The sequence below is a fragment of the Phaenicophaeus curvirostris genome, chromosome 2, assembly GCF_032191515.1.
Source record: "Phaenicophaeus curvirostris isolate KB17595 chromosome 2, BPBGC_Pcur_1.0, whole genome shotgun sequence".
NCBI classification, from domain to species: domain Eukaryota; kingdom Metazoa; phylum Chordata; class Aves; order Cuculiformes; family Cuculidae; genus Phaenicophaeus; species Phaenicophaeus curvirostris.
Window position 1 is genome coordinate 64,293,029 of NC_091393.1, and position 113,627 is coordinate 64,406,655.

Sequence of the window (113,627 nt, forward strand, 5' to 3'; positions counted from 1 at the left end):
AGGAGTAACCAAGCTGCTGCCGGTGATTTAGAGCATCTAGGACATCCCACCAAGCTGGCAGCAGTGCAGGCAATGAACAGTGGCTGCTGCAGGAACTGAGATGCTGGTAGCTGCCGCCCAAGGCTCTGCCACTGCCTCTAAGACCTGCAGCAAGTCCCATGACCTGCAGTCTGAGATGCACTGAGCTGTTTCCAGAAATCGAGTCTGGCCAAAATCACAGCAAAAGTGCCAACAGTTTCTTGGCCCACTGCCCTGCCAACACATGAATACTGCTTATCATTTGCCCTTCGTTTTGTCCTCTCTGAATCTCATCTCACCGAGAAAATGGTCGAATTGTCACTGAAGTCATGCAGTGGCATCTTAGAAAAGATGTAAAGTTGCAAGACATTTTAATAACTTAGGTAGGTGTCAAGTACTTGCTTTCACTGTGACACACCTGGCATATTACATTTCTTGCATATTTTGGCTACATTTCTTCCAGAAATCACTAAAAGGAGTTGAGGAAAAAATTCCAGATCAAATCATTTTGAATGACCCATTTTTGGTCAGGTTGTATCATATCTCTACCACTAGCCTTGACCCAAGCTTTAGGTTGACCATTGATTGTGATTTCAACTCATCTGACGATATGGAAATCCCACAACAGCCCCATGGAAGCTCTTTTTCACTAAGATTTTACCGGCGGTATTATAGGAGCACAGATGACTAAGACCACAGATGACTAGAGGTATGGGAAATTAGTCAGGGCCCTCAGCTTGTTGATCTGAGAGGTGCTGGCTACATCTTACCACACTTGAAGTCTTGGGGATAAGCTAGGAGTTCCTGAGATCCAACAGCAAAACACCAGCGAAATACATCAAAGGAATTAAGGAGTGTTCCTCTAAGAAGGTGACACAGTCAACAGCCCAGCTGAAGCGTCTCTGCAGCCATGCATGAATAATGGGCAATAAACAGGAGGAGCTGGAAGCTGCTAGAAAGTTATGACCTAGTTACCATTACTGGAACTTGGTGGGATGAATCCCATGACTGGAGTGGCTACAGGCTGTTCAGAATAGACAGGCAAGGAAAGAGGGGTGGAGACCTTGCCCTCTACATCAAGAAATGGAGAGAGTGTGAAGAGCTCTCTGAAGAACAGCCATGAGCAGGTTGAAAGCTTATGGGTAAGAATCAGAGACTGAGGCAACAAAGGGAACCTTGTGAGTGGTGTGTACCTCTTGTCTGATCAAGAGGAGACTATTGATGAAGCCTTCTTACTGTAGCTACAGGAGGCATCATGTTCACATGTTCACACCTTGAATCCTGTGTTCAGTTTTGGGCCCCTTATTACAAGAAAGACATTGACATCCTGGGGTATGTCCAGAGAAGGGCAAAGAAGCTGGTGAAGGGGCTAGAGAACGAGTATTATGAGGAGTAGCTGAAAGAACTGGAGTTGTTTAGCCTGGAGAAAAAAGAGGCTGAGGGGAGACTTGAATGCTCTCCACAACTACCTGAAAGGAAGTTGTAGTGAGGTAGGTGTTGGTCTCTTCTCCCAGGTAACAGGTGATAGGACAAGAGGAAATGGCCTCAAGTTGCATCAGGGGAGGTTTAAGACTGGCTGTTAGGAAAAATGCCTTTACTGAAAGAGTGGTGATGCATTGGACCAGGCTGCCCAGGGAGGTGGTTGAGTCACCATCCCTGGAGGTATTTAGAAGCCATGTAGATGTAGTGCTCAGAGACATGCTTTAGTGGTGGCTTGGCAGTCTAAGGTTTATGGCTGGAATCAATCATCTTAAAGGCTTTTTCCAACCTAACTGATTCTGTGATTCTGTGATGTCATCTGTCTAGACTTCTGTAAGGCCTTTGATACAGTCCTCTACAACATCCTTCTTTCTAAATTGGAGAGATATGGATTTGATGGGTGGACTGTTTGGTAAACGAGGAACTGGTTGGATCATCATACCCAGAGGGTAGTGGTCAATGACTCAATATCCTGATGAAAATCAGTGACAAGTGATGTCCTTCAGAGGTCCATATGGGGAACAGTATTGTTTAATATCTTGATCAGTGACATAGACAGTGGGATCGAGCTCACCCTCAGCATGTTTGCAGATGACACCAAGCTGAGTGGTACAGTTCACATGCCTGAGGGATGGAATGCCATTCAGAGAGTCCCAGACAAGTACAAGAAGCGGGCCTATGTGAACCTTGTGAGTTTCAACAGTGCCAAGTGCAAGGTCCTGCACACGGGTCAGGGCAGTCCTGTGTGTCAATACAGGCTGGGGGATGAAGGAATTGAGAGCAGCCCTGTGGAGAAGGTCTTGGGAGTACTGGTAGGTGAAATGCTGGATGTGACCTGGCAATGTGCGCTTGCAGCCCAGAAAGCCAACCTTATCCTGGTCTGCATCAAAAGAAGCATGGCCAGCAGGTTGAGGGAGGTGATTCTGCCTCTTGCTCTGCTCTCATGAGACCCCACCTGGAACACTGTGTCCAGCTATGGAACCCTTAGCACCAGAAAGATGTGGATCTGTTGGAGGGGGTCCAGAGAAGGGCCACAGAAATGATCAGAGGGCTGGAACACCTCTTCTATGAAGAAAGGCTGAGAATCTGGGATTGTTCAGCATGGAGAATGCTCCATGGAGACCTTACTGCAGCCTTTCGGTACTTAAAGGGGGAATATAAGAAAGATGCGGACAAACCTTTAGCAGGGCCTGTAATGATAGGACAAAAGGTAATGGATTTAAACTAAAATAGGGTGGATTTAGACTACGCATAAGGAATAATTTTTTACAATAAGGAAGGTGAAACCCTTGGACAGGTTGCCCCAGAGAGGTGGCAGAGGCCCCATGCCTGGAAACAATCAAGGTCAGGCTGGATGAGGCTGTGAGCAACCTGATCTAGTTGATGTCTCTGCTCATTGCAGAGGGGTTAGACTAGATGACCTTTAAGGGTGCCTTCCAATGCAAACTATTCTATAATTCTAAGAACAAGCTTAGCAAAGAGTGATGTATGCTTCTGTATGGCCTTTCCAGCAGCTGGTTCAAAACGAGTGCTGGCAAGCAAAGCTTGCTTATGACTTAGATGAATTAACTTCTGCCCTGTAACCCTGTGCAGTCCCTCATCACTGATGTGTCCGGCACACCTCTGCCAGAAATGATGTTTGCTTCCCCCATTCCCAGCACGACAGGATCTTGCCTAAGCACCAAGCCAGGTCCCTCAGGCCTACAAGTTGTGCTGAGACATCTCTCTACCCAGACAGTCACTGACATAGGTCATTTCTAGCAGACAGTTGTCCATTTTGGGTTATCCAGGCTCTCCAGGGAGGTTAGTGTTGACAGATGGAGCAGGAACCAGGAGTGGGCAACCTGGGCAATAGCTTGCCTGCCTCCATTCCAGCTGGCTCAACACTGAACATGTCCTTTTAAAAGGCTGTTTTTCCTCCTGGACTGTAGGCTCGCCCTCCAGCAACACTATTATTGCAGAAGCAGCTTAGTGAAAGGCTCTGTGCCAGGATGGGATGCTTTCCCTTTGAGGCATTTAGCCATCAGTAGCATGTAAGCCAGGCACCAGAGCCCATTTGCTGCCCACTGGTGCGATCCTCATGACCCTCAGTGCGGAAAAACATTTAATCTTGAGCTGTTATCCACTCCCCAGCTTTCTCCCTTCCTGCCACCCCTGCAGCAAACCCCTTGGTGGCCAGGCCACAGGAAGGTTTCAGCAGTTACAGCAAACTGTCCTAAAACTCTTCAGTTTAAAACTCCCTGTGCAAACTTCTCATGCGTGTCTGGAAAATCAGGCACAGAAGTATTTACAAAGCATGGCTGTTATGAGACCACTGGATTTTTGTGGGCATTCTTTAAATATGTTCTTTTAGGCTCTCTCAACATTGTTTTTTCCACCCTAAAGGGTACGGAGCCCTGAGATGTGCAGGGCCAGCCCTAGATCTCTCTGCTGGCATCAGCCCAGAGGTGAGTATCCTGGACCTCAAGGTCACCAGCCTCCCACTGCCCTTTTCTCCCACTGGAGCCCAGCTCTTTTCTCATTCCAACACCACGCCATAAGTCAAACAATTTCTGCCAATGTAGAGCCAGAAGAGTAGATGAAAAATCTGGGTCATGATGGTAATGTCTTGGTATGGGAAGTAACATGATGATAAACAACAAAATCAAGCGTAACTTCTGAATGTGGTCTCACAGTTTTTGCCCAGCAGTTGGTGACCACATTTACAGAGGACTTCAACTGACATAAAAAAATTCAAATCCTGACTCCTTTCAACTGTTCAGATTCAGTTCAGACCCATTAAAGCAACAGCGCTGAGTCCTTCTTAGTTCGTTTGCAAGGAGTTCCCCGGGAGATTACTTTTGCTAGGAATGACATTAGCATTTACTGTTAAGTTCACTGGAAGGCACTTCTGGTTTTAATTATGTAGCCCTTATAATGCTTCCTCTGACACTCTCTTAGTATGGAAAAAATGAGCATAGGATGTAGACAGATAAAAAAGCTATTAATTTCAGCGCTAACAATGCCAGATCAATACAGTTACAAACAGATTTGTCTCTAACCCAGCCCACGGAGCTGGCTTTCAATGTTCAGATAGGAATGTACCAAATATGACAAAAATGTCTTTATCTGGGGAAGATAATTTTAGATACCATTTTTGGCCAGGCAGTAGAACTACTTAGGGAAGAAATTATTAAACTTCCAATTAAAAAGAATGTTTCTGTAGGACATATTGCACCCAGTGTTTCAGAAGCAGTCTCCCCGCCAAGTCCATCACAGGGAGACTCTGGAGTTGTGCTGCCACACAGCCAACAGCTCCCCTCTGTCCTGTTCCCTCTGCAGCTTCTCCTTGTCTCTGTAGCACCACCAGCCCACAGACCGTGACAGGCTGGAGTTCTGGATCTCTGGGTACTTCTAGAACACACAACCCAGCCTGACCAGCACCCAGCTGAAACACACAAGGCTGTGGGAAAGCTGCATTTGCCAGTGGCTCCCATGAGGCTGGGAGTGGTGACTACCAGCACCCATGGTGTCTTAGCCTCCACAGCAGTGCCGTGATCACTCCACGTCCTCACCTACCCTGCAGAGACCAGGGCTGGACAATGTGACTGGTGAAGGGCTAAGCCATGTTTCTGCCCTACGAAAGAGGAAAATCCAGCATTTCAGAGCTTCCCACTGCCTCAAGATGGGGCTAAGCTGTTTCACAGTTTAAATTAAAAAAATAGACAACAAAAGCAAGGTAGAAGCCAGAACTCTAGCATCGTCCTAGCACCGAGGTGATGTGGCTCAATTCCCTGCTCTGCTCACACAGCTGAGCTGCCTGTGCAGGGCTGAGTGGCTGCAAACCAGCCTTGGTGAGGGCAGCGACTTTCCTGAGAAAGGGGTGAGCCAGATGTAAACTCCCAGACTGACTTGAGAAGAGCAGGAGAGATGTGCAAGTGCATTCGCTACACATAGCATTGTAAACAGTGTAATTAAAACCCAGTTAAAGTGAGAGGAAAAGCATGTGGCACAGAAAAGTTGCTACTGGAGCGGTGCAGTGAAAGATTTTTAATTGATTCAGAGCCCTGCTGTTTAAAAATTCGTAGTCCTCCAGTTTTTATTGCCACATTTGAAACCACTTTTGAGTTCAACAGCCTCAGTGCTTGCGGCCAGCTACCTGCAAAATGTGTGAGTTTAAAAGCCCTTACCTACAGCTGATCCATTTTTGTGTAACGTATTTTCTTCCCATGCCCAGTCATTGCAGGGGAAAGCAGGACTCAGAATTGGTGGTGGTCGTAGGGAGGGGGCATTCACAGTCCTGAAGGACACCAAGTGTCAACAGGATGCAAACAAATATATACTTACATTTTTAAATTCAAGAAATCGGGACTTAGAAATGCTTACTCTTGACAGCAGCAATTAGAAGACTGAAAATCCGCCATCATTTCCTCCCAGCAAATATCTGAGGGTCCAGGCCAGCTCCATCTGTCACGTTGTTTCCAGGGCAGATTGTGGCACAGCCCGGCTCATTGCTGTCCCTTTTGGCAGCAGGACTTGGCTTCCACCCCGAAGCACCTCCTCCTGCTTCAGTGCTGAAGGGCTGACCTGGGATGGGAGCCATGGACAGCGGAGATGCAGTGGCTGGGGCATTGCTGCAGGAGACCTCTGCTCAACTGTTTGCCTGCAAACTTGGAGTGACCTCAGATCATTTGCTTCAGCATGAGATGCCCTTACAGGTTATCCTGAGGGGATGCTGGTCTTGAGTATATGGAGCGTAAGGACTACAGCACTGACATTTGTTGTCATCTTTTGAGACCAGCTAGATGAAGACCATTGGGGACAGTGAAGTATTGTTTTAGATACAAAATAGAAAATGAAAATAGAAATAGAATATGAAAACTTCCTGGCAAAAATATTTTCTAATAATCATGGTAAAGACCATGTGCTCGTGCCCCCCAAGGCCCATCTTAGCCTAAGTGAGGCTAGGACCAGCAGTGTTTCTCTTTTCAAATTACTCAGCCCATGGTTCTTTGTTGTGAAGAGCCAAGGAGGGCACCCCTTTCTCAGTCAGTTATATGAGCTGTGGCCCAGTTAATGAACTTGCAAATTTTGTTATTACAGGTCGTCATTTTGGTCCAGTGTTGAAGTTATTCCAAAGAGCTTTTCTGCTCTGAAATCCTTTGGATAACCTCTTGATAATGGAAAGCACATCAAGACTTCTGTTCCAAGATTTCCAGTGAAAGCAAGAGGCTCTGACCCTGGTATAAAATGCGATCACTCACCTCAGGCTGAATGCCAGCATGCAGCTCAAAGCATTTTAACCTCCTGAAAAGCTGCAAAAAGCATCAGCTGAAGTCATTTGGAAACAGCCTTATAGTGGGAACTGCAAGACAATGAACTTTGTAAGTCACTTGGGATGGTGGCAAAGATGTCTTTGTGGCCACTAGACAAAGTCACAGGGTAGTGATGAAGTAGATGTCCCCATACTCTCATAGGCTTCATGCTGGGATCTGCGCAGGGATTCTACCACCATACAAAAGCACAGCCAGGCAGTTTACCACCAGCATCCCAAAAGCATTTGTCACATGGAAGTGTCCTGCAGAGGTGGCACCCACTAGTATGCAATATAAGCGTTTGTTGGAGCAAGTCATTCTCAGTACAGTTCATGGAGAAACTTAAATGCACAATACATCAATGAACAGAAAAGACCTTCCTAGTTGCCAAACACAACTGAAAAGGAGCTTTCTATAGCCCATGGGTGTTTTGGGACACTCTCACATGGTGGAAACAGGATCAACGTGGGACAGAACACAGCCCAGCTGTGCATTTGTGATGGACCTTTCTGGAGAAGGGCTTCCCAGCTCTCAGAAATGGCAGTAGCAGGGAGCCTCTTTCCCTGGTACTTGTGTGTGCCATGTTTCTGGCAAGTAGCTGCTGCCCTAAAATCCTGTATTGGGAAAACAGCAGCTTATTGTGCCACCAAGGGAGGGCAGACACAGAGTTTCACCCATGCACATGATGACAGCTGGTAGAAAGAGACGCAGCACTTCCAAAACAGCTGTCACGGTGCACACCCAGGGCCAGCCTTGGAGCCACTTGTGGATGCACTTTCTAGTCATGGATCTATGGCTTTTTGACTATTTTAATTTTAATCTCCTTTGCAAAAACAGCCAAATATCCCACCCTGGAGACAACACAAGGCCTCTCCACTGATGATATCCCTGTGAAGGCCAGTTTTGTGGCTTTCCAGGTGATTTGGACCCCCTTAGGTCAGAGGTGGGCACCACTGGGTTCTGGGAGTTATCCCACCGCCAAGCATCTTGCTTTGGTGTGTCAGCTGGCAAGGCCAGATGGAGCAGAGGAAGGCACCGGGCACCACCAATGCTGAAATGTAGCTGGTAGGTCTAATTTTAGCCTCAAGAGCACTGAAAGTCCTCTTGAGTTGCAGCATACCTTGATAAATTTTCTAAATCAAGGCTGCTTGGCCTAAAGCTTACTTTCAGACAGGAAAGGCAAAGTGCCTAATTTTAAACATAATTTTGACTGAAGCTGAAGGCGTCTGCCTTAAACATAGAGTTACCCACAGTGTCTGAGGCTTGCAGGGGCTGGGAATTAAAGGAGAAACCAAGAAGAGGAAAAAATGCCTGGAATATTTTTGTTTGGCTGTCTAATGCAGATTTCACTGAGTCTGTGTCTATGTGTGCGATGTATATGCAGGATGAAAGCTGGAAGCATTGAAATAAGCAACAAATGCCTGCAGGTTGCCAAGCATCCTTCAGGTCTATAGATGAACATCAGGGACAACTGGACACTTGTTTCAAGAAGACCAACCATATTGTAGAGGCTTCACCAACCTACACAGTAAAGGGACTGATTGGAGAAAAAAAAAAGTTATATTTCTGGGAGTTCTGCATTCACTATTGCCTGCTTGGCCCAGCTAGCTGGCTAGTATTTAGAGTTTTGAGGGCAAAACAGATGATGTAGGTTTGATTGATAGGACCTTTCACGTGATGGGGTTTGCTGAAGGAGTGCACTGCGCTCTTCCTTACAGCTACATCTGGGTTCCCCACGTGAACACGCAAGCACGTGCCTTTGTCTTTCCCTTCAGGGATCCGTGAAACCCATGGGATAATTTTGCTGGCTTTTCAAGCCTGACATGTCACTGAGTTATTGGAGAAACTGAATAGTCCCCTTGGGGCAGAGGTGGGTCTGCAACTAAAGGCAGTTGCCTATGCAGAGCAGGAGTGGGGTTTTGGTACCCTTTCCTAGTTAATTGTGAAACTGGATAATCCATGAATGGCAAATCAAAAGTCAGCTGTCAGTACCTTTAGGGGACCAACTGCCTCACTGCTGGGGGTTGTCACTGAGGTCTCGTACACAAGCTGTTCTACATGTATATAAAATACAAGCTTATATAGAAAAAATTGTTTATATCACATATTTTATATAAAGTATATACACTTAACTTAGTGTATATCAATTAATATGCCTCTGAAGCAGTGGTTTTCCATGTCTCCCTTCCTTTGTTTTTGCACCTGTGGGATGCCCAATAACAAAGAAGCTATGGAGAGACAGTTAAAATATACAGGATTAGAATACTAAGGTTAGGTCTTCAAAGGTCTTTAAACCACTAACTCCCATTCTTATGGTAGTTTAATGTTAATGTTTTTCAAGAGCTCATTATTAGTAATCAGGGAAACTACCAAGTTAACAACTCTGGAGACTTAATTGTCCAAACGTTTTCAATCATTTATTAGGGAAGGAAATCCCTGCCTGTAAACAAAGCCAGCATAGGGTTATTTGATGTCAGGAGCAGTAACAACACATCAAAGCATTCACAAGCCATGAGTTAGAGCCACTAAAATTATCAACAGGATTTAGACTTCAAAAAATAATAAATTGGGGTTGATCTTTATTTGTATTCTAGTTTCTGAACCTTTAAGGACTGCTCAAATGCCATTTTCTAGATGCTCTGTGTAATCATAAATGCTGAAACTTCCAGTAAAAAGCTGGCAATTCTCACTTACCCAGAGGCTTCTGGAAAAAATGAAATTCTGTGGCACTGACAGCGCAACTGTAAAGGGTGCCAGCAAGGAAGGCGCCTTTCTAATGCCGATTGAAATTCTGAGCAGCATTGGAGTGTTTTCCACCCTACATGAGGCACAGAGCAACTTTTCAGTGAGTCCAAATCACGGGCCATATCTTTCTGCCATAACCAGAGCACAGGTGCCTTGTCTGGTGCCTCTTGGGCAGTCTCAGGTCCCAGGTCTTGCGTGGCAATAGTACGTTGCTGGAGAAATTAGCTGTGATCTGTGGGAGGAAATAAGAATGAGGTCACATTTGCCTTACACAGGCATATTGTCTCTGCACCTCAGGTGTTGTGGGTACAGCCCTGCATCTGCCCACAGCAGAGGGGTCTGGCTGCTGCCTACCCACCCCCTCATGCTCAGGGCATTTGGGGTGCAACAGGGCCAGCTGGATCTCAGTAGCAAAGCTGCTCTGCATGCACAGCTCTTCAAATGGGCCTTAACACCACAAGAGGGTTTTTTTTTACTCTCAAATAGGAACCTGTTTTTCGGTAATGCAGAAGTTAGATGGCTGCCCTCTAGGGTACACCTGGAAGAGCATGAGGTCAGCTTGAACTCAAAATTTATACACAATTGGGAAAGTTTCTTTCCAATGCTGTCCATAGGTGTTTGACTATTCAGGTTAAATGGTTTTATTGGAGGTCTTTAATTTATAGGCTAAAATAATGATGGCAAGTGTCCCATCTCCAGAAACTGCATACAGATGGCATCTTTTTCTCAAAAGGATTTGCTCCCTCAATGTTACTGGGCTGTGTGAGACCTTCAGCACCTCCTGAAAAGCAGGTCCCTTCTCCTCAGGCCCTTTGGGATGAGAATGGAGCCTTTGCTTCTGGTTCCCAAGGCTTAAGCCCATAACCATTGCAGCAGTTTATGGTTTGCACACTTTCATTGCACTGGTAGAAAGGAGCGGCACGTTTGTTCCGTAGTGGGTTAGGCAAACTGGATCACCAGCCAGTTAAGCCAAACTTGCAATGAAATATTTGTGGACCTCAGTGTGAGCTCCTGAGGGAGCCATCACTCCCCAGCTCCTAGCAGGCTCACCATATCACACAGCCCAGTGCTCATTTTCTTTTCCTCACACTGAGTACATGTCTTTACCCCGGGGGTTATGCAAACTGCACTACGACTGTTTTCCTGCAAGCCAGCCAGCTGTTCACCTGGTTTTGATCAAAATTTTTCTACTGTAGCTCTTGTTGGCTCAGAAAAGTGCTTTGACAAGCTTGAAATTTCCTGTCTTGGGAAGGAATAATAACATCTTTCTAAAACAGCACTGTGGGTTCTGTTGAAGAGGTATTACCCATGAGCTGCAGAGAAAGTTGGACTTGTTAAAAGAATCAGAAATTGAAACAGCTCTTGTGGTGGCAATACTAAAGATGTTCCAGAGCTCCTGGCTCCAGCATAGGTCACAGCTTGGGTCACTGCTAGTGTAGCACCTTCATGAAGACACTTTTCAACCCCTATTTCTTGTGTTTAAATGTTTGTCTACCCCTTTTAAAGAAAATTAGCACATATGATGTACTTGTGAGGAATAAAGTCATATGCTCTTCAGCTGAGCCTGGTGGGGTAGAAAGCTGAGCTGAGACTGCAGATGATTGCGATTCATCAGTACCCTTTCCCCAGTCACATGAAGAAACCCTCCCTGAAATGGGAGAATTATTTATGCATGCTTTCATGCTGGAGAAGTCATCCGTGAGGATGGCAGCTTCTGTACAATGGCCCCTCAAATTTTGTCTCCACTCTCCTTGACCCGTGTCCTGCTAAAACTTTCAGTAAGCTATTTATCAGGTAAATATGTAAACCAACCATCATCATATCAACATATGGTCACAGTGACTGAGAGCTACCCTATTAATTGCTGACCCCATTTCTATTTCAGTCACTTGACATATCCTCTAGGAAACAAATGGGATCAGTTGTGATAAATCCACTCTCTGTGGCTCTGGATAATCTGTTTTCAAACTGGAGCAGATGCTGAGATGCCTTTTCTGTCAGCTTGCTGTTGGGTGACCAAGGGGTTTGTAGTGCAATATGACTGCATCCCTGCAGACTTGTGTTGGTTCCCCCTTGTACAATAAATGGTTTTGCTACACACTATTGTGTCTTATCCTAAAATGCCCTGTTGAGGTATGGCTCATCCCACTCTTTCATGCTGCACGGAAAAGATTCGTCTTTTAAAAAGTCCCACAGATTAATACCTAGATGGCTGACAGCCTTTGATTTGGGTATTAAACTTATGCAGAAAGGCCAATTGTCTAGCAACTAGGAGAGACTGCAGAAAGGTGAGTGTAATTTGAATTGCTCAAAGGTTTTGAGCCCAGATTTCCCATTTCTGCTCTAACCACTGGCATGTGAGACAACTTGGTGTGGTGATAGAGGTCTTCTCAGCTCCCTGTGCTGGAGCTACTCTCCTTTGCACTGAAACAAAGCAGTCCTTTGAGCGTCCAGGGATGGTGAAGGGAGTATATAAGTATTTAAAAGTATGGTTTGCTAGCACTGCTGGTCAGACAAGGAGAACACTTGCTGTGAAACACTTAACCAATGAGAGGAGCAGAAACTGCATCCCAGCTGTGCGTGCCCTGAGTGCGGGGCTAGCCATGGCTTTGCTCTCTGGCCCCAGCAGTGCTTAATGCTGCCCTGCACAGACACGGCCACGGCTGTGGGGGCTGGAAGAGCCATGTCTGTGCCTTTAGCTTTCTGCAGGCAGGTGTGAGCTTCAGCTCCCTTGAACAGAGACAGCTTATCTTGGACCCTGTCTGCTAGAGCCCTTTCCCAAAGCCTTGCACACGCAATCACTGGAACAGATGCTGGTGTAGCCCCATGGAACCATGTGTGTTTGAGAGTAGGGGAGAGGAAGACATGTCATCTGAAGCAGGGACTGCCCTCCCGGAGCAGCACAGCCGTTTTCCCTTGGGCCAGTTTGTTTTCATTATATTTGTGTCCCTGGGACCCAGCTACTTAGCAACTGGATAAAATCATCACAAACTGCTGGCAGTGCCCTCCTTGTGAGGGCAGGGGCAGGGCTGTGTCTCTGGGGAGGGCTGTCTGCCAGTGAGGTGGCCATGCAACGCTTACAGGGGGACCCCCATCCCTGTTCCCCCCAGTAGGCTGTCCCAAAGATGCAAGGGAATTTGGCCCTCATGCATGGCAAACGCTGCACTGCAGGTAAGGCGTGTAGGCAGCTCACCTGGCTAGCTGCCTGCAGAGCAGGTGGCACCCTGGGGGTGGATGAAACATGGACACCCTTGATCACAACATCTTGTTGGATCTGAGTGGCTAAATGATTTTTCCTCTCTGAAAGTTCGGGGGGAAAAAAGTACACCTGGAGTATTCTTGTGAAGTAGCTGAAAATCAAAATATTCACCATCCCTGACTGTGTATTTGGGGGAGGTGGAGATGAATACCCCATCTTGCTTTGGTTCAGGGCATTTTAAATAAAAACAAAGAAAAAATGGCAATAGAGAGTTATGGCTATACGTTCCTTGGGCCAGAAGAAGCACAGGCACGTGACTAATGCCTGCTGTCCTTGTCCTGTTTAACTCCTCTGTGTATAGTACTCAAAGAGGTATCCAAGCTACCCAGGAGGCCAAACCCTGCTTAGCCGAGCTGACTTCCCTTGAAGGGCCATGAAAAGGGAAAGGGATGAAAATTACTTTATAACACTCTTGCCCTTATAAGCACCTGAAGTGCAAAAGACAGTTGCTGGCAATTCTGGACAGTTTGTGTCTTTACTGCAATCAACAAGTTTTTGTAATTAATTTTTAAAAAGTTGAAGTTCCAGCCTTACTGGAAATATTATAAATTACCCCCAGCACTCTGATGTGCTTCCAAAACACACACTGCCATGAGTCAAAATGCAAAAAGACTCAACTAATTCAGGGGAGGGGTTGGGGAGAAGGGAGGAGATGATGCAATTGAAATGAAAATTATTTAGATAACTCCAGATCTATTCACAAATATTTAATTTTCGTGACTGGAAGCAATGTTGTAAGTGGGGTGAACTGAGACATCACTTCTAGCATCTCTCCTGCCTGACACCGCTGCACCACAATATGGAGGCTTTGCCAGCAGTGGGATGACTTGACTGCACATTTTTTCTCTCGTCCCACCTTCCCCCCTACAATGCCCCATGGCAGCACCTCTTGTGCTGACACAGGAGTTTGCAGGCCCCCCAAAAAACCCAGGGGGCATTAAAATAGGCTTGTGGAAAAAAAAAAGTTTTTCTGAGGTATTGCTGCTGAAGATTCAGCATTCTTAAACCATTGTCTGGGAGATTTTGAAGAACCATGGGATACTTCTGCCCACACTTGTGCCCAGAATGTTTAGTGACACTTTCTCTCTCTGCACAGAGAAACAGCCCAATGCAATTTCACTGTTTTTCAGTTTCTTTACATTTTTATGGCAGTTCTTCATGGTAGTTTTCACTAGCTATGTCCCTTCTGGCCTCAGCAACATGTTGGGCTGGAAACCTTCTTCAAGACAGGAAAACACCATTGTGAAATCTACCATCAGAGGAGTGGATTGGTGGATTCAGGACATATTCCAAACGGGTCTCCTCTCAATAGGTCTACACCTTGAGCAGATGTTGTTCCTTCAAACTCAGAAACGTGCTGTGTTTCTGAGCACTACCCAACATCCTGAGGAGCTGAGGCTGCTGAGAGGGCACAGGGGGGCAGAGGTGAGATAACCAGCTCCAAGGCTGCCTGAGGCTTTAGCAGCAGGTTTTGGAGAGATTTTTGGTTCTGTGAGGGAGTGAGAGAGCAAGCTTAGATTGCAACCTTGTAGCTAAGTGATTTTTAGATTTTTCCAATCGTGAAATTATGAAGAAGGTCTCTCATTTTCCCCATTAATGTTGCTATTAGCAGACAGGCTGTGCTCCCAGCATGAGCCAGTTCTTGCTAACAAGGTCTCTGTGTACCACACTAGGGAGTGTATCGCTCACACAGCGTTCACAGAACCGCAAGTGATTTGCCATAACTTCTGTAATGGTACAAACACATCTACATCTCAGGTCAGAGAAGGCAGCAAGATCTAGCTTTAAATTCAAGATCCTTGAGTAAAAGAAAACAAGATCAACAAACCCAAAATTCTGCTTCTGGGCACTGATTTACCCTCCTGCTCAAACACTGGGCAGGTGCAATGATGAGGACTATCATGTTTAGATGGGGTTGTGGAATCAAACATCTCTAACTCAGGCACCCACTCAGTCACAAGCAGCATCATAGCAGACCCCCCACCCCCACAAAAAAAAAAACCAAACCAAAACCAAAACCCCAACAAAAACCATTACTAGGGGTTATATAATCCTCCATCTTCACAGCACTTGCTTGTCACATTATTTTTCCACTTCTAAGTTGGGCCATACTCCAATGGAGAAATAAAATGGTCTAGCTCAGAGGACAAGGGGGAGCAGTTGCTGTTCTTCACCTTGATTTTAGCAAGGCTTTCAGCACAGGCACGCATAACATTCTTATAGCTAAAGTGATGAGATAGGGACTGTGCTGCAACAGACTCCGAGTGGCCATGGGCCAGCCTGGTTGGACATACAGATTTTCTTGTGCTCAACTCCCCTTCCATGCACCTCAGCTGTGGCTGTGGGTGTTGTGTAAACCCCAGGGGAGGATGGGGACTTGGCTCTCTGCAGCAGGGTGGCTGGCCAGGAAAGAGGCTTGATTCGCAAAGAATTCAGATGTTGGCTCTCAAATTCCTTGTGATACAGTCAGCAGGCAACTTCTCTGAGTGGGCAGAAAACACTTTAGGGTGTTCTTTTTCTTAAATGAATGAATTTTCTTTTAAATGCAGAGGAGATTTTTACCTGTGCCCTATTGATCCAACCTCAATACCACTTTCTTATAGCAATCCTGATCCCGCCATGACATTCCCTGCTCTATGCAGAGTTACAGAAAGCTATGAGGCATCTCTTTTCTTCTGCATAGCTTGCGAATGATGCTGCATTATAACAGATCTGTATCCACATCTAAGCCCGCGCAAGGAACCAATTAAGGATCTGTGATTTTTTGATTCAAGTATGTAGTGAATGTTTATAGGACAGTCTAGATTTTAATCCAAATTTTCACGAAATTAGACAGCTGCCTCCAGTGCTGTCAAAAGGGCACACAATCAGCACATCTGAAAATCAATATACCTCATGGGGCTGAGCAACTCGATTAATCAAATACTGCAGCCATTAGCTTTTGCTCAGCTTCCAGTTAGCTCCAGAACATTTTTTGCCTAGTTACAAGATATTAATTGTTGCAAAAAAAGAAAGTAGGTATTTTAAACATCTCAAGCTCTATATTTTTTCATTGCTTGAACTTCACCTCTTCTGCAGCTTGATTTTACTTCCAAAATTGCTCATCAGGTCTAAATCTAGAGAAAACAAAACCCCAGCCGTCTCAGTGATCCTGGACAGTGGGAAATGCAAGGCTATTCTAGGGCCATCTGTTTCACTCCAGGAAAGGCTTTGGAAAACAAATCCAGACAGTTGATTCATTATAAAATAGACATAAGTTATGAAGATGATCATGGAAACAAATCCTTTGAAGACCTCTTAAATCCCTGGTTGCTATTACTGTTTTACTGTTTGTTTGTTTTTTTCTTTTACTGTATTACTATTCTTTAGGTCAGCACTGGCTACCGGCGTCACATGAACAATACTATGTAACTCTCAGATGCAAAATAGCAACAGCTGCAGAATTGTAGAATCACAGAATCATTACAGTTGGAAAAACCCTCTAAGATCACCAAGGTCAACTGTCAGCCCAACATCATGCCTACAAAGCTATGTCCTGAAGTGCCACATACACATGTTTTTTAAACACCTCTAGGGATGGAGACTCTATTACTTCCCTTGCAGCCTGTGCCAATGCTTTACCACTCTTTCAGTAAATAAGTTTTGCCTACTATCCAAATGAAACCTCCCTTGATGCAATAGCTGCAGAGATCAGGGCCTTACCAGTCGGTACACTCAGAAAATCTAAAATTATATTATTGCTCTTCTGGATCATGGTTGGTGTAGGACACTATCTCGGGCTGCCTGGAGAAAAGTGGTCCCACACAAGAGCTCACTGTCTCAGGGGCCACATGTTTCTCTGAAGATGAAGGCAAGCTGTGTGCAACCCTGCAGAGATTGACTTGTGGGACATGCTCTGGCCACAGAACAAAGTGTGTAGCAGAGGAATTTTGCTGGTAGCAGAAAAAGGCATAAGGGAAGGTGAGATGCATTAAGTTTTTCCTAAATTAAATCTGTGATAATGTGAAACCTTTGCTTAAGCATCCTCCTAAGGATGTCTGGACCAGGGACTTCTATCATAAATATGGAAGGATGAATTTTCATCCATACATTCCCTAGACCTTCCTTTGTTTGCAGTACACCAGACTGCAATCCATGTAGCTGTAATAGACGACTTGTTGTGCAGCCATATGTAATGCCTGGAAATGAATTCCAAACTGAACAAAGTTTTATGCAGCCTTATATTTTCATAAGCATCATACAGTAATCTGTAGCCAAGCAGCAATAAAGACTTTTAATCACTGTCATCCATGCTGTGCTGAAACAGAATACAATCTTATTTAATAAAAACCTATGGTCACTCAGGGGCATCAGTATCAGTCTGTTTGAGAGGTATGTGTGCCCCATCCAAATGCCTCTTGTAGTAGCAAATCCAGTATCAGGCTTTACCAAAAATAATTAAAAATGTGTGATCTGACTATTGAACTCATCAACAGAGACAGAGACCAGGAAAGGTGGGCTTCATGCGTGTTCCTCCACAAAAATCTCTTGGTGAAGTTTGCATGTGAAGGGGACCGCCACTGTTGGAGAAGTCTCTGCAGCAATGTCACAAGAAACTCCTGGCATCCAAGTCAGACTTCCTCAGATGTTCATTGCCAGATTGATAAACTAATATTGGAAGAAAAATCAACTTTACAATAAATTATTTCAGGCACTTCTCCCTCCCCCTTCTTTCCCCAAATGAGACAGAGACGTGCAAAAGCAGTGTCTTGCTCTGAATTGACCACATGCAGGGAAAAAGACCTTTGCTTACTAGGCTTTTATGTTGTATCCCTAAGGAAAGACCTCAGGCAAATTTTACTTCTGTGTTTGGAGAGGAGGAGGCAGGGCTTTCTGAAGACTAGATGCCAATAATGGCAGTGATTTTGTTTGCATCCCAGCAGTCCACACAGACTCCCATGTTTGTTGTACCATGTTTGTTTACTGTGCCTTGACAAGGAAGTTTTGTGTTAGTGTAAAATGAGAGATAATCCACATATGTAGCAGGAAGACGAAGAGAGCACAAGCAAATAAGAAGCCTGTGCTGAAGAGTGTGAGAAGTAGATGATGGCCATGCACTGGAAAGGTTGATCTGAACTTTTGGGTGATTCAGGGAGAGTTAAAGATGTCCCCCGTCTGCTGCTTCCCATTTTCTCCGTTGAAAGCTGGCACTCAAGAAAAGAAATAGCAGAGAATCTAGAAGGGGCAATGGGAAGCTGTCAATATGCCACAGGGCAAGGAAGGAAGGATATAGCACAGAGGAGATGTAATCAGTGCATGCGCTGTAAAATCCCAGCCCTGCTGAAACCTATGGCCAATATCCCCTGCACGGTCATAGATGTCACCTGAAGTGTCAAGCAGAAATACCCTGGTTCTTAAAAGAGGACAAAGCTATAGAGAAGCCACATCACTTTCTCAGTGTTTATGAAACTGTGCTCATACCTCGCCTATATTCAAGTTAATGAACTCCTTGTTTTTCACGCTCAATGCCTGGAATACTCCTGAAATGAAAAACAGGACACCAGTACTATAAATAAACCTCATTCATATTCACACATGAGCTCCTCATCCCACAACGATGGGCGGCTGTGCCAAGGACAGGGAGGGCCTGGGACAAAGGCTTAGGATTGCTTGGTGGTGGAAACTGATCTGAGAAAACAAAGTCTTTGCAAGAGGAAATGTCTTGCTGACTTAAGGCCTTTTTGCAAGTGTCACTTCAGGACTTGACTGGAGGCGGGTGTCCTGGATGTGCTAAATGGACAGACCTGGGTGAAATTATGAAATTAAGCCAAGCTATTTGCATTTCTTTATACATCTTATTTAACTTTTCTCAGTAGATTAATACATCTGTTGCAACAGATAGAAACAGGAAATAAAGAGAACAGCAACAAAAAACATCAGCCAAGCAAGCTAATGTTACTTTTCATAGCTGTATTTGATCTGAATTTGGAGCTGCACTGTTTTACTTATCTCTACTACTGCGGCTGTGGAACGACAGCGGCTCTGTGGACAAATGACCTGAGACCTAGAATGCCTTGATGTACAGGGAACCATATCTTCTCCCAAAAGTGGACGAGTTATGTAAAAAGTACAGGAAATACCTGCTCAAGTGCGTGCCAATTATCTCTTTGCAAGAAGCAGAAGCAATATTTGAACCTTGAATTTCGGTGATCCTAAATCAAATTTGTGGGTGAGCCACAAGAAAGGATATAACATGGACTTTGCCAGCTTTCTTCACATGCCTTCCACATTGCTACAGAGTTTATGAAACAGGCTGTATTCAAATGGGGATTTTTCCCATTAACAACAGAACATTTTTCAGTTTACAGGAGAAGAGACATCCTAAAAGCAAATGCTAAACAAACCTCCTTTCTGTTAGTCATGTACACACTTGACCCCAAATATTGCATGAAATGTTCAACAACAGCCAAAAAAGGTACGTTTGTTTTTTTTTTATAAAGAGGACAAAATTTCAGAGGAAGAAGATACTCACGGCTTGCATTCTCTAAGCGAATTAAGCAGTTCAGAAAATCATCAAATTCAATCTGGAACTGCTTGTCAGAGTACCGGAGGACAATCAGTTGCAGCAGGTAATTGCTGAGTTGGTATCCTTCCCAAAGACACATGCACAAATGAAAAGTGAGCAATCTCGTAGGCCAGGGAGGAATCTGCAGATCTCTACTAATTCATCTTGAAAACCACTTAATGGAGCCATAGTCTGTGGCACAGATCCATCCAGAAAGCAACCTGACCATAAAGTTCTGTAAGCTTGAAATGAATAACAAACGCTGAACAAGAAGTTTTGCAGTCACTGCAGTTTCTAGTCCATGCACTTTTTCATGTATGAGGGGCCATTATCTCTCGTGAAATTTGGAGGAATTTCACCAAACTGGGGGCTTTAATAAAAATCTATTGTGATGAAATACAAATGCCCTAACTGCTCTTCATAAAGAACAGCTTACTCACTGTCCTCCAGCTTTTGAGTGGAGATGGACTCTGAAGTGGTTTGTTTCAGGGTCTAACCCTGCGCATCTGCAGCCCTGAGTTCAATAGAGCTCAATACAAATACAAAAATTGCTCTGGCCGACTGCCTTACAAGCCTGGGGGAACCTGGAGCAAAATTAGTCCACTCAATGTCCTCTCAAAGTGCCGAGGTCCTCTCTGGGGCTTAGACCTCCCCTCTCTTCAGGGGTACCTGGTCTGCATAATTGGTTGCGGCACTCTCCACCCGCAGCAGATCTGCACAACAGGTTTCCAAGATAAAAAGCAGTGCTTGTCTTCCTTACCTGCAGCTTTAAGAGCACTGCGAAGCTCATAGGAGGACATGGAACCAGATTTATCAAAGTCAAACTGAAGAAAGATATTCTGTTGTGAAAGGAGCACATGGAATATTCAGTATTCACATATGAAAGGGAGACAAATATGACATATAAAGGCAAGGCATTTATCTCTAACCACATAGGATAACCAATTAATAAAGTTGATGAGACTTTGGTCTAGATCAAGTCTGATTCTGTAACTGAGGAGCAAGTCTGGGTCCTATTTCTCTTTTTCATATGAATAAATCGTTGTGAAATAAGTACTGCCAAACCCAAGCATTCAAAAATAATGAGTTGCCTTTCATAAAAATTTCCATGATTTTTTGAAAAGTAATTTTTTCTGGGAAGGAGTTATTGTTCTTTGTCTTTTAACTCTTCATTGACATGTTCTCTTATTCTTTTTTATGTTTCTCTTTATAATTCTGAAGGCTAGAGACAAACTGTTTAATATGAAGTTAAGATTGGCACTTACTCATTTGCTTCTAGTTATAAAAGATCTAAACAGCCACATTTGTAGTACAACCAAGAGAACTGTTACAGCTTGCACTTTGACCTAAAAATTAAAAGATTATTAAGCTAGAATAAAATTCCGTCCTTTTAATGAGATGACAAACATGACTGTCCCTTGGAATATGAGTTATTTAGAGCTGTCGTCACATTCAACTTAACATTTTCCAACAAATACCCGTGTAAATCTTCCTACAGGATATAAGGATTTCTCAAGTCCCCTTGTTAAAAATCAATGTGTCCTTTGTTAAAAGAGATGCGGCATTAGTACCCATAAAAAGCGTTTGCCATTTCTGATGGGCTAGACAAGGAGCAGAGAACTGCATATTTTGAATGCTTGGGTGAAGCATGAATTCAGAAGAAACTATTAATGACCACGAGGAAACAATTGTAATGTCTTTATTTGAGTATTCAGTCTGTGGCCTGATTCTACAAGCCTGCTTATTCTCACTGCCGTATACAGTGACAGGGAAATGTATTTAAAATTAGAATCAACACTTTCCCAGACTCCAGTACAGTTGACTCCTGAGCGATCAATAATGGAAATGCAGTGACTTTGGAAATTATTGTTTCCTACTAGTCATGAATCATCACTTTCTTCTTCTGTACAAGAACAGTAATGGAAACTTCTTAAGTTTCATTTTGATTGGCTTGCTTATTAGTGCCTGTTGCATTCCTTATCCCAAACATAGTTGATTTGCTCACAAAAATTTCTGTTATTTCCAGAAAACCATCATGGAAAGCTAAGAATGTCTTTGACAATCCAAATCAAGCCCCCATACATTTGAAACATTTGTTTTAAGTTAAAATTCGTGGCTTATAAGCACTCCTGTCCCATTTGTGTCTGTGCATACATAATAAACTGCACAGGAAACAGCTAATGAAATAGAGAAACAAATACAATTAATAATGTCACCTACTATCCATTTCTTCATTTTTTCCCAGAAAACTTTGAACTCACTAAATTCCAGTTTCCCATTGCCACTGGTCTGGTAATCTGAATTAAGGAAAGGAGTTTGCTACATGGAAGTCCAAATTCTGTCTGAATTTATCATTGCTGTTCCTTTAAGCACAAAATGTTAAGTTGCCTGGAAAGCCTACGGTGCCTCTGAAACTGATACTGGCATTTATCACGAGGTGCAGATCGAGCAGTTACAATCATGGCTGTGGCTATCATACTTGGGGAACATTATGTGGTATAAAAACACAGCTGAGCAATGCAGGTTCACGGAAGAAAGACAGACATATTGTTCTAAGGCAAGAACAGTTTTGAATGTAAATGAGATATAAATAATTCACAGAATTAAATTACCTGATCAAAACAAATTGCTACTGTACTTGAAGAAGTTAGTCAACCAATGTGGTATTCAGTATTTTTCTCTAGAGACTGGGGTTTGTTGCGATGGCTTAACAGAAAATTAATAGGAGTTGTGGGGTGAGGCTGGCAAAATCTGGTCCTTACGGTTTGAAAAATATGTCTGTACAGCAGTTCTGAGAGGCATTGATTAGATCTGCCTGGCCTGCCCTGTGCCTGAAGTGTGAGGGTCTTAATGTCTATTCTACTGAGTTGCTGATGTCACCCAAGGACAGTTCATTTGCAGGATGGGCCACTTGCTCTGAAATGCTAAATAAGGAATGTTCCCATTCCCCCTTCCCTTTCCATCTTACTTGCCAGGACAAGGCCCTTGCTCAGATAGACACTAGCTCAGTGAGCATTCACAATGGTCAAAACGTACCAAGGAGGGTCTAGCTAATGCCTGTTGTTGTTTAAGTACCTACACTGGTGACATTATTGAGGGTACCCACAGACCCCAAGGACATTGCTGTTGCTGCCAGAAGTCTGTCTTTTTACCTATCCAGGTTCTTCTTCCTGGGGTCATGTAGAACTTTGTCCCCCTTGCTCCATGCCACCACATGGCGACTGCAGCCATGGAATTTGGTGGCATATGACATGGAGGGGACTCTGCCAGTGTTGACTTGAGTTTGCATTTGTGTCATTTTGCAACTCCATTGTGCTCCAAATACCATGCCCAGAGTGGGATGGCTGTGTTTGTGTTCCTTGTGCTTCCAAAGCAGATGAAGAGATTATCTCCCCATTTATTCAAAACTATGCAGAGATTTGCTTGGATGTATCACAAATCACGGAAACTATTTAGTTATATCCTAAATAGTAAACCTAGGACTGTTGCCATGCTTCTGTATTAAGTGCATACCCTGGCTCTGTGCCAATACCATGTAAGGATGAGATGTGAACATGGCCCAGCTCCCTACTGAAGCTTTTAATTTAAGACTGGTCCCGTTTGTCATTTCATATGCACGGTAAATGATCTGCACTGAATTTTAACATTAGGGACATAGCTTCAACAGGATATAATTTTGTCTGTTTTGGTTGTCTGTTTGAAATGTTTAAGGGTGATGTTACCTCTGTCATTGGCTGGAGCAACAAAAGCAAAATGTAAGAACTCAGCTGAACATGCAAGACATAAACCAAATGTATGATACTTGCCTTGTCAGAACTGTATCTGTTTCATCTCACATGTAAGAAAGCTGTCTATCAGGAAAGCATATTGCAAAAAAAACCCCTTCTACCTGAGGAGAAACTATGATAAACAAACTCAACAGGCACCAGAACATTGCAAAGGATGAATCTGGCGGGGAAGTACCAGAGCTGTGATTCATCTCACCTAGTGTCAGTCAGTGAGCATCCCTCATAGTTAGGCACAAGGGTAATGACACCATCCTTTTCGCTGTCTCCAAAGGAAGTCTAGAAAGCTTAGATGTAGACAAGAACACCACAATGCCTAAATTTGGACAGCCAGCTCTTGCCCTGAAGTCTGCTTCCTGGCGTCCCAGGATCTAGCTGAAAGACCAGACCATCCAGCTTTCTGTTTGGTTGTCAAAAACCCACAGCTCTAACATAAGTGATCTTCAACACTCTGCTGATCCTCAGTTTCTGACCCATAACTCACATGCACAACTATGTCTGGTGAATTTAACCTTGTAGACAACAGACTTTTCTTGAGTTATCTCTTCTAGGCCTTTTTCAGACAAACCACAGCTTGAAAAATGCAATGTTCTATACAGAAGTAATTTGAGATTTACTTTTACAAGTGCTCAGAATTAAAGCATCTCCCTCTAAGTCTGCAGTAAAAAATGGTCTGTCTTGAAGCTTCTAACCCTAAATTTCTAAAACAAAAATCAGAATACAACTTTCATGTAATGTTTTGATTTGGGTAGCGTTCTGCCACGACATTACCACAGCCATGTCTGATATCCTGACAGGTAATGCTATGGACCATTGTATTTAGACAATTCATTTAGCCTGAGAAGCACTTATTTGAAAAGGATACATCCATAAGAGAAATTATATTTCGGCATGAAATGAGACTTAAATTCTTGAATTTGATGTTCTTTGCTGAAAAAGGACAATAATAAGAAAGAAGTCATTGGACAAAGCTGCCTTTTATACACCAAAAATAGAAAATAGAAAATAGGATTTCATAAGGAGAGAATCTCTTAGCCTTCGTTGTGGGAGGACCCGTGCACTGGAAGATGAAGACAAGCCTCATGACAGAGAAGTCACAGTCCAGAAACAGGCGGGATTTACTGGAGATTTGATAGGAAATACTGTCCTTGTTTCATGAATCAGGAGGTGAGGTTCAGAGAACGACAGGTTTCCCTTTATACAAAGGGCCTGTAGCAGGGTCATGGACTACATAAAGGTCTTACAAGTCCCAGCCCAGTGCCTGCCTCTTTACAGCAGAACCACAGTGCAGTGGAGAGTTGGCCTCACTTGTGGTTAGATCATGGACCGTATGTTTTCTTGGCTCTGACCAGGCTGGCTGGAGGACACTAGGCAGGAGTCATAACACAGCCTTTATTTTTCTATCTGAAAGTGAATTTAATGGCAGCCTTTATGAAGTTCTTTAGAGCCATTAACTTAGAGATTATCAGCACTTACTTACTATTTTTTAATACAGAATTCAGAACATATTCAAGTTCTTCTGCAGATACCTCCATGTCCTAAAGAAAAATTAAAAAGTGCAGCATCTGTTACTTGAATTTTTCTGTAATCAGACATATGAAAAAACCTTAGAAACCACAAACATCACCCATCTGTACTTAACTGCTACTCAGGAAAACAGAACCATACAAACCCAAGAAAAGGCTAAAAACTAAGGGGCTGACAAAATACAGGAGTCCTGCTGTGCATAAGGCTCTTCGAGGAGGCCTCAAGAAGGAACCATTGATTCAAAGAAAAATAAACTGCAGCTGGACACTGAAGCAGGTAGGCTCCCTCTAAGAGCTTGAGCTCTAGCTTTGGTTCTCTGGCTTACTCACAAGGGGCTGCACCCTTCTCTATCTAGACACAAGGCATGGTGACACCTGGTGCCCGAACAACACATTACAACTAAGCAAGCTTCTCCCAAAATACACCATTTTTGCTTCACCTGGCCCTGAGTGGAAACAGAAGTGTCCCCCCTCTTTCTCTACCCTGCTATGACCCACATGGGTTTTGCACTCACCTTTCCTGAAATCTGCTCAAACAGTGCCCGGAATTGCTTTTCTTCATCAGTTTCTTGTGGGCTTGGGCTTGGAGGCTGCAACATCAACCGTACAAGTCATTATAAGAGTTGTAAAATGTGACATTTCTCCTGCACATAGCCCCTCTGTGCATCAGGGGACCACAATACATCTTAAAATTAGGATATGCGTGCTCCTGAACATTGCTAGACCTGAGATCTCCCAACTATCTAGCTGCCTGAGGAGAGTCTTTTGCCTGGATTGTGTGCTGTGCCATTGTCTTGGCTATCTCAAAACCAAGAGCACCCGTTCTGGAAAACACCTGTCCTCTCATCCCACCCCTGCACCACTCTGCTTCCCCATTCCTTGAATAACCACAGCTCTGCTGAGCTCTTTCCAGAGGTATCGTTCAAGGATCTCTTGCTCTTCTTGAGACCACCAGCCAGAGGTAGCTGCATTTAGGTATCTTACCCAGTGACATCCTGAGCCTGGAAGCAGTTATCACTGGCTGCCAGCTGAGTGCCTCAGTGCAGTTGCAAGAGGGCAGGGTCTACACTGATGAATAGTGAGCAGTGCAATAGTGTGAGCCACTGCTGTAGTTGGGGTGACCACGTGCGGAGAGGAGTTCTTGGGTCAAAAAGACGGGCGAAAAGAAGGCAACAGCACAGAAAGCGAAGAACTGGCCTTGGTTTTCTCTACCCACAGAAGATACAGCATGGGTGCTATTTAGTGTACCGTCACCAGAGTGGCCCTGGTTACACTACTTGGCTGCTTACACTTTTTTTTGACCATATGTATGTTCCTCACTTTCTTCTGCTCAAGTTTGGATGCAGTCCCTTGATGATAGTAGGACAGGTGAAAAGATTTACTTTGCTACTGAACATGGCCCTGAGATCCCAGAAATGGAGACGCACTTATTAGTTGGTCTCTAATGGAGGGTTTTACTAAAGAGAGTCACATGAGATCTCGGCTTAGGTAGTTTCCATGGGAAGGCACAATTAACACCTTATTTGCAGGGATAAACTTAAACAGGAGCTGACTCCAACTCAGCTGTAATTAGCGCTTAGCAGGCAGACCAAGACGTACGGAAACAAAAAGAATTCAACCATTTCAGTAGACACCAAATGTATCAAACATTCCCATTCAAGCCCTACGGATACTGATAAGTAAAATAAAGATACTTGTATGCAAAGTGGATGCAGGTCTGTGGACATTCTCTGACTCTGATTTTTTCATACTAAGTAAAATTTTAAAGGATGTGAATGACCACGTGCCTCCCTGGTGCAAAGTGTGCCTTCAGTGCACACATGATGGCTGATACCTGCCTCTGGCACTGGCTGACACTGACTGCCTTGAAGCTAATGCAGAAGCATAACAATTATCATTTTGACTGTTTATAGCTCTTTGACCATATTCAGCAGAAGCGACTGTTTCAGTCACATACACAAAGCTGGCACTCGTGCAACATTCCCGTGAAATGAACGTGTTTTAGCCAAAGACAGTAAAAGCAGTGTGTGCCAGCTTCTGCTGAGCTATTCTCTTGCTATTTTAACTCTGTAGACTTACCTCAGGGAGATCAATGGCAACGTTTTCATCTAGATCCCTGGAGAAAACAAAACCTTATTTGGTATCTGAAGATGTTCAACATCTGCTTGGGGTGGAAGCTTGCTTATTACATTTTCCAAAAGGGAATGATAAAACTGCTGAACAAGTTAAGTTTAGATAAAATTTATCGGATAATCAGGATTTTGCACTGTTTAAATTTTGATATAAGCCCTTAAAGCAGACTTTAACCAGGACTGAGGGAGGGCACAGCTGTGCATGCTGTCTGCTAAAGAATTATTCTCATTCTTTATTTATCATGCACACACTTTTTCCTCAGTACTCTGTTTTTTAATATAAAATTGTCATTTGGACACACTTTGAGAGGAAACAAACACTGCTGCATTAACAGATTCCCAAACAGTATCAGGCAGCTAGCAACTCTTCCTCGTCGAGGTTCCAGTTGATTGACGATGGCAAGCCCGATTTCCCCACCTCTTAAACTCCTCTCCAAAAAAGAGTCAGGTTTAGATAAAAGGAGCAAATGCCAAAAACAAACAAACAAACAACAAACACATCAGGAGCTTTCCCTGCCAGGGATCTGCTGTAGGACTGGGTGCCTGGCAGCCAGGCTTTCTCCAGCAGCCACTGGTTCCATGCACAACCAAGCACTGGAGGGCCAGGGGCTCACCAATAACTTACTCAGTGATGGCCTTCTTCTCAGAGAAAATCCTCAGGCAGAAATCTGCCTCTTGGTGCGGCTCAAATGTGGTTGGAATAAGAACATAATCTCCCGGTGGCAGCTTGAATCGGTTAGATACTTCTCTTAGATTTATATAGGTTTTACTCCTTGCCTTGGATGGGTGGTACCTGAAGAAGTCTTTGCCCAAGTGTTCGACTCTGCCGGGGCTCTAGGAGGGGAAGCAAAGGCAGAGCTGCACTGGCTGAGGTGTACTAAGGGTCATCCTTGCCCCTTTCCCAATCACAGAGCCAAACTCTGCCTGGCACGAGCCTCTCTCCCAGTTGTGAGCCCAAATCTCATCCTTTCACCCATGTGCTCGCAGCAACTAAGCTCCGTTATGGCAAGGACGCATTACCAGTGGTCATTTTCCACCCAGAAGGCAGTCTGAGAGGACTCTGGGATGTTATCTTCCTGCTTAAACATTCCATGCCATTAAGAACCACCATACCAGGAAGGCTGTCGAAGAGCAGCGTCAACAGATTTGCCAATCCTAACCTAACTCAGGGACAGGCACCCCTGTGTATGATGCATCCTAAGAAGCTCACAAAAGCAACAGGGAACCAGGGAAGGGATAACAGAAACATGGGGTTGATGATCCCAGGGAATCCGTGGCCCAGTAGGGACCTCTCCTGAGAGGATTGCATCCCAACCATATCAAAATTCTCCATCAGGCTTGATGCAACTGAGAAGACTATTTTAAGAACAAGGACACTAAAAATACATGATGACTGGCAGGGGTAGAAACCCAGAGAAAGATGCTAGTACTGATAATGCAGCTACTGCACTGTAAAAGCAATAGAGTACCTCATAAATAGAGTAGCCGATAGTTAGCATTTCAGCACCAAGCTTTTTGAGTTTACGGCGATCCTTTTGCATCAGTGCTGCTATGAATGTGCAGTCATCTTGTCCATCATCTTTCTCTGTCAAATGCAGCTTGATTTGTGGATTTGTCCAGAAAGTCTCTGCCAATATAAAGAATACCACAGAGTTTCTTGCATAAGAATAATAATACAACTATTACAATAAAGTAATTAAGTTGAGGTTTCGCTCAAATTTAGGTTTTCCATTAGCTGTCATGCTTCTTTCCACTAAGCTCTGCAGAAAGTAAGCCAAATCCTGAAGTCCTTCATGAAACTAGGTGTAGAAAAGCTTTTAGGGCTGATATTCTATTATCATAGTTTAAATAAAGTTGTCAGACAAGATTTTGTTAAAAGCACATAGCTACAATGATCCCATAGTCCTGGTGCCAGTCTGGAGTAATATAGCTCAGACCCGTGACGCTGCTTCAGAGCCACAGAAACATGCTGGCTGAGATGGATTTTTGTCTAATTTTACACTTCCTGCCACAGTTTAAGAACCTTATTTGGAGCTAGCCCTGCTCATGCAAATGTAAAGGAGAGACAAATAAGAAAAAACTTGAGAGCAAAGAAAGCAGCTCTTTTACTGCAAAGTCTCAAGTGGCCATTTGTCCCTTTAGCTGGTTCCTGCTAGCTGAGACTCAGCTGGCCAAGCCTGCACTCTCAATTCTGGCTACGTGGTAACAGGAGAGGTGGCTGAGGATACAAACTTCAGTGCCTGCTTCTCAGTTTCAAAGCAGCATCTACTTACCTAGAAAATTTCTACAGCCTCCTGCAGTGGATCCCCGGATCCAGCTTCCCTGGTGGATGGTCACCTCCCATTTGTGGGCAGTGCTGTCTTCCAGGGCATCAGGAGTCAGGTTGCAGATCTCAACTTTATCAAAATGCACTTTGAAGTCTTCAAATTTCATCCTGAGTGAAAGACATGGGAAGGTACAGGAGTCACTTCAGTGAAAGATGCCCAACAAAAGTAATAACTCCCCAGAGTCCCAAGGCCAGATCACCGTCTCGTGTGGATTAGTAATGATTGAGTTATGCCAGTGTGAATACCAGGGGAGAAGCTAGCCCTCACTCACTGTTAAGTAAAACATAAGCAACCTTGTTTTCTGGGTCTGATTCTGACATCTCTTACACTTTTATTTTTATACATTTTTTTAGGTTGATTTTATTTAGTTACAGTTCAGCATAAGATAAAAACAAATGCCACTGGCAGAAAATCTGTGGTAGAAAGAGTTATTTCACCAATCCCATCCTAGCCTTAGTCACTGTACCTATATTGCCAATGACCCAATCAGAGGACGGCAAGCATCTGTGCAGGAGATAAGTCTGCCTACAAATCGGCTGTGTGTTCAATGCCAGCCACATGGCAGCACTACAAGGGACACATAGTGATGGATTAGCCAAGCCATGGTATGATTAGCCTGTCCACACTGCAGTTAAAGTCACATTTGGGCCTCTGCTGAAGTGCCTAAGCTCAAGCTGCTCACCCTCCTCTCCTTTATGTGCACCTGGGACCTTGTTCTAGCAAAAGCATGCACTAAACACGAGAAACAAAATTGTTTGGACTTGAGTCGTGGCTTCAGCCTGCCCTTGAAAGTGACACAGGCACTGCTGCCGGCTACTGTGCCATGTAGATTGCACTATATGTATTTTGTACCCAAGGTGGATACATATACATGGCTATGGGAAGGAAGGAGCAAATGCCACAACATGAGTGTTTTTGAGCTGCTAGGCTGGGCTGGTTGAAACTAACCTGCTCAGCATGCCAAGAAGCAGATAAGGGATATGATCTTATATAGCAAGTCAAAGGGCAAAAAGATATCAACAGTCCTGCTGCAAAAGGAGCCTGGTGTTCAGGACTGCACAAACAGCCAAGAGAAGGGACAGCCAGAGCCAGGCAGCACTGGCCACGCTGTGCAGCCCCAGGCAAAAGGAGCAGAACAGGGAAGCTAAGAGATTAGCAACTTGCATGGTGGGCGTTGCAAGGACAGGAGCCCCATATGCTCCAAGAATGAGGGAAGCATTGGTGGGCTGAACTTCTCTCTGTAAATGGGAAGAGGAGTTAGGCCTTCTTGAGAGCAATTTAGGACATCCAAATGTGTCCTCTGCTCTAAGCTGCTATCTGTAAGAGCCCCTCTCTTTCCATGGACCATAGAAATAATGTATAGAAATTGATCTCTGTAACACGGACTTTTATAACTATGCTTTTCTTTTTCTTTTTTCTTTATAAACATTGGAGAAGACCTTTAACATCAAGTCCAACCATCATCCCAACTCAACCATGCCTACTAAACCATGTTCCAAAGTGCCTTGTCCACACACTTTTTGAAAACCTGCAGGGATGGCAACTCAACCACTTCCCTGGGCAGCCTGTTCCAACACTTTACCACTCTTTCAGTGAAGGAATTTTTCCTAATATCCGGTCTAAACCTCCTGTGATGCAACTTGAGGCCATTTCCTCATGTCCTGTTGCTAGTCACCTGGGAAAAGAGACCAACACCCACCTCACTACAACCTACTTTCAGAGAGCTGTAGAGAATAATCAGGTCTTCCCTCAGCCTCCTTTTCTCCAGACTAAACAGCCCCAGTTCCCTCAACTGCTGCTTGCAAGACTTGTGCTCCAGACCCTTCACCTGCTCTGTTACCCTTCTTTGGACATGCTCCAGTAGCTTGATAACCTTCTTGTACTGAGGGGCCCAAAAGTGAACACAGTATTCAAGGTTTCCTCCAGTGGCTGACACCTAACAACAAAACAGAGTAGCAGGAGGGAAAATTTCTCCAAGACTGCAGCTTTATCTGCAGCAGTTTCAGATAGGACCCAGATAGTCCTCAGTGTCACTCACTAAACACAGCTAGCTCCATTTACACTTGCCATGGCCCATTTTACCACTTGGTTTTAATGTTGAAAGAAACAGTAGGGTTTGCTTTCCAGAGCTCTGTTGTCTTTCTTGTTGACTATTCACATGTACTGCTAGTCATAGGCACTGCTAATTTTCACTTTGATTCTCAGTGCACTAGAGCACAGACAGCATAGAAAAATCTGCCTCTAAGTGGCTCAGTTTCCTGGCCACTCTTTGCAGTTTTGGGCTCTTTGGAAACGTGCTGCAAGGCAGATGAAGGAGTTGTACTTTATAGATCAGTTTTGGCTTCTAAGAGGTAAAATACTTGTTCTGACTTCCCCAGGGCTGTCCTGGATTTGTAGTGGTTGAGGGCAAAGAAGACACTGGCCCTCTGCTTTTAGCAGGGAAGGGACCAGGGTGAGTAAGAAGCTAATTTAGCCAACAGCAGGATGCCTTCTTCCCATGTAGTAGGAACATCCGGACAAGACCAATGTGAACTACTAATATGTAGCCAAAATGTCTTTGGAGTAGTTAAAGAGGTCAGGAGGCCCTCAGCATGTTACCATGAAGATTCCCTTCAGACCTCACAAATCTAAAGAACAAAAGAAACAAAAGGTCTCATCAGACCACACTTCCCACCTTGTCTGCCTTATCCCATGTAGTCCTCTACAGCTTCACTGTGGTTTTGCATTGACTGAAAATACACTGGTGATATGACACTTCTCTTGCTTTAAATGTTCCATGGTTTTTGATCTGATTTCCCCCTATTTTCATCTGTTTCCTTCTCTGACCATTCCAGTGTCTTTAGGGATACACCACATTATTACTTATGTAAAGTCTGTATGTGAAGCCTGATGGAGAAACGAGGCTTAAGGCAGGGGAGAAAGGAAAACACCTCTTTGAGAAATACAGAGAAGTCAAAAGGCATCAGGAAAAAATAAGTCTGGTGGTCTAGGTGAAGGGTTTAGCTGGTATCAAACTTGCCTGACTGGTTTTGGAAGCATGTTTTACAATCTGTGCGTGACTTTTGTCCACTTAACCCCTTCAGCAGAATTTCAGTCCCAATGGCTTATGTTTTTGCTCTGAATGACTGAGGTGCTGGATTAGAAAGGCCAACATTTGTCTCAGTATGCTCAATCTCATTAATTTCTATTTGTCTTCTGAGGACTTGACTGTCAGCTTATCTCTGTAGGACAGATGACTTTTCATGAACTTCATTGTTTGTTTGACAGCTGCTTGCACAGTTGTTCCTCCATTACAGAGTCAGGCTTTAAGTCATGCCTTGTACTGAGAGACTTGCTGGAGCTACTTGGGTTCCAGGTAAAATCTCTGCCCTCTTTTCATTCACCTCAAAAGCTCCACATGTAGCCAGGTCAAAAGCTAACAAAAACCACACAGATTTCTTTTGGGAAAGCTGGAAATGCCCTTCTGCATTTGCAATGTCAATAGCAAAATTACTCAAAATATCCTATGTAAAAAATACTCAAGTAACGGATCAGCCACTGGATCTACTTCTCTCCAGAGCTATGAAAGTTTGGGCTAAATTGTTTTATGAGACTTAACACGCTGCATTATCTATCTCAAATAATTTTTCAGGCCTGAAGTGGAACCTTGGCTTAACTTGCAGGAAAAATCTGAAACAGCCCCACTGCACACCTCTCTAAATTTACCTCTGTGTAAAAGAGATGAGCATCTGGCCCTAGAGAATGTGACCAGACACATTGCCAGTAGTGCACAGTGTGGTTGATATTGAGGGGGGATCATGTGCAAGTCAGCCATCTGCTCTGTCTGGAATCGTGAATTTGGCTTGAAGAACACTTCACACTTCCAAAGCAATTTCCATCATCGTTTTTTCCCCCCCCCCCCATTTCATTTACTCTTTTCTTGACATTTTCTATGATTTCACACACATCTTTGTAATTTTTTTTAACTTTCTGTAACAAGCAGCATTGCTTCTCAGGACTCAGTTCCCTTCCAGTGTGTACCTAGCATGAACCCTGAAAGCATTTCATAGGTGATATACAATGCTCCCTTCTGTAGATCCTGCCTTTGTTCATGGGAAGGATTTAAAGAGTGTTACATTCATGGTAGACACATGATATTTGAAATATGCTAATGTCATTGACTAAGCTGATTTTTAAAATGCTTCTTTTATTAAAATATGGCACAGATGAAACACACAGAAAGCCAAGGGTGTACCTGCCCTCTCCTAGGCAGAAACTAAGCATTTCCTCACACAGACACTTCTTCCCTATTGTTTGTTTTGGCCACTTGCTCCTTGATTTCTGACTAGAGCGACACATTTTAAAAATCCGCAGCTTACCAGAATTCTCCATCATCTCTTGCTGCCTGAGATAGGCGTCTCTGTTCTGACACGCTAACTGAACGCCACTCTGGAGAGCTGCAAGAAAACAAAACCAAGCTTTACTGTGGGGTATGTGGCTCAGAATGTCTCAGTGGACACAGCACCAGGCTGTTCTTCCAGATGAGTTTTATTTGAGTGGCTCACACAAACAGAGATGCATTCAAGAGGTTTCCTAAATCCTGATGTCCACTCGTGGTCACAGAGACCCAACTAATGTAGCTGGAAGCTGGACCAAGCCAAAGATCCCAAAGCTGCTCCAGGATAGTCCTGTGGCAGTTATTGCCTACATTCAGAGTCAGGACTGCTGCCAGGTGTTGGGGTTAGGTATAATAGAACTACCGGTAAACTTCAAGATTTTGATAAGTCACAGACCTCAGACCTCCTTAAATCTGTTTTCTGCCCTAGCACCATCTATTTTATATCTGTCAGTAATTTAGGGCCCAATGTTTCTTCAATATTGAGTCAACGGGAACTGAATTAGCTCCTTCCCCTGTACAGAGAGATTTGCTGAAATAACTGGGGTTCCAGGCAAAGTCTTTGCCTCCTTTCCATTTACCCCTACAACTCCAGCTGTAGCATGTCAAACCTCAACAAAAGCCTGCTAAATCTTTTGGGAAAAAGTCAAAATGCCCTACTGCATTTCCAATCTGACATAATTAACAGGGACTAGCGGGCATCTTTTGTTAAGTGGAGAGGGAGTAACACAGTACCAGTTTCCAGCTTATCTGCAGTAGGACAAAGTATGGATGTTATGTTACAAGTCCTACAGCAAAAGGCTTCCAAAAACCAAGCAAAAAATAACTTCAAATATATAATTTGTCCAAGCTGGAGTATCTTAAAATAAACTTATCTCAGTTACATTACTGTATGCTTTTTGCTATTGCTAGACTTTGGGGGCTAAACAAGCTAGACAAGGTCCCCATAACTGAGCAGCTTTGAAAATACTGAGGATGACGTTAATACGGCAGTAATACTGTTATACACGTACAAATTCTTGATCTAATTTTCTGTGGAATATCTGGGGCTGCAGAAAGCTAGCTATGGGGCAGCAGCTGGGATTTGGCCTTAGTGAGGCCAGCATCTATGGGACAGCGCACGCACTTGTCACTCCAAGGGCCGTTCCACTCGACCTGTCCCCAGGGGTTCCTTATCCTTATGAGCTGCACTTGCCGGCCCAGATAGCTCACCTGGGGAAGAAAGAAACATAGAAAATGCCAAGTGTTAGTAGACAGGGAGCAGGACCTCTCCAATGTGCAGAGTGAGGGCAAGCTGGTGTAAGAGATGGGTAAGAGGTGCAGGCTGCTAGATCAAACATGGGAGGGAAAGATGGATGGAAATTCGGATAACTCTCCTATGATAACTGCCCCTGTCACCTGAGGTCAGGGAACACTCCCTTCTCTTTTCCCCGGGTCTCTCCTTGCCCCATACCACTGAACATACCTCATCGATACCAGTCACGGAGTAAGCATGGCCCTTTATAAGGCCAAAGGGGGTTTTGGCTTCTGACTCAGCAGCACTGCTGATCTGAAATAAAGGAAAAAAAATGTGAATCTCTCTTCAGAATGAGACTGCAAGTGGTGCCACCTGGTCCCCTTCCATGCATCTGATGGGAGTACTACAGATAGGGAACTTGTCTGTCTGCTTGATGGAGACAGTGATGGTGAAATTGTGTCCTTTGAGGAAAGCAGAGGATGTGGTTTTTTAAATTTTTTTAACATTGTTTACTCAGATGGAAAATAAGGTAGTTCCAGGATGAAACACCTTCTCTGTCTCTGTGATTCTGTATCAACATCATCTACATTTCTGCGATCTCAATTTTAACTCCCATTCAAATGTAGTTTGCGTCAGCTAAGGGATGGGAAAATGTGCTCTTGGTTTGACATCTGGTGCTGACATGGTCTCATTTCTTGTAAAAAGGTGCTTATGGAGCAGCAATGGCAGTGACAGGTCTCATCAGCCAGATGAGTATCACACTCTCTCTCTAGTTCAATAAATATTTAATTAGTCTTTGCAAGCAGCAAAGCTTCATCAGGAAAGAAAGAGAATCTCAAATCAGAAAATACTGAATCCTGAAGTTGAATCCTGAGCTTAACTCAAAGAGAGAGCTTGTGGAAGAGGGCTGCTTCCAGGAAGGCAGGCAATGGGTTTGAGACAACAGATCTGCCTCAGCCCGGCACTTAATTGAGCTGTTGGGCAGAGAGCAAATAAAAGCTTCTACCCCAGCCTCGGCACTTCCTTTGCCTTTGTCACAGGTCCCCAAAAAGGAAATGAAACATTTTGTGCTTGGTGGGATTTTTCAGTTGCTCTGAAACCTTTTCTTCCAGCTGCTCATTCTGGTGGAGAAACCTGGCACACTTTTGCTTTCAAACCGCCTTTCCCTCCAGCCACAGCCAGCACGGAACAGTAATGGGGCTTTCAGTGTTGCTGTTGAGCAGCTCAAGCGTTTTTGACCAGAACAACAAGGACACATGGGCAGCTCCTTTTACCCTGGGTCAGACACCCTGGCAAAGCAGTGTAAGTAACCTATGCAGGTGCTACCCATCAACAATATTTTCTCTGGGAAAGCCCAAGGTTTTAGTCTCTGGAGAGATAAACTTGATATCCTCTAAGCCCCTGCCCCAGTTTGCAAACAAACACACCGATCCTGAAAATTGTCTCAAGTCCCCAAAGTCCTCACAGCTGTCGTCACAGAATTCAGGCTGAAAAAAACCCCAACTTTTGTAGTCTCTGGAACCAGTAGCTCCTCAAAAATCTGTGGCCAATTTTAATGCTAGGTGGCCTAATAAACTAGGAAATAAACTTCAGGTTCTTCAAGTGCTCGTACTCATGTCATGCCCTAAATACAGTGGCTGCCACCTGCTGAAAAATGATGAAACTTTTTATATTACTTTAAACAACAGTACTGAGGACTACATATCTATAAGTTCATAGCTACTATTTGCAGAGCTAAGTGCATATCCATCTACTTGTCATTAATTTAACAAGTCTTTATAAAGTAGGTTTTAATGCAAAACCCACAAGTCTAAACTAAGACATTCAGACCCCATTTCTTACTTACATCAATAGAGCAGCCCACCATTGAGCATCTTTTCAGAGCTTTCTCCAGGATTTCGTAGAAATTTTCAGGAGCCTTTTTAACCTCATACATTTCTCCTACACCTCCAGTGAAATCTTCCATGGCTTCTATTGTACTGCCTCCTTTCAGAGCCTCATAGCTGCCGTTCAGCCTGGAAAACGCATGCTGAGCATGAGACATACTTTCAAAACTCTGAAGATATCCATGTTTGAGAGATTTCTAACATGTGAGTAAAATTGCGGCAATGGCACTGAAGTCAAAAGAAGTACCCCAGAAAGTACCCAATATGTATGGGAGGAGTACTGGGATCATCCTACTTTCCTCGTTAATTACATTTTTAATTCATTCATTTCTTCATATCTTTAAAGCCTGTGGCTTTTCTTTCTTTAGTGCAAGTTGTCACGTTGGCAAGCCTGACTATCACTGCATGTCAGTGGCTTGCTACCTGCCAAATCAGTTAAAAATACAGACTTATCAAGAACCATCAATTGAGGTCTCAGCAGAGACGCAAATAGCAGGATTCAGGCTTTGATCCAAGTCTCTTGCTACCAGCTAGGGATGTATTTAACAACGTGCTGGAAGCTGGGACCCACCTTCAAGAAACAGATGTAATGTCTTTAGTTGAGGGCAGCAGCAAATGCAAAAAAAACCCACCACCAAAAAATACGGGATAGAAGCTCTTCATTTGAGTTGTGAATAATGTATGTACAAAGTGTGAATAATGTGTTTACAAATAGCAAATTATGTGTGCACAGTGACTTACTTGGCATAGGCTTTCTCTAGTAAGGCGCTCCAAAATTCATTGTGCTCAGCTGAGTGCAGGAAAACCAACCGGCCTTTGAAAGTGGGTAATCGGTCATCAATAACGACATCCAGCCACTCGTTGTGCTGCCAAAACTATTTAGAAAGGATGGGGCGTGAGTTTGCTAACAGCATGTCATTTTCTGAGTGTAGGACTCTGGTGTTCTAGCACTTCTAATTGTAAGTTAGTGACAATCATAGGCTTGATTAGAACTCATATGCAAATCATCTCTTCCCAGTATACCATGACAGGCTGTCCTGAAGGAAGGGTTATCTGTCCTAGGAGGAGACCAAGACTAAATGCTTAGAGCTGTACTGTAGCTCATCTGCGTAACATCACTCAGGTAGATACAGAAGGGGTTACCACATGATTTAGGGCACTCTTCAGACACGCACGTATTACACATCCCAGTCAGTCCAGTTCCTTTAAGGCCTTGTATCCTAAGTGGGGATTTGTGTGCCCAGGAAAATGTGAAATGATTTCTAAAGGCATACCTCTATTCACAGGGCAAAAGGGGCTATGCACATGCCTATAGGAGGCTGACATAGCCTTCTAGGTTGTTTCACAAAACACAAACAACAGTGTAAGCTCAGCAATCCCTCTTTCTTCAATATCCTCTGCGATAACCAGCAACCCCACTGCAAAATAGACCATGGCATGTAATAATAGAAATGTGTTCATGCTGCGCTAGACGCTCATCTTACCTGGAAATGAAATATACCAGCGTAATCTGGCCCAAAATTTTGATCCACAGGCACCACTCTTGCTAGGGTTTTTTCGTTCAGTGTGAGACAAGCTATGGCTGCTAATAGCCAGCAGTCACCTGTGAATTGAGAAGGGGGAAAAAAAAGTGGTAGACAAAAGGCTCCCTTGGGCTCACAGTGCCCTTGTGGAGATCCTTCCCTGATCTTGAAACCCATTGCACTAGGATGGTCTCTGGTATGGATGGGAGCATGCTATCAAAAAGGTGGCTTCTGGCAAAGTTAGCATGGACAATACCTCCAGCTTCACTACTCCAATCAGTTCAGAAGGGACAATACCTCTTCATGTGTGAGGGTATTCTTGCTGCTTCCCACAGGGTGCAGGCATGAACACATCCACCCAGGGCGGGGACACTCACCAAGATCCCCTTGGCAAATATCAGTTCTTGTGGCTCCTCCGAGGATAAACTTGGGATCTTTGACAATGTCCTGTGAGAGAGACATAAAGTGACTTAGAACAGGACAGGAAAATATCACCATCACTCTGAGCCCAGAAGTGCAGCATGGTGTGCACCACATGAGCTATATTATCCTGCAGCAGCACAGCCACCACAAAAAAACTAGGTGGAGAATACCTGCTAATTAATAACAGTGTAGAGCAATTAAAGAATTAACTATCCTCATTTTTATCATAATTAGTTGGCTGCTAATGAAAGGCTGGCATTCTTTATTCATCTGTAGACAATTGTTAAAATATTGCACAACCCATCCCAGAATCATGACCTTAGGCTACAATCCTGATTAATATTTTTTGTTTGCTTGTTTTGTCCCAGTGGCAGGAAAAACTAAAATTGCCATTTTACCTCTAAATGCATTATTAACCCTTTCATTTATGTGCACATAATACCTGGAGCATACAGTGTCTGAAAACCATGAGACCATTTCCTCCTCAAGTAAGCAAATAACAAAGGTAGACTCAAACCTTGTTTGTTTTACAGAGTTAATTTTTTAGGAAGAGCTAACACTACCCACCCTTGTGTGCTCAGCAGTCAGAGGAACTGGTCTTCATGGAAGCCTCAAGGCAATCCTCAAACAGTCATTTGACTGTTATAATTAAATTACTAGCACCACAGCTGGACAAAAAATTACAGTGGTAAACTAATAAATGTGGCAGGAATCTCCCTCTCTTCTCCCCTTTCCCATGAACTGAATTCAATTGACTGAATAGAAAAGAGGAGAGGAGAGTAGCGTATGTTTATATTTCTAGGGGAATATGCTTGTAGTTAATCAGTCTTCCCTGGCATGTTATTGCAGACTCCATGGCATGAAGCAGACCCTTCTGCCTGAGCTGCAGAAGCTTGCAAAAAAAACAACCCCAGCTTAAAGAGGGGAGTAAAATAGAAGAACAGTCATTTAACATCTCCATTTTCCTAGAAGAAAACGGAGTTTCTTTAGTTCATAACACTGCATTTTGTGAGGCCACCAGGGCAGGATGTTGATAGTTTTTATCAGCTTCTTGCACTATTGCTGAAGAATCTTCTACTGGCCACGGCTGGAGCCAAGACGTTTGCCTCAGCTAATCAGCACCGCTTCTGTGAAGCTCACTCTGCAGAGGCAATATTCAGGAGGGAGCTGGTTTGCTTATTTTTCATTTGCCTTTGCTGAGGAGGAGGTGGTGGTCAGGTTGCGCCTCAACCACAGGTGCCTCAGAGAGGAGGCACTTCAGTATGTCGTGTCCCCAGTCTGTAGAGCAAAGGGAAATCAAACAGCAGCTCCTCCTTACCTGGCCCACCTGTTTGTTAAATACACTCAATCTTGTTGGGACTGGATACAAACAATAAAAACCACAGCTCATTGCCTGTGGACATAAATAGAACAACGGCTGATAAAGTAGCTGATCTTTAATACATGCCTTGTTCTGGCATCATTGCTCCCAGGGAAACGTAATTCTCACAGCAAGACTGGCATTTAACTGTTACTAAGAAACAACATGTGTTGGTAAGGACGAGATAAAAAAGATTTTCTATTAACGTGGGACTGAACATTGCATTCATGTCTTATTGCTTATTACACAGGTCTACAATCAACATGTGGAAAATTATTTGCAGACTCCTATGTCTAAAGCAAACAACAAAACCAACAACAACAATAATAATAATATCAATTAAAAGGAACTGAAAGGATTTTGACTGGACCTGTACCACATTCTCTGCTACACAAAAAGAAAATCACACTCTACAGTTTTTGGGTGGATATTGCAATGCAAAAATAATTCTAATTTTAATGGGATTTTTAGGCTGGATGGTATAATAACGTGCATCAGGGCTTTCAGCATGTTGAAGGTCAAAACCCAGAGCTGGATCTTGCATTCACTCACAGCATACAGTAGGTCAAGGATATGTCTGCACAAGGATATAGCTTAAAAATAAGGTCGTGCAATCCTCAGACACAAGACAAGTTGACCCATGACTTTCCTGGAATGATATCAAAGCTGTGTTTCGACAGACTCAAAAGAAAACAAACTGCATCTCCCCTGCCTCTGTCTCACATTGATAGAGAGGGTACATGGATACCTAAGAAAGGTGGAGGGTGAGGCTTTTTTTTAGGTAGCCTTATTTCTATGATTACATCTCTCTACCTAGTTCCAGCTTGTGCTGCCCGTCATACCAGTTGCCAGTGGCTGTTCATATTAGGAGAATTTCCTTCTTATTTCCTGCTGTATACCATAGACTCATTTGGCATTGTTCAAACATATTTGTCTTTCCTTTTTAGGTGGGTCTTTTTTTTTGTTCTTCAACCTATGTGTCTAACTTTCCCACACTGAACTGTTGAATTTATCCCAGCAGTTGACTTTAGATACAAAGTAAGGTGGAAAAAAGGGAAAGGAAAAGGGGGTATAACAACGAGAAAAGTGTCTTCTTCAGATTATTCTAAAATATTGATAAGGTACAGTTTCAAAGGTTTTATTTGTAATGAAAGGAGATTGCTAAACAAAATCACTAAATACCTTTCTGACTCTTAGAATACTTAAGATTTATGCAGAAAGCAAGATATTCATCTGGTGCAGATCCATGTAGCTCACTGATTGCAGTGGGGTATTTACAGATTAGTGCTAGCTAAGGTTCTCATTCACGCTGTGTGCAAATGTGTATATATGCATGTATACGCATGTCAAAATAATGAGAAAGCCTCCTCTACTCTCATTAGCAAAGATTAAACTCTAACAGGGTGTAAGTCTGAAGACTAACATTATTTGGCCCTGCAGTTACCAGCATTTATTGTGCTACACTTCATCCAAACTATTGTAAAATACTGGTAGGAGAGGCATTAAAAACCAGTCACCATGAAAAGCTGTTTGAACACAGATACCCCACGGAGAGTCAGTGTTCGTGTTCACCCCCTCTGGCACCACGGCTGAGCTGTGGCAATTAACCAGGAACATGCTTCAGGCTTATAACCCACTTGCAAAGCAAAAAGCATTAACTTGAAATAGTGTTATAGTGTCTCTATTTTGCTGCCTTTCCTGATGGATAATAGAGATAAAACAGATGTAGCTTAAATGCTGACAATCCAAAAAACATAACTAAATCCCTCTCCTCCCACATACTCTCAGCCTTCCCTGAGCTTTATTTCTTGCTGTGTAGCTCACAAAACTTCACCTTTTTGCACAGTGGGAATTGGAGTGTAAAGGCAGAGGTTACTTACTCATCCTGGAAATGTTTCCAGTTCAGCGTATAAAGATCCTGAGACAACTACAACAGGTAGACCACTCCGTGCTGTTCCTGGGTACTGCACGCAACAACACACGAGCTCTCAGCTGCTCTTGGTCACATTTGAGAGCAAAGTTTAACGGCTATGAAACCCCAAATGGAAAAAAGCCCCAAGCTAGCACCTAATGGCTGGACAAAGGAAAACCATTCTTTCTGATTTAGTGTCACAGGCACTTGTATTTTTGATGCCCCCCAACACCCCAGAGCCAATGCACCAAAACCATCTCACTCCTACAGCCCTGTCCAGTGCCTGGGGACAATTCTACAAGCCCAGCTGTGTTTTGGGGCACAGGAAGGCAAGACAGGCAGCAGTGCCTTCAGGGGCTGCACTTATCGCATGTAGGGATCTCCTATTTTTTTCATAGCTCAAACTTCTCCAGGAGTGATAGCTTTAATTCTACTCTGCACTACATTCACTGCTACTGAGGCATTTGAATGTCTATCATTGTGGATTAAGTTAAGCCAAAATTTATCCCATCTTTAAGCCTATTGTGTTCTTTTTCACTCATATCGCCAAAGGAAAGACTTCTGCAAAAGGAGAAGCTTTCAGACTACAAAGAAAAAGAAAATAAATGTCAGTCATTAGCAAAAATATAAGATATAGCCACAAATTTTCCATGGTTATTAGTTACAGACTGAAGTGGGGAAAAGGAACCTGAAGTGACATTGGGTTTGTGATCTGAGATCATGTGACTAGTGAAGCTTCAGGCTCTTGCTCTATTATTGATGATCGTTACGCAAGATGCATTAAGAGGTACTCATCACGCCTTTGGCTACTGCTGAATGGCTCAGTAACCATGGCATGTATTCATAATCTCTCACTGTTTCATGATGGACATGAGCATGTAAGTATAAGAGTCTAAAAGTTAAAAGGTTTGAATTTTTAAAGTGTGACCTTAATTAGTAATTTCCTGCGTTAACAACTCTTGATTTTTATGTAGTTAGAACCTCATCATAATGTATTTTACCCTTAATTTCTTGCATGTTCTCTTATCTTCATCTTAACATTGCTTTTGTTTGGCAATAATGTAAGAGAGAAGGTTGATTACAGGTTGTTTATGCACGTACATGAATATACATGCAGAAAATGTGGCTCTATAACAAGCTACATCTAAAACCAAGGTGGAGCCTTCCAGCCCTCTCATCCCACAGCTTAAGGTTTTTGTAGGTGACATCCTGACCCCATGCTGCTGCCACAGAGGTAGGAAGGGTTTCTCCCTCTGCTTTGCCTCCACATCTCCCCAAACATGCCTTGTGCTTGGTGTGCTCCTAAAGCACATCAGCATCTGACTTCTGGCAGAATGAAAGGAGAGAAAGTCTCACCCTCCTCTGCACAACAGGATACTCACCGTGGGCCTCTTCCAGATGAAGGGAATAGGTGGCCTTTCACTGAAGAAGAGAGAGGAGTTGCAGGCAGGAAAGTCGGGGTCCTCAAAGAGAACCCCCCGGCGCAGGCACTCCTCCTTCAGCTCCTTGTAGGTCTTCCCTGAGCTGTGGATGGCACGCGCTGTCCTGGGCAGCGCAGGCAGCCTTGCCTTCGAGTCCTGGTACAGGTAGGGCATGGCTCGCTCCTGTCTGCCAGAAAGAGATCCCAGGGAGCCGAGGCTTAGCAGGAGGTGGGTGTAGAAGGAGCAGGGAGACAGGAGGAGAGAGTAGAGGGAGTAAAAATACCTCTAGCACCTTGCAAAGGAGAAGAGAGAGCAGAGGAGCGTGCTGCGGGGAAGCCGGTGGCGTCCTCCAGTTCTCCCCTGTCACTCCTCCCTGAACTGCGGTGTGAGACTGACCTCCTGCCTGCTGCAAACAGTGGCAGGGACGAACACCCTGAAAGCAAATAAAGAAGAAAGCGGCTGGCAGGGAAGGGTGTGTGCAGGGTCTGGTGCCACTCCTCGGCTGGCATGGCCAGGCAGGAGGTTGCTGCTGGGGCAGGGATGACTTTGAGTTAGGCAGCACCCACCCAGAGCCTCCATCACGCCATAGTGAGCCCTGGGAGGGTAACCTGAAGTTCATGGCAAGGTGTAACCACTGCTTCTCACAGGTGCAAGAGCAGCCCAGTGAGGCTGGCAGTGGGGCAGGTGTTGTCCTCGTCAGGCGGATGAGAGCAGGATGGAGAGCAGGAGGTGGGACACTGCAGGAGAGGGTGTGTGGTGTCTCGGTACAGAGCAAGGGCTGGGTGTGCGCAGGAAGGGTGGTGGTAGCTTGTTAGGAGGTCTCAGAGCAGGACAGGTGCTGAACAGCAGGGCGAACTAGGGAAAGTATCAGAAAATGTTGCCCTAAGGAGTGATTTCAATGGACCTTGCATTGAAGGAGTTCTGCGTGCATTGTAACATGGGATTTTAAAAATGAATACACATGTACTTGTCACTGATTTCCAGGTTTTGTGACATTGTTCATCTGTTGCTGTGCTTTTCCTGGACGGTGTTTTACACATTGAACAGTAAAACACTGCACTGCAGAGGATGCTAGTCAATGTGCCATGGATGTTCTGAAGGAATAATGGCAAGGCTTAGAGCCAGGCAGGCATGGATGTTCTTCTGTCCTTGAAAAGAGAAGAGATGCCACCCACTTGGAACAAATTACAGTTCGTGTAATACAAAACACAGCCCTGAGTACAAACAGCGCTCGACTTCCCTTTGCTTTAATTGGCCCTCTGGTGGACCAATTGAGCTTGCTGCCAAGACGTGATTTATGGAGAGCAATTAGGTGAAAGAGAATTAGTTCCTTTCTGTTCTGCTGTTTTTCCCATGAGGAAAGCTTTCTTTTTCAGAGGACATGTTCCCATGTTTATTCCCCGTAATTGAGTACATTTTGATGTCGGCAGGCTCCCTGCTGAGACCAAATACCCATTGTCCAAATGTATGGATCCTGTCCAAATGCATGAGAAGAGCTTGGTGTTCCAAACGTGGCTGTTATTTGACCAAACATTAGGTCTGCAGAATAGAGTCCAAGCTACTCACCTCAGCTATTTCTTATGTCAGTCCAGAAGATGGGCATCTCTGGAAAGTGATTGATTCATTGTGTACTGACCCATAAGATCCTGCTGGAGATGACTGTGTGTTCATTTGTCTGAACATGAATGAACCACATGAACTAGTTAAGGTAGACGCCCAGCTCTTGAATGCATATAGTTAAATGAAAGGGATCCCAGCAAAAGGGCTATGGTGGTGGAAAGGCATTTAAGTACCAACACAAGCCCAGGGATGTGACATATCCAACACCCCAGTGGCAAACTGGGAACTTACTTTATCCACAACAACCCTCTGCAGTCCAGGGCATATTCTCTTACATCAGACTAACGTGTTGACTGAGGAAGGAGATGTTCAGCATCCTAGATATGCAACCTCCAACCCAGCTATGGCCAAGGAGGATAACCATATCACTTCAGGGAAATTCTGCTTTTCAGAGTTTAGTTGCATACAAAAACACATGAGCTGAGCTTTATGGTTGCTCATCCTGCTGCAGAGCAATTCGAATCATAGAATCATAGAATAGTTTGAGTTGGAAGGGACCTTAAAGGTCATCTAGTTCCAACCCCCCTGCCATGGGCAGGGACATTCCTCTAGATCAGGTTACCCAAGGCCCCATCCAACCTGGCCTTGAACACCTCCAGGGATGGGGCAGCCACAACTTCCCTTGGCAACCTGTGCCTGTGTTTCACCACTCGCATGGTGAAGAAATTCTTCCTAATGTCTAGTCTAAATCTGCTCCTCTCCAGTTTATACCCATTCCCCCTCATCCTATCACCACAAGCCTTTACGAACAGTCTCCCTCCAGTTTTCTTGTAGCCCATTTCAGGTACTGGAAGGTCTCCTCCAAGCCTTCTCTTGTCCAGGCTGAACAACCCCAACTCTCTCAGCCTGTCTTCATATGGAAGGTGCTCCAGACCTCGGATCATCTTGTAGCCCTCCTCTGGACCTGTTCCAACAGCTCCATATCCTTCTTATGTTGAGGATTCCAGAAGTGGACACAACACTCCAGACGAGGTCTCACAAGAGAGAAATAGAGGGGCAGAATCACTTCCCTCAACCTGCTGGCCATGCTTCTTTTGATGCAGCCCAGGATACTGTTGGCCTTCTGGGCTGTGAATTAATGAAATTTCTCTTCTATGTGAATGTTCTGGTGTGTAATAAGGGATGTTTTCATACTGTCCCATTTTCTGCAGGGACAACCTTTCCCTCTCCTCAACCTACTGCTTCATGTCATGACACTGCAGGGAAACTTCATGTCTCTTAGATCTCAGCCTCGGTGTCAAGGCACAGAAAGTGCCCAGGAGAGATGGTGCGTGAGGAGGGCATGTAATAAAAAGAAGAATGAGCAGAAAATACTAATAAAATGTCATAGTTATCATTAAAATACAACACCTTTTCAGTCATGTGTTAAGAATCATGGGCTCATCCCTGAGGCTTTCTGGTCTGGAAGGACAGAAACATACAGATAAACACTTACATACTTACCTCACGCAAGTGTTTTACAAGGAAAAGGGCTTCAAGCAGTTTTTCTCTTTTACCATGAAATCCCCCTTTGAAAGCAATGAAAAGTGCATTTCTTCCCTACGATGACTGTTGTTATTGATGCCACGTGGTGCTGTTTGTGGATATGCAGGACCAGTCACAGGTGGGAAGAAAGCAGAACACAGGTATTGCAATGCTCCATTATGGACTGACACCAACAATATGTTGCTACTAGCTCAGGACAGTGGTGGGTAGAATTTGAATTGCTGACCTAGAATGACTTTGCTCCTTAGACAGGCTGGTGTAAGGGTAAAAGCAAGGGAGATTTTAATGCTCCCTGAATAGTAGGTGTAGATTTTCAATTAATACACCATCGCAATGGACATATTGTGACATTAAAGCAGTACAAGATAGCCATGAGTAATAAAGTCCTTCCTCCACAATTATGTTGTGTCAGAAATAGTGGGTTTCCAGTCCACCAAACTTCTCCTCGCAGGTGCAATAGAGTAGGTCTGCTCTTGGTCTATGAAGTGAGTGCCTGCAAGTGTGTGAATGTGCTGCCAGCTGAGAGATGGATGTGAGGCTGAATGCAATTAATTCCGAACAGGCCACCTCTGGAAACCATTAGGCTCCTGCAGTCTGCAGATATCCCTCTAATGAGCTGCACAACCAGGCAAGATTTCAAGGTGACAGTGTAACAGCATGAGTGATGCACGGGCTGACATCGTATGTTAGAGCTGAACAACATTTTCTTCCACTTAATGCCTGCTCCTGGAACACTGAGAGTTTTATCCATTTCCTTCATCCATGGCTCCAAAGCACCCAAAGCGTGTGAACATCAGAGCAATTGCAGCTGCCTGCAAGCAACACCCTCCTGCCCAGCCACACTGTTCATCCCATGACATCCACAGAGGGGGCCAGGTGGATATTGCACTGAAACAGTGGTGGCTGTGGCAGAGGATGAGCATCCCTGCCAAGAGCAGAGCCTCGGGCACACTTACTGATGATGGGAACAGAAGCAGAGTAATTTTTGTCCTTTCTTTTCCAATCATCAATGCTATCAGGTCAGACTTCCTAGGATGTTCTTATTTTCATCAAGAAGGCAGATAGTCTTGATTTGGTTTTCTGTGTTTTTAACTGTTTTTCATCTAAGAGAGAATCTTATTTTCTCTCTTTCCAGCTGTAATTTGCGGAGTAGAAGGTGACATACAGGGAACCCAAAAGGCTTGATTTAGAAAGCTGTTATTTCCACTTCTCCTCATCCTTCTTGCTTAGCATCGTGCTACAGCTCTGACTTTCAGCCTCCACTGTTCAGCAGCTGGCATGCACTTTCTGAGTCATACTTACGTAAAAATCCTTCCCCATTTGACATCAGGTAGACCCTGGTCATTCAAGATTTAAGGTTGGTTATTGAAATAACAGCAACATGATTAAGTCTTTCATAACCCTGTTGTCATTAAACCCCATACCCTCTGATCAGTTTAACATTGGAGGGTTTATCCATAGCCTTTGACCTGACTGATCCCATGTTCTTGCTGCCTGCTAGCTAACACCTGTCAGTGTCATCTGACCTTCTCTAAGGGACTCTTTCATGCTAGATAACTTTTTTTTTCACTCTTACTCCAAGGGTCTGAGAGACATGACTTTGTCTTAGTCCTTTTATAGCTCCTTTATTTGCAAAGGTTTAAGTGTAGATGCTATTATGTGGACTGGGGTATTATCTCTGAAGCTCAGCTGACGTCTGTCTTTCCTTCCTCCTCTGAATTTGTGTGAAGTTATATAAAACATCTTTATTCCGTCTCTGAGATTAGTCTCATTTTGTACTGCTTGGCACCTTTTGAACCTTGCATTGATTTGAATCCAAATGCCACAGTCATGGTCACATGAAACCACGCTGTTTCTTACACTTTCCATTGCTTTGGCTCAATGCAGAGGATGGACTTCTGCCCAGTGGCTTGCAGCCTGGCAGGGTTTGCATATGCTCCTGCACACATTTTTGCTAACAGAGCACATGTTATATTGCTGTAACAACAGCTGAGATGAGATGAAATTGAGTCCAACTTGGGGTTATTTTTTTTAAGGACTTTTCCTTCAGCTTCCAGCAATAACATAATAAATGCTTTCTCTGGCCCTTCTGGGGTTCACTTACAGAGGGACTGGAGCCTCCTACTCTCCCTGTTTCCGGAGGCAGAAGTGAATCTGGGGGAGGGGAGGCGAGAAAGGTCATGTAGGGCTTTAGGGGCTGTGCAGGGACTGCAAGCCAGGCCTGAGGACTGGACTGCCCTACAAAACGTTGTGGACAGTCTAGTGAAAAATGCTGGAGAGCTATGAGAAGAAGGATACTGAAAATCAAGGAGAGGAAGTTTAAGAAATGCCCTTTGAAAATCCTGCCCTGAGCTGATTAAAAAATATATACATATATGTATACACGCACATATATTTTGGAGGAATTGCGAGATATCAAAAACCTCCTTCAAAGGAGGATCCTAAAATTACAGTGAATGTTCATTAAAATTTTACATAGTGGTGAGAAACCAGAGGCCTCAGGCTGGCTGCTTTCACTGTGTTGTGTCGTAACAAAAGACACTTCTCCTAAAGAAGTATCAACCCCAAAAGTGGTCCTAGGACTCACCTGTGCTCACATCATCTGCTGCTTTGCCATCACTGCCTTGCCTGGCTACGAGATGCTGTCATGGGCCAGATGTGGTGCAGGGCTGAAGGGAGGTGGGTGCTGAGCTGTCACCCTGAGTCAGGGTAACATCCCAGAGTAACTCCCTCACCACAGTTCACCTTGCCCAGGTTACCTTGAAGCTTATGGCAGCCCAGGGCTGGGAGGCAGCTCTGCTCTCCCTATTCTCTTTCTCCTCTTTTTGCCCAGCATCACCTGATGGGCTACCCCACCTTTTGCACACCCAGAAAGAAATATTAAATATGTCTTCTTGTGTGCTTTGGTACGTTATGACAACATTATCTATGCTGTCAGCTGAAATATTGTCATTAGACAGCCTTCTAAGTACTCTAATCAGACAAGCAGGCATGACTTTCCGAGCTGTTGTTCCAGGCTTTTGTCAGCGCTAAGCATACACTGCTGCATTAATTCACTACTTGGGAGGAAGGGCCATTTTGCAAACAAAAGAGGGTTTTTAAGGTATTTTTTCTTTAGACTGTGAAACACAAAGTGGCAGTGTGGGAGAGGAGCCAAGTTGTATTATAATACATACTATATTAATAGCATATCTACAACCCCCCCCGAATCAGATGCAATCCCTACAGGAGCTCAGCTTTTCCTGTGAGAATAGCTAGAAGAGCACCCACTGATCTTTTTTTTTCTGGAGGGAGATTATGTTTTTTCAGAGGATTTCATCAGTGTGTGTTTCAGCATCCAGTCTGCGAGGCAATCTTAATTCTTTTCTCATTAGGAATACCCTGGGCTAAATTTACTGTTCCTCAGCTTTATTACTCCTCGAGCCGCAAGCTAGAATGTTATTTCATGCTTTTACAATTAACATCAAAAACATGGAAAAATAAAACAAAGTAAAAATAAAATGAACCCAAAACTGCAGCAAGCACTAAAACCTTTAGTTAAAAATCATCCAGTAAAAACAAAAAAGCAGGAAATCCTGATCTGCAGAAAAGACTGATTTTGCGGCTTGTTGAAAACCCAGAAACTTCAGTTATGAAAGTTCTTTCATTTTTTTCCCTGTAAAAATACACCACTTGTTATAAATTTAACTTTTCCCTCCTCTTGTTTTCAGAATTACTGGTTTAACAAAGCACAGCAAGGTAATAACATTTCCAAGTGCTGCATGTGAGGGCTCAGCACAGCCTCTGCCATGCTGGGAGCAGCGATGCAGAGTCGCTCCGCACGGAGGCAGCTTCGGCTAAGGAGAGAGGCATCCCCAGCAATCCCTGCCGTTCTGCAACCTCCTGGATTACTGCAAACTTTATACCTGCAGTGACGTGGGAAGTCAGCTCCCACTTCTGCCTGGAATGGCTGGAGCTGGTCCTGGTGGAGGTGATGGGTTTGCACTGCAGCCTCGAGGAGAGACACCCTGTGAGGCTCTAGCAGCCTGGGGCAGCCTTAATATAATTCCACTTGGCTTCGTATGTCTCTCTGCTTTCTACCTTTCTGTCTTTCTAGTAGGATGTGAAAGCAGGAGGGTGGCCAACAATTTCGCTTCATCCATCATGCAGCCTTCAGATTAAAGTGAATCTGAAAGCAACACCTTTATCTCAGGTCACCAAAGGCATCTGCCCTTTTTTTATACCATAAATTGTTGCTGCTGCTGGCCCAAGAGAGTTGCAGTTTTGCCCCTGTAGCTGGCTGGCTGTGTAGGAGCTGCCTTTCAGCAGCTATGACTCCAGAAAATGGAAGCGTCCCGTAACCCCTACAATGGGGAAGGAACCAGTCTGATCCTCATTAATGAACTGGATAAACCATATATGATTAAAACCACTCCTTGAGTGAGGCAGGAGACAAACACAGATAGTCTTCATACAGAAACATGGAATAGCAGCCAAAATAGCGGAGTCCTGGTGCTTGCAACATTATGCACACACAGGACAGGGAGCTGTGGGAAGAGGAGTGGAGGCTGGGAGAAGATGAAGAGGAACCTGAGTTTGCAGAGAAAGTAGAGGTATCCCAGGTTCCAAAGGTCTTTCTACGGCTCTGCTTTTACTTTCACTGAATAGCACCCAGGCTAGAAGAAAACAATTGTCGTACATTGTGCACTGGGGACAGTTTGGCTTGGGACCAAAAAATGCAATAAGAATTTCAAAATCCTGGTAGTGCAAGCAAGGATTAACCTCCCCAGGTTTCACTTAGAAGATACCTGGGGAGTAAGTCTTCACTGAGCTTTATGCAAGACTGAGGGGAGCAGGACATTTCATGGTGGCAAACTTCGGAGCTGAATATTGTGGCATCTCCCAGACACGGTCACCTGGCTGCCTCCCTCACTCATCTTGAGCAGCAGCTTGAAGACTTCAGTGGCTGATCCAACTGGAAAGTGTTGGGACAGTGCAAAATCCCTCCCTGATACAAAGGCGTTCTTTGGGAGAGTATCATAAAAAAAGCATATCCATTACTATAGAAAACCTGGCTCCAACTCTTTGAGGCAGCCATCTCACTGTGCAGGCGCTGCTGTTCCTCTGCCTGAGAGATCCAGATATGGTGTGATCAAATATCTAACACACTGGGCTGGGTGTCAAGAAAATTTTTCATGGAAAGGGTCATTGGTCACTGGAACAGGCTGCCCAGGGAGGTGGTTGAGTCACATTCCCTGGACGTGTTTAAGGGACGGGTGGATGAGGTGCTGAGGGGCATGGTTTAGTGTTTGATAGGAATAGTTGGACTCGATGATCCAATGGGTCTTTTCCAACCTGGTGATTCTATGATTCTACGAAACCTGGATTCTTGTCCTTGAGATGTTACTAGCCTGCTGTGTGACTGAAGGTGAATCACATCACTTCTTCATATCTGTTTTCCCTCTTTGGACAGACTCGCTCTGTTCTAGCTGCTTCAGTTCAGGATTGTCTCTCACTCCTCACAGGTACAGCACCTGCCGCAAGGAAGAACCCCAAATCAATTATAGATTGCCAATATAACTGTTCCACTGCGAGGTATTTTGAGATCCTCAGGGTAGGAAGTTGCCTACACTCACAGTGTGCAGGAGGTCGTGCCTGTGCATGCACGTGGAGGCTGTGCACGAGTTGTTCTTCAAACTCTATTAAAAACTGCATCTCCCACTGGGAAAGGAAAAAAAAAACCAACAGGGTACAAAAATTCAAAGCAATCTCTACATTCAAGGCTTGCAAACAGAAGCCATAACAAATCAAATGTAATTGTAAGCTGGAACAACTTGTGCTAATGTTAATATAAGCTCATTTGGGTATTAAATCATTAGAAGAGCTCCACAGATAGATCATCGGCACACAGACCTCCCTCAAAGGGACCATTCCTTGAGCAGCAGAAAGAGATGCGGAGATGATGCTGCTCCCTCCTCCATCATGGAGCGTTTGCAGCACTGCCGGAATAGTGGCTGCTGGGGCAGCTGGCACAGCCAGGGCACCTCTCCTGCTGTGAGGAGGCAGCAGCATGCCACACGTGCCCTTTGGGGGAGGCTCCAGCTACCTGGTCATCTTTCTGACCACCCACTCACGATGTGCACTTTGGTATCATCCAGGCTGGCACACCAAGTTCCTCCACACCAGCACAGGGATGGCACACATGGTCCCTGGGGTTTGTAGCAGTCACGTTACTGATTTTTCCATTGCTCCTTGCTGTGAGAACCCACAGCAAAAGCAGGATAATCTCTCTCTTTCATCATCTGTACTTTGAATGCTGTTATTGAAAAACATTTTTGCAATCCTCTTTACACAAAAAATTGGGCAAGCTGAGTACATCCCTTGTGCTCACCAGCTGCTTTCACAGAAAAGTGCTTCCAGCCAACAAGGGCAGAGGTCAAGTGTATCAAGAAAACATTGGAAAAATCAATAGCAAATCTATTCCATATAAATTTTTATTATTTTTTATTTTATTAAATTTTTTTTAATTACTTTGCACAGCCTTTCTCCACCAGAAACAGTAAACGGAAACAAATAAAACCAGGACTATGGCAGCTTGCCACAGTTTTCTCAGAATGGGGGGAAAATTGGTCTACTAATTGTGATTCTGTCCAACCCATTGCCAGAGCTGTACCCCTTCTTCCCTACTTATTTACTCTGCAAAAAGGCACCGAGTACTTTGTGTACAGCTGAAGTGGGAACACAACCCAAAGGTCCAGAAGGAGACAGAGACACATTTCAGACCCCAGTGCAGTATCTCTGCCACTGGTTAGTATACATACCCTGGTTAAGAGAGAAAAAGAAAATTAAAAATGTCTAAGGGATATTAAGAGCCTACCCACAGTTTTTGAAAATCATTCATGTTTTCCAGGGCTTATGTTGATTTTGAAGAGATCAAAGTGGGTTCCTTAAAGCACTGGCCAAGAAACAACGGGGTCTGTGGGTTGGGTTTGCTGGGTGTGGTGTTTAATTGGCATGTCTCTACTGAAAGAGTATTTCCAGTCTGTGCTGTGAGATGTCTGTGCCAGCATAAGCTGGCCTCAGCTCAGACTTCTCTATTTCCATTGCAAGTTGAAGACAAGCCCTTAGAGAGGAGCATGAGTGCTGTTATATGGATCAAGTTAAAATTCAGACAGCTGGCTGACTGAGGATTTCCTGAGTTAACAACTGTACCTGGGCCATCATGTTCTGCAGTGTCCAATGTCTATGCCCTCTGTGATTCCATTTAATATCTTCTTGTACCAGCTAAGACTTTTGGTCTCTGCAGCATCCTATGGCAGTACCTCTTGCAGCTTATGTATGTGAAAGAGCCCTTCCTTTCATTTACGTTTGCTGCCTAGTAATTTTACTTGAAACTGCCGATTCTGGCATTGTTACACAAAGTGACTCAAGACTTTCTGTTCACCTTCATAATTTTATGTTTATAGCTCTCATACCACTGGTTGCTCTTCCAAACTGAAGCATCTTTGTCTCCGTAGGTGCTTAGCTGCTCTACAAAGTTTATCCTGGTTGTCTCATAAAACAGTGGTCCTTCCACCATCAGGACTGCCTGCCGTACCTGGGGCAGCCACTGCACCGGTAAATGAAGCAATATTCCCTGCTTCCCTTTTGTCGGATCCTCCCACATGGGCATCCTCTTTTTGTTTTCCTGCTTGTCCTTTTCCCAGTGCCTGTTTGCCCTCTCTGTGGGGTGCCTTGTCCAGACCCCCCCACTCTATCTTCCCTGACCAACGCAAAAATTATGCATGTGGATGGGGTGTAGAGGTTTAGAATTACCAGCATCACCCGATAGGCTGTATAAACAAACTGTTTGTGGCCTACTTAATACTAAGTACAAGGTATTAATACAAGGTACTTTCTGTCTTAAAAAAAAATAAACCTTCAAGTTTAGTAATGAATGATCTCTTATCATGAACATGCTATAATGTAATAATAATAATAATGCATATTAATACATTATCTACGTAGGTCAGACATGCCAACTCAACCTAGGAAACATCTGTGTAAAGGTTTGTGGCTTGAAGATGTAAGCCTAGTGATTTACTATCACTTCTCCATGACTTCCACCGTAACCTCACAGGAGATAAGAACACCACCAGAGGAGTACATCTGACCCCTATGAGTTCAGATCTCAGAGCAAAATTTGTGAAGACTGGAAACCAAACCAAACAAAGCAGAATAAAACATTTACTATTGTCTCTGCACAAAGTGCCGAATTTTATATGGCGTTTCCCAGAACAGGCTGGATCAATGAAAACACTTTTTGACAACATGGAGACATGATGTTCTTCAGTGGAAGAACAGCTGCTTAGCCAATCAATCGAAATTCTAGCTTGCACAGACTCATTTCCCCATTCAGGACCAAATCACTTTCTGTCAGCTGTAGGGCTACTGTTTCTTTGCCAGGTTTAAATCTTCTGAAGCCCATTTGATGGTGTTTACGTGAAGCATCACTAGCAACACTACCACTGAGAAATTTTCACAGAGCAGGGGGGAGCTTCTCTGTTAGCACTTGTCAACAGAGATCTCAATAGAGCAAAGGAGATGAGGAGCAGGGCTGCAAGGGAACCCGCAACTGCAGCACCAGTGTTTTTCCACCCCTCTTTGCTCCCTCTCAGCAGCGACCATGAATAACAAGCAGGAAAAACAGAGGAAGGTTTTGAAGTGAAATGAGGGCAGTGGAGGGGAAGAGGGAGGGCTCGCTTATGCAAGAGAGGGTATAAAAAGGGGAGCTGATTCCCCCTCTCCCCCATGAAATTGGGAAGAGTGGGGCAAAAGGAGATCACGAACGTCTTCACTGAAGAGCAAGTTTGAGAGGTCTGTGTTTCTTTGTACCTTTACTGTGGCTGCTGCAGGGCAAGATTTGCTAGGAAACTGTGTGGGCCCCGGGCGTGATTTACACAGGGGATGCCTGTAGGAACAGCCTTGCTTTCACCTTCTTCAGTTCCTAGTTGCTGGAACGCTTTTCATGCAAGTCTGGCCTGATGCAGGTTTTCTGGCACAGCTCTCTTTGGGGAGCCAAAACCTCAGACACCGAAGCCGAAGGGCAGGACATAGGCTCTCTTTCTTCTTTCCGGAGCTGAAGCTCTATATTTAAGCACACACTCCTTCGTAAAACCATGGCAACCCAACAGAAAAAAAATCCTGACAAAAAGGGTCCATATGAAGTAATTGAAATAATGATTGTGCACTCTAGCTTAAAAATGGCTCAGAAGGAAAATGAAAGACTAACTGTAATTAAGTCCTACTAGGATAAAACACATTGCAGGTATAGCAGTGTATGTTCCTTATAATCTGCAGGCTTCTCCTTAGTAGAAACTGTGAGAAGATGAAAGGCAAAGATCTAAGAAGTGTGCTAGTGCATGATGCATCTTAATAGGGGAATATTAATTAAGCATAAGTGACTGGCAAATTAGGTAGGGGGCTTGTGTCTGAGCTTTATAGTAGGGCATGAATGTAAGCTGAAATCAAAGGTTCTCTCTTATTATGGTGGCCAGCTGAATTCATGGTGGTCTGAAGCAGAAGCAGCACTGTGGGGAAAGTGGGTCATTGAACATTTGCTGGTGAAACTTTTTTTCCTGGAGAAAGCTGGGTATTTTAATTCAGCTACTTTATTGATTGAGTCGAGGGAATGAAAGAAAGACTCCTGCACTCCCCAAAGACATTGGCAAAAAGAAAAAAGAACAGAGTACATGAACAACAAAAGAGCCTCAAAGTTTGCCTTGGCTGAAAACCCTGAGAACTTTCATCTGAAACCTGAACTTCCTTTATGTGACAGAGCCATCAAAGCACCTCAGCAAGTTATTGTTCAGTTGCTTCCTGCTCCCCCTTTTCCGCAGGACAGCATCCCCTGCAGCCAGGGATGCCTCCTTTGGTGCTGGTGTCCGTAGCAAAAAGAAGCTGTAGCATGACTTGTTCAAGAGCCATGGGGGAGCTGGAAGCAGGAGATACCTGAACAACAATGCCCTCTGGGTGCTAGAGCCACATTTCTGAAAAAAAAGAAAATACAGTGACTGTGGATTATGTGGTATCTCCTTCCAGTGTTTATTGTCCACAGTAAACACCTAAGTCTGGCAGCTGTTGTTTATGTTGTTAACATCACTTGTAGCTTATTAGCCAAAGTGAGTAATTCTTGTTAAAAAGGAAACTTTTCAGAGTTTTGAAGAACACAAGGTGCCCTTCACTGAAAGATCCCTGGTTTCTGTGTCTTTGAAAATGTGAGTATCAGGCTGGGTTTGATTTTTGTCTGTGTTCAGGCTTTGCCCTATGCAAAGGATGTGACTGACTAGCTATAGCTCACAAGCACTGGCCACTTATACACACCACTGGTGGCTTTTGCCTCACATGGACCCAAGTGGGTGGCAGTGCAGATGACAAAGGTTGGGGCTGTGCTGTCATGGATCCCCCACACACCTCTATTGGTCCTTAATGGAACAGCTTTCTCCTCCAGCTCCTTGTGGGAAGGATTCTCTGGGAGAGGGAAATGAAAGGGAATTGCAAGCCAAGACCTAGCCCACTGTCTTCTACAGTTAGTTGGAAAAAAAAGCTTTTTTTAATGGAGGAGCTATTTCTTCCATTGCCTGGGTCTGTGGCTGGGCTGCATGCATTTTATAGCCCTCTGGAGATGGTACAAATACTCAGGAACTGTTCTGTTGCCAGATGCTTCCTCGACTGAGACGCTCAGGCAGCAAGACGATGAAACACCTTAAATATTTCAAGCTGTTTGTATAAGCCTTGTGTGCACGATAGCATGTCATGTGTTTATGCTCAAAACTGTTGTCAGACCTCATTACAGCTAGGGTAATCAGATTGTTTAAATGAAAAGCAGGGTTGCAGAGACAGAAATTGCCCATCCCTTCAGTGTTAGCCACCTGCAAACAGCACTCGGGCTGGCAGGACTTGGCTCTCCCTGTCTCCAGCCTCAATTCCATCAGTTCCAACTGCCCAGGTGCACTGACAACATTCCTCACTCTCTGCTTTCTCCTTAAAGCAAATGTAAGTGGGCACCACAGTACAAAACATGCCTGACTGGCCCTGTAGAATCAGGACATGGATGTTAAATCAGGTCTTCTCCTATCGGAGACATGGGATTTTAATTACTAACTACAACAAGGGCACTGAACAAGATCCAGTCTAACCCAACTGCATCATCCTTGGTTTGATTCACTGTTTATTTGCTTGAAGAGGAAGAAGGAGTGTGCCAAACTGGGGGACCATTTCAAAATATCTCTGTATCCCCACAACCCTTTTGGCAAATAGCACGTGGGAAATTGAGACTGTGAGGGATGACATCTCAGTGATCTGGCTCTGGCAACCTAATCTGTCTAGCTTTCATGCTCTCCTTTTTAACACAGTTAGTTTTGAAGAGAAAAAAAGAATAAACTTTTGATCTTCTGGATAAGGCAAGAGGGAAAGAAATGGTAAAACTTAAGAATTTAATAATTTTAATAATTTTACTTTGCAGTAGTATACATGTGCCATTGATGGGTACCCAAGCTGCAAGGGAGAGATTAAAGGCAGCTTTTCCAAGAAGGAAAAAATTTGGTCCCACTATACAAGAACTACAAGTACAAAGAAATCTCCATTTCTTTGAGTCTGGCGCAAAATGAGCTGAGTTTTTTTCAGCTCCTATAATTGGTTCTTCTGCACAGTAAAACACCCCTGTATGCCTTAGTAAATGTGTAACTGCAGGCTATGTAGACATGCTGGGCTTGGTTAAAGGTTGTGTATCCATCCTAGAACTTTCTATGCAGCCACTGTTAAGTCGTGCTCAGGTTTCATTGGGTCTTGTCTGGTCTGAGCTAACTTTTTTCAGCCCCCCAGCCTGTGATGTAAAGTAGCTTTGCGCAATGTCACTGTAGACGTGTAGAAAGGACCCTGCTGTGAAAAGAGCATAAATCTACCAGGAATCACACTGCACCACTCCAGGGGGAAGAGGTGTTGCAAGGACCCTGCCCAAGCAGGGACAGTATCGGAGGGACAGCACAGACCAGGACAGAAGCAAGTAAGCACATTTACTGGATTTACTTTGAATGCCAGTTTTTCAACTCAAGTATTTGTGCTTTTCTGAAAGGCTCTTGGCTGGTTTCTTTGGGGAAACAAGCCACGCTGGCTTTCCATAGATGGGGCTTAGTGTAAGTGCTGACGGTGAGAACTGTGCCTCCTACTTCTGCTCATGAGAAAATGCCTCTAATTCATGGCTTTTTTGTTTGTTTTCCGGAGCTGTCCCTGTCTGGCAAATGTAGAGAGTAGGCAGAAATGCACAGTTGTCTGGGCTAACTGTGAAGATGAAGTTGGGAAGACACCTCCCAAGACAATAATATTTTAACCGGTCATAAGGAATGAGAAAGTGTTGCATGTCACCTGCTGCCACTGGGGCTAGAGATGTGAAGACAGGTCAGGGAGCAGAGGGGAGGGCAGAACTGACTGCTGCTGCCTACATGCTAATTTAGGGGATAGGGTGGGAGTTAATGGGGAAGAGCAATCATGGATGAAGGCACAAGGCTGGGGAGAAAATAGTTTCAGGCCTGACCCACAGGCACCTGCTTGGAAAATGCTTAGACATCCTGAGGAACCATCACAACAACAGAAACTCATTTGGAAATCAAGCTGTTAGGTAGAGCCTGGCAGCCTGGGAACATAGATGTGCAGGCATATGTACTTAGCAAGGTATGCCTAATTACCAAGCATCTGCACAGCTCAGTGTTTGCATTTGTAAGAGAATAGCGATACTGCAAACTACAGTATAATTAAGCATAAAACACTTAAGGATCCCTCAGTGAAGTGAATATGGTTATATATTGTAAATCAGTCTGGAAAGGTGACAGGTCTTGAACGACTGGATTTAAACCCAGACACTCCCATCCTGTGTAGATTAAAGTGTCGGTGAGGTAGACGTCATACTATGTTCTCTCAAAAGTCTCAGGCTAGCAGAATTACAGTATCTGACAGGCTAGTGCAAGTAAAAAAATCTTGGAGAAGGAAGACACATTGCAGAGCTTGGTAACTGGCAAAGCTGTTTGCATTTTGCCCATCCAATGAGCTCTGCAGAGCTTGGGAAGGGCAAAAGGTGAACAGAACTACGATAAACAAGAAATGACTAGTAGAATAGAAATACAGCTCTGAATAACAGCGTTTTGGCCAATGATAAGTGTTATAGATGCATAATTTCCAGCACATTTAGATTTCAAATACACAATTCAAACTCATATACTAGCACTCCAGGGAAGGTACAGCAGAGCTATTAGTTATAAAAAAATGCATATAGGAAAAGCTAGAATTATGAAAAATGCAAAATTTATCAGTCTGTTTGCACATATGTGTGTATGTATGTATGTATTCATGTGTATTTGTGTCCATGACTTCCTCATTCCAAATATGCACCAGCTCCTTTGTGCCAGAACACCAGTGAGATCCACATCCAGTAGAATTCTCTACTTCTTGTCAGGAAAAATAAGGGCAACAGGTGGTCTTTTACCTCAGAAGAAGACTGCCTCTGCAGTAAAGTAAAACTAAGCTTACCCCCTTCCAAGTCTCTATTTGGATACAGAAGGTGCTATGACAATGGTTTCAGTGTTACCACATTTGTATAAGGAAGCCCTGGGTGTGTTTGCTAACTGCTAGAATGTATGTTTGCTCTGGGCAATGAAAACACAAAATGTTGTGCTAGTGCCAAGTATTATGCTGACTAGGCATACAAAGCAGGACCATTCAGTGGTTGGACCTTAAGAGACCTGGTTTCCAAACCCACTTCCCGCATAACAGCAGGCAGATTGCTTAGCCCACCCGTGTGTCAGCAAGATTTAGTGCAGCAGTTTGCAGAAATGGCCAGGTCCTGGGAGCAATATGCTTGCACTATTACAATGTTTTATCAGAACTAGCACACTGTAGTTTGCAAGCCAAACTAGTTGGCAAGCCAACCCAACCTGTTCTATGCTCCTATGCACAACAGTATCACATCCCCTGTGAAATCATTAGGGTGCGGCAGCAGGTAATGGGGTCAAAACTGTGCTTAGAATTTCCCTACCTGCCACCACTGAAACTGGTGGCGATCTCATCCTTTGGTTTTCATGGGGCAGCATCAGACCAGCCAGCACTAAATACTGAAATTTCTGCTCTTGCATAACTCCAATGCAGAACTAGAACCTCACACTGTGACTAAGAGAAACTGTATTTACAACTGACCAATAAGGCATCCCTCTTCTCCACTTTTTCTTTCAGGAGAAACTGTGGAAGCAAATTTTCAACATGAACCTGGCAGCAGATCTTCTCTGTTTATTCCTGTGCCTCACTCCAGTGACTTGTGACCGGGTCTATGTCCATCCTTTCAACTTGTTTTCTTTCAACAAAAGTACCTGTGAACAGCTGGAAAACCTGGTCCAGGAGGGAAAGAAAACTTTTATCCCCATCTCAATTGAGTCTCAAAGCACATCTGCCTATGAAGCTGACCTGAATGACAAGGACAAGCTGGAGGCCCCAAGCCTGAGTGGCCAAGGGAAGCTGAAACTGAGCTACCTTAAGGAATTTGTGTACGTCCTGGCCATGCGGTTTTACAGCGAGCTGCAGGATGCACAGCGGGACCAAAACATCCTCCTGTCCCCAACCAGTCTTTACGGCTCCTTGGTGTCTTTCTACTTAGGGGCCTCAAACCAGACTGCAACTGATTTGCAGGGCTTGCTGGGATTTGTTTCCCCCTCTGGAGACCCTGACTGCACCTCCAGGGTAGATGGACACAAAGTCCTTTCCAGCCTGAGGACAATTGAAAACCTCATCAAGAGCAGGGATGAGGAGCTACTCTTTTCCAAGACGCTCTGCCTGTTCTCTGCCCCCGGTGTACCTCTATCTCAATTGTTTGTGCAGGACTTGCTTCCCTCTGCTGATGCTCTCTATACCCGAGCTGTTGACTTTACGAACCCAACTGAGGCAGCAAAGCAAGTTAATGCCTTCATAGAGGCCAAAAGTGAGGGGAAAAGCAAGTGCTTACTGACAGACATCGATCCCTCTGCGGACCTGCTGTTTGCGGTGGATGTCCGCTTGACAGGTACGGGGCAGCATTTTTTGTTTTGGGAGCAGCCTGGGTCTGGGATGAGCAGTAGCCCTGCTACTGGGAAGGAAGAAAGGTCATGTGGTCATGCCTGGCTAGTGGCAAGAGGGAAGGGCTCAGATGAAAGGCTGGACTGCTGCTCCACGTAGAGTACCCTGCTCCCCAACACTGTGCTAGGAGTCCTGCCTGGGCTCTGCCACAACCCAGCAAGGGAAATGGGGAGGAGGTGGAGGGAGGTGGCCTCCAAGAAATTTTCCTTGTCTAGCAAACTTAGGATTAGGAAAGGTGTGGGAAGGTGAATAAGAGAGGATTGCACAGCATTTCTGACTGCAAAAGAACTGTATTTCTGCAGGGGAGCCGAGGGTAACAGGCCAGAAGTACAGAGTCAAGAAAAGCTAGAAAATATAATGGACACGACTCCACTAGTGACTATTAAACCCAGAAATGTGGAGGCGACCCACAGCTCAGGAAAAAGACAAACAAGCTATGGAAGAGGAGAGTACATACGGAACTAGAAGAATTAAAGCGATCTCTTAATTACCTAGGGTTGTTCCATGCTGTGGTTCCACAAATCATAGAATCATAGAATGGGTTGGGTTGGAAGGGACCTTAAAGATCAACCGGTTCTAACCCCCTGCCATGGGCAGGAAAATGTCCCGCTAGCTCAGGCTGCCCAAGGCCTCATCCAACCTAGCCTTGAACACCTCCAGGGATGGGGCAGCCACAACTTCCCTTGGCAACCTGTGCCTGTGTTTCACCACTCGCATGGTGAAGAAATTCTTCCTAATGTCTAGTCTAAATCTGCTCCTCTCCAGTTTATACCCATTCCCCCTCATCCTATCACCACAAGCCTTTATGAACAGTCTCCCTCCAGTTTTCTTGTAGCCCATTTCAGGTACTGGAAGGTCTCCTCCAGCTTCCCTGGGCAACCTGTGCCAGTGCCTCACCACCTTCATTTTGAAGAATTTCTCCCTAATGTCTAGCCTAAATTTTCCCCCCTCCAATTTAAAGCCATTCCCCCCTTGTCCTCTCACTACATGCCCCTCTAAGAAGTCCTTCCCCAGCTTTTTTGTAGCCCCTTTCAGGTACTGGAAGACTGCTCTAAGGTCTCCTCAGAGCCTTTTGTTCTCCAGGCTGAACAATCCCAACTCTCTCAGCCTGTCCGCGTATGGAAGGTGCTCCAGCCTTCTGATCATCTTTGTAGCCCTCCTCTGGAATTGTTCCAACAGTTCCATATCCCTCATATGTTGAGGATTCCAGAACTGGACACAATACTCCAGATGAGGTCTCACAAGAGAGGAATAGAGGGGCAGAATCCCCTCCCTCGCCCTGCTGGCCACACTTCTTTTGATGCAGCCCAGGATACGATTGGCCTTCTGGGCTGTGAGTGTGCATTGCCAGGTCACGTTAAGCAGCAGGGCTGCTCTCAAATCTCATCATCCCCCATCCTGTTTTGAAATTGGGGACTGCCCCAAACCAGGTGTACAACCTTGTGCTTAGCCTTGTTGAAACTCGTGGGGTTGACACAGGCCCACTTCTCCAGCCTGTCCAGGTCCTTCTGGATGACATCCCTTCCTTCTTGTATGGCAACTGCATCTCTCAGCTTGGTGTCATATGTAAAACTGCTGAGGGTACACTCAATCTTGCTGTCTGTATAATTGATGAATATATTAAACAGCACTGGTCCCAGTATGGGCCCCTGAGGGACACCATTTGTCATGGATCTCCATCTGGACTTCAAGCCATTGACCACTACTCTCTGACTATGACCATCCAACTGATTTCTTATCCACCAAACAGTCTACCCATCAAATCCGTATCTCTCCAATTTAGAGAGACACGTGTTGTGGCAGACGGTGTCAAAGGTTTTTCAGAAGTTCAGATAGATTACATCCATTACTTTTCCCAATCTAGATGACCTTGAAGGTCATTTCCAACCCAAACCATCATATGATTCTATGACTTTATGAAATTCCCCCTATACCACAAATGAACCTCCACATCTAAGCGTAGCTGTTTTTCAAAATCCTTGCATCTGAATGCAATAGCAGAGATTGCACGCTTTTGGGCAGCTTACCTACGAGTGACTGTATTTCAGATAACTCAAAGTGAGGCATAAGTCTTTAAGTGGGCTTCTACTGCTAAAGTTGGAGGTCTGGTGATCTTGAAATGCTTTTGTGCCTTTATTTTTCCACCTGCAAACTGGACAACAGGTTTTCCTTGCCTTTCATGGGTGCTGTCATTAACATTTTTTTCCTCTTCTGTGTTGGAAACTTGTGATTTTATTAGCCTAGGAACACATTCTCAAGGGTCTGAACCACTGGATCAACTCTATTACCTTCTCTTTCAGAAGAGTGGACTTGAGCTGGTGGAGTCTCCACATGTAGAATGGAAAAAATGGCTCAATAACAAAGAAATTAGATAAGCAACTCTCATATAATAAAAAAAGCAGATTTCAGCATTTGCTTTCCTATTTGGTTGCTGAGGGGCAACAATGACGGCCAATGTTGTCACGTTCCATGCCTGCCCCTATAGTTACACAAAGGAAAAAGTACATTTTTTCTGTCTGAAACACATTAAAAATGCTCCTGCAATGCTATCAACAGCCATAGGGCTGATAAAATCCATACAAAGCCACAGCTAAATGTTCCAATGGTTGTAATTGTTGTGCACCCCACTGATTTTGGATTTGTAGACTTGCTGCCAAGCCAGGACTGCCAGTTAGAATCCAATGCAAAAATTTTACTTATAGACTTATTTTCTGTTCTGAAGTTGTAAAATAATTACAGACTAGTGAATGAATAGCACCCTAGGACTGCATAATCTTAAGCACCCTTATCATTTAAACTATCTCTTGAACAGACAACCCTCAACAACTTCACTGTTAATTAGAAATTTGGAAGGATGCTTTTTGCTGTTTTTGGGGGGTTTTTTAAAAGTAAAAAGTCATAGCTTTCCACAAAAATTCATCCTTTCATTAAGCTTTTCAGGCTGGTATAAAGTCTGTATTATAAAAAATGGAGATTATCACCTGGAACAAATAGGTCTAACCTTTCTTTCCAGTACTCTGAAGTCAGTACTGTGGAGTATTCTTGCACTCTTCCAGGCTATAACTTTACTCTGTGATTGACAGCCTTTTTTACTTCAGTTATTTTCCGCATACTGGAGACACAGGTTTCTTCCCAGCTCTGATGATAGTTGCTGAAAGGTTGCCCAGTCCCACAGATCCTGTGTCTTGATATAAGAGATCTCATTGTGAGAAACCGTTTCTTCCAATGTGTCAGCTATGACCTTACACAGAGGGGATGTTCATCTTCAGTTGTTCACGTTGTAAGTTCCAGGTGTCTGAGTCAAAAAAGCAGGGTTTCTTTAGTAAATACATCTCTTCCATGTCCTGAAAGAATGCTGTAAGGAACAAGTAGTCATATTAAGACTACTAATAGCTATTAGAGCTCTTTCAGGGGAATGCACACCCTAGTTATATGTTTGCAGGCAGAGATGTCCAGATCCTCACGCAGCAGAAGGCCACAGGGAGCCATTTCAAACAGGGGTGCTGATTTGTCAGGGTTCACAGTTGGCACAATATTAATTGGCTCAGTTCCAAAGTCAATAGCTGAGCTTTGAGATTTTGCAATATCTTTCCCAAGACTATTCTAAACCAATTACTATCCCACCGCAATACATTCAGCTATCTGAATGCTCAGTTGTTTTATTCCTTTTATTTAACTGTTACAGTCTTGACTTCTGCTACCCTATAAGAATAAATTCTGCAGGTTTTACAGACTCTGTGAAAGCAGCTACTTTCTGCTTGCACCCCTTATCCTTATAAAATAAGAAAAAAGTAAACAACTCTACTTCCTTATTCTTTGTTTTGCTCACACCCTTCACATTTCCTACCAGCTGCTTCTTTTTGGTGAAGTTGTAGTACACAAAAGTGCCTACATACTCTTTTTATGCAAGGTCATTTAAAAGCTAAGTGTTCCTGTGCAAAATCACCTAGTACATCTTAAATATGTTAATGTTCAGCATTTATCTGGATTTATTGGAGAATAGACTCATTAACAGTACAGCTAGACCAGCTTCTATTTCATGCTATTATTATTTACTTGTCCTCCTTGAAAGAAGGACATTTCTTTACCACAACTTATATGTTTACCTGATTCCGACAAACAGCAACATTGAGATTTCTGATCTTTGCCCTTCTCGCTGATGGTAGTAGTTTCTTGAATGTCTAACTGGGCAGCACCACTGGTCTATGGCAGCAAGCAGATAACATGTTGTAATGCAAAGCTATGCAGAAGTGGCAAGAGGTGAGAGCAAGGCTTCCTAAACTTGTGAACTGGGTAAGAAATTAATATTAATGTTTAGCAAGTGTTCAGGTATGTCCTTTTTAACCTTCCTTGCTCAATCAACACTTTTTGATATGGTGACTACCTTGACTATTGCTTTGGTTCTTAAAATCCCCAATGGAGAAACTTCAGCCAGAGTTTGCACTGCCTCCTCTCTTCTGAACTTACCTGTCTTCCTGAGAGCACTCTAGCAGCAAGGGCTGTCCCCAATGGCTGTGGAACCAAGCAAGCAGAAATACTGTATCCAGGAAAGGCCACAAAGCCAGCAGAAACATAGCAGCTTTGGCTGCAGTCCTGATGGTAATAGAATCACTAGGCTGGAAAAGACCTCTTAGATCATCGGGTCCAACCATTCCTATCAACCAGTAAACCATGTCCCCGAGCACCTTATCCATCCGTCTGTTAAACACCTCCAGGGAAGGTGATTCAACCACCTCCCTGGGCAGCCTGTTCCAGTGCCCAATGACCCTTTCTGTGAAAAATTTTTTCCTGATATCCAGGTGGAACCTCCCCTAGCAGAGCTTGAGGCCATTGCCCCTTGTCCTGTCCCCTGTCACTTGGGAGAAGAGGCCAGCACCCTCCTCTCTACAACCTCCTTTCAGGTAGTTGTAGAGAGCAATGAGGTCTCCCCTCAGCCTCCTCTTCTCCAGGCTAAACAACCCCAGATCTCTCAGCTGCTCCTCGTAAGGCCTGTTCTCCAGCCCCTTCACCAGCTTCATTGCTCTTCTCTAGACTCGCTCCAGAGCCTCAACATCCTTCTTGTGGTGAGGGGCCCAGAACTGAACACAGGATTCGAGGAGCGGTCTCACCAGTGCCGAGTACAGAGGGAGAATAACCTCCCTGGACCTGCTGGCCACAGCATGATCCTTGTGCTGTGAGCCAGCACCAGCCTGTGCCTGATGCTACCACAAGGCATTAAAGGCAGGATACATGTTTACAGTAGTTAAACTTGATTTTATGTGCACGACTTATCTAACACACAGTGTGCTGTTTTTAAAGAAACATATGTCCAGCTAAGGGACAGAGGGGAGGAGTGAAGAATCAATTTCTTCTTTCTCAATCTGTTTTTCAGTGAATGTTAAGCAAGCCTCACGAATCAAAGAGCCTCAGGAGTTCTGGGTGGATTCAAATACGAAGGTCTCGGTCCCTATGTTGTCGGTCACAGGGACATTCAAGTACAAAACTGATGCCAGCAGGACTTTTTCTGTAGTGGAAGTTCCCATCAGCGAGACCGCACTTCTGGTGCTGCTGCAGCCCATCAATGGCAGTGACCTGGAGCACGTGGAGTCAGAGCTGCCGTTGCAGTTCTCAGCCTGGCTTCAGCAGCTGGCCCCAAGGTAGGCTCGGACACATCTGCCCTCCCCTAGGAGTGAACGAGACAGGGTGTGCTCTGCAGGCCTGCCTACTAGCTGGCTAGGGTCACATCCTTCCAGGGAGGGCTTAACACCTAGAACAGAGAGAAACACCTACCTGCAAACCCAGGGGGCCTGACTCCGAGGGAGCTCAGCTTCAGTGGGATCAGCTTGTTGTCTGGGGGCATTGCAAGGAAACAAATAAGTGCATTTCTATAGCTGACAACACAGGGCTCATGAATTGGGATGATCTGGCGTTTAATAGCATACCTGGGGCAGATTTAGGATGGCGTCGCACTTGGGAACAGTAACGTGATGCCCCTCTGCCCTTGGTAGCTGCCCGTCCCCACATACTTAGCACTTCTTCTGGCTGTTTTTATATGCCCATTCCCCAGAATTGCCCAAACACTATCCTTTCATAGTGGAGAAAACACACTCACTTGTGTCTCTCTCTCTCTCTTTTCTGCAGAAAAATTAAATTAACGCTGCCAGAGTTAACAATAGAAGGCAGCTCTGATCTACAGGAGCTTCTTGCAGATATGGAACTGCCTGCACTGCTGGGGAAGGGGGCAGATCTCAGTAAAATAAGTGACGTCAATCTAACTGTTGGAAAGGTACAGTACTTATCATGGACATCTAAAAAATACACCTCCCACTCAGTTTCAGCCTCAACTGTATAAATTTACCTAGAACAAACCAGCCAGAGCCATGGGGAACAGATGCTAGTAGGTGACTTTCCAGATGCCTAAATGATAGTCAAGACTTTTTAGATTAACCCATTATCACAAAGTGGTTTGCTTTAAACTACTCAAATGATGTCACTGCAGCAAACAACATGCAACAAGGAGAAGGAAATTTAAGGTCTGAACATACTAGATACTCTCAGTACAAACTAGACTGGATTTATTACCACCTTCAGCTCAAGCACCTCCAGCTACCACAGCTGGAGCGAGCAGTAGAGGCTGCAGCTACTGGGCTGTTGAGGATAACCCTCCATCACTTTGGGATTATTCCCAAAAACTGCAAACACAGATGTGTGCTGCACACAACCTTACCTGAAGGCAGGCTCCAGCATCCAATTCTCAAGGGGAAGAAGGGAGAGCTTGAAGGAGAAGGCTGTTAAAAAGAAGGCAAATTCTGTTCCAGAAGTGTAACTTGAATGCCTTTATTTTTATTTAATTTTATTTTTAGAAGGTGTCCTACACCTTTAAAGTTCCATAAGGGGCCTCAAGGGTACCAGGATTTCATAGACTCCCAGTGTACAAGCAGTTGTAGGGCACATATTATGGAATAAGTACTCCAAGTTTTTTTTTTTTAAACATTCATTGAGTCTATCCTGTTACAGATTATTTTGTGCACTAGAAAGCACTTAAACTTTCACTTGTCTTTCCACTATTGTGCTTTGACGACTTGGGATTTACTTATGTGTTTTGCCTTACAGGTAATAAATAAAGCCTTTTTCAAACTGACCAGTGATGGAACACATCAGCCAGAAGACCCCACAGCACAGAAGGGAGACTTGGAGTTCCTGGAAGTCACACTGAACAAGCCATTCCTGTTAGCTGTTTTGGAAGAGAAGTCTAGGGCAATGCTTTTCCTTGGCAGAGTAACAAACCCACTGCATGAGATGTAATGCAAGTGCAGGGGATGGGGGGGGAGGGAATGATGCCATGTTTCCCATCACCTTTTTCTCATTCATCAGCTATTTTTATGATCTTGTTGAGTGTTCTACTTAGAATCACAGAATCACAGAATAACCAGGTTGGAAGAGACCCACCGGATCATCGAGTCCAACCGTTCCCATCAAACACTAAACCATATCCCTCAGCACCTCATCCACCCGTGCCTTAAACACCTCCAGGGAAGGCGACTCAACCACCTCCCTGGGCAGCCTGTTCCAGTGCCCAATGACCCTTAGCTTTGAGATGAAGCAGGTAGTGTTGGAAATACGGCTTTTTGAAAGCTAAAACATTGCAATATTTCACCCTTGTTCATCTATTTCACTTGAGGTGACTCAAACTCTTCCTCCACATTCTCTTCTTTCCTTATAACCGCTTGGCCTGCCTTCTGCCTCCAGCTCCCTTTTTTTAATGCAGAGGGGACAGAGTAGTAGCCAACAGGGCATTGACTTAGAGAATAGATTTATAAGCACAAGCAGCATTTATTGTAGAAAAGTATAGAAAAGGATCTCTTCATTCCTTAAGAGGTCTCTTCTTAACTTTCAGTTTGGTCACTTTTGCAAGAGAGTGCATCTTTTACATTACAGTGAAAGTTTTACAGTTATCCAGAGAGATTTCTAGCTTCATCAGCAATATTTTCCTTCAAGATGCTGCCAACAGTATGGGCAGGCTTTGCTTATCCCACTGAGACAGGACTTTTTGCCTTGGAAGCAAAACTACCTTTAGAGGAAATATTTTCTTTCTGCAACCCAGATGGATACGTTCATTTCTTAACTCTGTAGAAAAGCTAAAAATAGGGCTTGGTAGCATTAATGAACTGTAAAGGATAAATTCTCATAGGCTGGCAGAATCACATTTGATTTTTTAGAAGGGAAAAAAAAAAAAAGGCCTACTATTCCTTTTCTTGGATTACTTTCAAAATGGAAAGGCATTTATTATAGCCTTATAGTGAAAAAAAGCATTACTGCTAGAGCCCAGATCTGGAAATTTTAACACATCCAAACCATATGTTTTTAAAAGAGTAGTAAAGACAACAATCTATACCAGTATAATGTGTGGATGTGCTGCTACATGTGAATGAAAAGGTTTCAGTGGTCCAATTTAGCTCTTAGACAAAGGTTTAAAATATTAAACTGGAACTATAGATTATTGGACAACTCTTCAATCAGGGAGTGAAGAATTGGAAGTGAGATCTTAGTACTAAGGAAAGCATCTTGGTAGAACAAGGATTTTCACTGCTCATCTCTAGATTCGTCTTTAGCACTGATGGTGTTTAGAAAATAACAGCAAACCTCTTTCGTATATAATACCAGATGTATCCCGCAGAGCATGGTAGCCGATTGTCATCCACAGTGGCCCAAATGTCTACCTAATCCAAATCCACAAATGCCAGTGGCTTGCTGTTGGTGATATAGATACAAGACAGATCCTTCTAGCTTAGTGGAAAAGACTAATAAATAACACAACTCGCTCTCGAGAAGAATAGGATTTTAAGTGCTGTGACAGAACATCCACATATTTATGCAATTATACTGTATGTAATTGAGATGCTCTAAAATCTCAATGCTGTACTTGTCTTACATATAGAAGCAATTAACTATAAATATGCAGAAAGACGTAAATAAAACCACTTCCAAGTCGCTTTGCCACAGTTCATTTAGGTTTATGGACATAACTACATCCCCTGTACTGGCTTCTGAAATTCGCTCCAAGTCAGATTTATGGTTTTGAAGACAGTAAGGTGCAAATCATTATGCTATACAGGCAACAATAAAGCTGTAAACACGAAAGAGGCAGCTTTCAAGCGTTCACACTAATTTAGAAGTTATCCTATTTACTCATTGAAGTCAGAAGGCAGGATCAGCCACAAATAAAATTTCAGAACTACAAAAGGTTCCACTTCTGTGATGAAGATGGAGGATAACAAAAGGGAGCCGCTGGCCACGCTGCAGCAGGCTCTGGGATGGACCACCATTATTCACTATGGGGGCTGCAGGCTGTTGGAGAATTCCATCTCCTGTGCAGCAGTTACAGGCAGAAAAGCAAACAAAACCCACCAGCCACAAACACAAACACTTTTTACTTCGTGGTGCAGAGCACCTCTCCACTAGTGCCCTGGAGAACAAAAGGAAAGAAGAAAGGGATGAGATGGGGAACTGAAAGTATATTGGCTAGAGCAAGGACTGGGAAGAGAGGTGACGAAACATGTGCTACAGTATCAAAAAGCTAAGCTACATGTACCCATTTTCCTACATATTTAAAAAAACCCCAAAACCACCAAACCCAACACCAAACCAAACAAAACCACCCCCCTAAATCTCTCCACTTCCCCAGCAATAAATACTCTCCTAAGACTCATTTCTGACATCAAGTTTACATCTAAAATTTTTATGGTATTTTACACTCTTCACTCTCCTCCAGCTAGACCAAATTCCTTTGCCAGGATTATGCCACACAATGATACAAATTCCAAGCATCCAAAGCATCATTCACACACTGAGATCTCAAATACAGTCTACAGCTCAACAGCTGAGTGAATGAAGCACCTAAAATCATGCTCTAACAGATGCAAGATTTGGAGAAGGAAAACAAGGACAAGGACAGGCTTTCTAACTTCCATCAAAACAACGTAGCTTTATCCCTGAGCACAACTGACAATTATGCTGATAACTAAAAAAAATAATAATCTAGACACTTGGCTTCCTCATTGCTCCAGTTCAAGCATGAAAATGCAACTATTGATGGAAAAAGGAGAGTAAATATTCCCCAATATTGAGTGGTCCAGCCAAATACACTTATTGTGAATTATCTTTAAGTGATGAGGTGGTAACAGCCTGGCCCACTTCTGGTATAACCCACAATCCTGAGATTCTAATTACCATTTTGTAGGAAAACATGCCACCACTCTTTCCCTCCTCAATGCTATTATACAAAACCTCTCCCAGCTAAATTCCTTCAACTTAAAAAGGCATAGCATATTTTCTAGAAGTCCTAGAAGCAAAGAAGAAAAATGCACAAAATTTGCATCACTGTCAAAAAGTGAAGTGCACTTAAGTCTGAGGAACAGAAGAAGGAGGAAGAATATAATAGAAGACATCTCTATCAGAACGCACTTGGTTACATGGTAGATCCTCTTCTCCAAGACTGATCCACATGATTTGAAAATGCTAAAGTTCGTTTTACCAAAGACAAAGCCAATCTACATTTCTTCATTCTTTCATTAGAGGTATCATGGAAATTTTTAACTAATGTTGCATTCCACTGAAAGAAAATTAAATGATATTCAAGTGAACAAAAATAAAGGATGGGGATCTTGCATAAGACCAGTGACGTAGACATTTGCAGCAATCATAGGACCATTCAATAATTTTGATTTTCTATACAATGTTATTTCCTGCCCTGAAATCAAAGCTGGTCTTCACTGGAAAAGAACAAAATTCAGCCTGTATACTCAGCAAGATGATGACAAGTAGGAAGTGTTGTTATTTCAGGACGATGTGGGAAATCACAGGCAACAAAAGGGCAAGTAACTTTTTCACACCTTTTCTGGTTTGGTACACAGATTGCATCATTTTCCTCAATTCTGGAGAATACAAACAAAGCCATTCTGTCTTCAGTCACTAGTATGCACAGATCTCAGAATCTGCGACTTCTGTGACAGCTGTTACAGAAATTTAAATTTACAGAGATACAGACCTTCCAGAACAAGAAGCTGCACAATACATCTACAATACTGCAGTATCAGTCTCAGAGTACAACTTATACATTAAATTTATAATAAGAAAACATCATCAAAAACAACACTAGCTAATGATAACAGGACATCTCTACTCTTGACTCTTAATAAAAGCAATTTAAGAGGTGCAGGGAGACCAAGCTTTCTTGGTTCATTAAACAGAAGCCTGGAAAGATGCAATACAGACAACAAACTTGTTGTTCATAGCAGTAGGAGTTACACGCATTCAGTAGTGTGTACCTAAGCTCTCCATTACTCAGACTGAATCCAAGAAGAACCAACAGAATTTTAGGCAGTAGTACTTCCTCCATAGCCCCACTGGCCAGGCTGCGGATAAACCATGACAGCCCCTTCATAAAATAATTTTAGAAAAGTCATAATAATCACCTAATTGCTTAAAAAGCACAGTGATCACATAGCTACGTCTTCTCAAATAAAATATGGTCAGTTCTTCAAATATGAGGAATAAGAGGCCTAATGCTGTGAAAGGTTTGCTCACTACAACTTCAATGCTACCTAACAGCCATGTGCTATGAACTCTGTATCTCCAAGTACCTGGAAGATCTGCAGCATCTTCAGCTCCACCATTAAGACCTAAGCTCTCTAAATGCTCTAGGGAGAAATGGATATTTTAATTAATAAACATGAACTAGAATTCCAGTGTTACATTTTCACAGGGGAAAACCCCAAAACCCCACAAACAAAACTTTCCTTCACTCAAAGAGGGCATTCTCTCATTTGAAAGCCTCAGATTCACCTCCTACTATGCCGAGACTGTGCTACCCATCCCTCACATACAAAAGAAAAGTGTCAATAGGCAAATCACTTTAGGTTCAAGAGAGCTCTTTGTTAATCCTTCTACCATTTAAAAGACTTCCATATTTCGTGCTATATGCACCTTGCACTGAAGGAACTAGGTTTGAAGTTACAAGAATTCTACATGTATTCAGGCAAAATACTCCCCTGAATTCTGATAGACAAAATAATACAAATCAGAAATATGCCAACTCTGTTGAGTTTCAGTTTAAAGGAAAACAGGTAACCTGAACGTAACAGCCAGTAAGTTAGATACTGATACTAGACATTATTTTTGAAATGTGAAGTACCTTAAGAGCTTTCTTTATGCAGCACTTCTCACCAACAAGATCCATGAAAAAAAAAAACCCCAAATCACTAAACTGAAAACAATCAAAACCCAAGCAAGAGCTAACCATATCCCATGATGAGGGAAAAAGAAAGTGCAAAGCAGTAACAAGAAAGGCAGATTCCTATTCCTCTAAGCACTTATCTTCATTCCAGAAGAGTTGGAATAAAGTCCCTTTGAAAAGTTTCATAGCCATCAATGAACACATTTGATTCAAAAACATACGGGACATCAGAAGCAAGGAAGACAATTTATTACATATTATTTTCCTCATATAAGTTCATTCTTCTACATTTTAAGATGTACAACAAAAATAAAAACCCCATTTTATTCCACTTTTATTCTATAGTTGAAAGTAGAAACTTTGATTCCTTTCCATATAATGGAAAACTATGATAAATTCTCAGTCTTTTGGTGAAATGAGCCTATCATGACAGAAGACGTACATATTTGTTGCTTGAGGTACGTTAGGAAGCACTTCATTGCTACTTGTTTGGTAAAATAAAGAAGAAATAAATTCTCGCTCTGTCTTTTAGGGACATTGTTTATATTCAATCACATGCTTTCAAAAATATTCAGGATTGTTCCGCTGTAGCCTGATCCTTGGCCATTAGAACCAGCTCTGCAAGGGCTGAAAAGCTGTTTATGCTGCTTGTTTCCAGCCCCATCTTTCGTATCTGAAAAGACAAAAGAAACATTAATTTTCTTTAAAACGTCAAAAGTTCATTAAATATTTACTTAAAACATTTAACAAAGCATGTGTTTTGTACTGCATCAATGTGTGGCAAAAACCCACAACTGCATGTAGTGCACACTGTGAAAAAAATCTGTATCCAACTTTGCTCAGTTAAGTCTTTCCAGTTAAGTAGTGTCTTGTAGGAAAATACTTAACTATCTTCTAGGCAACTTGTAACTAGAGCAAGCTGGAAGTTTTCCAGTGAAACATCAGAAAGAGAAACTTGGCTGTAGTTTGTTTTTAATGCACCAATTTCAAATTTTTAAAATTTTTTTCTTTTAAACCCTAAATGAGGTTTCTGGGCAAGTTTTAAGGTAAACGTGAATACATCCAAGAACAGCCAGCAGCTTGATGATAGCATTTCAATAGGCCATATGGGCCTATGGTTCTAACCTTGAACTTCCTGGAGAATGAAAATAACTCTACAAATACAGAGGTTGCTACAAGTCATTTCTTACCCAGGAAATCTATTGCTTTGACAATTAGAAAAATACCATGAGAAATACCATAGCCATGAGAAAACTAAGAGCACACTGAAAAAAGAAAAATCTGGATCTAAATAAAACCATAATGAAATGATTCTGAAGAGGTGTTTGCTGCTGGAACTCTTTGTAATATTCACATGTACCAAAACAGCTCCTAAATGATTATAAATAATCTATCCCAGTTCAGCTTAATTCACATTGCAATAATGCTAGTGCACATGATAGGAATAACAGAACAAAATCCCAACCCCCGACAAAAACTGCCAAATAACAGTTTTTGTTAGCAAGATTTCCATACTACTACCCACATCTCTTCTTCCTTTGTGGTAAGTCTCACATGAGAAAAGAATCTGCTGACACACAGGCAGACTTTATCTGCCTGTAACAATGCATCAAAAGCATCCGCTCATAAACAAAGACTGACAACAACTGCTTGGCAACCTATCATGCAGAATTGCACTTGGAAGTTTGTTAATTTCTACATATATTTTAGAAGTAAATTAGTACTAAACTGTATGCTTATACAATTTAACATAGCTACTGCACACATTTCCTGCAATATTTTCTTCTTTTGTTTTGTTATTTTAGATTTTGGTTTTGGCACTGAGAGGAACTTACAGTTAGGCAGCACAACAAACAAGGCTCACATCTTCAAAGCTCTTGGAAACAGTCCCTTGACTATGCAGTAAATCAAGGCTGGAAATACCCAGAGAGAAGGCAAACAAAAGCAGGGCCATAAACATGTTTCAAACAGGACTAAGGAAGGTCCCTGCCCTCTGATCTGTCCACACAGCATTTCTTCTTTGTGCTTCCAAGCACTAAGCAGTACTTGTATTTCTTACCATTCAAAATTCAAGCTTTGCATTTGTATTACAAGGGACAGGAAAGCATGCATTGCTCAAGTGGTGTCTCAAGTCATCAAGCTCTTAAGTCCCCTCCAGTATACAGATGTGAAAAGACAAAGCAAAAACTCAAACCACAAAGCCACGCCAATAAAGCTTTCATAACTAAAAAAACCAAGTCAATCTTCCCTTTCTCCTCTATGTTACTGTCTTCTAAAACCACTAATATAATAGCAAATAAACTTGCTTCTCTTAACTTACTTGTTCTCCAAAATACTCAACATCTAAGGCCAGCTGCAGTCGGATTTTATCATCATCACTCATGCCTCCATTTGTACCAACTGGGTTTGAAGTTACAGTTCTTCTGGCTTGCTTTAACCTTTTAAGACTCTCCTCCATTTTCTTGACAGAACTTAGCACATCAGACACAGTTTCATAATACCTAAATTAAGGAAGATTAATGAGAAAGCAAAAAAAATTAGTTTTACAGAAAAACCTACTTCATACACACCCATATGTCACTGGCACTAAGAAAAATACTGAACAATACCAGGAGGAATGGCTTTCCTTGCAAGGAAACTATTTATGTTCCCATCATTGTCAACCAATCAGTACTTCCATAATTAGGTCTAGAGGTCAATCTGAAGATTGTCATTCAGTGTTGAAGCCTCCTTCTCATCAGAAGATTTTTCACCTGTTCAAGACGTTTGGACTCAATACAGATCATGCAATTGCTTTAATTTCAAACAGTCTGAATCAGCTTCTATTTACAATAAATGGAGCAATAAGTAAAATTCCTTTTATGAACAGAATAAAAATATCAGCCTGACAGACCAAAAAATGCATGGTTTTAGACAGGTTCTAGAAGCATGTATGTATATGATAGCATGCAAGTGCCCACCAGTTGGAAATGCCTGTTTCTAAAAAGAAGTAACTGATGTAAACAAGTTCTCAGAAAGGTGGCAGGAGGAGTTAGAAGAACAGCAATGTCAAGTTAGAAATGGTATAGACAGAATAAAACATTACTTCCCACATACTGTGATCCACATTAAAGAAATAACAGAATCAAATGAGGTAAATCAACATGTTGAACAATCAAAAATAGAGCAATAATGGGAAATTAAAGGATGCATAAGAGCAGTGATCAGATTGAGCTATGGTCTAGAATTTGCTAAGATGTGTAACTTTCAAACAGCCTCTGTGTAACAGCAATCCAACCATCACTGTAAGAATTAAGCAAGCTGAAAGAACCTTTCCAATGCTTACTTTCAAACAGGGAGCCAACATAAAGCAGGCAGGCTTATTTTAAGAGATAATTAGACAGGAATGGCTAAAGAAGAAGTGCTTGCCAGAGCCATAGAAACTGTTTAAAGATACCATTCTACAAAAAACCCCAGAAGCATAGCAAATAACGTCAACCATGCTCTCTTTTCACATCTTAGTCTTTCCCAGTCCCGCTCACTTGTGAAGACTTCCTACTTCTACTGTGTATCTGCCATGTACAAGCAAGTTTAGTATTCAGTCATTTTTAACCACAGCTTATGGGTTTTTTTGTTTTTCTCATTTGGATACAAGAAGTTATTCTCACAGCATGAAATAAAACTAATTACTTGCCTCTGCATTCTCAATGAAGAAACTATAAGATTACTCCAGTTAAGAAATTTGGTTTCTTTGTCTTCTTTTGTTCAGTGAGGATAAGACGTGATGGGTTAACCACAGCAGTGGACATGGGAAAACCAGCGGATGTGATTTATCTGGACTTCTGTAAAGCCTTTAATATGGTCCCCCACAACATACCTCTCTCTAAATTGGAGAGATATGGACTTGATGGTTCAGTGGATAAGAAATTGGTTGGATGGTCGTATTCAGAGTAGTGGTCAGGGGCTCACTGTGCACCCTCAGGGGTGTGTACTGGGACCAGTGCTGTTTAATATCTTCATCAATGATAGAGACAGCGAGTTGGAGTGCACCTTCAGCAAGTCTGCAGATGACATCAAGCTGAGTGATACAGTTGCCACACCAGAAGGACAGGATGTCATCCAGAGGGACTTAGACAAGCTGCAGAAGTGGGCCTGTGCGAACCTCATGAGTTTCAACAAGGCCAAGTGCAAGGTCCTACACCTGGGTCGGGGCAATCCCTGATTTCTATACAGGATGGAGGATGATGTGATTGAGAGCAGCCCTGCAGAGAAGGACTTGGGGGTGCTGGTTGATGAGAAGCTTGACACGAGCCAGTAACATGTGCTCGCAGCCCAGACAGCCAGCTGTCAAAAGAAGGCTGCATCAAAAGAAGCATGGCCAGCAGGTCAAGGGAAGTGATTCTGCCCCTCTATTGCTCTCTTGTGAGACCCCAGCTAGAGTACTGTGTCCAGTTCTGGAATCCTCAACATATGAGGGATATAGAACTGCTGGAATGGGTGCAGAGGAGGGTTACAAAGATGATCAGAGGGCTGGAGCACCTCCCATACAAGGACAGGCTGAGAGAGTTGGGGTTGTTCAGCCTGGAGAAGAAGAGGCTCCAAGAAGACCTTATTGCGACTTTTCAGTACCTGAAGGGGCTACAAGAAAGCTGGGGAGGGACTGTTTACAAAGGCATGGACCAGAGGGAATGGCTATAAATTAGATGGGGGAAAATTTAGACTAGACATCAGGAAGAAATTCTTCACAATGAGGGTGGTGAGGCACTGGAATAGGTTGGATGGGGCCTCGGGCAGCCTGGTCTGGTAGGAGGTGTCCCTGCCCATGGCAGGGGATTTGGAACTGGATAAACTTTAAGTTCCCTTCCAATCCAAACCATTCTCTGATTCTCTGATTTTAAAACAAAGTGATAAAAATAGTAGCAACAAATCATGAAATCAGAATTCAGGAGAAAGACCTAATGAATTAACAAGTGAATCTACAAAATTTACCCATGTTTAACCACTACCACTGTGTTTAACCTAGGACTTAAGTCAGTTTTGGTAATGCTGACACAGCAAGTGAGAAACTGCTTTTTTGAGGGAAGCGGGTCTGGATAGATCAAAGGAACTACAGACAGCTGCTTAGTTTGAGTGGTGTCATCAGCATTACTTAAAACCAAGGCTTAGTAAAAACAGAGGTAGAATAACATACAGACAGGAATACCCTCTAAGACAGCACTACAAGCATGTGACTTGACATTCCATACATCTTTGGAGTCCTTCAGCAATGTTACTTAAACAAACATAACTGCTACGGGTTAAGAGTAAGCTGCTTTTTATGGACTAAAAACAGGTTAAAACAACAGACATCAAGCTTGAATAAACAGGTTCTGTGCAAAATGGAAGTGTCCAGTGGAATCTAGAAAAATCTATGCTTATCCCTGTCTAAAATACTTAAGAATAATTTTAAGGGCAGTTAGTGGATATTTGAGTGTCAAGACTGTTTTATAATTTTAAGTTTATTCTGAATACCCAAAAAAAAAAGTGACTGCAATAAGCTGTGGATGCATTAGGCATTAGCAAGTACCTGAGAGATGCCCAAAGTAGAGCAGCAGGGAAGGATAAGGAAGTGAAGAGCAGGAAAAACCTCATGTTCTGATTACAATTTAAAGGCTCAGTATTATGTGGCTAATTCTCAGAAAACATAAATCAAATGCACAGCAGCAGTCAACACACAAGACAATATGCTAAGAAATATTAAGAAAAACAGACAAGTACAAAGAGAAAACACCAGCATCACACTTTAACCTGCATGGACTCTTCTGATCTTACCACCTATGACCAGAAAGGATAAAGAATAACAGTAAAAAGCAGCAATAAAGATGTGAAGAGGAAACATCAAAATAGGCTACGGGGACCTTCAGCCTGAAGCACTACTACAGAGATATATAAAATTACAGCTGATACAAGGAATAAATTGTCCATAATGCAAGTAGGGGGTAACCAGTGAAATTATCTGGCAGAACATCCAAACAAAAGCAAGCATCACTTTCTCGTGTTACACAGTTTAACTGTTTGAACTCACAGAACATAACACCCCACAGCAGTATAATTTAAAATGCAGCTAGACAAACAGGAAGAAGCAAACTCCATTAAGGACCTTAATGCAGATGGATATTCATGCTCAGTAAGCCCTCAACATGCTAACTAGGAAACAGAGGATCTATTAAAGAAAGCATTGCTTTTTGACTGCCTTATTAAACTGCAAACAGTCAGGTCTTTAAAAGCTAAAAAATTCAAAGGTTTGTTGGTTTTTGGTTTTGTTTTTTGTTTTTTTTAAACGACTAAGAAGCTGGATAATCATTACAGACATTAAAAAAAGTCAAAGGAAAAGTTTCTTAAAAGTTCAACCTTTGTACACCAAAAATGACATGAGGTTAAGGTCTTATGTCAAATGGGAGACAAAATGCAAGTTTTCAGTTCACTGTTGCAGTACTAGAGCTGAACAGTTTTTCAAATGCCCTGTCCACAAAGCCACAGTTTGCACAGATCTGAGCAGATGTCAGGTCACTGGATTTCCTGCTCTGCTTTTCATCTGCTGAATACACACCACCAGAGTAAATCTGAAAAAATACACCCTACCAAAACAGAGGTAAAGAAAATAAGAATCTACAATTGTATCAATTCACAGTGTTTTGCTCTTCCCTGTGCCCATTCGATGGACACTGGCATGTTTAATTAATGTAAAGAATGTTCTGTATGGTTGTCTTACATCTGTGTGCTTTCAGAGAGGGCACCTTCCAACCACTGATGAATCATGGGCTGCTTCAATATATCTTTATATTCATTCTGCAGTCGGTAGAAGGGCTTAAGAGCACTGTCAACATAAGGTGAAGCTTTAGTTGGCACCTCCTGGTAGACAACAGAAAAATAAGGTGGGGAAAGAGAATCAGCGATTTACTTACTGAAAGCATCAACACCAAATTATACCACACATATAAAACACTAAGCCTGTACCTAAGCGTACTCCATTCATGATGTGTCAATGAAAAGGTCATTATACATAGGAAAGACACTATCACAGAATCATTCAGTAGTGTTATACAGCATGATACAACATAGAACAAGGTTCAAAATGACAAAAGCTTTTTGTAAGATGCCACTCCTATTATCAGGGCATGATCCTGAACACATTTTCTGCTCACAGTGATTTCAGAGAAAGCTGAGCAGACTGTGTCCACAACAGTCACAGAATCACAGAATAACCAGGTTGGAAGAGACCCACCGGATCATCGAGTCCAACCGTTCCCATCAAACACTAAACCATATCCCTCAGCACCTCATCCACCCGTGCCTTAAACACCTCCAGGGAAGGTGACTCAACCACCTCCCTGGGCAGCCTGTTCCAGTGCCCAATGACCCTTTCTGTAAAGAATTTTTTCCTAACGTCTAGCCTAAACCTCCCCTGGCGGAGCTTGAGGCCATTCCCTCTTGTCCTGTCTCGTCACTTGGGAGAAGAGGCCAGCACCCTCCTCTCCACAACGTCCTTTCAGGTAGTTGTAGAGAGCAATGAGGTCTCCCCTCAGCCTCCTCTTCTCCAGGCTAAACAACCCCAGCTCTCTCAGCCGCTCCTCATAAGGTCTGTAATATTATACCTCAGCTAAAATACCTACTATTTTTGTACTATACTTCACTAAGCTGAAGACATTGTTCCTTCTGTTCTTATACGATCCTGCTCCCTCAATTTATTTTCCAGAAGAATGCTTTTGGGATAACTAATAACCCCTCACTACTTTCTCCTCGGCTTGTTTTGGTTGCAGAATGCTCCATCTCTTCAGGGATGACCCACACATTGTTTGGGTCAACCTCCTGCATTGCAAAACAACAGAACAGAGCCAGAGTTCATAAAATCCCTGATGTTGAAATACCTCGCTTAGCTCTTAGAAATCTAAGTCTTAGAACTTGGCCATGCAAAAACGTCTTTGCACCTCCAATTCCTGCAAAGACTGTCCGCGTGCCAAATTCTGAATTCTGCTGAAAAATCAAAGCATTAAAACATAGTAAAAATAAGTAGCTAGAACTCAACATGACTGTAATAATGTACCTCCTCTACCCAAGTCATCTCGCTCCAGTTATACTGACAGCCAAGACAGCAATGCAGTCACACTCAAGGAGCACACAGCTCAAGATAGCAATTCAACTGAACTGAAGTTGGATAGGGCCTATGCCTTTGTTTTGGCAGTTAGCCTGACATCTGCTTAAACATACCATGGACAATCATGAGATGATGGTGGTGCACCACTAAACCACTATCCAGAGTTTGCTTTCAGTCAGCTGAGCTGAGCAGCGTAGGGTTGTCGTGTTTTTCACCCTCCTTGGATTTAGATACTTTCTTCTACCCTTTCCTTAAGTAAAAATACTCTGTGTTAAAGACAAAACAAGCTAATCTCTACATAGATGAATTTGAGCCTTGAGGTTGTTTCCTCTTTTTAAAGAGAATTTCTGATTAAGTATGTCCTTAAAACTAAGATAGCAAGAAATCGTAATAATAAACTGAAATATAAAAGTAAACTATTCCCTTAGGAACAATTTTTCTTCCAGCTTACCCTAAATGTTCACCACCCAAAGAAAATTTAATATCCTCAAAAGAACTAGACTTAACAGTTCTAAATGTTTCCATTTAGACACTAAAAAGTACAGCATGGCTGGTGGCAGCGCAGTTTCTTCATGATAGCTGGGAAAATGTTTTTGAGTTTGCAAGCCAAGGCAACCCTCCCCCACCAACCAAAACCACCCCAAGGGCAAGCAGGAAGACTGCAAAGGGAGAGGATTGTATCACAAAGAACTGTGGCCTTGCCCACTTCAGTGTTCAAACTGAGCAGGGACATAGCAGTCTGTAGTCCCCATTACTCATTTTTTTTCCTGTTGCCCAAATGATATCAAGCTAACATCCAACAAACACAACTGTGTAGACTGGCAAAGGCAAGTCATGGTAGTAGAACAAGCCAAGATCAGATAATCAGTTTTGGTACTGTGTTTCACCATTACTTTTTAGTAGTTTCTCAACAAACTACTCTTTATAGCTGTTCCCGTCTTGTTATTTCTGTGCAAGACACTTTAATCAAATCCAAGCAGCTAGCTCACTGAGAGGGAGTCTCTTGACACAAGAATAGAAGTGTCAGCCCCCCAAAAGAAGCTTAATGCTCAGCAGCACTGCATCTTACGGTACACACTGTGACACAAAGAAGATGCACTTACTCTCACTAACCCTTTTTGGTTTGCACATCAACAGTTCTACTCCTCTGTCTCAGGCCTGTGCCCTCATCACTGTTATACAATCTAAAATTTTGAAAACACAATTTTTTTTTTTCCTTTTCAATGAGCTAAACAGTAAACCAATAAATTATCTCAAGGTATTTAATAGGGCTCTTGATGGTCAAGCAGATATGGATAGGCCTGAAGAACTCATAAACATACAGGTTAAGATTCTTAACACAGTCCTTTCTGAGATTTATTTTTGCATCTGCAACCAGTGCTGACCTTATTGGTTCTCCTATATAGTCTTGGAACTTCCAGTGCACTCTTCAGGTAAGCAAAGGAGGATTCACTGAGATCCTGGATAATCCTGTTATTCAAGGTAGGCACACAGGCTGATAAAGCTGTCTTTGAGTCTTCCAAGGCTCCTATAGAAGTAAAAATGCTAAAGTTTAAACTGAGCTACCCTGCCCAATCACAATATAAATTATATGAACCTCCCCATTATCCCAAATCTCGCTCACTATTTTAGGTGGCTGCTGGTGTCAAATACAGGATGCTTACTAAATAAATGTATGCTAACCGTTTAGAAAACGCCTCCTGTAACATCAACCATTCCTTAGCCCAAAAAACAGATGGAGAGAAGGAAAGAAAAAAAGGGGTAAAGTAACATTCTCCATTCATCCTCCACGTTCTGGATAACAGAAAGCCTCTCTTTACTTCTTCCCCATTTCCTTGAAAAGCAGTCAAACTACTGGACGGTAATAAGTTACTTCTAAAACCAAAAATAACACCCCCAATTTTAATCAAACTTGTTCCAAACTCAACACGTCTATTCAAGACAGCTTCTATTTACCAATTCAAAACTAGAGCAACTGAAAAAATCCCTAAAGTGTAAAAGCTGATTTTCTTTGTTTAGCAGAGGGGATTTGGGAAAGGGACTCGGGAAAGGGACTCAATTCAGCCTCTCAGCTTTACCTGCAATACAAGATACATTCTTGAATCCAATCATTTCAAGTTTTGGTTTAATCATTTCTAAGATGTCAGGAATCTGAACAAAAAAAAAAAAAATCCCAAGAGATACAGTCATGTTATAAACATATTTTAATTACTTCTGCCATATTCTGTAAGTTTTCAATGCATCAAAAGACAACTTCAATCTTTTCTATGCTTTTACTGAGTTTATGGGAAACCAGTACTAGAAGAACATAGTATTCACAGGAATTAAGGCCTATTCAGTAAATCCCTGACCTTACCGTTGTCCTCAGAGGAAATAATTTATAAAATAATTTATAAATTTATAAAAATTTTTAAAATTTATAATTTATATATTTAACAAAACATTATCAACACAGATGAAACTTACAGAATTCTCAGCATTACTGACCAAAAACACACACAAGTCATACCCACTTAAAAGAATAAATGAATACCATATATCTCTTTTCAAGATTCTGGATCATTAGTAAAGTATAACCATGACCTATATAAAACCTTGTTTTCAGACTTGAGAATTAAAACCAGTAAATATTTGTGAGAAAATGTTAAAGATGAACATTGCACCACACTCTGAGCAGCACCATAGGTTTTACTAGCAAAAGTCAAACTCTGGGACAGCGATGCTTTGCACTAAAAATGAGCAGAAACTAACATTTTAGGGGTTAAGTCCAGCCGCTACTGATGGAAAGGAGTTTAAATATTTAAAGGGGTTTCTCTGTAATCTGACACTCCAAAAAAAGTATAGAGTAGACCACTTGTTTCAGGTGATAGTTTTCTATATCAGACTACTCCAGTTTTAGCATGTAAGATAAAAGAAAACATCTCTATGGTACATTACTTTGAACAACTTGAATATTCTGTCTGTCCTTAACAAGATGCCAAATGATATTGGCACACATCTCAAGGATGGCTCTTTTGTAAGTACAGTCACAAGCACCAACCTGATCCTGGAGTCTGTCCAGATCTGCAGCAACATACACCAACTGAGTACTAGATATAGAAGGCAATGGCTGAATTTCTGGAGAAGATCCATTCCCCTGGTCTTCACCAGAGTTTAGGCTCACAGAAGATTCCTTTCTACCAACCAGCATAGATTTTTTGTTTTCCTTTGTATTTTCAGAGGAAATGGGCCTTACAGAAACCTGAAACATCAAATTAAGATATGAACCCTAGCAAGAGTCAAGGCAGTTAAAAATGGACAAAACAGAATCAGTATAATAAAGGATTTATAAGTTTTCAGCATTTGAATGCCACATTTACAAGGGATATCAGCATTCCTAACTTATGTAAAAAAATATATTTTTAAAACAGCTTTTGTCACATTAAGGAGCTGGGTGATTTGGAGCAAATCTGTTGCTGTAGTTGAGGGCAGTCCAGTCCTATAGCAATCTTCACCCATGTGATGAAATGAACTATTACGCTAGAGAAATGCATAAGACAAAATCTGATCATTATCTGCTTTGCAGAAACAGTTTATTTTCATATGCTGGAATACAAAAATCATAATTGCTTACTGCTGTCAAACAACTCCTTTCTTCAGCCTCCACAAGCCTGATGCTGTCAGGCACATGCTTCACTAACTACTCTATTTTAATTCTGGTACTTACCAGTAGTTTTCATGAGGCAGTTTAGCTGAGAGAATTGAGTCATTCAGTCTTGAGAGAAGGATAAAGGGAGGTCTTACTGCTGTCTTCAACTACCTAAGGGGCACGTACACTGCACTGGGAATCAGACTTGCCCCAGGTACAGTGACAAAGTAAGAGGCAATAGACGTGGACTGCAGTAAGAGAAATTCTGATCAAATATGAGGAAAAAGTGGTCAGTCATTGCACCGGGTGTCCCAGAGAGGCGTGAAACAGCGGCCTTTGCATATAATAAAAATCCAACTTGAAAAGTCTCTGCACAGCCTTAGCTAAGCTGGCCCTGTTTTGAGCAGGAATTTGAACCAGATGACCTCCAGAAGTCCCTTTAAATCCCAGTTATTCTATCACGCTGTCTTTCTATGACACAAGAAATGGGGAAACTTGTGTGGCTGCAAGCAGGGAGTAGAAAAAGCAAAGCACAATGTCTCCTGCTCAGAAGCAGAGAATCATCGATACTCAAACGGTTGCTTGTGAAACTTTCAGTCTTAACAACTCAACTCCCCCCTCTTTTTTTTTGTTTTTTGCAAGGCTAGCTTTCACCTGGCTCAGTTTCACACTCTCATTCATTCTATCAATGAGTAAACACATAAACAGAACAAACCCAAAAGATTATGGCTACTTTTTTTAGTGGCAGAGGCAGCCTTGAGCACATACAGAAGTACAGCCTTGGCAGCCAGACAGTAATACCAGAGCAGCACTGATATTTGTGGTAAAAAAACAAACTCATGAGCTGGTTGAAAGTGTTTTTGTTAAAGACCTAAGTTCAGAAATCAAAAAAAAGTGTTAAAAAACAGGTTCACATACTTTATTTCAAAAGGTCTCTTGCTGAGAGATTGACATGCTCAATCACCAAAACCATAACCATGCTGTTGTCTTACCTCACCAATGAACACAGAATAGCGTGCCAGAATTTGCAAACTAAGTTTCCACAAGCGGTGTGCTAATAATGGTAAAAACATTTGATCTGACCAGCACTTCAGAAGACTTGTCCAGACCATGTGAGTGGCCAAAAGACAGTACGAACTGCCAGCTGCAAACAAACAGACAAAAATCTTTAAGTCTGAAAGCACATTTTGTAAGATGTAACATACTGTGACTGCACTACTTGAGACTTAAAAAAGTTAAAAGAAGTCTTCCAAAAAGACACAAACACAAAGACACAAATAACAACAAAGTGTATTTATTAAGCATTGTCTGAAACAAATTCTTAAAATATTAGTTCCTCATTGCTTTAGATTTCCAGTTCCACTAAGTCTTGCTGCAGCTGTACAGGTAAAATGAATGAAAATTTGCTTGCAACAAAGACAGGAACAGCTAGGTCAAATAATCCACTTCAGGAGATAGCGCTTCTAGGATAATTTTTGGCTGTCTTATAAAGAAGTTGCTTGCCTGCCACAACAGTAATACCCCTTTAGCACTAATTTACTGCTCCTGTCACACTTACATTTGAGATATCTCCTAGAAATATTTATTTAAAACACAGTAGGAATATACATATTTAACTCAAATACTCTTAAAGCAGTTAATGCACTAACATTTTATAGCATAGTGTTTCGGAGATAAGGACTGTGCCTGCAAGTTCCAGGCAAACACCTTGAAGTGGTAGGATTTATGCACTTTTATCTCCATTAGGATTTGTTTCTCCTTCCTGTCTTCAGAGGGCATGTGTGTTTAAATATGCACACACACAGACACAGATATCTATATTATTCTTAGCTGCCTGCTTCTTAAGTACTTACTCTGTTAACTGAGGTAAGTTTGTCTAATTACAATATACTTCTAATGAATATATCAGGTTTCCCCTTCCACTCTAACCCTTCCTGTGCACAGCTCCTTATCTGCTCATAAATCAATGTATGTTTCTGGAGCAGACACCAACACCACAAACCATAGCAAGCCTAAATGCTGCCAACATATAGCCATTTTCACTTTTATATTGCCCTGCGACAACTACAAAAAATAAGCCCTAATAATACAGCCTAAGCTTTTGGTTGTCACTTAGAAGACGTCAAATGCCAATTTAGTTCCTTCATGGGCTGAGGGGATAGTTCCACAAGTATGTTAATAAGATGCTGCCAAAAGGCGTGGTTTTAGTAAGTAAAGTGATCACTAGTTTCAAATCACCTTCTCTATAAAAATGTATTCTACTGTTTAATCAGCCCATCAGAAAAACAGAAAACTCATGTGAACCCTTAGGATGCATGTTACTAGATACTCGACAGACAGACAGTAATCACTGCTACTTAAACCAACAATTCCTTTCCAATAAAAGTTTACCTGGTGCTTCCTCAAGTGTATCTGAAAGTGCTTCTTCTAAGGCCCCTGCTATTTCTCTAAATCTGAGAGACAGAAAAAGTTTTAAATATTACAATTCAACAAGTGCTTAAATGATGCCTGAACAGTTTTTCGATCTTTATTTCAATATTATTTCAACATGCTATCCATGCACATACATAGATTTTAAGCATAAGGTTATTTTTGCCCAGCATAAACTGGGATATAAACCAGACCAATGTTCAAACATCTGAAAGAGGACCTTTGATATTGTACAGGCAGATATGAAGTTTATACTTTGGGAAATTATTAAAGTCACAGTTGCAAACATCATGGAAATGACAGAGCCGAACGTGAACTCCTCAGCTGTTCCAAGAAGTGACAGGTTTTGATTTGTTACTTTTTTTAAACTAAAAATGAACACATTGTCTCATACTTGTTTTAGCTGACCTTCAGACAGATCATGTGACACTAGAGGCTTCAGCTTTTTACATGTTTGTTAATGAACAGTGGCATAAGGTTCTGCAAGTAACACTGTACCTGATAAAAATCAATAGTTCCTTATAGATGCCTTGACCCTCTTTTTTAAAAATTCACCCTTTAAAAAAAACTAAAAAAAACCCACCCAACAAAGTTAATATTAAAACCTCTGATACTTTTCCATATTCAAGGTCTATTGGATAAATAACGTAGCATTTCCCTGAGCTGCAGAAAATTTCTCTTAACCCAGTTTTTCCTGTAAAAACAAAGCTATCATTTCAAGCTCCCCTATAAAAGTTCTGTTGTCATTGGTTTCCCTTTTTATTTCTTACTGTGTGCATTGTACTATTTCCATAAGCCTTTCTATCAAACTTACTAAGTACAAACCTGCAAGGCTCCTCCTAAAGTCCCTTAAGTGTTATTTACAGATAGGAAGAGGGGCTCACCTAGCTCTTCTTATTCAAACTCCTAGTGGTCTGGGTGCATGTTTAGCAACTAAACATATTTTAGAAGTATCTGTGTATTGGTTTCAAACCCTTACTCTTGCCTATGCACCACATCAACCAACAGGTTGTCTTTAAGTCTTAGAGTGAAAAGGATCAGAAAATGGAATAAGATTTTTTTTTTTTTTAACACTGATATAATTTTTGCTGGATGTTTCTTGCACAGGAAAAATATTTCCCCACTGTGGGGTTCCAGTGGCAAGGGAGAGTTACTGGGACTGTTTGTGCTAGCACTGCCACAGAAGAAATGCCTATACATCCATCTCTTCCTCAAAGGATTGTTTGTAAAGGCTTTACTGAGGGCTGATTGTCCTGCGGAATTTCTGTAATCAAAAAAAAGAAAAAACCTAGTAACCTTAACCATAAATGCTGCAGCATGAGAAACTACTTCAATAAAAATCCAGTATGACTGAAGGATATTAATATACATAAAGAAAAAAAAATCCCTAGTTATATATATATAGTGAATATATTGCATTGTTTTCACAGTTATACACTAAAGAATTCATGGGCACTTCCAAAAGTTATGAGATTATTCCAATATGCAGGAATAATACAGTGAAAGATGAACCAGCTGCTGTTATCCAACCATTTACCAAAAACGTACAACTTTGATTTCTGACTGATTAAAAAACAACATTTTAAAAAATCATTTCCCTTTAATCCAAGATTACTGTAAGTCTAAATACCTAACGGGAAAGAATATTTTTGAGCAGAAAGAATATGTTTAAGGTCCATTTCAATTTTATGAGCAAGAGTATCAAAGTCTGATCAAATGGCCACTGCCTAGAAAAGTTGCACTTTCAAACAAAAGGGGCAGACTCACAGACCTATTAATGATATACATCTGTTAAAAGGTTTATAATGGGTACAGTTCCACAGACGCTTTTAGTCTGTGCACTCAGCACTGCTACTGCAGTGACTACTCCTGCCTTTTCCCTTGGGCCAGCAAGAATATTTGTACTGACAAGTTCTTTGGAGAAATTGATTGAAGTTGAAAGTCAGCCTTTTTTTTGTCCCAGTTAGCAGATCCTAGTATTGGTTCAGTACACCTCTGCAGGGACAGTTGTGCAAACAAAAAAACCAAAACAGCATGTCAGAGGCTGGGGCTATCATTTTGCAAAATACAGCATACCATTAAAAGACTAAGACCCCACGCTCCTGTCACTGATCTTTCACTAGCTCCAGCACTCCCAGGATTCCTGGATGGAATTTTTCAGCAGCAATGTAGATTTATCCTGGACTAAAGAAACTGTATGAACATGGCTATGGTTGTACCATTACTGCCAGCTACAGAATCACACAATACAAAAGCCAAAAGTCATAGCAGACTTTATCAACAGTTCTCTTTCTTGCCTGAAGGCTTGCTACCATCCAGCCCTAAAATCAGATATGTCAACTACACTTTCTAAAATATGGCTTTACATTCTATTTTGTTCCTTCCATTAAAATCATAGCATTACTAGAATTAAAATAGGGCTTTCTTGGGTCTCTCTGCTCTCTTCTGGCTGAAAGATCTGTAAAAGGTAACATTACAGGTACATCAGATCTGCTGAAAAAGTAAGCTAAACCTTATTACTTAGCTCCTCAGGAACAGGGAAGAGTAGGGCAGCCTTTGGGAGGGCAATGGTACAAGGCCCCGCACTGTACAGACTACACCCTGTGAGACAAAAAAGATGTCAGAAACGTCGCTAGATCTGGAAAAGCTACAAGCTGTCAAGTCCTTTAATTCTAAATTTCTAAGAAGAAAAACTTTCCCTCATAGTAAATATTCCACTTAATTTGCTCAAGTAGCATCCTTCGGGACACAGTTTAGCTCCAGGAACACTGGAAAGGAATTTAAAACAAGATTTAAAGACTTATCTACATCTGTTCCTGAGAGCCTTATAAGCAACACAAATCCAGTGTAACACCACCACAGTAAGTATTGAAGAGTAGCTGACTGTGACTTTACTAAAGCGCTGAAAGATATAGGACAGTTACTTGTCTTAGTAATTAGTTCTTATGTTTGACTTCTACTATGATTTGCTGACAAGTGAAACTTCAAAAATGAGGTTATCTGGCCCTAAGCCAGGATCATCAAGCACAGCACTGCCAGCCAGTCGAGGGAGATGATTGCCTGGTTCTACTCCACACTGGTGTGGCCCCACCTTGAGGCCTGTGTGCAGTTTTGGGTGCCACAGTATATAACAAGTATATCAAGCTACTGGAGAGTATCCAGAGGATGGACACAAAGTCGGTGAAGGGTTTAGAGGGGAAGTTGCATGAGGAACAGCTAAAGTCACTTGGTCTGCTCAGCCTGGAGAAGAGGAGACTGAGGGGAGACCTCACTGCAGTTTACTGCTTCCTCGCAAGGGAAGGAGGAGGAGCAGGTATTGATCTCTTCTCCCTGATGACCAATGACAGGACCCAAGGGAATGTCAGGAAGATGTGCTGGGGCAGTTTAGGTTGGATATTAGGGAAAGGTTCTTCACCCAGAGGGTGGTGGAGCGTTGGACCAGGCTCCCCAGGGAAGCAGTCATGGTACCAAGCCTGACAATCTTCAAGAAGCATTTGGACAATGCCCTCAGACACATGGTATGAATTTTGGGGTTGTTCTGTGTAGTGACAGGAGTTGGACTGGATCATCCTTGTGAGACCCTTCCCATGCAGGTCATTCTACCATTCTACAATTCTATGATCTTGCTGTGACTGAACTCTACTTTTGAAAGAGTGAACAAAAAAAAATGCATACTAACCTTATCTGAAAATATACAGGCAAATTCCATTTGTTGTTAAAGCTGTGGTAAGAGGGATGAGATCTTAACCGTTTCACACTGGCCTGAGAGCCACATTGTCGTTCAAATTTCCGTACAAAATCCATACTAGTAGTGTACTTCTGCAGAAAAAGAATGAGAACTCCGATCACACATAGGATCCCTGCAAACAAGGAAGGCCACCACCCATCCATCAGAACTCTTGCATCACACGACAGTTAAGCTCAAGATTCAGAATGGGCTGGCCCTGCTCCCATCACCAATCATACAAGGCTAAAATTCTGGATTGCAGTGAAATCAATTGAACCCAATGAACTAGTAGGTATTATTCTGATAGAAAAGCTAGTGCAGGATACTCCTAAAAAGCATAATATTGTCTAAGTACCCCATTCAAGCACAATTGATCAGAAATGCATCAGTATTTCTGAGCCGAATCACTAGGGTGGAACAATGATGCTGCACAGTACTAAGAACAGAATTGGTTGCAGGAGATAAAGGAGTACAACAAATAGAAATAATCAGGAACAAAACCCAGAAGTACACACAACCAAACATACACAAGAATGAAAGCACGGTATCTTTTTCTGCTATATAGGACCTGTATAACAGGAATTTCTAGAACTGTTTCCCTAGACATATGCTTTGCAAGTATCAAATACTTGCAGAACTTGAAATTATTTCAGACAAACTATCCAGTGCATACTTCTAATAAGATGTTTACAAAACATTAAGTCAGTTGCAAGCAAAAAGAAATGAATACATTAATCCTCAAATACACTGTAAGCTTACTCTCAACAGGACCTTAACCATCTTGAAAATAATGAAATAATAAATCATACACAAAGCAGCAAGTCACATAATTGAAAGCTAGAAGCAAAACAGTGCATAAAAGTGTTATTTCACACAAAATAGACCTCAATAGACCATAAAGGTTTGGTGAATCAATGTAAAAATCAAAATACAGCTACAGTTAAAATCTACCTCTCTGCAGTGAAAAACAGGTTGGCTTATGTGCAAGTTTCTTCTATAAAAAAAAAAAAAAGCCACAAATCTTATCATACTTGTTCATTAGGCCACTGCTGAATTTATGAAACAAGCCTGAACTCATTGCAGTAAGAGTGGCAGCAGGGCTGCAGCAGTAAAGCTTTTACCACAAACCAGAGCACTGCGTCAGTGATTTGGTTTTGCTTGAACACAGGAAAAATAATTTGCGTCATGAACATCCACCAGCAACAGAACATTTCCAAGTAATTTGTCCTGATCTGCCTAATACACCTTCCTTCAGAAAATTTATCACTGCCTGCTGTCTCTACCTTGAAAATAAAAAGTTTCACACTAATCAAGTCAAGCTGCAAGGAAAAAAGATCCAACTATTTCAGCAATCATGGTTAAATAGACAGACGGGTCAAGAAGAAAAGCAGAAAGCTCATACTTTCTACTTGTGACACCCTAATATACTACTGCTAGAGCCAATCTTCATAACAGAACAAGAAATCTGTTTCAACATTAGTAAAAGATCATCTTCTAGAGGCAGAGCAGCACTACCAATTATGAAAATGAATGGCAAATACTTTAATTTTATAACTTAAGCTTGCTTCATAATGCAATACCAGAGAAAATACTTCTTTTATGTTCTAAAACTTACACACTGCCTCCAATTATTTTCATTTCTATATTTAGTTTGCTTGTGTTTCTAATCACAACATAATTTGCAGTACTGAAAGAGAGCAAAAGCTAAAACAAGCAAGTGAAACAAAATTTTTTTAGCCTCTTCACAGCATAAGGCAAATTGTGACCCAGGTATTTTGTCAATATGACAGGCGCTATCGTACAGAAGCCCCAGTTTTGGGTGAACACTGGAGTCATCCACTCCTGCCTTCATTGATGTTGCAACTTTACAACTAGGAAAGAATATCTACTCCTAAATCAAATACCATCGCCAAATTCACATAACTAAACAGCTTCCAGCAACTCCAATACGAGCTTTCCTGACAAACTCGAGGGGAGAACTAATTACTACAAAAAATAATTCAAGTGATTTGAGATAACATCCTTTTCTGAGCCATGCAACAACATGAATTTACACAAAAGCAGCAGGGAAAAAAGCTAGTGAACATGATTTATTAAATTCTTGTGTGTATCAAAGATGTCACAAATGGAAAAAAATAAAATTAATTACCTCGTGAAACGCATCTGGGTTTCCAGGGTTAAACAGCGATGGCAATTTCTCTTCTAAACCACGTACTATTTCTGGCCACACTGAATTCACTAAGAAATCATATCCAGGAACAATATCTGCTTTTTCACTGAAATACAAGTGAGGTTATTCCATGGTTTTATTTTACTACCAAGTTTCTATCAGATAACTAAAAAGACACGCACAGCCTTAGATATAATTCAGCTAAGTTGTTTTTGGGTTTTTTTTATGTAAGTATGCTGACTCCCTTAAACTATTTTTCCTTCCATGTTTCATCTCTCATCCCACAGTCTCATCAAATGCAGAGTATTTTTTTATAACTCCCAAAGTTTTTTAAAATTTTATCAGTTATATATTTTGTGAGTGTGTTCTAGATGAGTACATTTCAGTTCAGAACGCCTGTTCTTACTTATATGTTTCAAGTTTTAACAGCTCCAAACTTCACGGAGGTACCAAGTAGGAGTAATGTGACTAATGAAATGGAAAGAAGCAGAACTTATTCATAATTGTTCCAAGCTGTATTTACACATGATATTGTCCTCCCCAGCAAAACATTAAAAGCTACCTTGATTATGAAAATTTATAAATTGAGAGCAGAAGAGATAAAAGCATTTAATTCCGGTTCAGGACACCACAGCACAAAGTAGAGACATTCCAATATTAAGAAGAAAGATTAAAACTTGCTGAGGGATTAAAAGAATTGAAATGTTAGTAATACTTAGGAAACACAAAAAAACTCAGTAATGAACGACTAATTAGAAAAGTAATGTCACAGTCCCTAGGGGCTACATCCATAGCTCTGCTAATTACAGTAGTCTCACTATTAACCAGCCTGCAAGCAGATGAATAAATGGATACAATTCAGTAGACCTGAATTACTTAAACTTCAAAACAAGCAATTTAATTGCATAAGGAATTAAGCACTTCTGAAAAAGGCAATGGATGCACTACATAAATCAATTAAACCTGTAGTCAAACCTCTGGGAATCATCCCCATTTTTTTCATGTCCACTAACAACTCAATAACTTTTGAACTTGGATGTTTTATTAGCTTTATTATGCCCTTCATCTTGGATGAAGTGTACAATCATGTTTCATGTATTCAAAGCACCAAGGTATCTGACACATTTTGAATAGTACTCAGTTCTATGACTGAAATTCAGGATTCTCTTTCCTTCCACTGAAGGACTGGGCTTCAACACCAAGGAAGTGCATTGTTTTGTTTTGAAAAACACCAAAGGAGAGAGAAATCAAACTTGACTACGAATATTCAGGGAAGGCTCCATGGAAGTTAATCACGCAAAGCATTTAAAGAGTATATGATACTTGCTGTAGCCATAGTGCAACTGAAAGAAACCCCAAAGTATTTACCTTGAAATAGCTCCCCCTGTTACTTCACGCAAGAGACGGCAATGATGAGGAACAAATTCCAATAGTTTATTGTACATAGCCTGGAGGCCATTAGGATGAGATTGAACATACTGTTCCACAATCACCTGCCAGGATGAGTTCAATGTTAAAAGTCAAAAGAGTGAATATGAAATACTATAATGCAAGACTCGCTGTCTACTCACTCAAAACTCCTAACACTATAATCCCAAATATTGGGACAGTCACTATATTACTTTTTTATATTACAGTTTCCAAGTATAACTTGCCAGTTTGAATCATTACATCCTTTAATGCAGCACTCTAACTGGCAAGATTGGCCACAAGAATGGGAAGAAGCTCCTTGTGTTTAAATGTTAGCCACCTTGTCTGGCTCCATCAGTGTAAGATAAAACAACTGTATTATTGCCTGCAGGATAGTTTTAGAAATAATTGTCACGTTGCTTTTATAGGTCTTAATTTTAAGTCTATGCTCTAAGCAGTCTCATTTTTTTGTAAAATACAAGTAAAGAACAAACTGTTTTAAATAGCCTGAAAGTGGAAAAAGAGTACCTCATATCATAGTTATTATGGTTTACTGAGCAAAAACGTTATTAAATATCTCAATTTAAAGAGTAATGGCAGTAAAAGAAACTCTCAACCGCAAATGAAACATACATCAATAGCATAACTTGGGGACTCAAAGCCACTGAAAAGTGCTACGTGTTACAGAGGCAACGATGAGCACAAGATCTATACTGCCTTCAATTAACATGCACAAATTCAGGCAAGCGTATGTTCGCAATTGCCAAGGCAGCTCCTGTACTTCAGTTTTTCTTCCCTACAGGAGCAGGAAAATTAATACTGCTGAAAGATTCATGATGCTAGCTTTAGAAAAACACGCTTATGCTGCTTCTTTAAAGACAATTATTTTAACGCTTTTAAGAAATACTCCAACAATCTAGAGAAAGTGAGGGAAACTTCCTGCAACAGCGCAGTCAGTTAGCACTAGAAATTGTAGGGTAAAAGGACACTTATTCAGATCTCGATAAAGAAAAAAACGTCCTCTGAAATGATTTGGAATTGTTACCTGACCTGGATGCAATTCCAAACATGCTGATGAAAAGGGTCAGAAGAGTTCTTGGTATTACAGCAACGTTATTTCAAGCACACTGACTAGCAATGCAAAAATCTGTTTTATCAGTCATTTTGAACATAGATTAAAGAATCTTTAATTTTTAGATTTTTACTTGAAGCTTGAAACTAGAGTTACCATAATATAATTGCAGGCCCTTAAAAATATTTTTAGTGGCAACTGTGGGTGTGCCGATATGTAAGAAAAATTGAGTACAACTGACAGACTTTCTAACGGTTTGACTATAGCAGCAGGCTACTGCTTGAGCCTTTTTTTTGAGGAATGGTATTATCATCAACCAGAACAAAAAGAAAAAAGTAATGGTGACTAGTCTACAGCTGTTAAGGTCAGAAGAAGTGGCAAGAACAAAACAGTGCTACAAAAAGGTGAGAAACCATTTTACAGGTAGCAGCAAAAGTTGCACAGTCAAGAGAATCAGCATCAAGTCCCCTAATTTTGGAAAATTCTACTAGTACTTCATGATTGGTCCAACTTCTTATTGTAAACTGATGGCCTACTAAAATGACTTTCTCATGAATTGAGAAATTACCTTTCTGACACATTTGTTCCACCAGACAACAGCAAATGCTTTCCAAACAAACGCTTGTTCCTGCTCCAGCTGGTGTCCTGGTACAGCTGGAAACAGCAGAAACTGATTCCTCACAAAATGAGAAGAAAACAACTAAGAACTAATTTTGCTGCATTTGCCTGCTACTGAGCAAGCCACAAAGACATGCAAGTACCAGATCTGATCCAATTTCCTGCTCCAAAAAAAGAATAGATTTTTTTCCTAAATCATATGCTTGGTTTAAGGTTTGTGGGTTTGTTTCCTCATCCCCCAAAAATATAGGTCTAAAAATAATTCCAACTGGATATAACCTGAATTTAGTGACAGGGAAAAAAAAAATTCCTCAACCCTTTTTTCTTAAATAGCAAGAACAAGCAATCATTGTGTTGGGTCTCAGTTCTCCTGCTTTTTTCACAAAGGCATTTTGAAGCTGTTTAAGGAAGATGGAGGCCAAAAGAAAAATAAGCAGCTTTGCAAATCAATTAATTTTCTTAAGATTCTCGATTTCATCTTACCTCATCTATATACGGTTTTACAAGCACTTGACCAACTAGTGCCTCTGCATCTCGCGTTTTGTCAATTGTTGCATAAGTGCGAAGACAGTGACGTATTATATCAACATTTGAAGTCTGAAGGCCTTCCAAGAGCAGCCCTTCCAGAGACTGCTGCAACATAGCTGTTATTCCAGCTATACGCTATGAAGAGAAAAAATACAGTAATAAAAAACCTAAAAGCAAAGCCTTAACATCATTACTTAAGAAAATTCTTCCAAAAATGCCCAATTCAGCTTTCCATTCTCATTTGAAAAGTGCACAAGTTTTGATAACTGTCAGCGTTAAATGAACATTAACACAAGCTTAACAGGTTATTGATGCTATTTAACACAACATTTATTATAACGAGGTTATAAAGGCAGCTATTTTCCTCTAGATGTTTTAAGTTTGACACTAGCTCATCTAAGGTGCCCTTTATCCTGAAGAAATAGGTGAATAATTGCTCCTCGTTCAACTGAACCACTATGTGTGATAATATGCAAAAGCTTGAAAAATCACCAGGGATAACAGCTGTGGCATGTAGCCCTCACTGTCAAGAACTAAAACCAGTGTGTTCCCAGGACCACCTGTCCAATTACGGCAAACAAAAGACATCGAGTGACACTGGCAATTGAAAGATATTCCTTTAGATTCCTTCCAGCTTCCGCCAAACAGTTGCTTCAGCCAGTGTATATTATTCTACTTCCTAATCATTCTTCCTGATTTCCTACATCTCTTCCACTAGATCCGACTCATTGCTACACTACCTCCAGCCTCAAGTTGGTCCCTTACAACTTCATAATTGAAGCAAGCTCAGGAACAGACATTAACTTAATCACAGCTAAACTATCAATTTAAGAAGTCAAATTTCTTTTTCTCTGGCCTTTTGCATGCTAAATTGTGTTCATCCATCCTAAACTGATTCTTTCAGTAGCCACAGAATTTGTTCTGAACATGCAAAGCCTGTTACCCACTTGCTGACTAGTCATGAAAACGATGACCTGACGATCCTCAGCCACAACAAATGCAGAACAGAAGCCCTTGCAAGCATCATTAAGGAATCAATGCAACCAAGTAACAAAGGTCCTCTCATCATAAATACTACCCACTTGCCCACACTTCTGCTGCTACCAACGTTTGGTAACTCGGTGGAGAGAACAGTCTTGTAAGCTGCTTATGAATCAACAGAGTACCACTGAAGTCTTGAGCTGAGGCTTGTTTATATTGTCAACAGACGTACAGAGTCAAAACCTGGAACTATAAACTATTTTTCTAGCTTGAAAACTATCAAGAATGTCAGCTCAAAGCTAATCGGCTTAAAGCATTAACTCGTCTTCCTATTCACATTGTTTGTACTGTCTACCTTTAAGCAGTCTTCATTTGTTTTCCCCTCTCTCTCTCTCTCCAATGAATAGACAGAAGAAAAAAAAATAGTCAATTAATCTTTTAGATTAGACAGTTATTACAAACAGGATATTAAGGAGACTAGCCTACCAGCCTAGTAGCACAGTCAGGTGCACAGTCAGGCACCAAATTTCACTAAAATAAGTTGAATATATCCAAACCAGTCGTTCTATGGGCACATTCCACTTATTCTGGTCTGTATACCACAATTAACAAAACCAGTACAAATCTCTAGAACTAGGCCTCAATATCAGTAAGCAGACAAATGGCAAGATACAATATGCTGACAAATACGTATTTGCTACTCTTATTCTAAGTAATTTATCCTAAAGAAGTTAGCAAACAAAGGATAAACTCTCGGAAGCAGATATAATTCTAGCCAACTGATAAAGATGACCTCTTAAAACTCGTTTTCCCCCATAAATTAATTCAGTGAAACTCTGTGGAAACAGGTATTTGTCTTTCAATTACATAGGTTTTGCTTTATCCTACAAATGTTAAGCTGGCTATCAATACTTACTGGTCTCACTCTGTCCAAAAGGGGCATTCCTTTGCTCTGTACTGCATGAAATTGTAGTTGATTAAATTCTGTGGCAATTCTCTCTAAAACCTGTCCAGTTAAAAGTGGGCTAGAAGAGATGATGCAAAATAAGAATATGCAGTTAGATCCTGTGAAATCAACTCACCTTCACCTGCAGCAGATAAATTATGCTTTCCACCAACCTGTTGTTTAAACTATGTATTTGGAATTCCGATAAACACTACTACAACTATTACAATCATGCAACAGTAATCTGGAACAGACTACGTGATTAGAGTAGTTTGGGGGCTACCAGGACATAAAGTGAGTGAAACAGAAGCTGAGAGGTACGTAAGAAGCCACCTCAGTAGTACGACGCGCTGTTTTCTATCTGATAGTGCTGCTTAATGCCACACGAAAAGACAGCCTTACAGCTCATACTCCAGCAAGCGCTCTTCACCATCCAGATTTGTTTCTAATTTCCCTTTTCCATCACGGGGTAAAACTAATTACAAGTATGTACAGAAACTGTTACACCCTTCTCAGGTCTGTAACATTAGCCAAATTTTCAGCCACTCAAGCACAAACTTGTGTTGATTCTGCAAAATGCCTCACTCTGACTGAAAACATTTGCATATCCTCTATCCCTCTAGGTGTCAACCTATTCTTCTGCCTGCCTTCAACTCATCACCATGGGATCAATTGCACTAAACAGAAGAGACAGTTCAAATGGGTTCATGAAATTTACTTTTTCCTCCAATGTAATTTGCACCTGCATCCCAGTCAATTATTGGAAGTGTATAGCTAGTACATCAGTTCCAACAGTGGCTGAAAGCCATCTTCCACCCTTCAGCAAAGCAAAGGGAGAAGACACTTTCCATGGAGTTGTTAAAAACCAAAATTTGCAAGGCCGATTGGCATCTGTCACAAACTTCCCTTCTACCAGAGGTATTACATGTGTGGTCTGTCTGCCTCAGACTATCCTTGCAGCAGTCCTTTCAGTTATACATTCTCAGGGAAAGCAAGAAAAGCTATTTCCCATGTCACTTTCAAATGCTATCAAAATAAACAGCACTGGAGAGAGTATTTCAGACATGACAGGATTAGTGACTCCCAAGAAAAAAAAGGTATTGCATGCAAACTTCAAAAAGCACACGTTTACTGAAGGCATTACATGTAATTCAAAACTTAAAAGGCCAAGTTACACATTCGGTAAATAATCAGTTTGCAGCAGACTAAACCTGATAAAACACTAAAATAACAGTCACTTATTCCATCAGAGTTACATTTCTAAATATATATCCTAGCATCTGTAAATTGATCCATACCTGTACCATGAAATTAGGTTAGTCCAGTCCAATCAACTACAAACAATTTTTTACCTGCTTCCCTCTAATGAGGACAATTCGTTAGTGCCTTGGGAGTGTAGAATCTTCTCAATTTTCTCAACAGACTGAATAACATGAATAAGTCTCAGGACACACATCTATAATTAAAGAAAGATTTTACACACCTGACTCCAATCCCAGTTTACATTACTGAACAACTCTGATGATATTCTGGATTTTTTTCCTTTTTTTTTTTTCTCCTAGTGTTAAGTTCTCTCCCTCCATCTTAATGTTTCAGTCACACCTCAATTGAAGTATTGCTTACATAAGTCCATAAAAACCCACAATATATGTCACAGACGTAGAACAGCTGTTTTTATCTGATTTTTATCCAGCAAAGTAATCACAAAGACAAACGTTAGTTCCTCCCTCTCATATAAAAATTAAACTGCTGTATTTCAATTACATTCATAATAAGTAAGTCTATATACTATTACAAGCACAAACACAAGTAACTTATTAAAAAAAAAGCCAACCAAAGCAAAAATAGATGGTTTTTGCAAATAAAGTAAAATTGATGTTTATGATCAACTAGACACTTCAATTGTTATTTTTACACACGCAAAATCCTGCACAGTGTGCATCTGGACAGACTAAAACTTTTAAAACTTCGTTTTCTCTGGGTTAGTGGCACATACAAAAGCTGCCCTAATGAGGATCTTTCCAAGGCAATCATCAGTCTGTTGTACCTTTTTTCTTCTAATATCTTCCTGTTTAGTCATTCGGTCATCTACTGCTTGAATTCCTTCACTGACACATGACTTAAGACTCTGTGAGAAAAAAAGTCAGTAAGAAAATTTAAATCTTAAGTTCCACTTAAGATTTTAAAAAACTTAACTCCAAAATCTAAACTAAAACAGGAGATAGATTAACAGGAACATAGGATAAATAAAAGCCACAGTACATCAACTGCCTTCTTACATGAAAAAAAAAGAAACACGGCTAAATAACTGAAAGTATAACCTGCTCGTGAAGTACTGCCACCACAAGTATCATTACTACAACAAGAAGCATTCTTTTAGTACCTTACAGAGAACAAACCACCTTTCGCCCAGAGATAAGCAATAAATCGGTATGATTTTGTCTTGAAATTGAAGTTAATACAATTTAAGTAGCTTTTTTAACAAAACAAGTATTTCCCTATGCTAACTGTAAACATATTTTCCAGCTTAGACATCAAGACTAAGATATTTTGAAGGCACATTTATGCAGCAAGTATCCCTTGATGCAAGCTGCCAAGGCTGAAAAAAATGCCCTTCATTAAATCCCAAGTCACTGCAGAAAAGTCAGAATAGGACTGACCTTCAAGAGGGTGATCTTTTATGGTTAAACCACATCACTGAGCAGAAAAGTGGGACTTCGTTGCATATGATTTATTTACTACCATGTTTAAGTTACTCACATGATAAAACTGTTCAATATTTCACCTTGCACTTGTCTTGCAAGAATCCATTCATTTATCACATTTAAGAAATCCTTGATGTCTTCATTAATAGCCACTACAGAAAATGTAAATTTACTGCTACTACAGCTGCTCGAAAATATGCCTCTCCTACTACCGCTCTAACAAGTCAGTTTTCAAAGAGAAGTTTATTATAACTAACATGAATAACAGACATATGATATATCACATGAAAGTGAGCTGAATTTTACCAAGCTGTGTATAATGATAGTTTTGAGCATACCATAACTTCTTCCCTCAACTGTCCCAAGGGTACTGAGAGCTGGTTAAGGGCCTTGTCCATGCCGACCTAAAGAAATCACCATAAAACCATGTATGACTTTTTGCCAAGTTCATATGTAAATTACTGACAAAGCCTATCATTTACGGATACTCAAACAGAACTGAGAAATTATATCTCTCTTTACAGACTCCGCTTTTAAGTGCGATGCAAAAATATATTACCTCAAATACAGATATCCAACTGCATGTCACACAAAGCCAAAAATTAAAGAAAACTTTGACCTATGGAAGCTTTTCTTCCAGTAGAAATTTTAAATCTCACTCCTTGAACTAATGTAATTGGAACCTGGATGAACTGGAGTAAATGAGTAGGATACACAGTGAACGAGACACTTTAATATGAAAATGATCAAAATTCTCAGTCAAGTGGGTTGGCTTTTTTTTTGAGGTATGTTGACTGTTTAGCAAATTTAAAGGTTCTGAAAGAATTCCTCAAAATGGCCTTACTTGGATCTTTCCTAGTCAACGTTAACAATTTCTTTCAATGTTACAACTACTAGTAGTTTTTAAAAAAGTTTGCCTTGAGTTTAACTTCCTAATTGATTTTTTTTAAGACAAAAAGCACATATCTAAAACATTGATTACAGGGCAACAACAATTCTGCACAGCAGCTACATTCAATAGTAATTGTCTTTCAATTTCGCTTAGTGCAAGGGGTCACAGTTTAAGATGTCTTAAATCTAATAATACCAAAATAAAAGTGACATACATTTCATACAGAAAATAAAAATCACAATAAAATATGTTAAGTATGAACTATGTAGTGCAACTCAATAAGACTTACTAGATTTGTTGAGAGATTAACAAAATCTGCATAGTCCTTATTTATGAGTTCTACCATGGCAGTTTTAAGTAGTTTGTAATAAAGTTCCAAGTCCTCTCTGAGCTCTTCCAACTGCACACGTTTCCTGCAGTCTGATACAAAGTGATCAACATCAAAATCAGGCTGAAAATGAAACAGGGAAGAGATAAGGAGGTAAGTAAAAAGCTCAAACCAGGAACACACCCTGCCCCACCCCATTCCCAAAATAAACTATTCCATATACCACCCAGCTGACCGAACTGGAGTACTGAGGGGGCAAAAAAGGCTACTTAAAGAGAGTAGTTTCCACTGTTCTGAGTCCTGGTCTTTAATCTCAAAAGCACACAATGCTGTGGGTAAGAGTACTAGAGAACTAGTTCTCCAAAACACAACAGTGTATATTCGCTGCACACTTAAAAGAAAACCCGAACAAACAAAACCCCCAAACAATAGTGGAAACACAGTATTAAGAACTACGTTAAGCTGTTAAGGGAAATGAGAAAGCAGGATAAATATCCATGTAGGACCTAGATATTACTGATAGTGGATTGTGATAAACAGAGTATTGTATTAAGGCTATAATAAGAACAGGTATTGGAAATTAATCTTTATGACAACTACAAGAACACTGTTCAACTGTGCCACAGAATAGTTTGAATTGGAAAGGACCTTAAAGATCATCTAGCTCCAATGCCCCTGCCATGGACAGGGACACCTCTCACCAGCCCAGGTTGCCCAAAGCCCCGTCCAACCTGTCCCTGAACACCTCCAGGGATGGGGCAGCCACAACTTCCCTGGGCAACCTGTGCCAGTGCTTCACTACTCTTATAGCGAAAGAACTCCTCCATATGCCCAGTCTAAATCCACCCTTCTCCAGTTTATAGTCCCATGTACCACCCCAGTGCGGCTGAATCAACAGATTGTGTAGGAAATGTCAGACTTAGAACATGGGTATTAGATTTTTATGATTGGAGGAGGAACGTGACCAGTTGAAGCATCGCTTCTGAGGGAGAACCAAAACAAGACAGTGGAGATGAATTATCAAGGTGGACTTCTGTGGACTTTCAGGTTAATGAAGGGTAAAGAATCAGGAGCACACTGAAGAACACCAAGACCTTTTCAAAGAATCATAGAATAACCAGGTTGGAAGAGACCCACCGGATCATCGAGTCCAACCATTCCTATCAAACACTAAACCATGCCCCTTAGCACCTCATGCACCTGTGCCTTGAACACCTCCAGGGAAGGCGGCTCAACCACCTCCCTGGGCAGCATGTTCCAGTGCCCAATGACCCTTTCTGTAAAGAATTTTTTCCTAATGTCCAGCCTAAATCTCCCCTGGTGGAGCTTGAGGCCATTCCCTCTTGTCCTGTCCCCTGTCGCTTGGGAGAAGAGGCCAGCACCCTCCTCTCTACAACCTCCTTTCAGGTAGTTGTAGAGAGCAATGAGGTCTCCCCTCAGCCTCCTCTTCTCCAGGCTAAACAACCCCAGCTCTCTCAGCTGTTCCTCATAAGGCCTGTTCTCCAGTCCCTTCACCAGCTTTGTTGCTCTTCTCTGGACTCGCTCCAGAGCCTCAACATCCTTCTTGTGGTGAGGGGCCCAGAACCGAACACAGTATTCAAGGAGCAGTCTCACCAGTGCCGAGTACAGAGGGAAAATAACCTCCCTGGACCTGCTGGTCACGCCGTTTCTGATACAAGCCAAGATGCCATTGGCCTTCTTGGCCACCTGGGCACCCTGCTGGCTCATGTACAGTCGCTGTCAACCAACACCCCCAGGTCCCTCTCCTCCAGGCAGCTTTCTAGACAGACTTCTCCTAGTCTGTAGCACTGCATAGGGTTGTTGTGCCCCAAGTGCAGGACCCGGCACTTGGCCTTGTTAAACCTCATGCCATTGGACTCTGCCCAGTGGTCCAGCCTGTTCAGATCCCTTTGCAGAGCCTCCCTACTCTCCAGCAGATCGACACTTCCACCCAGCTTAGTATTGTATAATGCTATGTAAATATCTGATTATTTTGTGTGGGCCATCGCCTCAGTGAGTGGTGAAGGCCCATCTCTAAGCTGTAAATAAAGCAAGCCTAGAGTTACCCACTGTCTGGTGAAAATCCTTTACTGTGAGCTCTCTTAAGCCTTCAAGCCTGGATCCTGGTTACCAGTTCACCTGCACATTGGCTTCAAAGCCTGCAGAGCCTGATGTGGAGAACACACTGAGAAAGTTGGGGTTGTTCAGCCCGGAGAAGGCTCCGAGGAGATATTACAGCGACCTTCCACCACCTGAAAAGGCTACAGGAAATCTGGGGAGGGACTGTTTAGAAGGGCATGGAGTGATAAGACTAGGGGGATGGGCATAAACTGGAGAGGGGCAGATTTAGACTACACATAAGAAGGAAATTCTTCACTTTGAGTAGGGTGAGGCCCTGGCACAGGTTGCCCACGGAAGCTGTGGCTGCCCCATCCCTGGAGGTGTTCAAGGCCAGGCTGGATGGGGCCTTGGACAGCCTGGGCTGGTGGGAGGTGTCCCTGCCCATGGCAGAGGTGTTGGAACCAGATGATCCCTTACAACCCAAAGGTCCCTTACAACCCAAACCATTCCGTGGTTGTACGAAGGCGGGCGGGGCTCTGCCCTCGCGGCTGACCCGCAGCCCCCGGACCCGAGTGACCGGGTGCCCGCCCCCAGCAAGGGGACACCCGGGGGTCTCTGCCCAGGCAGAGGCCACGGCGGAGCTCAAAGCCGCGGCTGCCCCACCCCGGAACCTGCTGCAGGAGGCCTGCCACCCACCTTCATGAACTCGTCCTTGTCGAAGCAGAGGTTCTCGGGGCCCCGGGGCAGGTTCATCTTCTTCGCCTCCATGTCCGGCCCCGGCCCGGCGGGACCCGCCCCGGCCGCGCCCCCTCCGCCCGGCGCGTGCGCGAGGGGAGGCGCGCGGCCGCCTGAAGAAGCCACGCCCCCTCCCCGTAAGCCACGCCCCCCCCGCCAGCGCCCCACCTCCGCCCGCGCCGTGCCCGTGAGGGGCGGGGCCTCAGGCCGAAGCCACGCCCCCTCTCCCTGTCTCGGCCCTATAAGCCCCGCGCATCCGGCGCACAGAGGGGGCGGAGTCACCCTCGTAGCCACCCCCATATTCAAGTCGCCACGCCCACTTCGCAGAAGCCAGCTCGGAGCCGTCGATCGCCCCCGCATCTTCGTTCAGACAGGGGCCTAGGCCACGCCCCCTCCGCACAACCCACGCCCCCTTCCACGGGCGCGGCACCGCGTGCCCGCGCAGCTTCGTCCAGAGAGGGGCGGGGCCCCCCGACGCCGCTCCCCATCCGCCAGCGCGGCACCGAGCGCCCACGCAGCCTGCGCTCAGAGAGGGAGGGGCGGGGTCGCCTCAAGCCACGCCCCTTCAGCGAAGCCACGCCCCCTCCGCGGTCGCGGCACTGGCCTACGCAGCTCGCCGCCCTCCAGGGGCTCTGCCTACACCTGGAGCTACGCCCCTCAACAAGCCACGCCCCCTTTCAAAAACACGCCCGCAGCCGCAGCGCCCCCTGCAGGACTCCCTGCAGGGCTCCGAGCCGCCGTGCGGGCAGGGCGGGGATCTCCCAATGGCGGCTGGCGGGGGTGGGTTGTGGGAGCAGGGCCGAGCAAAGCTGGCCGGCCCAGGCCCTTCGGAGGAAGCCCTCCGGTATAAGACGAGGGGGTACGGCCTCGAGTTCCGCCAGGGGAGGTTCAGATGGGACGTGAGGAAAAAATTCTTCACTGAAAGGGCTGTGGGGCACTGGCGGAGGCTGCCCGGGAGGGGGCTGAGTCGCCATCCCTGGAGGCGTTTAAAAGACGGGCGGATGAGGTGCGCGGGGAGATGGTTTAACAGAGGACAAGTGCGGTTGGGCTCGGATCTCAGAGGTGGTTTCCAGCCCAGCGATTCCACGGTTGTGTGGCTTTTGCCACGGCGTGAAGCCCGTGGAGCCGGGCCCCAGCACGGAGAACTGACCCACAGAGCTGTGGGGCGAGCTGTCCAGGCCCATATCCAGGCGATACCCGGTGCTGCGGAGGTGGGAAGGGGCTCTAGGAGGTGGGATGGTGCAGCCCCTTGGCCCTTAGCTCCTCGGCCCAGGGCCACGTCACCTTGGTGGAGACCCTGCCGCCTCTCTCGGCAAGCTCTGCCAGTGTCTTGACTGCTCCTACCAGCCAAAAAAACCAGCTTTTCCTTCTATTTGAATTTGTTGCAGTTTGTGCCCACGTGGTCCAAAGTAACAGGAATTGACTGAGAACATAATTGCCTCCTCCATCCTCCTGCGTTTCAGCAGGCTGTTCTGTTAGGGTCATGTTTCCTTCAAACTCTTCTTCAAGGTCGCTTATGCCTTAGCAAAGACAAATTTAGCTCTAAAAAGCCTCCCTGCTGTCACTTGCGTTTCTGTTTGCCGCCTCAGGATGGAAGGCAGCAGACGATCCCATTCCTCGCACGTATATTTTATGGATTTAATTTTGTCTCAGTGAGCTCAAATGAGGAGTGAGTCCAGCGCCTGACCAAAGATTTGTAAGGGCACATAGTTCTGCCTGTTGCTCCACTGACGAGGGTGGAGAAGACTGCCTGGGTGTGATGGATGTGGGCTGAGTGGAGCTGCAGAGATACACTGGGCTAGAATCCACCCATACCTCATGGGCAGGTAGGGTTTTGGCAGGTCCACCGCGCACATCCTTGTGTAACTCCAGCAGTGCCTCTGCAGACCCCAGCTGGCCTGTAAGCAACAGTGATTCATGCCAGTGATTCACAATTAGCACATGAGTTGGTTAGGAATTCCTTGAATTATTGGAAGCATGAAGAGCTGAGCAGTTCACTGATGACTCTGGTGGGCACGTGCAGCTACTGGCTGGCTCCTCGTGTGCTAATTGCCCCTGCTTGCTGTCACCCTGTCCATTTGGAAAGCTCTTCAAGACTGACAGATTTCATGGTGCCCAACCCTCTCAGAGATTTCAAATGTTGGCAGGCGTGGTTTATAGCTGTCAGGTGTTGTCAGCTAGAGAGCAAAGAAGATACACCCACCACATAATTCCACACTGACGCTTTTTTGTGATAGTTATGACTATATGTATCAGATCACAAAGGTTTTCTTACGTTGTGATATTTAGATGTCTCCATTCTGGTACAGGAACAAAGCCAAATTACTGCTTAACTGTCTCTTTAATTTAATGAGATGGATGCTTGAAATTAAAATTTTAACCAGTTTTTAAAGTTAACTCCTTAATAAAGGAGATACACCTACTTTTTTAAGGTTTCAGGTATTAGCTGAAGCAAATCTTGCTCTTAAAATACCTACAGTTGCCATTTATGTTTTTCTTTACAAAGCTCCTATTATGAAGTTTCTCAAGGAAATAAAAAGTATGCTTCCACTTGTATTTGTTTATTAATGAATTCTTTACACTTCATATTTATTGATGTCATTATAAATTAAATATTAAGTTTATGGAATTTAATGATTTCTGATGGAAACAATTTCAGTATGTTAATAGTAAAACCAGAAATAGGACTTACAAGTTATTTCCATCTTCACCTGGGGCAGCGATGCACGCAATAAAGTTTCTCCAAGATGGAAGAGACTAGCAAAGAATTGAGAGAATTAACCATTCTGGAGTCATATGAAGCTCTCTTTACCACCACTGTGTTTGTGCTAGGATTACTTAGTTCATTTGTACTACAAGGCCCTTCATCCCTTTCCTTTTCTGACTTTTGTCACTGTCATTGCAAGATTCCGAGGCTTAAAAACCACAGTTTTAAACTCTTTCCCATGATCCTTTCCAACCATGAAGACATGACAATAATTCCTCATGAAAACTGTAATCACTATTTAATCTGCAGGTTTAGGATAACATATCATTAAGAGACCTATTAGGTGAATGAAGAGAGAAGGTGAATTCTATCTCAGTATTATTGCTATTATCTGAATAAGGATGATGTAGGTGCCATGGAGTAAAAGAGCTACTTTTAGCTCTTGTGTGGGTGCTGTATTTTAAAGATTCCAGCATCTCTTCTCATTCTCAAAAAAAGAACATTTGAAAGTATATGTAATGATATGACAAATGATGTTTAGTATAATTGTATAATCATTTTCCTGAAGGCTGCCAGTGACTAATCCACTATCTTGGTAATGCTTACATTCCAGAATATATCAGTTAAGTTGGGCAGGAAAGCAGCTAGATTTACCTCCCACCATATTCTTAAGATTTCTCTCTGGTTTTGTTATTTCGAAAAGCTGAAGGCATCATGTACAATTTATGATAAAGGAGAAACCCATGTAGCATGCATGGACAGAGATACTACAGTTAAGTTGTGGTAGACACTCCAGGTACCAAGAACCTTCAGGAAACGTATATAGTATTGCACAAATTAACGTGCCAGTGGTGATTAAGTGTTTTTAATATCTTTCCTTCCTAGAGTGAAATCTCCATCAATTTATCACTTGCATGTCTGGAAAAAAATGTAGAAGAAAAATTCTGTGTTAGCTGCTTGCAATAGATGTTAAAAATGGTGAACACCTACTAATGCATACAAATTCAGGGCAGAAGAGGGTATTTTCCTAATATTGACATCTTACTGAGTGCTCTTATTTTGTTTAGTTCTGGGAATGGAATTGCTTAAATGAATAAAAGTCCCTGGCTGAAGTCCTAAACACAGAAGTCAATGAGTGAATTCTGCTGATTTACATGATAATTGTCAGTCACTGGAACATGTGCCTAACTACAAAGGTTTAAATAATCCAGTGATGCTGCAGTCATGCTTAAAAAAGCCTTGGTCCTAAATGAACAAGATAAAGAAGAAATCAGCAAATTCCTCAAGTGGTGTGTCTTGGAAACCAACTATAAAACGCAATAATACCATTGGTTTGTGGTTGTGTTAAAATATGATTTTATAGATATGATACAAAGAAACATACATCTTGACATAAGGAAGAAAATTTTTGATGGTAAGAAAAATCATTCACTGGAAAAATCTCCCCAGGGACGTGGTAGAGTTGTCATTGCTGGAAGTTTTCAAGATGCAAATTCATCTAGGCTCCCTTTCCAATTAAAGGTTGGACCAGATGATCTTTGCAAGTCCCTTCCAACCTGGGCATTTCTATTGTTCTGGGATTCTATGATTCTATGATATGTCCTGTAAGATCTACAGTGAATGTATGTAAAATGTATGAAAATGGACCAGCTTAAAACATGTTTTGAACAGATACCATGTTAGAATACTGCAGAACTGTCCCCTTTCCCTGATGTGTTAAGTAAAGACTAATACTTTACATCAAAGATGTGTTGAGTGCAGAGAGATGAGGAAGCAGGGGGGCAGGAAAGGAGGCAGGGAAGGAGGAAGCTTCAGCGCTGTCATGCTTGAGTTGCCATGCCTAAACAAATCATATCATAAAGGAGCTGCTTAACTTATAATATTTCAACTCAGTGCCCCAGTTAATAACTGGAAAAAGACTGTGGGTTTCCACCTTCTGCTCCTCCTGACATACTCACGATGACAGTAAGGAAGGTTCTCAAAAATGGTTCTTAATTCTGAAAATTTCTTCTGGGTTGTTAGCATCTCAGCTGGTTAGTTGGAGTTCAGTGACATCCCAGGCAGCACCAAAGTAGCAAAGCTGAAACTGAGATAACTGCCTATGTCTAATTCAGCAGACTTTTACCCAAAATTCAGAGACTATCAATTTATTTCCATCAGGAGAGGAAATGGATGGTAGAGTTTTTTATTTCTTTGTTTTAAGACAACAAAGTACAAAAGCTTACCTTCTTTAAGACAAAAAAAAAATTAGAACATCAACACAGTGTTGGGGGTTTTTTGAGATCCAAAAATGCCTGTTAGGTTTTTCATCAGGCTTGCAGTGTTCATGAGGAGGGCCATGAAAATGGTCAGAGGACTGGAATACCTCTGCTATAAAGAAAGGCTGAGGGAGTTGGGGGTATTGCAACCTGGAGAAGAGAAAGCTCCGGGGAGATTTTTTTTCAGCCTTTCAGTAGAGGGCGCTTATAAGAAGGATGGAGAGAGACTCATAAAGTGATAGGGCAAGGGGCAATAGTTTTAAAGTGAAAGAGGATTGATTTAAATTGAATATGAGGAAGAAAATCTTTATGATGAGGGTGGTAAGATACAGGAACAAGTTGCTCAGAGAAGTTGTGGATGCCTCACCACTGGAAGTATTAAAGGTTAGGTCGGACAGGAGCTTAAGCAACCTGATCTAGAGCAAGGTGTTCCTGCCTGTGGCAGGGGTGTTGGACTAGGTGATCTTTAAAGGTCCTTTCTGATCGAAACCATTCTTTAGTTCTGTGGTTCTATGATGCTATTACTTTTGTGGTTCTATGATTGCTTTTCTGTCATTCTGTATTGTTTCTTCAGATTGTCTCACTCTGTTTGGCACAGACCTTTAAGAATACTTAGTGAAACCCCTATGTGTATCTGGTTTCTATTTCTCAGTGGTTTCACGTGTTTGTTTGGGGTCTTTTTGCATTGTGATCTGTATCCGTGCTTTGTTCGGAGATGGCAGAGTTTCAGCCATTTGGTTTCCTAAGGGAGCTCTATAGTTTCTTACAGTTATCACAAAGGAAAGATAACAGTTGTGTTGCAAGTTCAGTGAGGTTTAATGAAGTCTACAATAAGAATGTGTTGTAGAAGAGCAAGGAAACACAAATTTTTCCACCTTTCTCCTTTTCTAATAACTGTTAGAGAAAGAGATGGAAGAAATTTGGGTGTCCCTTGATAACAGGGGTCATGCATTTTTAGCTTTTGCATTGATAGCCACTGGATGTCACTAATGGTTCATAGAGACATACAATTCTGTATACTTTTTCCAGACATTAAAAAAAATTACTTAAAGAGCACAAAGTTTGGATGAGAAATATCACTGTGTGAAATGGGAGCAAATTATATCAGTGTGCAGTAAGCATAGATCTGGTTGAGATCACCAAGCTGTGTTGAACATGCTGACTTTTTAGGTGGCAAACAAATCATCCTTTATAAAATTGAGGAACAAAGCTCGCAAAGGTTACTTGCATAGCTCACTTAAGAGACATGAACGTAACCAAGCTAGAAGAAAAACTCCACATGGGAAAATGTAAGTGTGAGTTGTGGTGTATGTATAATGGATATTGCATATAGGTGTACACTCACACATGCAGAGTCCACCTAGTAACACCACAAGAGAGAAGAAAATGAAAAAGATTTAGAAGTGCCATTATTGCATAAACCAGTTAAGAAGAAAAATACACATCTAAGGATTTCAATAAATGTACTTTAGTTGGCAAAGCATCTTCTGACCAGCATCATTGTATAGGTGCAGCTACTGCTCTGCCTTTTGCACTGTAAGTCCTAAGAAGACAACATAGCAAATGACTTAATACTGTGATGATTTTTGCATTAAATTAGCATCCACTAGCATACCCGCTACAGATGTATGTAGAACTTCCAGACTTCTGTTCAAGAAATCCTAGAGAGAAATATCTATTTATGCAGCACATATGCCAGATATCAGACATAACTCAGCTGCTTTTGATTTGCTGTGAGTGCACAGATCAACTGTGCAGCCGCCATGCAAGGGACAGCTATCTGCTACAGTCCAGGCAAGTGTTTTGGTCAGATCCACTGGGCTCAGATGCATTCCCATTGCCTGGAATGCCCTGAATTTCCTGACACATGCAGTCAATCTGCTTTTGCACCACCAGCCATCTGCCAAGGGCTGCATGATTTCTAGAAATGCCAAAAAAATAGCCAGGCTCTGCTTTTTCTTCAAGGACATAAACTGCAGGAAGGAAAAGAGGGCATGCACATTAAAATTTAAACTATAAGCAAGGATACAGAGAGCAGAAATAAAGGTACACTCTAACTACAGCATAACAACTGCAGTCTGGGGACTGGCCTGCATGTTAAGGTAAATTACTTTTATACATGAACACGTATTTGATCAAATTATCATTTCATTGCTTGGTCTTCTGCTAACTCTGTTCTGAATATTGTTGGTTTTTGGTTTGTCCACTGTCAGTTCCTTCCATTTCCGTTTTCATCCCTGTTTCTAAGTTGTAGTCATGTTAATGTTTGTGTGCTCATTGAAGGCCAGGCACACTGGAAGTGGTAGTGGCAGTGGTATATCCAAGGTGTGAATATTTTGGTCTGGGATAAAAAAAAAAAAATGCCAGGCAGCCTGTAATGAGGCTCAGTGTACTAAACACCTTGGTATAACTCTTAAGACTTTGGATGGATTATACGAATAAAACAAAAATTTACTTTCACAGTATGAACAGAAAGACATGCAACATCAGTAAATGGGAGTTGAACGTAAAAGACACACCTGTGGTTTTAAGGAACTGATTATTCATACACAGAATGCCCATAGTGCTCTTTTATCAGTGCTTCAGCCAAGAACAGATGCTTACAAGATGTGCTATCCATTCCTTTGTGGGACTGCATCCTT

General features: G+C 42.5%; 3 protein-coding genes across 8 annotated transcripts; 1 reads left to right on the top strand and 2 right to left on the bottom strand.

Moving 5' to 3' along the window:
* Positions 1-16,861: 16,861 nt before the first annotated feature.
* Positions 16,862-44,914, bottom strand: CAPN9 (calpain 9). 3 transcript variants are annotated; one of them, XM_069852298.1, is made up of 22 exons: positions 44,813-44,914; positions 43,530-43,652; positions 43,208-43,433; positions 38,508-38,577; positions 38,092-38,210; positions 37,349-37,482; positions 36,568-36,736; positions 34,950-35,033; positions 34,611-34,696; positions 33,468-33,545; positions 29,056-29,216; positions 28,252-28,409; positions 27,408-27,616; positions 26,730-26,766; positions 25,166-25,240; positions 24,605-24,662; positions 23,990-24,054; positions 21,560-21,628; positions 20,100-20,163; positions 19,307-19,423; positions 18,256-18,314; positions 16,862-17,442 (listed from the first exon to the last, which is right to left on the bottom strand). In XM_069852298.1, exons 3-22 carry the CDS (start codon positions 43,418-43,420, stop codon positions 17,416-17,418), a joined length of 2,052 nt encoding a protein of 683 aa, XP_069708399.1. In that variant the 5' UTR covers positions 43,421-43,433; positions 43,530-43,652; positions 44,813-44,914; the 3' UTR covers positions 16,862-17,415. The 3 variants fall into 3 exon arrangements, with proteins under 3 accessions (XP_069708399.1, XP_069708397.1, XP_069708398.1); XM_069852296.1 differs by having other exon boundaries at positions 16,865-17,442; positions 20,100-20,178; XM_069852297.1 differs by having other exon boundaries at positions 16,865-17,442; positions 20,100-20,178; positions 43,530-43,679.
* A 10,126-nt stretch (positions 44,915-55,040) lies between these two features.
* Positions 55,041-68,864, top strand: AGT (angiotensinogen). Of its 4 annotated transcripts, none has more exons than XM_069852307.1 (5): positions 55,041-55,186; positions 60,590-61,409; positions 66,834-67,098; positions 67,583-67,727; positions 68,555-68,864. In XM_069852307.1, exons 2-5 carry the CDS (start codon positions 60,617-60,619, stop codon positions 68,744-68,746), a joined length of 1,395 nt encoding a protein of 464 aa, XP_069708408.1. In that variant the 5' UTR covers positions 55,041-55,186; positions 60,590-60,616; the 3' UTR covers positions 68,747-68,864. The 4 variants fall into 4 exon arrangements, with proteins under 4 accessions (XP_069708408.1, XP_069708410.1, XP_069708409.1 ...); XM_069852309.1 differs by having other exon boundaries at positions 55,091-55,186; positions 60,593-61,409; XM_069852308.1 differs by lacking the exon at positions 55,041-55,186 and adding an exon at positions 58,218-58,373.
* A 5,039-nt stretch (positions 68,865-73,903) lies between these two features.
* Positions 73,904-106,110, bottom strand: COG2 (component of oligomeric golgi complex 2). The gene is made up of 18 exons (XM_069852292.1): positions 105,982-106,110; positions 103,186-103,347; positions 102,343-102,408; positions 101,347-101,427; positions 100,652-100,755; positions 99,270-99,378; positions 97,328-97,507; positions 95,113-95,237; positions 93,724-93,850; positions 91,527-91,666; positions 87,809-87,870; positions 86,410-86,561; positions 84,830-85,030; positions 83,868-83,940; positions 83,175-83,317; positions 80,407-80,546; positions 75,997-76,177; positions 73,904-74,349 (listed from the first exon to the last, which is right to left on the bottom strand). The coding sequence occupies exons 1-18, from the start codon at positions 106,051-106,053 to the stop codon at positions 74,248-74,250; spliced, it is 2,220 nt and encodes a 739-aa protein (XP_069708393.1). The 5' UTR covers positions 106,054-106,110; the 3' UTR covers positions 73,904-74,247.
* Positions 106,111-113,627: the final 7,517 nt, after the last annotated feature.

What these genes read in the sequence shown, in the direction of transcription:
- COG2 (XM_069852292.1), bottom strand. Translation starts at nt 106,053, where the DNA reads ATGGAGGCGAAGAAGATGAACCTGCCCCGGGGCCCCGAGAACCTCTGC. An exon ending in ACAAGGACGAGTTCATGAAG is followed by an intron (nt 103,348 to 105,981) that starts GTGGGTGGCAGG and finishes TTTCATTTTCAG; the next exon opens with CCTGATTTTGATGTTGATCA. An exon ending in TCCTCATTAGAGGGAAGCAG is followed by an intron (nt 99,379 to 100,651) that starts GTAAAAAATTGT and finishes CATCTCTTCTAG; the next exon opens with CCCACTTTTAACTGGACAGG.
- AGT (XM_069852307.1), top strand. Translation starts at nt 60,617, where the DNA reads ATGAACCTGGCAGCAGATCTTCTCTGTTTATTCCTGTGCCTCACTCCA. An exon ending in GGTGGATGTCCGCTTGACAG is followed by an intron (nt 61,410 to 66,833) that starts GTACGGGGCAGC and finishes TCTGTTTTTCAG; the next exon opens with TGAATGTTAAGCAAGCCTCA. An exon ending in CTTCAGCAGCTGGCCCCAAG is followed by an intron (nt 67,099 to 67,582) that starts GTAGGCTCGGAC and finishes TCTTTTCTGCAG; the next exon opens with AAAAATTAAATTAACGCTGC.
- CAPN9 (XM_069852296.1), bottom strand. Translation starts at nt 43,420, where the DNA reads ATGCCCTACCTGTACCAGGACTCGAAGGCAAGGCTGCCTGCGCTGCCC. An exon ending in GAATTCTGTATTAAAAAATA is followed by an intron (nt 24,055 to 24,604) that starts GTAAGTAAGTGC and finishes GTCCTTTTTCAG; the next exon opens with CAAAGAACATCAAATTCAAG. An exon ending in ATATAATTTCTCTTATGGAT is followed by an intron (nt 21,629 to 23,989) that starts GTATCCTTTTCA and finishes TCAGATTACCAG; the next exon opens with ACCAGTGGCAATGGGAAACT.